Source organism: Mustela erminea, chromosome 14, assembly GCF_009829155.1.
Source record: "Mustela erminea isolate mMusErm1 chromosome 14, mMusErm1.Pri, whole genome shotgun sequence".
In the NCBI taxonomy this organism is placed as follows: domain Eukaryota; kingdom Metazoa; phylum Chordata; class Mammalia; order Carnivora; family Mustelidae; genus Mustela; species Mustela erminea.
The window spans coordinates 47956429-48098124 of record NC_045627.1 but is presented as its reverse complement, the minus strand read 5'-3'; the positions used below and the strand labels follow the sequence as shown (position 1 = coordinate 48098124).

General features: G+C 46.7%; 5 protein-coding genes and 1 long non-coding RNA gene across 7 annotated transcripts; 2 read left to right on the top strand and 4 right to left on the bottom strand.

Annotated features, from left to right (window-relative positions):
- Nucleotides 1-13790: 13790 nt before the first annotated feature.
- On the bottom strand, nt 13791-25060 carry RGR (retinal G protein coupled receptor). The gene is made up of 7 exons (XM_032313471.1): nt 24924-25060; nt 22896-23052; nt 21665-21786; nt 18637-18790; nt 17054-17171; nt 14874-14987; nt 13791-14442 (listed from the first exon to the last, which is right to left on the bottom strand). Exons 1-7 carry the CDS (start codon nt 25000-25002, stop codon nt 14311-14313), a joined length of 876 nt encoding a protein of 291 aa, XP_032169362.1. The 5' UTR covers nt 25003-25060; the 3' UTR covers nt 13791-14310.
- Nucleotides 25061-27990: 2930 nt separating this feature from the next.
- Nucleotides 27991-38252, top strand: LRIT1 (leucine rich repeat, Ig-like and transmembrane domains 1). Its single transcript, XM_032313470.1, has 4 exons — nt 27991-28127; nt 31650-32116; nt 35577-35882; nt 36947-38252. The coding sequence occupies exons 1-4, from the start codon at nt 28006-28008 to the stop codon at nt 37915-37917; spliced, it is 1866 nt and encodes a 621-aa protein (XP_032169361.1). The 5' UTR covers nt 27991-28005; the 3' UTR covers nt 37918-38252.
- A 5561-nt stretch (nt 38253-43813) lies between these two features.
- LRIT2 (leucine rich repeat, Ig-like and transmembrane domains 2) lies at nt 43814-47928 on the top strand. The gene is made up of 3 exons (XM_032312195.1): nt 43814-43923; nt 44424-45205; nt 47180-47928. The coding sequence occupies exons 1-3, from the start codon at nt 43814-43816 to the stop codon at nt 47926-47928; spliced, it is 1641 nt and encodes a 546-aa protein (XP_032168086.1).
- Nucleotides 47929-54103: 6175 nt separating this feature from the next.
- Nucleotides 54104-76880, bottom strand: CDHR1 (cadherin related family member 1). Its single transcript, XM_032313395.1, has 17 exons — nt 76548-76880; nt 75867-75962; nt 74750-74895; nt 73681-73731; nt 72411-72500; nt 71156-71242; nt 69818-69934; nt 68183-68326; nt 66439-66517; nt 64775-64875; nt 61952-62155; nt 61302-61454; nt 59381-59545; nt 58813-58880; nt 58074-58302; nt 57186-57443; nt 54104-56497 (listed from the first exon to the last, which is right to left on the bottom strand). Exons 1-17 carry the CDS (start codon nt 76600-76602, stop codon nt 55961-55963), a joined length of 2580 nt encoding a protein of 859 aa, XP_032169286.1. The 5' UTR covers nt 76603-76880; the 3' UTR covers nt 54104-55960.
- Nucleotides 76881-84829: 7949 nt separating this feature from the next.
- On the bottom strand, nt 84830-92580 carry LOC116573382. Its single transcript, XR_004278767.1, has 3 exons — nt 92298-92580; nt 90524-90613; nt 84830-85196 (listed from the first exon to the last, which is right to left on the bottom strand). It is a non-coding gene; the product is annotated as an uncharacterized LOC116573382 (long non-coding RNA).
- Nucleotides 92581-101692: 9112 nt separating this feature from the next.
- GHITM (growth hormone inducible transmembrane protein) lies at nt 101693-120732 on the bottom strand. Of its 2 annotated transcripts, none has more exons than XM_032312621.1 (9): nt 120598-120732; nt 119045-119209; nt 117724-117823; nt 116326-116437; nt 115575-115716; nt 112257-112365; nt 105216-105404; nt 104605-104776; nt 101693-103143 (listed from the first exon to the last, which is right to left on the bottom strand). In XM_032312621.1, exons 2-9 carry the CDS (start codon nt 119171-119173, stop codon nt 103059-103061), a joined length of 1038 nt encoding a protein of 345 aa, XP_032168512.1. In that variant the 5' UTR covers nt 119174-119209; nt 120598-120732; the 3' UTR covers nt 101693-103058. The 2 variants fall into 2 exon arrangements, with proteins under 2 accessions (XP_032168512.1, XP_032168513.1); XM_032312622.1 differs by lacking the exon at nt 120598-120732 and adding an exon at nt 119988-120357.
- Between the last annotated feature and the right edge of the window lie 20964 nt (nt 120733-141696).

The following is a 141696-nucleotide window of genomic DNA, read 5'->3' as shown; positions in this document are numbered from 1 at the left end:
ATCAGTTTTCGCTTCACATTATTTTATAACTCTGCTGTTTGGTGCACACGGTTAAGATCTCCATGTCTTCTTGGGGAAATTATACTTTTTCTGCTATGAAATTCTTTTGACTCTGGTAATTTTCTTTGCTCCCAAATATCCTTTATCTGGCATGATCCTGCCACTCCTGAATTCCTTTGACAAAGTTCTCTGTCCCCTCCATTCTGCTGTGGAACTGATCCACTGAACGTTTCATTTCAGTCATTATATTTTTCAGTTATAATATTTCCATTTAGCTTCCCTTTATATCTTCTGTTTGCTTGATGAGGTTTCTAATTATTTTTACTGTTTCAAGCATGTGTGTAATTGCTTGTTGAAACATTTTTATCATGGCTGCTTTCAAATCTTCCTCTCATAATCCTAACTTCAGTCTCATCCTGGTGCTCGTGTCTGTTGATTATCTTTTTAAATTCAGTTTGAGATCTTCCTGTTTTTTTGTTTTTTGGTTTTTGAGGTTTTTTTTTTTTTTGTATGATGAGTGATTTTAGCTGAAAGCTGGACATTTTCATATGTTAGGACTCTCTGGACCTTCCTTAAGACTGTTTTATCTGGCTTTCACTGGCCGAGGATGGTGACACTTCCTGGTTATTTTTAGGTGGAAGAAGAAGTTCGGGTTTTCTTTCTCTCTCTGTTTCTTTCTTTCTTTTTTAAGATTTTGTTTATTTATTTGAGAAAGCACAGAGGGCAAGAGAGAAACAGATTTCCTGCGGAGCCACGGGCCCGACACGGAGCTCGATCCCAGGACCCTGAGATCATAACCTGAGCTGAAAGCAAATGTTTCACTGACTGAGCCACACAGGCACCCCAAGAGTTCAGGTTTTCTATCTGGCCTCTGTTGATGTTCAAAGAGGGGAGAAGGCTCTACATTGCTGCTGAGGGGAGGTGGGTGTTCAGACTCCCACCACGTTCTCCACTGATACTCAGGGGATTGATTTAGTTGAGGAGGAAAGTCCTTGCTGCCTATCTGACCTTCCCTGATGCCATCTTGGCAGGGGCAGTAGGATTACCCCCTCACAAGAGTGGAAGGATAGCCTCCTCACTCAGTTTTTCCTGGTGTGGGTGGGGAAGGAGACTGTAATTTTTTCCATGTTGTTTGATGGAAGGGGGGTCAGTCATTTTTAAAAGTTTTGTTTTGCTACACTGCATCTGCTCTAAATCTGGCTAGAATATATTGTCATTACTCTGTGTGGCAATTAGACTTATAATGGCAATCATTTCATAATGTATATAAATGTCAAATCACTATGTTGTATACCTGAGACCAATAAAATATTGTATGTCAACTCTACTTCGATTTTAAAAAGACAGGGAAAGGTAAAAAAAATAAAAATAAAAATGACTATGAAAAATAATGTATTGAGATGTAGAAGAAATGTCCACTGAAACGTGGATGGACGAGGGAGGCTTGGATTGTATGAATGTGATGTAAACCCTGTACAGAGGAAAGGAAGACACTAGGAAGGAGTATCAGAGTGTGAAGTGGAACCTTACTGCTCTGGAGAAGCATTGCTTCAGGACTTGATTATAAGCCAGCGATTCTCAGAGACTTGAGAGTTAGGAAAAAGACTTGTGTCACTTCCTCGAGGACGCCTTCCTGGATCCTCCTGTTAACTTTCAACTTTCCTCTGATCTCCTGTAGTGCTTTCAATTCTCAGACCATAAAAGTAAGACATAGGGTAGGATATAAATTGAGATATAATTCATGCACCATAAAATTCACCCTTTTAAAGTGTACGATTCAGTGGTTTTTAGTGTATTCGCACAGTTGTGCAATCAATACCACGATCTAATTCCAGAACAGTTTCCATATCCTCAGGAGAGCCCTGTATCCATTAGCAGTCACTCTGCATTCCACGTTCCCTCCCTGCCCCAGTCAGGCAACCACTGATCTATTTTCTGTCTCTACGTGTTTGCCAATTCTGGACATTTCCTATAAATGAAATAGTATGTAATGTGGTCTTTGGTGTCTGGTTTTTTCCACTTAGCATGGTATTTTTCAGGTTCATCCTCGTAGCATACATTACGACTTTGTTCCTTTTTATGGCTGAATCCTATTTCATTATATGAACACACTACTTTATCCGTTCATCAGTTAACATTTGGATTTTTTCACATTTTGGCTATCATGAATAATGTTTCCATGAACCTCAACATACAAGATTTTGGGTAGAAATATGTTTTCAGCTCTCTTGGGTATATACCTAAGGGTAAAATTGCTGAGTCACATGATAACTGTAAGTTTAACATTTTTTTTAAGGAACTTACAAATCGTTTGCCAAAATGCTGCACCATTTAGCATTCTCATCAGCAATGCATGAGGCTTTCAGTGTCTGCACATCTCTGTCAACACTTGTTATAGTCAATCTTTTTTACCATAGCCATCCTAGTAGGTGAGAAATGACATTTCACTATGGTTTGGTATAATTAACTAATAGCTAATAATGTTGAGCATTTTTTTTCCAACTTAACTGACTGAGCCACCCAGGTACCCCACAACTCTAGAATTTTTATTCAACACATTTTATAATTTTTTAAAGATTTTATTTATTTACTTGACAGACAGAAAACTCAGCAAGAGAGGGAACACAAGCAGGGGGAGTGAGAGAGGGAGAAGCAGGCTTCCCACCAAGCAGGGAGCCCAAAGCAGGGCTTGATCCCAGGACCCTGGGATTGTGACCTGAGCCAAAGGCAGACATACTTAATGACTGAGCCACCCAGGTGCCCCAACTTTTTATAATTTTTCTTTACTGATATTACATAGTGAGACATTGATCTCATAATTTCCTTTGGTTCTCTGAACATGTTTAAAATATCCAATTTAGGGGTGCTTGAGTGGCTCAGTGGGTTAAGCCTCTGTCTTCGGCTCAGGTCATGATCTCAGGGTCCTGGGATCAAGCCCCTCATTGGGCTCTCTGCTCAGCAGGGAGCCCGCATCCCCCCCTCTCTCTCCCTGACTCTCTGCCTACTTGTGATCTCTCTCTGTCAAATAAATAAATAAAAATCTTTAAAAATAATAAATAAAATAAAATACCCAATTTAAAGTCTTTGTCTAGTAAGTCCCAATATATGAGCTTTCTCAACTGGTTTCTGTTGATCACTCACTTTCCTAGGTATGAAGCATACTTTATTTCTTTGCATACCTTATAATTTTCTGTTAAAAATTATATTTAGGAAAAATTATTTAATAAACACCTCTTGGATTGTTGGAATGTTTTGTTTTGTTTTGTTTTTTGTTTTTGTTTTTAAAGATTTTATTTATTTATTTGACAGAGAGAGATCACAAGTAGGCAGAGAAGCAGGCTCCCTGATGAGCAGAGAGCCTGATGTGGGTGGGGCTCAATCCCAAGACCCTGGGATCATGACCTGAGCCAAAAGCAGAGTCTCTAACCCACTGGCACCCCTGGAAGATTTTGTTAATGTCCAGGGTTATGATAACATGGATTTTCTAATTTTTTTTTTTGCCAGTGTTCTCATTGTTTTTGTGGAGATTTTCAGAGACCCTTAATTCTATCATGTCTGCTGACACCTCAGAATTTTGAACTAAACTTTTTTTTTTTTTTTTAAGTTTTTAAAAATTTATTCATCTGACAGAGAGATAAAGAACACAAGTTAGCAGAGAGGCAGGCAGAGGGAGAGAGAGAAGCAGGGTCCCCGCTGAGCAGGGAGCCTGATGCAGAGCTCAATTCTAGGACCCTGGGATCGTGACCTGAGCCAAAGGCAGACACTTAACTGACTGAGCCACCCAGGCACCCCTTGAATTAACTTCTATTATGGCACTTAAAACAAGTGATATGTGTGACCTACTTTATTCCCCTGCTAGGCTGTGAACTCCTAGAGGGAAAATATGGTATCTTACTCACCTTATTTTTCCCTTCCAGAGCAAAGCCAGGTGCTTGGTAAATAGCAGTCTATTGTTGAAGCAATGAGTGTTTGAACCCCTAAAGAAAGTAACCATTGAGAAAAAGTTTACGTTGGTTTGAGATGCTATGGTCTATTTCTTAATCTTAGAAAATTCTGGAAAAACTATTCTTGCATTTGTATCTAGGAAGTTCTGAGAATTTCTATCCCAACTGTATCATTTTTTAACAGAGCACCCTAAGGCAGTTTTCATAATAATTTAGAACCTCAGTTTTCCATATATGCAATGTGAATAATAATACTTAAGATCATAATATTGTGATCCTAAGATGGTTCAGAGGATTAGATGAGATGACACATATAAGGCCTATAACACAATGTAACGCAATGCTGCACATAATTATGAGTGTTTATTATTCTTGCCTTTCTCAACTCCAGGACGCTTTAATCATTTCCTGTTTAATTTGACCAAGAGTTTGGCAAATGCACTTGCTAACAGCAACCGATTAACAGTCCTGTCTTCAACTCCCTCATGCCTGAGTTTCCACAAAGGTCTTCCTTGAAACCCATGCCGGCAAACCAACAAAGGTGCTTCATCCATTGGGTTCATGCACTCACAGAACTATGAACAGAAAACACCTGCTGCCCTGTGGCACTGGCCAGGTGTGGAGAGAGGGCCTGGGAGGCAGCATTCCTGGAGGTCTGGAGACTTTAAAGCCCGGGAAGATAGGCAACCCTAGGACTTACCTAGAAAAGGAAGCAACCCTATAGACTCCTGAAAATCAAAACACCGGGGTCTTCAGCCCTTCCAGGATGATGGTCCTGGGGCAAGAGGATGGGTGACAAGTTGTGCTGGATTCTCTCTAAGTTATTTACACTCCCTAATATAGCTCTTCTTTGGGGGAGGGGGCAGGTTTCTTCTTTTAAACTTTGAAAACAACTGACCTAACTCAAACCCCTTATTAGACAGATGAAAATGCAGACCAGAAAAATTCAGTGAGTCACCCAAGATGAGACAGGAAGGGAGCAGCAAAGCTCCAAGCTCGGTGTTGTTCTGACTGGGAGTCCAGGATTTTTTACATCTTATGTGCTGTGACCCTATTAAGATGCCACCCCTGTCTTGAGTCATATACATATCTCCCCCACCAAGAATAATTTATCTGACCATAGATACTTGGATCTACAGGGTTTGGAGGCTAGATTTAGAATCAAGATGTTGGGGTTCAAACACAAGATTCTGGTGTCATCAGTTAACTGGTGTGAATCATTGTTTTCATTGAAAAAATGGGGCTCCAAATCCCCTTCTTACTTCCCTCCTCTGGTTGTTCTAAGTATCACAGAAATAAAAGACATAAAAAAGATTTTTCATTCTAATTTTTTTTTTATCCACATGTTTAGTAAGATGCGCCATTTATTCCCTTAGTAACAGAATACTGATACTCGTGGCTTTATTTGGTTTGGAAAACCACTGGCCCTAACCTTTTAATCAGAATCCTAGGCCACCCCTCTCTTCATGCTAATCTCTGGGCTAGGAGTCAAGGAGAGACTGCATCAGTGGCTTGAAGTTTGTCACTCTGTTCCACACCTACAGGATGCCTTGTGATGTGAGTGACTCCACCAGGACAAATCCCTTTAGCTCCTGCTCGTATTTCCAAATGCTCAATAGACTCAGATCCTTGAGTATCAAAGAGACATCTGTATTTATTCCCCTCTAAGCCTTTCGGTCTTCCCTTTCTTAGTTTGACACCTCCAAAAACTTAGGTGTCATCCTCATGTCCTTTCATGCCTTCAAACGTAATATAGTTTACAGTAATGGAACTTGTACATTTCTCCTCAACATCCATGTGGCTCTTCCCCCCATGCAGCCTCTGTGCTAGCCTGGGCTAGCATAACACTGTTATTTGGGTAGGATGAATCGTGCCAATACCTTCATCGGTCCAAGCCAACTCAGGGAATCTCATCCCTTATCCATGCTGCCTGTGCTTAGTAACCCCCACCAAAGCTAATCCATCCACTGGCAATGTAGGTATAGCAGGTAGGGATATTGAGCTAACTCTCTGATCTGTTTTCCTGGCAACAGACATTTGTTCAAAGTTGGCTCAATGAATCTCAAAATCAAGATTTTTGTTTTACAGTTGTTGAAAATGATGCCTGCCCCTTCTCCATAAATAAAACCAACTTGCCACCATGCATCTTGCCCTGGAAGCCCTCTTGCAACCATGTATGGACTCAGTTTAAGGATAAATGACACACAAAGGGTGGGGGACAGATGGAGCAGGACTGAGAATCAGAAAAATAAGGCTAGAGCCCTGATCAAACCTCACCTGAAGCCTACACCCTCATAGTTTTCATTTTTATAAGTCTGTAAATTGTCCTTATTTTCTGAAGAAAGTTAAGATTAAGTTTTGTTTCCTAAAATCAAAATAACCAAAAATGAATGTATTCAAACCACTAGCAAATTGTTATATTTGCTTCCAAAACCATATATCTTATCTGTTCACTTCTTAACATTAGCGCCACCGTCACTTTCCTCATTTCAAGGTAATAGCCTGGGCTAGCATAACAGTCTCCATTTCACCTTCTTACACGCACTGTTGGCTGCTCCAGGGTAGTTTCCACACAGCAGTCAGAGAGATTAGTTAAAAATGGAAATTGGATCCGGCTACTTTCCTGATTAAAACCTTTCAAAGACTTTCATTTGTTCTTAAAAAAACAAACAAAAACGAATCCATCTTTTCTATCCTCCACCTCCCACCCATCCTACCTTGCAGCCCTGCTAGATGTAGTCCCTCCATCTCCTCTTGCTTCTCCTTGATTCCATCTGTTCGAGCCTACAGGTCTTTATACTCTTTGAGCAGCCCCGCTGTTTTCCATTTGCTGTTCCCTCTGCCTAGAATGCTTTTCCCCCTGCCCTCCTCCTGACTGCCTTATTCTCATCCTTTAAGTCTGGGTTCAAATATCACCTCCTCCGAGGTGTTTTCTTGACCACCTTCCCAGTCCCTTCCTATCGTATCCCTTCTCTCTCCTAGGGTGCCTATCACAATTTGTAATGATCTACTTTATACACTTACTTGTTGTTGCTAGAATGCAAGCTGCTCACGAGGACCTTGACTGTCTTATTTAAATAGTGTTCTGATTTATTCTTAGGTTCAATAAACATTCATTCAATGAACACTCAAGAGCTGCTCAGCAAGAAACCTGTGGGAGGTGTTCCCAGAGCGCCACCCAGAGGTGGGCTGAGGGCTGACATGGGGGGTCCGTGGTTCTCCACAGTCAATGACACATGTTTAGCATTGGTGAGAGAGACAGAATGAACACCCCAGTCAGCGGCTGGGACTTGAATACCAGGCAGCTGGGATCACGTTGTAGTGCGCTGCTCTGACCAAATACACCACACCTTTCGTGGCACCCCCTTCACTTGGGAGCTTGTTAGAAATGCAGAACCTTGCCCCGACCCCACACTGACAAACCAAGAGTCTGCACTTAAGATCCCTGGTGATCTTGTGAATTTTATGGTTGGAGAAGCCAGGCTCTCTCTCCACCACCTCAAAATGCTCTGTCTGCACTGATACCTGAAAATCTCTGAGCCGGGAAGCTTCCCCAGGCACTTATGACCTTAAGCAGTATATTCAACATTTTTATGCCTTAGTCTCTCAATTGCTTACAAGACCTGACTCTATTATCTTGTAAATGATATCTTGGTGATAAAACAAAAAACCCTGGGCTGATGATCTCCTGCTGGTCTACGATCTTTGGGATTTGGGGAAATAGTAAGAGAAAGATGAAAGCAAGCTATAGGAAGAGATGGAGATAAGTAAAAATAAAGGACTTCTGGAGGAAGATGTGTATGTCTATGTGTGTATATATTCATGTGTATCTATTATATATGCACATGTGTGTATATATCAATATGCACATGCACATTAATATGCATTGCCTGTATATTATATATGCAAAGATACATACGTATGCATGTGTGTATATACTATATATGTGTGTGTGTGCATAGATAATATATGTATGGGTATGTGCATATATTAATATGCATACTTCTGTTGTATATGTATGTACATATATGCATCTGTATATAGATGTTATATGTGCATATAAAACAGCAGAGAATGGCCTCAGAGATGACTCAGTAAGTCTCAGGTAAATCACTCTGTAAAATGGATGTCCGTAACACCCCCCCCCATCAGTGGTTCTTAATCTTGGTAGCACATTAGGATCCCCTGGGAGCTTTTAAGTCTCCAGCTCAGCCAGCTCTTCAGACCAATTACATCATCGTCTCTGTGGGAGGGACCCAGACATCAGTAGTTTATAAAGCTGTGCTGGGCTTCTTGAGCTCTAAGTGCACACAAATTACCTGGTAGGGGGTTGTGAAAAAGCACACTAAGATTTGGGAGGTCTGGGGCAGAGACTGAGAGTCTATATTTCTAATAGGCACTTGGGTGAAACCGTTGCTTCCGGTCCAGAGACCACACTGAATCACCGAGCCTCAGATGACGCAAATGTGCAGATGAACTGTTTCTAAGGATGTGCGGGGAACTCAATGAGTCAGTAGATTTGATGCTGCATATAGTGGCCTCACAACCTTCATAATTTTCCTGTATACTCCTTTCTTGAGTGACTAATAAGAAAAATCAGGGGATAACAAGGAATGGCTGATAAGGCCCCTGATGGAGGAACTTGAATATCTGTTGACCATCCACCATGTGCTTTACATTTTATGCCAGCCCGTGACTCCGTTTTGGTGGGCATGGAACAAACTCAGAGAGAAGACACTTGCTCCAACTTGTTCACACACTGAATAAAAGGCAAATCCTGGATTCATGCCTCGGTCTCTGCAATGCCCACACTGAAGTGTTTTCCAAGCAGCCAGGCTGCCTCTTACCTAGAGGAGTGAAGGACTTGCATGTGTTTCCACAGCAGCAGAGGGAGGGGCAGCTGGGCTGAGGGTTCCTTGCAGGGAGATAATGGAGGCATTGTAGGAGCAGCTGGATAGATGGAGGAAAGAACAGGTGTGTGGTGTCTGGGCCAGGGAGCAGCTTACGAGGAGAACAGAAAGTTACCACAACCAAGAGAAGAGGGAATATTTAGGGATTATGATGTCGGCCTTCATCCAAGGCTTTACCAGCACTCATGATCTTAGGAACATTACCATCACCAAATGCCATTTACTGCACATTCCTGGAGGCTCAGGCTGCTTCTCTGAGCATAGTACTTAGAATGTCCTCCTGACCAAATCCTGTGTGCAGGAAGACTTGGGAGGTTTATATTTGGTAGACTTCCAGTGACTGTTCTGTAGGCAATGAAAAGGGGGCCTCTGTAGGGCCATCTGGGCATTCTCTGGTCAATGGGCATGCAATTTTGTTCCCTTCAAGGAGAGATGGGGAATCACATCATCTGAGGTAGAAAACAGCTAGACATCAGGCTTCCGTACCAAGGGCAGAAAAGAAAAATTGCCTGAGATCCTGCAGGAATCAAGAATCACCCGTGTGGCCTCAGTAGGGAACTCCCAGGCTCTTCTGAAAGGCACCTCCAGAGCAGCCGCTGCAGATGAAATTTATCATTGAATTCGCACTGCCACCTTGTGGTAGAAGCTAAGCACTGCGTGGTCCTAACCTGCCAAGTATTTATGCGTTTCAGATCTTTGCTTTTTCTCTTCATTTTCTTTTCATTTAGCTTATATGACAGGACAGAGAATAATGATATTTACTGAGGTAGGGAAAATAATACTGGAGGCAGTTTGATGGGAGGGAGAGTGAACTTGTATTGGAGCAAATTGAACCAAGAGTGTCTCTAACAGGAAAAACAACAGAAATCCTATCGATTTCATGGCAAGGAGAAAGGTATAAATAAATGAGGCCTGTTACCTTTCTACTGAATTTGTTTCTCTATGTGAAAAATTTGGAAAAATCTCCTTACTTTTGAGCAAAAGTATAGACGTAGTTTAAGCTATAATTAATTTATATTCTTTTTTTTTCCTAATCAATCAATCACTCAGTCCCTCCCCTCCCCAGAAAAATTATTACAGTGGGGATTTGGGGAGGGGAGGGAGGAGGCCAGGGACTGTACACTCCTATACCTCAGAGATAACTTGCTATTTTGTTTGTGACTTTAATTCAAGTCTATTTGTCAATAGGCAGAGCCATCTTTCCCAGCAAGAAATGGGGTGGCGTGGGGGATATCATTCTACTGTACTTATATTTCCTTACAAAAATAAACTCTGAAATAAACGGATCTGAGGGGGTGCCTGCGTGTCTCAGCCCGTTAAGCACCTGTCTTCAGCTCAGGTCATGATCCTGGAGTCCTGGGATCGAGTCCCCAAGTCAGGCTCCCTGCTCAGTGGGGAGTCTGCTTCTCCCTCTGCCCCCTCCCCCTTGTGCTTGCTTGCTTTCTCTCTAATAAATAAATAAATAAATAAATAAATAAATAAATATTTTATAAAATGGATCTGAGAGGGGTGGGTGATCCTAGAAGACAAATTTTGTGCCTTTTAAATTGAATTTCATGTAATTCCAGGTTCTGCAGAAGGGAGACTAGCTGGGTTCTCTGGGTGCTGGTGAGCAGGTGGCAACAGTTGGACACTCCTTCCCTTCTGAGGTCATCTGTTTTGCACAATAAGCTTTGGTGTAACGTTGTATTAGTCTGCTATGGCTGCTGTAACCAAAGACCACTGGCTGGCTTTAACAGCACACATTCATTGTCTTACAGTTCTGGATGTAGAAGTCCAAGATCAAGGTGCCATCAGGGTTGTGTCTGGGGAGAGCTCTCCTCCTGGCTAGCAGACATTCCTCTTCTCACTGTGTCCTCCTTTGGCCTTTGCCTGGGGCTTATGCAGGGGGCTGGGGGAGCACTCTCTAGTGTCTCCTCTTACAAAAAGATTAGTCCTATTAAATCAGCGCCCCTCCCTTATGACCTAGTTTCATCTTGATCATTTTTGTAGACTTACTCTCCAAATATAGTCACATGGGGGGTTAGGGCTTCAACATATGGATTTTAGGAGGGGATGAAAACAGACTTTTGGTAGCGTCTGAAAGCCTCGTGCCCTTGTCAGAGCCCCGTCAGACTGAGATGATGAAGAGGAAGGTGAAATGAAGACAGGATGCGCCAGAGAGGGCTCGGAATTCACCCAGGCCCCCCCAGTGACAGGATGGCAGGGCTGAGGCCGCATCACCACACGTGACAGCATGCACAGGGCTCTCTTCCCCCATAGGTTACATTTTTAAATTACTGGAGATATATAGTTTACCAAGTCAAGCCACAGAAACTTAAAGGAAAATCCAGAGTAGGGCTCAAATGCTCTCCATATTGAGAGTCAGTGGGGGACAATTCTACTGAAACACGGGACTAAACCAAACATACAGAGACACTCAGAGGGCATGCCTAATTTCCATAGAATGGGGGGAAAGTTTCATTTTGATGTAAGATTTGCAAAGATTCTGAAGGAAACTTCTGGGTAATGTTGATAATGCTGATGACTACGTCTGACTCCACTTGCGTGGACACAGCTGGACTGTAATCTCTACTTTTGAGCCTTCTTAGCCTGATTAGCACAGTTTTTACCCACAAAAGCTAGGAAAAGATAAAGGGGTGTGGACTTTTTCTGGGGTGACTGAAAAGGATCTCAGACCTGTCTCACCCCATCAGCCCAGGGTCCGATACAGACACGGCATGTTTGCCACCATGTGGTCCAAAAGGAGCTTGGGGAGAGAAGGATGGCAACAGTGATGGATGGTGTGGGCTGGGGGACAAGGCTGGCATGTCTCCCAAAGCCAGTTGTGTCTGTGTGGGGGAAGTAGAGCACTGTCCCTACTAGTGGCACTGGAGGCCACATACACACATGGAGGAAAGGAACAGGGTGGGTTGGTTGGGGGGTAGATTGCTCAACCCGAGCCTGGGGAGGCAGGAGAGTTTGGGGGGGGTGGTGCGCTCACTGAAATCAATGAACAGAAAGGGTCCAGGAAACAAACACGTCAAGGAGACAGAAGTTACTGATTTCTTCATATGTTTTCCCAACTGTGGAAGTTCCCAACGTAGTCTACAGTGAACATGGAGAAAATCAGCAGTCATTTTGAGCACCGTGAATGGGTCTTGGTGGGGGGGGCTTTGGCAGAGGAGGGGGAGCCCCAGAAGCTTCCAGGGCTTTGGGGGCTGTGCTCTAAGTTTTTTCAGGTGCTGACTTTTCCAGGAAACAGCTCTAATTCCTCTCCCAGCCCGGTGCCTGTCCCTGGGATGGAGTCTTGCAGGGAGCTGGGCGTCGTCGGAAAGGACCCAGCCATTGTTTTTGCCCTCTGGCCTGGGAGTGAGCGGCTCCGTGGAAGGGCAGGGTGGGTGCTGGTGGGTGGCGGCAAGTAGGGCAGAGGAGAGGTGCTGCACAGTGTCCACAAGGACTTGAGATCCTGAAAGTGCTTTGGGACATGGGCAGTAAAGCTCAAACGTGCCCTAAACCCATTCCAAGGGTGAGAGGCGGGGGTGTAAATAGGCTTGGGGCTTCCCATAGGGCTTTGGTCATTCCCCAAGGGGTGCTGCTTCAGTCCCTGCTATCTTCTGCCAACCCAGTCCTGGGTGGACATGCACGGAGCCCACCTTCTCCCCTCTACACAAGCTTGGGATACAGGGCAGGAGCTATGACCATGCCTGGGCAACTTGCCCCGCACCTCTTTGATCACAGGTAGGGGCAGAGTCTGTGTGGGGACACTGGCTACTCTTGCTGGGCATCTTCAGCCTTTTCATCTCCCCACTTCTCTCTCTGAGTCTGGGTGTCCTTCCCTTCTCTTCTGTGTTCTCTTGTCCCACCTTTCGGGGTTAGTGTCTTTAACGGTGGAGTGAAGGGTGGGTCCTCAATAAAGACAATTTAAGGACTCGTGGACTGTGGGGGAAGGGCCAGTATCTCTGGACTCTGGACACTGTCACCTTTGTGGCCACCCACTCAGCCTGTGTGTAAACCCAGCTCAGGCCCCAGGACTCCCCCTCTCAGTTCCCACTGCAGGGCCTATGACTAGGAATCTGACTGGTCACTGGATTGAGGCTGAATGGCTTCCTGTCTCTACAGCACGCAGCTCAGGGCATGGTCTAGAAAACAGGGCTGTGGGACAGCTGCTTTCCTCTCCATTTCACCTGGTTTTGCAAAATGACTGAGCCAGCCTCTGCGGAGTACAGACTTCTTATGAGTCATGCTTATGTGACCTGATTTTCCGCATCTGCAAAGCTGAGAGGCAGGTGCTGGTACACACGGCCCCCAGATGCTGTTCTCGTGACCACCCTATCCTGTTTCTTCCCTGCTCAGCATCTACGGGTTGAACTTTCATTTTCCCTGCATCCTGGGTGCCTGGGGCAGCCGGCTCTCCATCATCAGACCTTCTGCAGAACCCACTACCTCCCCACCAACCACCTCCATTTCCCTCTGGGACTATGCTTCCCCCCACCCCCAACGTCTGTGCACCTGCCACACATTGCCCCTGAAACGCTGACTCTGCTGGAGGTGCAGATGTCCATCCAGGATTGGGGACCCCACCACTGTCACAAACCCAGATGCCTATAGGCTCTGCAGGGAACATACAAGCTGTCACTGATGGAAGGGGACAAGCCCCGGGCAAAGGGCAGAGCTGCCCCGAGTTCTACAGACTGTCACCATGGAGCCTCCCCGAGACCTTATCTTCAGACATCTGGGCTTTTAAATACATTATCTTGATTTTTATCTTTATCTTAGTGCTGGCAACTAAGCAGCATGCAGCTGGCTGTCATTGGCTGGCAGGTGCCGGTGGCTGTCAGTGAACACTTAATGCACCACGTGATGTTCTGGTCCCTTCTGCACAGTGAAGTCACCATGCTGGTCACCACCGCTCCCAAGCCAGGAAACAGATGCACACACAGACGTGGTTGCTTGCACCAGATCTCAATTTAATAAGTGGCATTGGAACACTGACTGCCTGGGTGGCCCTCCCATAAGAAACCAGGAGCTTTCATGCCTTTCTATGTAAGACTCGGAACCCTGACAGCTGTTTTAGTGAAGTTCCCTGTGCATGGTGAGTACGCATTATCTTGCTTAAACCTCACAGCAGCCCAGTGGAGTCCTTATGTTGTTGGTCAGGAAGCTCAGTTCAGAGGGAGTGACTTTCCCAAGGTCTCTCAGCCTCCGTTTGGAGGGCTGTGATGGAAACTCAGGTCTGTCTGGTTCCAAAGTCCCAGGTCCTCCCATGTTGTCTGGGTGCTCTCTGAATCCCCCGTGTCTGACTGAGGGCCACACCCAACAGGGCCATCCCTGTGCGGTGGGGAGGGGTGTGAAGAATGAGTGTCTGGAGCTTGGCTTCTGAGGCTGCTGGGCAGGACTCTGGGGCAGCCTCCTAGCATGGGGCTCAGTCCAGGGTGTTGGAGTGGGCCTGGGTCTGAGCAGCCCCCCAGAGAACCTCACCGGGCTCGATCCTGCTCGCTTCTCTGGGGTGAGAGGCACTGCCAAATGCCCTTGTGGACCATCTCACTGCCCAGGGCATAGTTGATGGCATTAATCGTGGGCACTGTTTTGGCAATGAGGGCAGGCACCTGTTGGGACAGAAAAGTTCAGGGAAGAAGCCTCACAGCCTCAGCATCTCTCCCTGGTCCCACTTGGTGACTCCAGTCCCACCCTCACCCCACACGCCACAGCTACCAGTTATGGGTCCTGGGCTGGATTCTGCAACTCCCAAGGCCTCCTTGACCAGTTGGCAGATGAGGCATGGAAGCACCCCCGTCCTGAGCACCAGTCTCAGCCTTGGTCCCAGAGTGGGGCTGTCCCTGTCCTCTTATGGGTGGCAATGTCAAGCAGCAGCCCCGTGTGGCCCCCAAGAAAAGCAAATTCCCAGTGCAATATGGGTGTTCTAAGGAAAAAGGAAAAGACTCCCAGGAGGCCAGAAGGCAGGAAAGAGAGATGGTGCAAGACAGAGAGACACAGAGATGGAGAGAGTTCTAACTCTGGATCCGGGCGGGCTTCATACCATCTGCAGCTTGGGGGAGATGGAGCTCACATCCACGATCGTTGCAGAGAGATACAGGAGGGCATAGGGGCCCCAGCCGAACAGCAGCGTCCTGGCAGGCAGAGTGGTGTTCACCTGCGGAGAGATGGTCACGGGAGAGAGGCACTGAGTTGCTCTCGCTGGCTGCATCCCCCCACAGGGAGGGACCAGGTGGGCACTCAGCAGGGCCGGGGGACTGTGTGACCCAGCTGTGGGAAGGTGCTGAGCCTGCAGAGGAGCTCGAGGTCAGATGGACCTCTCTGGCAGGTAAGCTGTGTGACCCTAAACCTGCCATTTAACCTCACTTGACCTCAGTTGTCTTGTTTGCAAAAATGGTTTGATAATGCTTCACTTACCTGGAGGCAGGGACTAGGGGTTGGATAATGAGCTCCCTTCCTGGTCCACGCTCTTTCTGAGGAACTCTGGGCTCCGTGAGTGCGGCTGGGTGAGCGAGGCTCCCCAGGCTGAGCTGCCTTCACAGCTCAGTCCCAGAACCCGCTTGCCATCAGCCTGCGCAGCTGCAGTCACCTGGTGGATCTACCTGTCCCCGGTTCAAAGCGGCTTTGCAAGGGGTGAGACAACCCGGGGAGCGAGCCCTGTGGTGCCGCCTCTGGCCACAGGAAGGCGTAAGACTTGCGATCTATTCTCAGGATGGAAGCTGGGGTTAAGGCTTCCCCCGCACATTCAGATGTTAAAATGCTGCAGCTGGAAATCAGTGCCTATTTTCTCTTTGCGTCTCCCTTTAACGAAGAAGGTGACTTAAGTTGAAAGAGGGCACATTTCTTTCATGAAATAAAAATATGTTAGTTGGGAGACATTTATTCTCTTGAGTTGCCCCTCCCTCATTCCAAAAAGAAAAGAAAAGAAAAGAAAAGAAAAGAAAAGAAAAAAACAAAACTGTGTTTCGCACTGACAGAGGGGCTCCGGGCGGAGCTGAGGCCGGAGGAGCACTGAGGCCGCAGCACCTCCGGAGGCCGGCCTGCCCTTGACCGAGGTCCCTGGCCCACACGCCGCGACCTCTGCTGATGCTGGGGGAACTGATGGTTTCACGACAGGCCACGGAGGGGAAAAAAGCACACCGGTGTGGCAGCCCTGTCTCCTGGCCGATTGGATTTCCAGTAAACGTGGGCGACTTTGGGCACCCAGGTAGTGCTTGGGCGGGCAGCACGGAGGACAGCCCGGAGGCGGTGAGGGGCAGGGGAGCAGGAGCCCAGAGCCACGCACGATTCCTGTCTCGGCCCAGCTCTCGTGCTCCCGCTGACTCTGAGCAACCTGGATCTCCGGCTAGAATCGATTTGTACAGTCCTTTCCCAATTCACAAGGACAAAAAAAAAATAATAATAATGTGGCAGATTAAGTGTCTCAACAAAGATTGAATGTTTCTTTTATGCACTATGACCACTTGGGTCATGGAGTCCCAGGCCTGGGTTTGATCCAATTCTGTTATTACTAGCTTCCCGGCTTGTAGCTAGTTACTTAACAAGCCCTTATTATAGCCTCAATTTTCTAGCCTGTGGCAAAGTGATAACAAAACCTTCTTTAGAGAGTAGTTGCAAAGATGGAATGTCTTCATACACAGAAAAGTAGTATTAGTATCTGGTTTTCTTTTGAAACTTGGGTGCTTATTATGACTCATCTGCTAGAGATTGTCAAGGGGACAAAAGAAAATTGTAGAAAGGGACTATTAATGCAGAAATTCAGGAACGGCCAGGAGGGCTTTTTTTTTTTTTTTGAAAGATTGTTTTTCTTGGACAAATGTGCTTGCAAATGTGATTTTATGTTCTAGATAACAGTCTGTGATTAAATGAAACATCTTGGAGCAATTTAAAAGGAATATTTGAAAAGTATGTCATTCTGTGCCTACCCCTAAGTCCTTGGAAAGAATGAAATGTGATAGCATGAATGGGGTCTGGCAGGGTGCCCTGACTCTCAAGGTTCTGGGGTCCGGTAAGTCTGAGCAGTCCTGATCCTTCCTCCTGGGTCTTGGCAATGCCCAGCAATGGGGAGGGGACATTCCTGACCCAACAGCCCAAGCTCTGTGAACGTTGAATTTTTTTCCTGATCACTGAAAACACAGAAAACCCCTAACTACTGTCTCTCACATCAGTCATGTTCCTTGAGAGGGACAGAGGGGTTTCTTCCTCTCTGGCACTGATCCTCACCTGGAGGTGGCCCGTCTTCCTGAGTTTCTGCTCCATGAGCTGATATGATATGACTGTGATGAAGAGAGGCAGGAAGAAGTTGAAAAAGGCCATGGTGAAGAGGAAGCTGATGAAGTTTCTGCAGGCAGAGGAGGTAGAGGAGTCAGGGTCATCTCTGGGGATGGGGGGAGGTCAGCTGCCCTTGAAGGCGTATTAGCCTTCACCCTAGACAGCCACATGTGAGGAACTGTTCTCATCAGACAAAAGCTCTGAGTGCAGTTGCACGCAGGTCCCACACAGACTCCCCTTAGAGACAGGGAGGCACTAGGTCCTTCTTGCACTTGCCTTTAAGAGCCAGAGGGCTGAGATGAGGGGGAGTCCTCCTTCAGCTTTCTGCTAGGCAGTTCAAGTACTCAGGCCTGCTTTCTGTATATGCCCCAAGCATGGAGAATAGGACACTTCAGTTTGGAAAATATGTTTACCAAGTGGAAGATAGGTCAGTGGACCAAGAGGAAGGATCACTCAAGGAATGCTCCTGGCACAGGGACTTGAAAGGGGTCTGGAGATGACAAAGAGACTGGACAGTGTCAATGAAGAAATCACTGAAAGGACCACAGGAGAGTCTGGGGTCCCAGGAAGGGTCATGGGAAAGTGGGAGGGCTGATCAGGAACAGGTGGGAGTCCCAGGAAGGTAGTCTCCCATTCTGGGAAGGGAAGACTGTGTTACCTTGGTGCTGCCCAATAGGGAGGAGTAGGAGGAAAGGCTGCCCGAGAACTGGACACTGGCCAGGAGGACACCTGTAGGGAGTGTCCTGGAAGGACAATTGTACCAGACTTGGGGTCTCAAGCAGGTTTCACCTGGAAAGCCTATCATCAGGGGCAGATAGGTCATGAGTAGACATGTAAAGCAGATGAATGCAACACGGCTCTAGTAGAAGAAAGAGCAGGGCTGGAGCCTATGTGCCTCCTCCCCAAGATGTCCCCTAAAGGGTCTCTCTAGGCCCTGGTGTCTCCAGAGCCACATGGATGGGGCAGTACTGGACACATGCTCCATGACGGTGGGAGCCATCATGCATCAATCTTGTCTCTCTAGGGCTTGGCCCAGGGGTTGGCTCACAGCAGGTGCTCAGGAAACTCAAGAACTAAACTCTATGCCAAGGAGGTCCCTCCCAATGCAAAGACCTTAACATTCTTTGTACTGAACAAAGGACACAACTCCCTTAAGAAACTGATCAAGTTGGAGCTGGAACAGCCTGGCTGCACTGAAGACTGCAAAGGGGTCATGGGGCTCAGTGACTGCTGACTGTGACTCAGTGACTCACACAGACCAACAGCTCACTGGGTAATACTCCTTTTGGGGCACAACTTTATATTTGTTAGTATTTAATTATTTGCATCACATGCCCATCAGTTGTCCGGCTTGCAGAATGGGCTTTCCCTAGTCCCACTGTCCGCTTGCAAGTGGGTATCATGACCAAGGAGTTGAGATTATCTGTCACATGTTGACATTTCCCCATGTGGATTTTCAGCTGTGACACTGTTGTTATAAGAACTCAAAGCAAAGATTCCCAAGGAAGGGAGCCTTGAAGCTGCTCCCACCTCACCTGTCCCCCCGGGAGTAGTCCAGGGTGCAACACGTTCCCAGAGGCTCATAGTCATAGCGGCCCCAGCCCAGGAGGGGCAGTGCTGCCCAGAAGGCAGAAGACAGCCACACACAGATCACCAAGGAGATGGCCGTGTTCCATGCCAATTGGCTGCCTGCATGAGAGAGAGGAGGAAGAAGAGGGTGGAGAGAGGTACTTGCTTGTTGGCGTGCCAAAGAATGGACTTCATGGTCACACAGAATGTTCCTAAATCCTGGCTCTGATGCTCCTAGTTTAGTGCCTCGGGCAAGTTGAAAGTTTCTCTGAGCCTCCATTTTCTCCTCAACAAAATGGGAATGATAATCCAGGTCTCAGAGGATGGTTATGAAGAATAAAAGAGATAATGGGTGGCGAATGTTTCCTGGGAGACATTCTATACCACCTTCTTTAGAGCACAGAGAAGGAGGGAGCAGCAAAAAAACAGGTATGCCTCCCCAAGTCAACTAGGGAAGAAGCATGGGCAGTGCAGTTCAGGTAAGGGTCATAGGGAGGGAGGCAGAAGTCTGGACTTACCATGGTCCTTGGCTGTGGCTCAGACACAGGCCACTGTCCCACTTCCAGGATACCTTCTGAGGACCTGGGGTGCCATCTCAGTGCTGATGGCAGGGGCTTGGTCCCAACATCATTTTTTCATGTGACCAGTCCCACGGACCTGACCTACTCCATGTCCCCTCCTCCCTCGCCCCTGTCTATAGCAGCCTCCTCCAGCCCTTCCCATCCGGTGGTTCCTCCTGGTCCTGGCTTCAGAAAGCTTTTCCCTTGCACCTCCTCTGTCTGTGGTTTATTTGTCATGTTCTTTTGTGGACAAGACCCCAGGGCAGAGGGCAGGTCTCCAAGTGGGGTTTGATCCACAGAGAAGAGCAGATCTATATCTTCCCGCATCCGGACACTGCTTCCCCGACAACAGCCCTGGAGGCAGTTTGCTTGAATGTGTCTTCCTGCTATGGACTCAGTGTTTAAGCCTTGACCAAACTCCTGTGTGGAAGCCCTCCCCTTCCCTTGTGATGGCATTCCAGGAGAGAATGTTTTGAAGGTAATTAGGTCACAAGGGTGGAACTCCTATGATTTGATTAGTGCCCTTATGTGAGAAGATATGAGAGATGATCTCGGGGTGCCTGGGTGACTCAATTGGTAAAGCCTCTGTCTTCAGCCCAAGTCATGATCCCAGGGTCCTGGGGTCGAGCCCCACATCGGGCTCTCTGCTCAGCGGGGAGCTTGCTTCCCCCCTCTCTCTGCCTGCCTCTCTGCCTACTTGTGATCTCTGTGAAACAAATAAATAAAATCTTTTAAAAAAAGAGAGAGAGATGATCGCTCTTCTCCATGAGGTGACAGAGCAGGAAGGCAGCTGTCCACAAGCCTGGAAGATGCCAGAAGCCAGCCATGCTGGAACCCTGATCTCAGACTTCCAGCACCGAGAAACTAAGAAATCCATCTCTGTTGTTTCAGCATCCATGTATGGTATATTTTTATGGCGGCCCAAGCTGATAGAGACACCCCTCCCCCTGACTGGGACACAACGATTAATAGTCCATAACGATGTATTGCTCTATTGGCTTTGGAAACAGATGACCACAGTGATATGTCCAGGGTCATCCAGTATGGAGTGGATAAGCTCAGACACCCACCTTCCCCCTCCCCTGCTTTCATATTGTTCCACAGTGCCCTCCAGCTTAGAAGAGGCTTTGCTCTAGGGACCCCAGAATAAGGATCAACTGCTCTATACTGAGGGAGGGAAGTGTGTTGCTGTCCGAGGAGGTGTGCATTGTGTATGTGCATGTGTGAGAGTGTGTATGTGTGTATATGTGTGCAAACAGTGGTCTGAGGGAGCCCTGGGGGTCAGACTGGGATAGGAGAAGCAGGAGAGGCGCTCTGAGGTCAGGTGGGGCAAGTGAGACTCATCTGCCTCTAGAAATGATAATCTTATCATTTCTATCAACTTTCTGGCCTGGGGAGAGGTAAGTGACTTTGCCGAGGGGGGAGGTGGGGTGGGTTGTGTATGTTGGGGGGATGGCGGGGTGAGAGCAGAACTGCAGATTCCAAAGGGGCCTTGCCCAGGGCTTCAGGCCATGCTGGCCACAGCCACCACAGCAGGCTCCATGCCAAGAAAGCCACAGGTTGGGATGTAGGTCCCAGGAGACAAAAGTAGTGACTGACTTGGGAGGCATCCCCGCCACGCCCAGTGCCTGCTCTGCCTCTCCTAGCTGGGTGACCTTGGGGAAGGGCTTATCTTCTCTGAGCCCCCACTTCCCAGTCTGTAAGTTGGGATTTAGGGTTAGCAGACTCACAGCTCCCCGAGGTCTGTTCACATATCCCTGGTGGGGAGCAAGATTCTAGAAGGCCAGTGGGTGAACATGTTTTTAAATTTTAATGTGTACTAAAATTGTAAGGACATTAAAGTTGTGATTTCAGAGACATTGCTTAGGATGAGACTAGAGCAGGTGTTTGTGTTTTTTTAAATGAATAACTTTTAAGAAAAAAAATCAAGTAATAACAGAGCGGGTCGTACAGTGACGTAGCCAGTTAAGAAGGTGGCATTGACAGTGCAGCTTGGGAGCTCTGGGGCTGGACTGGTCTTCATGAAGCCCTGAGATGGTGGAGGCCCCACGGAATGTGAGGTGCAGGGATACACACCCACTACACACACACACAGTCTCTCTGCCCCCCAACAGGGCCCATCTGCAAGGCCATTTTCTGTATCTATGACCTTAGTTGATTTTCAGAATAAAACCAGGAGGTTGCTTATAAAAATCTGCTCTTAGAGGAAACAGAGGTTCAGAGAGGACTCCTGACTTGCCTGATGCTGCATTGACATTCCAGCATGGGCCTGGGGTACCTTTCCTGTCGGCTCTCCCTGCCTCCTTCCTTTCCACATACTTACGGACACTCAGGCCCACCTAGTCTCCCCTGGACTGGGAAACACAGAGCCGACCTTTGTCCTGATCACCCTCGCCACACAGACGTCCCTCCCTCTGGGAGCACCAAGACTTACGCGTGCAGTAGTGGTGATAGCGCCCCCAGGCGACGGCCGCGGTGCTGCAGATGCTGGCCAGCGCGGTCACAAAGCCCTGGAAACCGTGAGCCTGGCAGCCATCGGAGCCATAGGGCCAGCTTCTGTGGGAGACACCGGGGCCAGCGACCCCTTCCCTCTGTCCCTGCCCTTCTCCCACACCTGCCCCTCAGGAGCTTGGAGGGCACCCTCCTGAATGTTGGCCCGGGTCCCCAGAAGAGGGCTTCATTGTCTGTTTCTCCTACAAGGAAAAAGGGGCCCCAGAGGTCAAGTCCCTGGGCTGACCAAGTGAAGCCCAATGCAAACTGCCTGGGCTCAGTGTCCTTCTCTGCATCTCAGACCAAAGGGTCTTTCTGTATGGTCTGAAGCCTTTGGCAAAGGAAATGGGACATTCCGGGAAGAGAGTCCATGCCTCTATTCTATGGAGAGGGAAAATTAGGCTCAGAGAAGAAGAGGCACTGAGCCAAGGTCAGATAGCAGATGAAGACAAGGTCAGAGGGGAGACCCCAGGGCTCCCCGCTCTCAGCCCCAAGGGCCAAGCAAGTGTAAAAGCTTCTACTGCCTCCTCCTGGAACCTAAGGGGCAGGAGGAGATCAGGACAGGAAATCCTCACGGATCCCAGCCCCACAGACTGGTCAGCCCTAAGCACGCACACTCAGGTGGGCTCCAGCCTTCATTTGAGTGCCTGGAACCGGAGCAGGTTCACTTAAGAAAACAATTTGTAAACACCCGACACCGTCTTGAAAGATCCTGGTTTTCACCTAAGGAGGTTTTAGACACTTGTGTTTGTAAAAGCAACCTCATTTTGACATCTGTTGGGCTTCCTGCGTGCCACGCATCATTTTCACTTATTTCCACCTAATATCAAGTGAATACTTCCAGCCACCCTATGAGCTGGAGAATAATATTCAACTTACAGCAGAAACCGAGACAGAGCCAGCACTCACATCGAGGCAGCCTGTTTGCGGAGCCTGTGCCCTTCATCCCTGTAGTCTGCCGGGTCTGTGGGTGGGTTTGGAGCAACTCCTGTGCTCCAGAAATCAGCCATGGGCCTTCAGGGATAGTGTGGAATTCGGATTTAGCCTCGTACTGCCTGCCCACCCTGTCCCCTATGGTTTTCTATAGGAGGAGAAAAATGCCTCTGGCTTGGCTGCCCGGTGCCCAGTGCCCAGTGCCCAGCGGTCAGGCCCCAGGGGGTGGGGGGAGCTAGTACCGGCGGAGGCTGGCTGTGGCTGCAACGAGGGCGTTCAGGCTGATCCCAGAGTCTGCCAGAGCCAGGCTCAGCACCAGCAGGTGGGTAGGGGTCCGCAGCTCTGGCATCTTGCAGAAAGAGAGGATGGTGAGACTATTGAGGCAGAGGCCGGTGAGCGCTGGAAAGAAGGGGGAGGCAGATGTCAGGGCTGGAGAGGTCGACTGGGGTTAGAACCAAGGGCCTGGGGTGGACAGAGTCTCAGCCTCCTGCCCTTCCATGCTCAGCAACCTTGTCGGTACAGCTCGTCAAACTATCTGAGAAGTGCTGGCTCTCAGATACCATCGGTCGTAAGATGCATATCCTGCCTCCTCCTGACTCAAAAGTAAGGAAGAAAGCAATAAGGCGCAGCGCGGTTCATGCTGGAGCAGTAGCAGTTGCTGACAGCGGCTGACAATCTGTGCAGGGGACCGAAAACTTTCTTCGGGTCCTCCTGCTCAGTGTTCACCTGGATGCTGTCCTCTCCATGTGCAGCTGGGAAACAGGCTTAGAGGGGCTAGTTGGCTTGCCCTAAGCACACAGCTGGTGAGTGTGGCAGAGCTGGGACTACGACTCACATCTGTCACTCCGAGGGCCGTTCAGCAATATTAGGGAGAGCCAGGAGAAGGGTCTGAGTTTTGAGCTGGGGGCTGCCTGGGACAGCAGCCGGTGAGGTGGGCTGGAGGGGGCAACCTTAGGCAGCAGGCAGACCAGACCTGGAGCTTTAGCTTGGTCTCTCACTTGCTGCTCCTTTAGGTCTCTGAACCCTGGCTTCCCCATCGAAAGAGAGGAATGGGCACCTGGGTGGCTCAGTGGGTTAAAGCCTCTGCCTTCGGCTCAGGTCATGATCCCAGGGTCCTGGGATCGAGCCCCACATCGGGCTCTCTGCTCCGCAGGGAGCCTGCTTCCTCCTCTCTCTCTCTGCCTGCCTCTCTGCCTACTTGTGATCTCTGTCTGTCAAATAAATAAATAAAATCTTTAAAAAAAAAAAAAAAAGAAAGAAAGAAAGAAGGAAAGAAAGGTAGGAATGGGGAGAGATCCTGCCTTCAAAAATGCGAGTGTTTACTGGGAGGAGAGGGTGTGGAAGAGCATTCAAGACAAGGGGAACAGCATGTGCAGAGACTTAAAGTGGTAAAGTTTCAATATATGACTGAGGACTGAGAGGGTTGCTGGATTGTAGGGTTCCTAGAAGAGAGGAAGAGGGGCAGGTCCCCCAGACAATGGTGTCCAGGGCCTTCGGGATGGGCCTAGTGGCTGCCACTCCCTCCCCAATGTCAGTCTCCTTGGGGGAGGAAACAGGTTGACAATCTCTCTGGTTCAGGGGTGAACAAGGGCTGCATTCCTGATGAACAGTTGCGAACTGACCCGGCACCAGGTCTCCAGGGTGAACTCTGGCCTCGAGGAGCATCTGAGGGATTCTGGGCTAAGATGGGCCCCTCAGGAAGTTAGCAGCCCCTGGAATGGAAATGCTTAGAGCTGGGGGATGGAGATGACGGGAGCAATGTGGAGATGGAAAGGACGGGGGCAAAAGAGATTAAATCCTGAGTGTCTGTGGAGACTACACCTTCGCGCCCGTGACCCCTCCTAACCTTCAAGATCACCCACGTGGGGTCCAAGAACCTGGCTGACTTGGTTATAGTCACATGGAGAGCAGGTGACAGAGCTGTCTGTCTCCAGAGCCTGCCAGAGGCCTGAGCTTACATGAGATTCTTAGCAGGATTCAGGGAGTAGGTTAAACTTTAACCCAGTTGGAGGGACAAGAAAAGGCCTAAGCCTGGTTCTTGGTTATATTCTGGGCAGACTCTCTGAGCCTTGCTGGTTTCTCTCAGCTCCCAGCCGGCATCCCACAGGCGCACCCATCAGAAGCCCCATGGGTATAAGTGTAGGGTTTGGGTGTAGGGTTTGGGGACAGAGGAGTAGGGTTTGGGGACCTCTGCTTGTCAGCTCCATAGCTGTGGCCTGAATCTGGGAGCCTACTGGGTCCCTGCCCCACCCAGGCCCTTCCTTGCTCACCTTCTACCAGCAGCACCGTCCCCACAGCCAACACCTCCAGCTCCCCAAAGCCGGTGGGCAGGGACCCAGATTCTGCCATGCTGGGTCCTTGTCCCTGCCTCCCAGCTCTTCTCTGGCTCTCTAAGCCAGGCCCCACCTTTTAAAGGGCCAGTCCACGTGCAGGCACATGCAGGTGATTATGCTAGGCCTTGGGCTCCTTCTTGCTGCCCCTGCCCTAAACTGTGCTTTTGGCCCAAGTAGAAGGAACACATTCATCAGTTGGACAGTGCAGCCTTTGTGAAGCTGGAATGGAACCCTTTTTCATTCATTTCAGCCCAATCAGGCAGGATTAAGTTCCCAGAATCCAAAGGCTGTGGCCGAGAGCCAAATTAGAAAAGAGTTGCATAACCAAGGGAGGGGTGGGGAGCAGAAAGAGGGATTTGAGCGGCAGCTGTCCCTGAGAATTTGTTCGGGGCCAACCCCTCCCCCGCATGTGTGTCCTCACAAACGAAGGGTAAAGGATGATAATTGGCAAGCCAGCATTGTCATAGAAAGAATCCCAACGGGGACCAGTGACGGAGTTTGTGGTTCAGAACCTGCCATTAACCAGCTGGGTGTGCGGGGGTGGGACCACCTGGGTCTTCTCAGTTTCCTCCTTTGCAAGGTAAACAAACATGTTTGGGGCACCTGGGTGGCTTAGTGGGTTAAGCCTCTGCCTTCAGGTCAGGTCGTGGTCTCAGGGTCATGGGATGGAGCCCCGCATCGGGCTCTCTGCTCAGCGGGGAGTCTGCTCCCCTCTCTCTCTCTGCCTGACTCTCTGCCTACTTGTGATCTTTGTCTGTCAAATAAATACATAAAATCTTTAAACAAACAAACAAACAAACGTGTTTTCCCACGGCCTGCGTAAGTCTTGGTGAAAGAATACGTCATGCATATGGCCTCTGGGCTGCAGCTCCCAACTCCCACGAGGCATTTACTCTACACAAGCATATAAAAATCTCGCAAGGCACGAGCTTGGCACAGGGGGGCTGCTGTCTTAGTGGCCTCTCAACCCACTGAGAGCCTTGGCTCTTACAAATGAGAAGTTATGTGTTGGCCAGTGGTGAAATTGATATGGGGAAATATCTAGAGTGATTTCACTCATTTTCAGATAAAGAAACCAAGACCTGGAGCTCTATCAACAATATAGCTAATGTTGAGGCCCTGCTAAGAGCCAGACTCTGGGCTAATTGATCTGAGGATAATTCCTACAGCAACTCTATGAATTAGAGACAATCATCCTTTTCATTTCCTGTAAGGAAGCAGGTTCAAAGCAGTTCAGAATTGACCTGAGGTCAGGCAGTGATTTGTGAATGAAGCTGAAACAAAGCCCCATCTCCTGTCCCCAGACTCTGGGTCAAGCAGCTCATCTATCCCACAGATGTTCATTTCCCATGCTTTTCCTGCTGTCAGTCCCCACTTAATCAAGCCCAACCACCCCGCAGGGCTGAGCAGACCGCCCATATCCTCCTGGAAAACTTTCTTTGATAACCCAGTTACCCCCTTTTCCTAATTTCTATCTTGCATTACTGGTTCATACATATGTCAGGTTTTTTTCATGCCTACAAGATCACAGAAGACTTCAAGGGACAGGGGAAAGAGGACATGGACAGGAATCAAGGGTTGAGCTCTGTTAGGCCAGAGAGAGAAGGGAAGACATCCCCAGATGAAGGCAGAAAGGGCAGAGATATGGGAATAGTAAGCAGTGCTCTTCTTGGTTTTGGGAGGAGGGGAGACAGGTGGGAAGCAGTGAGAAAATCATACTGGCTAGGTTGGAAAAGAGGAAGAGAGGGAAACCAACATTTCCTGGAAGCCAAGATTGTCAAAAACAGACCTGGCACAGAGCTAGGCATTTCGTGTATGTGCCAGGGTCCTAGGTATCTGCTTGGTCATACCTCACTGGTCTAAGGCTGCCTAGGCCTATAGGTTGGAGGAACTAGGGAATCTTCTGGACAAGCTGAGGGAACCAGGAAGGCCATGCCGGACCAAAGAGCAGAGCTTTGGGGTCACAAGTGAAGAACGAATGAGCGAAGGGTGATGTCTATGATGTGACGAGGTGGGAGGCAGGCAACAAGCAGCAAAAACTCAAAGTGCTTTCTCTAAGAAGTCCTGAGATCCTGTTCTGGGACTTTGCTCAGAGTATGATAACCAGAGGAGAGGGATGCTCTCTGCCTTCATGCAGAGACACCTCACACCTTTGGCATTGATGGCGATGCTCACAAAGGCTTGGCTTGGAAAGAGTGTTCTGACACTGGATATCCAGGGGGCATTCAGGGAGCCAGCTCCTTGCTCAGCAGAGTGGAAAAGTTCACAAGGCCATGGGACATGCCTCTGTGGTCTCCCCCAAGATCTCTGGATCTTTCCAATATCTCTAGGAGCAAGTGCTTGTAAGGACTAGTGAAACTGAGTACTTACAACTTAGGAGGGGGCTTCTATTCCCACAGGCCATCAAAATCTGGGAAACGTGGGGTGTTCATTATTCACAACCACGCGGGGTAGAGAAATATTACTTCCCTTTTTCAGATGATGAAGAGATTATGTAACTTATCCTAGTAAATGAGTAGAGCTGGGATTTGAACCCTCACCCTTGAGCTGTCACGGGAGAGAATTTCCAGTGGCCCTTATCAGAAGCCAGGTCTGTCTTCATCTTCTCTGAGCCCAGGTACCCAGGCAGGGTCTTTGTAGGCCACAACCTGGCTAGCATGGGGTGACCTTGCAGGTGAACAGCCAAGCTGGCAAGTCCAGGAGCCACTTGCCCCTGAGTCGCTGCTCACCCGCCCCACCTTGCCACTCCCTGGCCTCTCTGGGCCTGGGGCTGTTGCTACCGAAGAGGATCCCTGACCCTCACCCTCAGGACTGGGTGATTCCAGGAGCTATAAGCCGCTAAGTGCTGTGGCCAGGGCTCCCCTCCCTAATCCCCGGTCTGTCCCTGTTTATCCGATGGCCTCAAGAGGGGTGTGGAGGGGGCTGATGAGCCAGTGGGCAGCTGCTGGGCTTCCTGGGCCAAGACGACAGCGCACTGCAGGGACAGGCCCCTGCCCGGGCTACAGAGGAGCCAGGAGTCATGAGGGTAGCAGTGGGCATGCTCTGGCTCCTGGCCCTCTGGGGGCACCCCCAAGCCCAGGGCTCCTGCCCGTCTCAATGCAGCTGCAGCCTCCACATCCTAGGTGATGGCAGCAAGGCCAGGTATGGCATCAGGTGTGGGGGATGGGTAGCCTCCTCCCCTCACCCCCCTCCCTGGGTCCCTGTAGCATCTCGGCTGGGTTGGGAGGCCTGGATGCAGGGTCCCCAGAACATGGCTGGGTGAGACCTCCATCTTTGGGCCCTTGAGACCCAGGTGTCCAAGGGGGCTGGTCTGTTCTGCATTGTCCTCCAGCCAGCAGGGCATGGGAAGTACCAAGTCCCTTTACACATGGGAGTGGGGGTGGGGCACCAGTGTGCCCACTCCAGGAAATCCTTCCTGAGTCCTCTTCCAGGATCCTGGTGGTGAGGAGCCCTCTGCAGGGCAGGGGGGTCTCCCCCTTACCTCTTTCTTTTCCTCTCCTTCCTTTCTGCTTCCCATTCCACCATCCTCCCTTTAGCTCCCAGCCCCTTTTCTCCCGGGCCTCTTCCATTCTCTTGCCCCGGCTCCTGGGGGTACACAGTCACATCCCAGGTATTTCATACCACCCCGCCCATAATGCGACCACCTGCCTTCTCCTGCTTTCTCCACTTTGGGCTCCTCTGGCCTAGCCCCTAGCAGCCTTGGCCTCAACCCATTTCTTTGGGCTTTCGGAATCCTCATTCCATACAGGCAAGCCCCCTTCCATTCTCAGCCTTTTCTTTCACTTCCCTAAGCCCCACCTGAGCCCTGAGAATACCTCCATCCTCGCCTCCTCCACTTCCATGGGACGCTCCAAAGCCCCCATGATCTGTGAACCCTCGCTCTCCTACCATGGGCCACTCTCCTTTTTCTCTCTGGCAGTCTTTACACCGTCTTTTCTCTGATATAGTCAACTTACCCACTAATGACCATTGCATTTCCAAACGTGCTCAAGGATTTTAGCTCCCGGTACAGGGTCTTTCCTAACATCTTTTCAACATCCTGGAACGGTATTCTCCTTTTCTCCCTTGCTTTAGGTGGCTGCTGGGAGCCGCTGAGGTTTCTGATCAGAGCAGCAGGTTATCAGTGTGACCCTTACAATGATCCTGGCAATGCATGTTGGGTTGATGGGGTGTGACGGGATGGAGCGAATGGAGAGGCATTCCCATGAAAGGGTATCCGTGTGGTCTGAAGAACAAGAAAAGCTCCATTCTTGACCCAAGTCTCTGATGTTCCAACCCACATGGATCATTAGATATAAGGATCCTCTCCCCAAGGAAAGCCAGAGCAGAGCCCTGAGCAGGCCAGGAGATAGCCCACAGTGCAGAACAGTGTGACCAGGGTGATGAAGAGCCTCCCCTGCCCACCGAACCGCAAAGAAAGCACAGGGCTCAAAGCCACACAGCATCGGTGACAGACCTGGTCATAGAACCCAGGGCTTTAGGTCCATCTCCAGATCTCTTCTCATCTGATGATGATGTCATGGGGAGGGATGAGGGGAGGGCATCCCCAGATTAACATTAGGATTGAAAATAAAATTCCAAGGTCACTTTCCAGGGCCCTCAATGTCAGCCAGTGGCCATCCCTCCTCTGAAGCCGGAGCTCATCAGTTCTACCTAACTGTCCCATGACTGATATGCACGAGCCCACCTACCTATTTTGTCCTAGGAGGGCAATGATGCCATGAAAGGCTCTAGGGGCCCTGAGGTCCTCAGTGGCCACAGGAATGGATAGCGCAGTCAGACGGAGGTTCCCCTTGTGTCCCAGATGTCTTCTTCAGCTTTCCTCCAACCAGTGCCTGTCAGAGGGCTCAGTCCTTATACCTGAGCTGCCCATACTCCCTGCCCATCCTCCATGCTCCCACATCATGAACATGGTGTGTGCACTCTTGGTATTCTTGGCTACAGCACTCTCCTGGGGGGGCCCGGTCTGGGCACCTGGACAGAGGGTGTCACCATGTTCTTTAGGCCCAGTTTGCCCCATTAGATGTGCTACTGGCCTGTGCTGGCTTCTTAATGATTTCTTTGATTCTTCCTTTGATGACATGTTTTCATGTTTTCCTACCTTTCAAGACATGTTATCCCACCACCACCTTCCTCCCACCTACAACAAGACCTTCTTCCTTGCAGCATCCAAACCTCCATTATCATTGAAAATACCACAGCCTCCAGTGTTCTTTCTTCCTTAGCTGGATTATAGGCTATCTGGGGACAGGGACAGAGCATCAGTGAGTTGGCTATTCTTGCGAATCTCTACAGCACCCATCCCTCAGGAGGGGGACCATGTATAGCTCAGGAATGTGAGTGGGTGGGAGTCACTGTGCCTTTTGTGGATGCCACTGACCCAAAAAAGCCAACCAAGTCTAGCCAGTGGACTTTGAGCGTTCAAGCTGAGCTGATGGATGCTGGCGGAGGGTGCTACCCTGGGAAGGCCACAACGAACAATGCGTTGTGACATTATTACAGTAAGAGAACCAACTCGCCTAGCAAAGCAAACCATGACTCCTGTCCCCACCTCCTCCCCTGTGAGCCGAGAAGCCCTCCGGATGGAACAGGCTGGACAAGGGCTGAGTCCCTCAAGGAGTTTTATCTCCTTGAGAATCTTCCCCTCTTTACCTTATGTGACTGTGCTGCTCTCCAGGATAGCATACAACACAGCCTTGAATGGCAGGCTCTCGGAGGCCAAGCCCTGCTTCCTTTTCTCTTTCTAGTCTCTGCTTTAGTGTTAAATTTAATAGAACAAGGTTTAGGATGACCCTCTCTGGGCAGAGGGATCATTGCACGTAGCTTGCAGTGCTGGGATGGTGAACTTTGTGATAGCGTCAATAAATAGCGTGGCACCTCGGCAGGTGACAGATATGCAGAGTGGGTCCACAATGTGACCTCATTTGATCCCTGAAACCACCCTGAGGGGTGGAGTCTGTTATTGGAAACTGAAGAAATAGAAGTTATACAATGGACTCAAGGACACATAGCCCGAAGCAGATAGCCCAGATATGAATCCAACTGCTGAGCCCCAAAGTCCTAGCCCTTAGAGGCCTTCATCATCTTGTGGTCCCTGAGTCAGGGCAGTCCTGAAGGACCCGGTGTATGGCTTCCATTTCTAACGCCCACTGAGATAAATTTTATATATATATATATATATATATAATTTATATTTATGTATTTTTAATGAAGATAAGCCAAAGTGGTCACCAAAACTGAGATATAATTTAACAAAGGAACACTTTTAATACCTACGTGCCATGCTGCAGTGCACAAAATGATCTCAGGGTTTATGAATACTATTCATTCTTAGTGCAGGCAGGCGGTGTGAGCTGTACTGAGAGAGGGCAGTTTAAGCTTGGGGTCCTTCAGGCCAGTGACGCGACCAGGGGCCTTGTGCGAGGGTCTGAAAGCAAGAACCACCCCCTCATCCCCGCCCCGCGAAGGGAAATCAGGAGGCTGTTTGTTTCCAGGCCCACGTCCAGGGCCCACGGCAGCTCAGAGCCTGGGTTCGGGGGTTCGGGGGTCCGGTGTTCGGTGCAGACCAGAAGACACCTTGTGAAAGGAGGTCCGGGAGGGAGTGGGAGAGGGTGTCGGACCCCACAGGCTCGTCACTCAAATGTCCCCCATTTCTGTGACTAGGACGGTGGTGTGCAGCGACCCCGACATGACTCTGCCCCCCGCGTCGCTCCCTCCCGACACCTCCAGACTGCGCCTGGAGCGGACGGCCATTCGCAGGGTGCCCGGGGAGGTCTTCAAGCCGCTAGGCCGCCTTGAGCAGCTGTGGCTGCCCTACAACGCCCTCAGCGAGCTGAGCGCCCTGATGCTGCGGGGCCTGCGCCGGCTGCGCGAGCTGCGCCTGCCCGGGAACCGCCTGGCCGCCTTCCCCTGGGCGGCGCTCAAGGACGCCCCCCAGCTGCGGCTGCTGGACCTGCAAGCCAACCGGCTCGCCGCCGTGCCGCCCGAGGCCGCGCGCTTCCTGGGGAACCTCACCTTCCTCGACCTCTCCAACAACCAGCTGTTGAGGCTCCCGCAGGAGCTACTGGCCACCTGGGCTCACCCACAGACTGGGCCCGTCCTTCCCGGGCACCGCACCAGGCTGGTGCTAGGTAAGAGGCGGCATTCTTCTCTTGGAGCCACCTTGTGCGTGGGGCTTGGGGTGGGTGGGTGGGAGGTGGTGTCTTAGCCAAATTATTAAGCCTCTTTGAGTCTCCGTTCCTTACCTGAAAAACAGAAATCACGCCTGCCTGGTGGCTTCGAGGGAAGATTGGGTAAGAGGCACACACTGGCCTTTCCACTGGCCACTTTGGAGCTCAAGCTGCTGCCGGTGGAAAGCCCGGCGTTGCCTCTTACCAGCTGTGTGTCCCTGGGGAAACTGCTTAGCTTCTCTGTGCCTTGGTTCCCCTCTGTAATAATAATAATATAATATAATATAATATATATAATAAATATAATAATAATAATATATCTCTCAAAAGGTTGTGTTGCAGGTAAAAAGACAGTCCTTAGCATATGGTAGGTACATGTGGCAGGCACAGAAATGTCCCACCCAGCTCCCTGTCAAAGTAGGACTGGCTGCCCCACTTTTCCAGGGGCTGTCAACCGCAGCCTTCAGCTGTCAGCGCTGTCAGGGACAGCCTTCACAGCAGAATAGCCTTGACCAAGGCCATGCACCCTTTCTGGACACAGCCTCCATCCCAAGACCTGTTAGGTGGGAGTCTAAGGGCCCAGCCACTTGGCATAACTAAGATGGGCTATTTCAGCTCCCGAACCCTCAGGGTTCACCAGACCCCCATTCATCTCAGCTCCATGTCTCCCTCCTGCTCTCTTCCTTCCTCTCCTCCTTAATGAACATGCTGCGTGCTAATCTTCATCTCAGGGTCTGCTTCCCGGAAACCCAACCTCTGACAATCTTCAAGGCTCGTGACCACCCCCATCCCTTTGAGAATCTCCTTGGAGCACTAAGTATGCATCGATGGCAGGAAGGTGGTGCTAGCTCTTTGCTAACCGGTCAGTCCTTACAGGCCATCTAGCATTAGTGTGGCCCTGAAGCTTTCCTAATTTCTTGCCCTCTCATAGAACTTGACCCTTGCCGCATCCCAGGGTAGATAGCACAAGTACAAGGCCCTTTGTTTTATAAAACAAACACAACCTAGGGATTAGTAGTAAGCAGTGGTTTGGGCCCAAGGCTCATGTCAGATAGACTGGTTCTCTTTCCTCTGTCCTGTGAAGGGATGGGAACCTTGATGGCATTGTGGCAGAGGGTGGGTGGTAGGCAGTGGATGGGTAGTAGGAGAGACACCTCCTAGCAGGATGTGCCTGGGGCAGGCCTTGGCTCCTATGGGGTTCAGCACCAGGGGCTAGGGAAAGCTTAGAATGGCTTGGGGCAGCTTCTGCCCTAAGGCCCAGGAGAGTCTCAGGAGGAGGGAATATTTAGAAGCCCTACTGACTAGAAGCAGGGCTGGGAACAGCAAGCCCCATTCCAGCTCCGCCCGCCGTGCAGACTCTCTCACCTGATAAAGAATAATGTATAGGAGAGTACTTACGTGGAAAAAAAATTGTTTATTTGAAAATAAAATTTAACTAAGTGCCCTTTAAATGATATATTCATATATATATATATATATATATATATATATATATATATAGCATATGTTTTACAGAAAAAGCTAAAGACTCTTTTGTTCCCTCTTCTGATTCTAATTCCTACTTCCCCTTCTAATAGGTAGCCACTGTTATATTTGCATGCTCCCTATCTTTTAGAATGCATTTACATGCATATATATATATGCACATATATATATATATATGCAATAGAAATTCTTTGTGTGTTTTATATAAACTTTCATACTGTACAGACCATATTGTATATATCAACCAGCACTAACTTTTTCACTCAACAGCATGTTTTGGAGATCTAGTTACTACATATGGATCCATTTCGTTTTTTGTAAACCGCATAATTTTCCATAGTAGACTTACACACAGTTAATTTAGCCATTCTCCCTTTAATGGACCTTTAGATTCTTTCCATTATTTTACTAACACCTATGATGACACAGAGAACATGCTTGACAATGCCTCCTTGGGCATGCAAATATTTCTCAAGGGTAGGAACTGAAAAGGGGAATCCTAGGTCATGGAGTGTGCACATTAGACATTTTGATATCAGTCTGATAGTCTCCAAGTGGCTGGGCCATTTCTCCCCCATGCCTACCAGTAATGCGTGAGACCACCCATGCAGATGTTCGCACTCTGAAAGTTTATTGCCCATGAATGTGGGGTCTTAGTTCTAGGTGCTGGGGATATAGCAGAAAAGAAGATAGATGAAAATCTCTTCCCTCATGAGGCTAATAATGAAAATGGTTGGAACATTTAACTTTTGCCAGCCTGAGGGGTAAACATTTCCCTGTCATTTAACTTTCCTGTTTGGATTAATTCTTTAGGGAACTCTCTTACAACAGGTGAAAGCCAACTATCTCACCACCACAGTGGGGCAGGGACAATTCTCGGGGTGCATTTAACCAGTGACACAGGGTAGCAGCTACCAGAGGGACGGGGTGTGGAGGGGTGGGGGAAGGAACTGGTATTCTCCCAGCAAGTGTTCAGAAGGACCTCAGAGTCGTGGATGTACAAGCAGATGCAGTCAAATGCTCTGCCCCTGAGCTATACCCCCTGTACAAGCGGATGAACGTAATCCGCCCACCCCCTGAAGTTTCCACTTCCAACCATATCAAATAAAAGTATGTAAATAAATCATATGCCATTGATTCTCAGACATACTCTCAAATTTAGTAACAATCTTTGGAAAATAAAAAGATACTGCATTAAATGCATTCATTTCATATTTTAGAAATGCAAACATATAAAAAGGAACTGTGACTTAGAAGTGAGGACCCATGATACCCTTCTATCTATAGAAGGTTCTTGGGCAGGCTGGATACAGAGATGAGCTTTCATCTCTGTAAAGAAGTTCAGTTTTAAAGTAAAGAAGTCTGCGGATATGACATAGGATTTGATTTCCTGGACTCTTCCCTCCTCCACTTTTGAGCTTGTACCAAAGGGGTCATGGCTCAGAACAGTCACCTTCATTGCTAGCGTGATGTGGAAAGTGCCATGTAAGCTGGGAGGACAGAGGTCAAGGGTGAGGGGTCATGAAAAAAACTTGGGGAAATTTTGAATTTGATAATTTTGAGAAATGGATTTTGGCACTTGGCAGGTGTTGCTGAAATACTCCCTGCCTGACCAGTAGCCTGAAAGGCTCAGTCCAAGGATGGCAGCAGGAATTGGCCAATTTTTTCAGCATGCTGCATGACTTACCCAAAAGCTTACTATGATTTACCTTTGTTTATGCTTGTAGCAGCTCTGAAAGAGAAGTACTGCTACCATTAAGATTAAGAACCAGCTTTAAGGTTCCACAGCTAGCGAGGCGAGGAGCTGGACCTGGAGGCCAGTTCTGCTGACTCTGAGCTCAGGACATGCCTTGTCCTCCCTGAGGGGGAAGAAGAGCTGGGTGTGGGGATCTGAATATCGAGGGCTCACCACTTGCCTCCCTTCTCACCCCTGCAGGGCTGCAGGACAACCCCTGGGCCTGCGACTGCCGCCTCTATGACCTGGCCCTTTTCCTGGAAGGCTGGGCCCCGCATCTGGCTTTCATAGAGGCCAGGCTGAAGTGCGCCAGCCCGCGCAGCCTGGCCGGAGTGGCCTTCAGCCAGCTGGAACTGAGGAAGTGCCAGAGTCCGGGGCTCCGTCCAGGGGCGACCAGCGTCAGGTCCCCACTGGGCAGTGCGGTATTGCTACGTTGTGGGGCCACCGGCGTCCCTGCGCCAGAGATGAGCTGGAGGAGAGCCAACGGGCACCCACTCAAAGGCACAGGTGTGTGAGCTACAGAGACTGTGCAGGCTCAGTCGGGGGAGGTCGGGGGACAGTGGCTCTCAACCTGTCCTACGTGTTCCAGGAGCCATTCCATCCAGGGCCCTGGAATCTGGGCCCCCCTGGGAAGAACAAGACTCTGCCATTTAGGTGGAAGATACTCTCAGTATATTTAATATTTAGAGTAAGTGTCCAGCTGTAATTGTTAAGCCAATATCATGAGGAGTAAATAATCACATGAGTTACCATCTCTTGAGCACCTCACATGTTAAGTGTGTTATGCACACATGTCACTGAATTTTAAGGAACAACCTGATTATCCTTCTTGTTTTGTACGTATGCAGACTCTGAGAGGCTGAGCACTTGGCTTACAGCGCATAGCCTGTGTTTTTTCTGCCCTTTAGACAGAGATGGTTCATCTCTGGCCTGGGGTGGTCGGATTTGCAGGAGTCATGGCCCACCTATGTGCAGAAAGGGGGTCGAGGAGCAATCATTTCTTAGCGCCTGACCAGAAAACCTTATGTCTCTGCCACTTTCTTTGGCGTCTCCTTCAATTAGGTTGGCAAATGTTTCTCTAAGACTGTGAGTTTGTAATCAGTTTACAAGCAAAACTGGATCAAGATCTCCATTATGTAAAACAGAGCTGGAAATGCTGGTGTTGGGGTGGCAAGTGGGTCTGGACAGGGTCGCCAAGCACTTCCAGCTGGGCCTCTGTCTCATCTTTACCTGACCCACCTTACCCCCCGAAGCTCTGCATGCTGCCCCAAGAAGTCCGTTCTATAGGACTCCAGAGCCCTGGAGAATATTGCTTGAATACCACAGATTTTGGAAGGCAGATCATCTTTAGACTTGGCCTGAGCCAGGTCTCCCCACTCTGAACCCCAGTGATCTTGATCCCCTTGGCTTGTCTAAGGAAAGTTGAACAACTTCCAGAGTTTTCTCGGGATGACAAGGTCTGCTGTGTATACAAGAGTATGCATAGTCCGGGGACTATGAACTTGGCCCTGGCGAGAAGCTGGGGGCTGATGAGCCCATTCATTTCCCCCCTTGTGCTTCTTTCCCCACAGTGCACCAGGAAGTCTCCAGCGATGGCACAAGCTGGACGCTGCTAGGCCTGCCTGCTGTGTCCCTCCTCGACTCTGGAGACTACATCTGCCAGGCCAAGAACTTTCTGGGAGTCTCTGAGACTGTCATCTCCCTATCCATCACGGAGCCTCAGGCTTCCACAGAACGGAGTGGGAGCCCAGGGGCACTGTGGACAAGGACAGGTGAGGGGGCGGAAGCTGCTGCATACAACAAGATGGTGGCCAGGCATGTCCCTGACATCCCTGGACCTGCTGTTCCGGCCACTGGGTCCCCTGTGTCCAACACGAAGGGGGAGCTGACCCTCCAGCACTTCCAGGTGGGGACTCCAGGAGAGCGCTCGAATGGGCAGGCAGGACGCCAGGAGGCCCGAATGGTGAGGTCTCTCAAGGTGGTGGGAGACACTTACCAGAGCGTGACCTTGGTGTGGAAGGCGCCCCAAGCTGGGAACACAACCACCTTCAGTGTCCTGTATGCGGTCTTCGGGCAGCACAACATGTGGCGGGTGGCGGTGCCACCTGGGAAGACCAGCATCACCATCCGTGGGCTGACGCCCAAGACAAAGTACGTCGCGTGTGTCTGCGTGCGGGACCTGATGCCCCAGAAGGAGCAGTGCGTCATCTTCTCCACGGACGGGGTGGTGGATGCCGAGGCCACTCAGCGGCTCATCAACGTGGTGGTGATCAGTGTGGCCATTGTCATCGCCCTGCCCCTCACCCTGCTCGTGTGCTGCGGAGCTGTGCAGCGGCGCTGCCGCAAGTGTCGCACGGGGGGCTCTGCTGAGGCCACGGGGGCCTATGTCAACCTGGAGAGGCTGGGCCACAGCGAGGATGGCTCCGAGCTGTCCCAGCACAGCTTCAGTGAGGCCGACAGGCTCCTCTCCGCCAGGTCCAGCCTGGACTCTCAGGTCCTGGGCTCCAGGGGAGGCAGGCGGATCAATGAGTACTTTTGCTGAAGGGGGGGGCACTCCCCTCCAGATGCCCACACACCTGCTCCAGCCCATTCTCCCTCGGCCGCTCCCACCTGCCTACCCTGACACCTGGGTCCACACTCATCCACTCTTTCCCCACTCGGGTACCCAGTTCCTCAGACCTTTACCCACAGCGACAACCGGTAACACTTATTAAGCACTTCTGGTATGCCAGGAAGTGTTCTAAGTGCTTTATGTACATTAACTTAATCCATTCTCGTCACAGCCCTTTGCAGCAGGCGCTATGTGTTCCCCCCATTCTCCTGCAGAAGAAACCAGGGGATTAACCAACTTGCCTGTATCAGTCAGGTTTTTTTGTTTTTTTTGTTTTTTTTTTTCCTGTGTAACAAATAAAAGCAAAACCTCGGTGGTACATGGCAATAAGCGCTTATTTTCATGCCATGATAGGTCTGCGGGTTGACCCAGGTGGTTCTGCCCCATGAGTTCTCTTTGTGGCCTCGGATGGAAAGTCAGTGGCTGCCTGGGGCCGGCGGCTTTCCTGGAGGGGTGGGATGATATCAGAAACATGAGCAGAAATAGGTGACGTCTCCTGAGTTCTCAACTTTAGAACTGGCACGCTGCCCTTTCCACCCATATCCTACCCGCCAAAGCAAGTCCCAGGGCCAAAGCCAACTTTCAAAGAGCAGCCAAGGACAGTTCTCGCAGGGACCTGACGGTGGGGCAGGGAATGGCTTGCTGAGCAGTGATCTAATCTGCTGCATTGCCCACAAGGCTCACAGAGAGCAAATGACAGCTCCAGAATCTGGACCAGGAATTAGTTCCAGAGCAGACAGTCCTTACCACTCCCCTCACTGGCATCTTGACTACATTTATGCTAACTCACATGCTGGGGTCCAGCCTCGGCAGGTCCAGGTATCCCCGAAGGAGGAGTGGTGCTGGCAAGATGAAAGGGAGAGACACACAGTGAGTTCTGGTCAGTAGTCAGGCATCTCCATCTTTATTCTGATTATTGAGCTTCTTATATAGGCAGTTTAATTGGGGTAGGAGGTTACAAGCACTTATCAGATAACTTCCTCTTTGTTCACCCCATGTTATTTTATTTAAGCCATAATGGTACAGACTGGCACCAGGGATGGGGGACAGGGTCTTGCTTCTTGAGTAATCATGTCCCTCAGAAAGCCATGGGAGGTAGCACAAATAGGTGCTTTTTGGTAACTTATTCTTGGGTCTGCAGGAAAACAAGATATAGGTTGATGGAAAACAAGAAGCTATAGGGATGAACTAGATAATAAAGAACTGTAGGAAAACAAGAGATAGGTTCATGGAAAACGAGAAGCTTTCTGTAAAAACTAAGGATATAGGAGGGAAGTAGGAACAAGAAGGTGTTAGCTTTGCAGGAGGCAGAGTGTATTTTAATGGCTCAGTTTGTGAAAGCTTTGGACAAACATCAACTTAGGTAGAAAACCGTCTATTGCGGTCCACATTTAAAGTTCTCCATTGTCCTAGGTACAGAATAATTTATCTCCTTGGAGTTCCGGCCCATAAGCCTGAGAGATGTTTCTGGCAGATTAGCAAGGGGTCTTTATTTGAGAGAGATACAGGGATCAGAGGAAAAGGCAAGAGACTAACAGACCTTGCTTATCTGCAGGGCTATCCTGCCCTCTGCAGTCACCTGTGGGGTGATCCTGCCCCGCGAAGGCCTAGGCCAGCATTAGTTCAAACCTTAACCTAGTGGGGCAATGCCCTCGACCAGGCCTCCTGGCCCCCAACACTCACGGACACGCACACACACAGTCTCTTTATGCATTAACCACAATCGTTCAGTCCCACACATGCAGAGATGCATGTTATGTCCTCACTGTCTACACTTAGGGATTCTAACACTTTCGTCTCTGGGTGCCATTCATCCTAGATCATCATTTGATTTTCAGTAAATTCTAGAGGTTTAGATGATGTCGAAGAGACTCCTGCTCATTTACTCTCGGGCTGGAGGAATGTGAGTCTGAGGGAGCATTCGCGGTGGGTGGCACGGAGCATTCAACACACAGCTCACCTTGGTCCCCGTGCAGCGGCCTTTGTTATTTGACTTAATTTCCCTGGGTGCCTGAGGGTGTCTCAGGGCCTTCCCAGTTATTCAGGAAGCCATTTCAAAGTGGGATTCCTGTTCAGTTTGTTTTAAACTGGGGAACCTCCGAGAGGTTGTCTCTGCACACAAGTGAGGGTGAATGATCCCAGCAAAAGAGTCAATGTTGTGTCTTGTCTGCAGGATTGAGCTCTAACAAAGGGGGCATCCAGGGTGTTTGGTGCCAAGGCCTTTAGCTAACAACTGGGGAAATTTGGGGATAGCAAGAGGTTCAAGGAAATTATTTTGCTGATATCAACTAAGAGACTCCGTATTGTGTTGAACCATTGTCAAATATGAAACACTGTGATGTAGTGATTTCTTTCCTTTCTTAAAGACTTTATTTATTTATGAAAAATAGAGAAGAGGGAGGAGGAGAGAGAGAGTGAGCGGGGTGGGGGGCACTGGGGAGCAGAGGGAGAGGGACAAGCAGACTCCATGCTGAGTGCAGGACTTAATCCCAGGACCTTGGGATCATGACCTGAGCTGAAACCAAGAATCAGACACTCAACCAGCTGAGCCACCCAGGTGTTCCAGTGCAGTGATTTCTAAAGTTTCTGTACTCCCTCTTATATTTACAAAAGACCTTGCAACATATGACCTTACAACATATTTTCCTATTCTCTTTCATTTGATCTTTACATCAACCCATTATGGATGCTAAGCTACTTGATTTTACAGATGAAACAACAAGCGCAATGAGTTGAATAATTCATAGAGAGTAGCTATCAGTTTTTCTTGGAGGGTCTAAGCCTTTGATAACTTTCTTCCAGGCTGAGGGTCTTTATTCAGTGGTGATCTCTGCAATGCAATCTATAGCAAGTTCAGTATGGAAATGGGTTTTTTTTTTCAAGTCACCGAAAACCATAAGAACCATAAGACCACCAATATACATGCACATGGTATTTCTATATATGGGTATTTTCTGGCCATCATCTGGAGGATACATCTGAACATAACTTAAGGGCCATAGCCATTGGTAAGAGAAATTATTTGGTTGGAAGATGACAAGACCACTGTCTACATCATGGATCAACAAACATATTCTGTAAAGAAAATCACATAGTAAATAGTGTAGGCTCTGTCACTCCTGCTCAGCTCCTCTGATGGAATGTGAAAGCAGCCATAGACAATATATAGGTTATGGGCATGGATGTATTCCAATAAAATGTTATTCACTAAAACAGATGGCAGGCTGGATTTGGCTCTCAGGCTGTAGTTTTCCAACCTCTGATGTAAATTTATCAAGGTATTTCTGCTGTCAAGATCCAAGACTCAGTTCTGATTGTTAGATATATGAGATTGACAGGCTTTCCCCAAATTAGCACAAATATAAATGCAATAGATGAAAGCAGCCACCTATTGAAATAGTGAGGAAGTTTCCTCTAAATGATTGACAGAGCCAATCAAGATTGAGAAATTATTGGCCTAAAGACAAGTAAGATCCAATTAGTTTTATTAAATTTTGTTTGATGAATATTCAGGAATTGAAAGCAAGAATTTGTTAGTGTTTATCCAATATTATGTGGATGTGTGTGTGTAAGAGAGAGACAGAGACAGACAGAAAATTCAAACTTTTCAATGATTCATTAAGACCTATTTGGGTGGGTCTGGATGGAATGACCCCCAAGATGCTTTCAATTCCCCTTGTTGTTATATCTCTTGAGTTTAGGGACACCACTTAGTTATTTGAGGTGAATGACATAACCCAGCTTTAATTGTCCCAATCTCTTGCCTTAGTTGACAACACAGCTACACATCTGTGCCCATATGCCAAATAAGAAAATCAGAAGATGAGGGAGGTCAAGAGAGAAGGAGCAGTGCAGAAGTGGCCTGCGTAATTCCAGAGATGACATGCCAGTGGTTGTTCTTCTTAGGCTTTCAGCAAACCAGTGGAAGGTTAGGTTCAGCTGGATTCACTGGAAGAGGGTAGCCTGGCATGAACATAGAAGAAATTGTGGGGGATGGAGATATCTTTAATTCCTTATATTTGGAGGTGAGAAAATAATTCACTAGTGGGGTGTGATGCAGTGAATTAAATCAAATTTTCCCAAAAAGAAAGCTTGATAAAATCCTGACCAATCTGGTACAAACCTCTGGAGTGAGATCAGAGTGCCTCCCCCACTACCATTAGACCAAACTCGCTGGGCCCTTGGGACCTCTTCAACCTCAGTTGCTGTATATGGGTTGCTTTGGGAAGGGCATGAATTCATGCAAGCAATCTTTGCAGCTGAGCATGAACCCATTCCTTGAAGGGGTCTAGGCCACACATCTCCATGTCTAGCATAAGCTTTGCACCCACTGCACTGTCTTTGTTTTGATTTTTACCTTAAGAGGACATTAGAGATCTAGCCATATTGTAGAGCTAGACAAGAAACTCGAACAAATATATCTGGCTTTGATGGAAAGCCTGAAATGTAATCAGCTTAGTTGGTGACCCATTTCCCTCATCACTGGTTAACTACTAAGAGGATTTTCTTCCTTTAGGCCTTTTGTACAGTATAATGTATATCCTGAGTCTTAGGGGAGCTCATGGAATGTCAATATTTACCAGGAAGTACCTTGTAGTCTCTTATAGACAGCATATGGATGGGTCATCCTTTAAAAATTTTTTTTTTCTTTAAAAATTTTTTTTTTCTTTATTTAAGAGAGAGAACAAGGAGGGGGAGCAGCAGTTAGAGGAAGAGGGAGAAGCAATCTCACTGCTGAGAAGAGAGCCTGATGTGGGGCTTGATCCTAGGACCGTGGAATCAGCTGCTCTTCAAGAGTCTGTTGGTGTAGGAAGGGAATTAACATAATTACTGTATGTTAGGTACTTTAATTTACATAACCTCAAAGTTTCCTAGAAACACAGTAAAGTATTTATTAATTTCCTCACTTTGCAGGGTAGAAATTGAGACTCCTGGAGGTTAAGTGACCTTCCAAAGATCTCAAGGAAGCATCAACTAGAGAGAAGACTCCATGGCGTAGGGTCTAAAAAGCTTTGCCCACCAGTGGATTCCTTGCACCTAGAAAGTGTGTGAAGAGGGCCAATAAATAGTTGTTGAATAGTTAAGGAGTGGAAGAGCAAGTGCCCCAAATCACATATATCTCACCTTAAAATGTAAGTCTCATGCTTATCATGTGAAATACACAGCATTCAGGGAAAGTTGTGAGATCCAGGATAACAAACACACATTTCCTTAATCAGAAAATACAGTCTTGTGGTTTAACCTCTGCACTGTGATGCTTCTCTGACTCAGCTCATCTACGTGGCATAGACAACTGTCTTAATGCAGTATACGAATGAATCCATCACATGAGGTGTGGGGAGAAAACCAGGGATGGCAGTGGTTCCATCTTTGTTACCCACCATCTGCATTCACTTCTAGAGAGTGGTTGAAAATTTGAGTTTTCAGGAGCCAATTGTGATAGATGAAATATTAGATGGATTCTGGCCTGATAACCAGAACCACAGTGCCCAGGATAGTATTTCCTGCTTGTTTCCTAGATCATTTTGTAAGAAACTGGAGGAAGGCAGTATCGGTGCTGAATAGGACAGTTGGTTTAGAGTTTGCTTAGCAGACTGAAGAACCAGACAAAGGGTGAATCCTGTGATCTTAGTTAAGGGGCATAGCTTCCTCTTCATGGGTTCTTATTGAGCTTGGGATCTGGGCCATAACAGACCTATGAGCATCCAGGAGCTTTGCCACTGCTGTGCTGACCTACATCACCATGGATTACCAATAATAGGATCTGCCACTCAGAGCTTGGGCTATACTTATTCAAAACTTGCAAGGTGATTTCTTACAGAAGAATATGGCTTCAGTTTCCCATTATTTCCTGCTAGTTCTGGTCTTTCTGGATTCACATGCAGCTCAGCCGCCCTGTCTGCCAGGATGTACCTGCTCAGAGGACAGTTTCAGCAGGTGGGCTATGCTGACAAGATGCCAGGAGGTTGTAGGGGGTGGGCTATTTTTAGAGATGAAGTGGAGTGGGAACAGACCTATATTTGGCAGGAAATCAGCCAAATCTCTAGTTGGTGCTAAACTTTGGAGAACTGTGCACTTTTACCAAAATGGGTCTCTTTTATTTCAAGTGAATAACACCTATTTTTTAAAATTCATATGCCTAATGCTAGAATAAACCTGATATCACTTGCCTGATGTTCTTCTTTCTTAAAGATATATGTACTTATTTTAGAGAGAGACAGAGAGTGAGAGAATGTGCATGAGTTGGGGGAGGGGCAGAGGGAGAGAGAGAGAGCGGTAAAGTAGATTCCCCGCTGAGCTGGGAGCTCAATTCAGGGCTTGATCTCAGGACCCTAAGATCATGACCTGCATGTAACCAAGAGTCAGTCGCTTAACTGACTGAGCCACCCAGGAGACCCCTCCAATATTCACCTTAAAGCTTTTGGTTTCTTGTACAGGGCTCTGCAGTGCATATCTATCTCTTTAGGAAAGATCCCAAGGAACCATCCTGAACAGTTAAAGTTGTTGAGAATTGAAAATTCACCCTTATTTGAACTGCCTCGAGGGTCCTTCATCAACATGAGCACATTGGAATACCTTTGGCTTAATTTTAATAACATCTCTGTGGTACACCCGGGAGCCCTAGAGCACCTGTCAGAACTGAAAGAGCTGAGACTGGAGGGGAACAAACTCCGTTCAGTACCATGGACAGCATTCCAAGCCACACCTCTCCTGAGGGTCTTGGATCTCAAACACAACAGGATTGATGTGCTCCCTGAGCTAGCCCTTCAGTTCTTGATCAACCTGACCTACCTTGACCTATCCTCCAATAGGCTTACAGTTGTATCTAAGAGTGTCTTCTTGAACTGGCTAGTCTATCAGAAACACCCGCAGCCTGGCTGTGGAGCCAAGGTTCTCTCCAGCATGGTGCTAGCACTGCACAACAACCCCTGGGTATGTGACTGTCGCTTGAGGGGACTTGTTCAGTTTGTAAAGTCCATCAACATCCCGGTCATCCTGGCGAATTCCTACCTGATGTGCCAACGCCCTCTCTCCAAGGCAGGGCAACTTTTTCATGAAACTGAGCTCAGTGCTTGCATGAAGCCACAGGTCTCAACCCCCAGTGCCAGTGTCACCATCCAGATGGGACAGAATGTGACCCTGAGATGCCAGGCACGGGCCAGCCCTTCACCAACCATTGTGTGGACTTACCCCCTGAGCATGTGGCGGGAATTCAATGGTAAGCCACAGACACCCTCTCGATGTATCTGGGGGAATAATGAGGTCTTACAGCAACCCAGTCCTCAGTAGGGATTTTCTATACTGGATCAATGACAAAGTAAGTGTGCTGGTAAGATTGGGGTGGACCTGAATTATACCCACCACAACAGAAATTTTCCAAGACAGTGTTCCACTACTGGCATTATTTCAAATGGTTGCATGCAGATCTCTATGGGATATATATATATATATATATATATATATATATATATATATATATAAAATATATATTTGACATATTGTATAAATATTATAAAATTATATATGAAGAAATATGTTCTTTGAGAGACTTCTAGATGCAAAAATACTGTGCTGTGTATTTTTAAATCATAGAATTTCTGACTAGGACTGATTCTAGAGATTATATATTAATTATTTCCTAAAATTTCTGGAGTAGACTCATATGGGGGTATTTGTTAGAAATAAGATTTCCAGGCCCTGCCCTGGAGATTCAGATTCCTTGTGTCTAGGGAAGGGTCTGAGGTTAATGTATATTGATTAGGGTTCCTCTTCTCCACTCCTCCTTTCCCAAGTAATTCTTATCATTGGGCAAGGTTGGGAATTCCTACATACTGGTTGAATTTTATACTTCCCACCACAGTGTTGTTCAGATCTTGTTAGTTTAAAGTTGTAATACTGGGACGCTGGGTGAGGAAATGACCCCCATGGGCCTCAACATTGGGATTCAAGCCTGCCTCTCATGTCCTGAAACTCTGTGCTCTCTTTTCATACCTCAGCTGCAATCACCTTTATTGCAACCCTACAGGGCTGTGACACAGCACAAGACCAAGGATGGCCTCCCTGGTGACATCTTAATGCTGTCTAGACAACAACTAGGAATATATAAGTAAAACTTGAGAAATACAGTCAGTTACCCATATATATTTGTTATGCATAGTGACAAACTGCTGGAAGATTTAAAAATACCTAACAAAATGAACTGTTGACTTTTTCCTATCATTTTAATCACATATTATTGGGTTAAGATTAAATACCAGTGAAGGAAAAATGTAGGATTTGTTTTTGTAGCATCTTGAAGAACAGTGAGATGCATGCACATGTCTTTTTTAGTGTTCTGTAGTCAGTTTCTTTGGTACCATGTTATATGTATCCTCTCAGTAATAACACAGCTCACAATGAGCACTTACTATCAAAGTTAGGGAATGAGTACTATTATCATCCCATTTTACCAATGAGGAAATTGAGACCAAAAGTATCTAAGCAACTGGTCCAAGACCATATACTTAGTAAGGAATAGAATCTAGGCATTTGGATCCAGACTCTAAGCCTCTCTATATCTGGGAAGTAGAAAGGCAATTCTTTTAAATATTTTTTTAAGATTTATTTATTTATTTTGGAAATAGAGAGAGCACAAGTGGAGGGGAGGGTCAGAGGGAGATGGAGAGATAAGGAGAAAAGCAGACTCCCTGATGAGCATGGAGCCCAACACAGGACTCCATCTCATGACCCTGAGATCATGGCTTGAGCTGAAACCAAGAGTTGGATGCTTAACTGACAGAGCCACTCAGGTGCCCCCAAAAGGCAATTTTTGAAGCTCACAATACCACATCGTTGTAAGAGATCTCCCCAAAACCATGCTGTTAGCTCAGCAACACTTCCGGTGGTTTGCTGGGAACAGCTAGTGAGGTTGGAAGTATGGTCTTTATAGACAGAAGAATGAGGTTCCTGATTAGTCACCGCCTCTGAACATGTCTCCCTATGGGCAAGTTGCTTATTCACTCCTATCCTCAGCTTCTTATGTGTGAAACTGGGGTACTTACCTTACAGGGGGGCTGAGAGGCAAATACACAGCACCAAACACTGCTTAATAAATGGTCACCTTCAGCTTAAAAAGAAATAACTGGCATTGCTGAACTGTCCAGCTTTTTGTCAGAGACATGTCTATTGAGCTGCTTTGCTCTCTCTCTCCCAGTGTTGACTTCATCTACTGCAGAAGACACTGCTCTGTCGGAACTGATCATACCTGCTGCCCATCTGGTAGACAGAGGCAATTACACCTGTGTGGCCTCCAACTTCCTGGGTAGGAGCACCCTTGTCATCTCCCTCTACGTCCAGCCCGCCCAGGCCCTGCCTCCCTCTTTCCCTTCACAGGACAATGCCTATGTTGACCTGCGGGTCGTCAGGCAGACGGTACATGGGATTTTGCTGGAGTGGTTGGCAGTGGCAGATGCCCCTGAGGAGAAATGGTTCACCCTCTACCTTACATCAGATGAAACGCTCAGGAAGGAAGTGGTGCACCTTGGCCCCGGAATCAACATGTACGCTGTGGAGGACCTCCTTCCTGGAACGAAATATGAGGCATGCCTCAGCCTGGAGGGCCAGCCCGCACACCGGGGCCGGTGTGTGGTCTTTGTGACGGGCAGAGACCACCACGAGCTGGAGGGCCGGGAGCGCCTGCTGCATGTCGCAGTGGTCCTGTGTGTGGTGCTGCTTGTGGTGCCCGTGGGTGCCTATGTCTGGGCAGCCCAGGCTCCCTGCAGCTGTGGGGAATGGACGCTGCCCTGCTGTCCTCAGCGCAGGAAGGCCCCCAGGTGCCCGCGTGCGGCGCCACAGCAGTGGGACTCCTCCTGCAGAGAACCCATAGCAGTCTGTGAGGATGGTCTGGGCCCCAGAGAGGCTGAAGGGCATGAGGAGAAAGACAGAGAGGAAGACTGGGGCTGAACAGCTCAGGCTGGGCATGGCAGTCATTGGGGGGGGGCATTGCGGCAGGGAATGTGGGGCAGTAGTCCCCAAACCCAACCTCTGTGGCAACTCAGTTTGCCTTGACCCATTTATTCAACTCTATTTATTGAGCACTTACTCTGTTCCAGGCACTGAACTTGACACAATGATCAGGAAGACACAATTCTTCATGGAAGGATGCTGGCCCAATTAATTATCTTACTATACATGATGGCTAGAAGTCAACACATATTACTCTTTCCATAGATATAGCCCTGTAACAATTACATAGGACATGCCGCATGTGCTATCCTGTTGGAGAAAGGTAGAATTCCACCCCTTTCTAGAGGTGAATGAGCAGAAGCCCAGCAAGTTACGGTGGCTTGTGCAACATCACCCATCTAACCAGCTGATGGGGGCAACGCTCGAGAGGAGCTCTCATTCCATTGTTTCCCCTAAATGTCTGCTCTGCCACATTCTTGTGTCTCCTTCAGAAAGTATTCTTCTTCCTCTTACTGCAAACTCCCAATGAGATCACATAAATTTGAGGGTCCAAAAAGCTACCCTATAGGGCAATGAGAATCCAATGGGTGATGTGACTCTCTGTTTGTGGGTGCCTGTGTTTCCATGAGCAGTCCTTGGGGCTCTGGAGAGCCTGGAGCCATTAGGATGGAGGAATAGGAGACTGGTTGCAACCCAGGGCTTATGCTCCAGGGATTGTTAGAAAGTAGAGTTGAGGGGCACCTGGGTGGCTCAGTGGGTTAGGGCCTCTGCCTTTGGCTCGAGTCATGATCTCGGGGTCCTGGGATTGAGCCCCATATCGGGCTCTCTGCTTAGTGGGGAGCCTGCTTCCCCCTCTCTCTGTCTGCCTCTCTGTCTACTTATAATCTCTGTCTGTCAAATAAATAAACAAAATCTTTAAAAGAAAGAAAGGAAGAAAGAAGAAAGAAAGAGAGAAAGAACGAAAGAAAGAAAGAAAGAAAGAAAGAAAAGAAAGAAAGTAGAGTTGAAAGGGCCATACCCAGAAGGAATAGAATCTATATAGAATCAAATGACCCTATAATCATTATTATTACTATCTACAAATGGGAGGGGGGCTACAGAACCCTGATGGCCAACCAGTCTTATGCGATTCTGAGCTTCAGGCTTATTTTTCTAGTCCCATGTCCCTAGCATCTCAGCTCTGAGGACAAGTGTCTATTACACGAATGAGGGTATAATCTCCACTCCCTTCCCCTATTAAATGTTTCAAGTTCTCCTATTAAACCCCTGAGAGGTCATTGTCTCCTCCTATCTGGGTGTACATGTAGTGTACCCATGAACCCCAGAGCACCTCATTGTCCCTCCAGGCATCCCTGCTGGTTGCTGATCTTTCTCAGGATTTAAACCCACATCTGCCTTTCTGCAGCTTCTCCTGGGCCACAGGAAAATTCCCTGCAAACTGTTGATTATCTCCCTGTGACATTCCAAGAAATATTTTCTCCCTCCTTCCCGCCTTCTACACCCATTCCTAGTCATCCTTCCAGGCCCATTTCGTGTATCATGGTCTCCTAGGCTTAAAAAAAAAAATATATATATATATATATATGTATATATATATATATATAGCTACAGAGACATGATCACACCTAAGAACATATATTTTAAAGTCATATATACATATGTATAGTTATATGTATATAAACAACATATACATGCATGTAATGCGGTAGAGAATTTGTTCATGAATAATTTCCCATGATACCTTTTGAAGAAACGTGATCAGAGCAAAGCAAGAGCTTGCACTTCTGGCCTCTGTGGCCTCTGTGTCTTTCCCTCCATAGAATCGGAGTCTGTCTATGGGTCATGCAGGGTACAGCAATTCTGAAGTGACCTGGGACTACCAGGAAGGCAAGAGTGGATGTTCTGGCCTCCACTTCCAGCAAAGAAAGCTTCGTGGTGGGCAGAAGGGACAGGATAGGGGGAAGGGCCATGGAGGACACGTGTAGCATAGCAGGGGCAGCATCCAGGTGCTTCTACGGACATGGAAATTCAGGGAGAGGATTCAAGGTCTGGAGAGGATTCCTAATTATTTCAAGACCCTTGAATTGCCCTTAAAAAAAAAAAATCTAGGGTAAGAGATGCACATTCTCCAGCTCGATTAGGCAATGTGATGACAGTAGGGTTAAGAACATAGGCTCTGGGTGCCTGGGTGGCTCAGTGGGCTAAGCCTCTGCCTTCGGCTCAGGTCATGATCTCAGGGTTCTGGGATTGATCCCCACATTGGGCTCTCTGCTCAGCAGGGAGCCTTCTTCCCCTCTCTCTCTCTGCCTCCCTCTCTGCCTACTGGTGATCTCTCTCTCTCTGTCAAATAAGTAAACAAAATCTTAGAAAGAAAAAAAGAAAGAAAGAAGGAAAGGAAGAAAGAAAGCAAGAAAGCAAGAAAGAAAGAAAGAAAGAAAACAAACATAGGCTCTGGGACCCAGGAACCCAGGAACTTGATTTCCTGGGCTTAAGTTCTAGCTTTGCTTCCTACTGACTTTGTGACTTTGGGCAAATTACTCTACTGTTCTGTGCCTCAACTTCCTCATTCAAAAAAATGAGAATAATAATACTCCCTGCTCCTAAGGTTTTCCTGATGATTAATGAGTTCTCACATGTAAAACTCTCAGAACAAAGCCTGGCACATAGTAAGTCCTCAATAAATGTCATCACAATAAACGTTATCACCATTAAGAGTATCTCAATCTGTTGAATGGATAAAGAAGATGTGATATATATATATATAGATATATCTATATCTATCTATATACACACACACACAATGGAGAACTATGCAGCCATAGTTGAATGGATAAAGAAGATGTGTATATATATATATAGATATATATATCATGTGATATATATATCTATATATATATATATATATATATACACACAATGGAGAACTATGCAGCCATCAAAAGAAATGAAATCTTGCCATTTGTGACGACGTGGATGGAACTAGAAGGTATTATGCTTAGTGAAATAAGTCAACTGGAGAAGGACAACTATCATATGATCTCCCTGATATGAGGAAGTGGAGATGCAACGTGGGGGGTTTGGGGGGTAGGAAAAGAATAAATGAAACAAGATGGGATTGGGAGGGAGACAAACCATAAGAAACTCTTAATCTCACAAAACAAACTGAGGGTTGCTGGGGGGAAGGAGTTAGGGAGAGGGTGGTGGGGTTATGGACATTGGGGAGGGTACGTGCTATGGTGAGTGCTGTGAAGTGTGTAAACCTGGCGATTCACAGACCTGTACCCCTGGGGCTAATCATACATTATACGTTTATTAAAAAATCAAAAAATTTTTTAAAAAAAGAGTATCTCAATCTGTGTTTTCCTTGACTGTGAGTCAGTATATAGATTAGGCCATTTGGAACATCAGGTCTTACTAAGACTACATGTTTGCGTATGTATAGATATATGTGTGATAATGTGGTAACTATGCCAATACCCTTCACATTCTGTTTAATTAATGTTTAATAGCTGCTGTGATTTCAGGGGCGCCTGCGTGGCTCAGTCACTTGATTTTGGCTCAGGTCGTGATCTCAGAGGCATGAGACCCAAACCTGCATCGGGTTCTGCGCTCAACAGGAAGTCTGCTTATCTCCTTCTCCCTCTGCTCTGCCCTTTCCCCTACCCCAGATAAATAAATAAATTTTATTTTTAAGAAAAGATGCTATAGTTTCAGATTCAGTTGTCATGCTTTTGGGAATCTTATCACTAGAGCTTAGACCTAGTGATTTTAAGATGAGTGCCTTTGGTTCAGGAGACATTTGTAAGCAGTGCTACTTGCTTTTGGAATGAAGCCTTTGCTGGCCCCATGCGTCTGCTACTGTCAACCTGAGGGAAGGATTTTGTCCTTTTTCTTTTTTCTTCCTTTCTTCTGGCTTGTTGGAGCCTGTAGACGTAATACCTGGAAGAGGGTCTGGCACAGTACACTCAGAACATGTGTTATTAAAAAAATGACTGAGTATGTTATTGATTAATAAACAAATGACTGAACCTCATTCAGTTCAAAACGTGCATTTGTGCAATTTCCTAATGTCATATCCCAACATCACCAGCCCGTTGCTGCAAAATAAAGTCACTTACTTTATGGATCAATTTATGGTGGGTTTACACCACCACCGCTTCATCCTGCAAACTACACCAAACCTTACAACACCATCCCCCACCGCACCCACGTTATTTCTAAGGGACCCTCCCTGTGTCCACATGGACTGTGGCAGCCTCAGTCCTCACAGGGCATCCTCCCCATTCTCCTGTCCTTCCCCCTGTGGCCAGGGCCCTCCAGGACTGTCAGAGAGCATCACTGCCTGCCAACAGATGACAACACCCATGCTAGATGGGCTGAACCTGGCTTCTCCCGAAGCCACCAGTCCTCAGAGCAGCAGTGTTGCAGAAGACCTCAGAGAAGCAGGAGGCTCCAGTTGTGCCCAGGTTTTGCCACGTTTTGCTTGTTGGCCTCTGAGGGCAGCTGCTCCGTACCAAGTCCCACAGGTTTTCTTAGGGACAGTCTCCTCAGTTCTTTTTTTTTTTTTTTCTTTTTAAAGATTTTATTTATTTATTTGACAGACAGAGATCACAAGCAGGCAGAGAGGCAGGCAGAAAGAGAGAGAAAGGGAAGCAGGCTCCCTGCTGAGCGGAGAGCCCGATGCGGGGCTCTATCCCGGGACCCTGGGATCATGACCTGAGCTGAAGGCAGAGGCTTTAACCCACTGAGCCACCCAGGTGCCCAGTCTCCTCAGTTCTTAACTCCTGCAGAATGCAGGCTTCAGGGCTGCACAGGGCCAAAGCTGTGCCCTCTTCCCTGCTCTCCTCCACCTCCCTCCGAGGCCCCTCTCCTCTGAGGCTCCCGGGCCTCTCGGTGAGCGGCAACATCCTGGAGGTCAGCATGCGCAAAGGTCCTCCCCTCCAGGATATGGCGCTCCAGCCTGCAGACATCCTCAAACGTCCTCTCATCCACCTAAGAATAGCAACTGTCTCCTGTGCTTGTATCAGCAGATACAGAGCTGCTGCTAGGATCTTTACATAGAATAGCTCTCATCACCTTCATCGCAACGATTTTTTTTTTTTAACACCACGTATTAATGTGGGAAGTGAAGCCCAGAGAGACTTAGTCTCTTATACAAAGTCACATGTAGGCAGCAGAACCAGGATTCAGATCCAGGGCTGTCAGACCAGAAAGTACCACGTTATTTCATATAGTCAGAAAGTCTGACCTCAACCGTAGGGAGAAACACACAATGCCCAGCAGGTTTCCTGGAGACACATCTGGATACACATTTGTTAATTACCCATCCATTTTTTAGGCCCCAGAAATGGGAGAGCACCCCTAAGCTGAAACCTTATCTCCCAGCTCTTTAGCTAGAGACTTAAAATTACACCAGCTTAGAGGCCAGGCCCATCCCAGTGCGGTTGGGCAGGCAGCCCCTGGACCCTCACCATTCCTTCATGCAGTAGAACTTGGCCCAGTTTCACTGCCACTGGATGGGGGTCACTTGCAGTGTCTCCACATTTGCTGGAACCCAAGGTTTGGCTGTACCTCTTATTCTTTCTCAGTATGGCTCTTGCCAGCAAATGGGTACTTTCCCCATATTTCTCCATGCAGGAGGTTGCCCCACAGGCCCAGTTTCTCAGATCACCTCTACCCTGGTTCAAGTTCTGGATTTGTCCCAGAGCTCACACCCCTCCCAGGGCCTGGATGCTGGCCTGAGCCTCTATCCCAGAGGCTCTCATGACCACTGTCCCAGAGACTGCATGGCTGCCCAGGCTTTTGTGTCCATGTCAGGTCTCCCAATCCCTGCCTTCATTGGGCTGGGCTGGGGGTTAATTAGCTCTAGCTCCAGAGTCCTTTCCCTCCCAAGCAACCCTGTTGGGGCTTGTCCTGCTCAGGAGAAAAGCCCAGTCCAGGCCCCTGAGGGGCACGGCTGGATAGACAAGCCCTGCAAATATTACCATTAGAAGTATATGCGTGGCCCTTCAGACAAAGGTTTGCAGCCTCCCTCAGAGTCAGATCTGAGGGCTGGGGGATGGATCCACCTGCCGAAGGAGCCAGGAGGCAGGCCGAGCCTGGCTGTCCGGGAGACTGATCCTGTGAGTGAGCTAACACACACGCAAGGAGGGAGCAGGAGGTCATGTTGGCCCTTGCTTAACAGATTTTATTGACCATTTACAAAAGAGGTTGATCGCATGCAAATTGGAAGGATGTCGCATTTCCCGTACGGGACAAACTTGGTCCAGCGCAGTCCCCTCCTGAAATATACGCTGCAAAATGCCTCTCTGTTCAGTCCGGGATCCCAGCTTGTTAGATTTCACTTCTTAATACACTCCGAGGTGGGGACAGCAGAAACCCCACCAGGAGCTTACACATCGGCATATCTGAGTAACATCTTGACACACAGACTCAGAGATCAAGAAAAGTGCATGTGCATATAATCGGTTTAAATAAAATCACCGATGATACTCCAGAGCAGTTATTAGTGAGGGGAGCAAGATCAAAGAACTGTTCTACTTCCCTCTCCCTGCACATGGCCAGACTCCTCATAAAGCAGGGTTCCTTGAAGTTGGGAAGAACTTCCTCGTGCTAAGCATAGAGGCCTGCGTGTCTTCTCTCCTATGGCAGGTTGTCACAAGCTGACGAGGTGTGCTCAGTCAGGGGAAAACATCGAGAACCCAGGACCCTCCAACCAGGTCTCTGCTACCAACCTGCTGTGTGGTCTCTAGCAATCACTCTTCCCGTGGAAACCCATTTGTCTTCTTGGCAAAACGGAGGCTTGGGCTTCATGTGCTGCCTGGTTTTGGTCCTTCCTGACGGTGGCTGGCCAGGGCGGCATGGGGGATGTGGTGGGGGAGAATGAAACTGGGGGAGCCTCAGTCAAGGCCAGTGACATCGTCCAGCTCTGACCACCATGGATCAGGGGCTGCACTCAAACCCAGCACAGACCCTCCTAGGGGTGCTTGGCAGAACAGCTTGAAAGGCTCCTAATACTTTCTGAAAGAGTTTACCCCAGAGAATTGGCCTGCAGAAAAATACTCTGCATTTGTGGTGCTTTGCACTTGGCTAAAGCCCTTGTTATCACATTTTCTTCAATCTTCACCTTGGCTGTGTGAGTGAGGCAGTGAGGACAGATTTACTTCATTTTACAGATGAGGAAGTGAATGTTCAGGGAATTTAAACGGCATTCCTAAGGTTATACGATGTGAGAAGGATAAAAACAGATCTCTCTAAAATTCAGCCCTGCCCTGTCTCTTTCAGGACTCGTGATGGGGCAGCGCCTTAGGGAGGGGCTCAAGCTCGTCTGGGGGTCTCTAGGACCACTGCAGGGCTCCAGCTTGGACATTTCTGGGCCCACCCAGGACAGCCCTGGCTGGGGTCTCTCATACCTCTGTCCCCTGGTCCTGTGTCAGTACAGCAGGGGGCCACAGACTCTGCCCAGACACCAACCCCCATCTTTCCAATAGCTCTGGGGATCAGCCCCACAGTCGGTGTGAGTTTTCAGTGCATCATGGCCCTGCCCTGATGCACTCACTCTCCTACAACCTGCAGGGGTCACTGACCACAATCTTAGCCAGGACTGACTCCTTTTCTTGCTCCTGCTCTTAGCTGGAGGCTTTAGGATCCAGGTCCCCCTTGGCCTTGCTACATGCAGCCAGGGCCCTTGTCCTCAACTGAGGATGCTGAGGGTCCAGGAGGACTTGAGGGACTCTGTGAGGCCTGAGGTTGGTGAGGAGAAAACACCCAGAGCTGCCTCTTTGTGGATTCCCAGCCTCTGTGGAATGGGAAGCATCAGAGCTGTGCCAACAATCTGGGTGATGAGGAAGTATTTCCCAGTTGCATCCCATAAACAGAGAAATCCCTCATCCAAGGCGTATCCAAAGCCATGGATATGGGGCTTACATCATGGTCCAAAACAGAGGTGACCCTAAGGAGCGGATGGCAGAGAGCGTGGTCCAAGTGTAGGACAACTGGGCTGGGGAAAGGAGGGTCCACAGGACACATGCTAGAAGTAAGCCTTATTACCTACATTCTTCTTCTCAAACTTCTGCCTGAGCTCGGAGACCAGAGCTGATTGGACAGGGCTTCCCACCTTGGGTTTTGGTGACCGTTGGGGTTGCTGAGGGGTGAGTGAGCCAGAGACTGTAGGCACAGTCCAGGGGGCCACGCCCATCTTGGGCGCCATTGTGGGTGGTGGAGGGGGAGCTGGGGCTTTGGGGGGCAGTGTGCTTCCTAGGCTGTTGTTGTTGCAGTTCTCATTGGAAGGATCCTCTTTGAGCACAAACTTGGCAGCAGCCTTGGTCCTTTTGAACTTGAGCCATTCGATGCGCACAGCCCGGGGCGCAGGGCTGGGCCGCTTACGGAGCACGCGCCGCACGGGAAGGACCTTGTTGGACTTCTTATTGCGCCAGAAGGTGGCAGTGGAGATGAGGACGGTTATGGCCACGATGATGGCCATGATGCCAGCCAGGACACCCACAGCCTTCATGGGGTTGTCTTTGGTCTGCATCAGGAAGGCAGCCATGGGGCTTCGGGACAGCATCTGGAAGAGAGAGCCATTCCATTGCCTTCTGTGACTCCTGCCCGGTCCCTGGAGGACAGAGCAGGGCTCATGAGCTCCCTGAAGCCTAATGGTTTAAAAAAACATCTTTCTGGGGTCAGGCATCAGGAGAATCTGATGAGCACCATGGGCTGTGGTCCAGAAAAAATGCACACAGAGAAAATGTGATGCATACAGCTCTCCAGAAAAATGCACAGCAAGAGAGCATAATGCAAACAACCTTTTTCAGATTAAGAACTCCCACATTAGCTGGACTCTCTTCTTGAGAGATTAGGGGATTGCTTACCTTTGGTTATGGAGGGCCTCTTCTGTCCAAGTGAATCAGAACCCCTCTTAAGTGATGATTTTCTGCCAGATACTGAGCTGAGAACTATGTACCATGATTTTACTTCTGCCTTTTAACACCCATGCGAAAGAACCATCACTATTCCCAGTTTACAGGAAAGGAAGAAGAGGCTGGGCAAAGCCCCCAGATCACACTGTTAAACGCTGTTGCAACAGGATTTCTATTTGATTCCAAAGCCTATGTGTCTGATGGCAGAAGCAGCCTTTGCTAGCATTGAGTGTCTCTTGGAGGAAGGCTGGAGATGGTCTTTGTTCCTCTGATGACACTGCAGCAAGGCCCGAGCTGGCACTCTGACCCTCTCCCCGACGCAGACTTGGTACCCACCTCGGTGTCTGTGATGTCAATCTTGAGCAAGGCTGTGGTGCTAAAGGATGGGGAGCCACGGTCCTTGGCCTGCACCTCTAGGGACCATGTGAAGTCCCCGCCAGGTGTAATGTTGTGCAGGGCATCGAGGGAGCGGATGGAGTTCTTGAGCCGGATCTCCCCCGTGTGCACATCAATGTCGAACACATTGGCTGGCTCGACGTGTGTGATGGAATAATCCACCAGATTGTTGGGCTCTTCTGCGTCCTGGTCCGTGGCCTGTGTGTTGGGGGGGGAGGGTTGGACAGAGCTTGGCTTCGAGGACAACATTTGTGTGCCCTGGCTAAACCAATAAATCATATGTGGCTTGCTGGGTTGAAGGGAAATGATCCTAGCCCTACCTGGAGTAGACTGGAGTTGGGAGAAGTATTGAATGATCCAGGGTCTGTGCCAGGCCCCCTATGTGTATTACACCATTCCATCCTCAGAACAAGTCTGGGCAGTAGGTATTGTTTAAAAAAAAAAAAAATTCTTCTTTGGATGATAAGTGACTTGTCTAAGAATGGATATAGAGAAGGAGGGGAGATGGGATTCAAAGTCAAGTCCCTTGGGTTTCAGAGTTCATGCTTCTTCCACGTTAGCAAGACAGTTCGCTCAGCGCTGCTCTGAAAACAGGCAGACCGTGTGAACAAAAGCAACCCAAACACTTAAGCTACCCAAGCTAATAGTTTCTCTCTTAGAGGTTATTTCTGGGTTGAGTTGGGGATGGGATGTATAATGAACCGTAAAATCCTCTGCTCATATTGGGAAGCCACTAGCTTTATTTTAAAATAAATTCTTCTGTTATGGTGCCTCTTGGAGCAGCTAGAACAAGGCTTTTAGGGAAGCTTTGTTGCCTTCAAAGCTCACCTCAATTTTCACCGGGGTCCCCAGCACCATTGTCTTCTCCTGGATACTCTTTCCAAACTGCGGGTAGTGGTCATTGACATCCAAGAGAGTGACAAAGACCTCGGCCAGGCTGTATTTGCCCTCCATGTCCTCTGCCTTCACGTAGAAGTTGTACCTGGCTGTGGCCTCAGCATCCAGGATGGCCCAGGGCTGGGTGTAGATGATCCCAGTGGATGGGTGGATCAGGAAGCTGCCAGGCATAGGGAGCCCAGGCTTGGGTGTGCACAAGCACAGGTGCATGCATACAGGCACAAGCATGCACGCGCGCGCACACACACACACACACACACACACACACACACACACACCTGCAGGACTGACCTACCTCTAATGCATTATGCAGCTTCTCCAAAGTAGCTCACCTGATCCTTTCCCCAACCCTGCAGTCTGATGGACGCAGGCCCACCCATTTACTCACCCACCTCTTAACCCTGAACTTACCCAGGCTCAGACTCACAGCCCTTCCCTTTCCACCCAGAGCCTACCCCTCCCTAGCTCCAGGCCATGATAGTGACCCTTCTTCTCTTAGATCCCTGAACCTCTGCTTCAGGGTCTCTACTGCTTTCCTTTCCCCCACTGGGCTTGTATTCATTTCTCCAACCCGGTCTAGGTCCCACCTGCATTCCGCCCAGATCCCCTCTGCCCTCTGCCTCCCAAATCCCTTGCCCAAGGCTCTTTCCAGAACTCTGGATCTACTTACGGGTCTGCTCCGGACCCATAGATGGAGTATTTGACTTCACCCCACGGACCTGTGTCTGGATCTACAGCCTGGAAGAGAGAAAGCTCTTAGTGGTCCCTGTCCTTTGTTGGGGAATGTTGGCAGCTCATGTATCTGAGGGCTGCTTTCCCTGGCAACAAAAGGGGATTTGGGGTTTACCCAACTGGGCAGAAATTGATCTGAAGGCCTACTCCAGAGCCCTAGCTTTCTACCCAGGAGGTCTCAACCTCCTAGATCAACCAAAAGGTTTAGATCTAGAAGGCATATATCCCTCCTTTGTAAAAGAGAAAGGAAAAGAAGATGGATCCTGTGCCCTGACTTTGGGGTTTTTGCCTATGTCTTCCTTAGAGTCCTGAGAGGTATTGTTATCCCCATTGTACAGAAGAAGAAACTGAGCTTCAGAGAGGTCAGGTAGTTTGTCCAAGGACACAGTTAATGCGTTTGGACTTTGTGGTTCAAACTGGAGCCCAGGTCTCTCTGATTTCATCAAGCCTCCTTCAGTAGGGGCTCCTAACCACAGCTCCAGTCCCTGGGCTAGTCCTCAACCCACTGTGACAGCCACCACGTTGGAGCCTCCTGGAGAATTCTCAGGGATTCTGGCAATGTAGTAGTGGGAGGTGAACTTGGGGACATTGTCATTGGTGTCCAGGAGCTGGATCACAACATCTGCTGTGGAGCTGAACTTCTCTGGAGTGTTCACTTCAATGGCCAGTAGCTGAGGAAGGAAAGAAAATAAGGACTTGTCTGGGCAGTGGTCACGGGGCAGAAAGCCTTCCCACTTCCTGTCCCAGCAGGGTCGGGCGCACACCTGCCTAGTACCACTTCAATCTCCACCGCCAGCCTGTGATGACTGCCGCCACCTGCAGGGGGCACTTCTTCTTCTTCTTCTTCTTCTTCTTTTTTTTTTTTTTTTAAATATTTTATTTATTTATTTGACAGACAGAGATCACAAGTAGGCAGAGAGGCAGGCAGAGAAAGAGGAGGAAGCAGGCTCCCCGCAGAGCAGAGAGCCTGATGTGGGGCTCGATCCCAGAACCCTGGGATCGGGACCTGAGCTGAAGGCAGAGGCTTTAACCCACTGAGCCACCCAGGCGCCTGCAGGGGGCACTTTTAAGGCCCACTGTCTTGAAAGGCCTTCGTATAGTTGTATTTGGGCCAATTTCTTTTGTCCCATTGATTTGCTTACTCCTTTTCAGTTTCAATTTCAAAAATTATTTTGTTATATAATATAATTTAATATTTGTTAGGGAAGTTCTTGCCTCATATTCTTTCTTTCTGTTTTCCTGACTATTCTTACAAGTTTATTTCTCCAGATAAAAATCAGAGTAATGTCAATCCAACTCCCTGTCCCCAAAGGAAATTCCATATAAGACTTAATTGGAATGATATTGGATTCTTTATTCACTTGATGAGACTTTGCATTTTTTAAAACAAAGTACACCTTTATACTTCTTGCTTTCTTTATATCCCTTTGTTAAATTCTTGTGCTTTTTTTGTTATTTAGATGCTGTATATTTCTTATAATCCTAATAACTAGGAATTTATCTTTCAGTTGTTATTATAAAAGAGGATCTTTTATTCCATTATTCTCTTTACTATTTTTCTTATGTAGGAATACTCAAATTTTGTGTATTAAGTTTGTAATCAATCATGTTAGCAACTTTGCTGTGTTTGTTTTTCCAGCATTTCTTAGATTTGTCTAAGCAAACAAAAACACCACCTACAAACAATAATAATTTTGTCCCTTCCTTTCTAACATTCATACTTCTTATTTCCTTTCTTTACTCAGAAATAACATTACTCCAAGAATAGTGCTAAATAACAGTGGTGATAGCAGGCCCCCACAATTTGTTTCTGACTTCATAAGAAGCTTTAGATTCTCACTTCTAAGCATGGCACTTGCTGTAGTGGTATATGTAGGTATAATTATAAATAATTGTAACAGTTTAAATAATATTAGTGAAGTATGTTTTTCCTTCTTATTAATAAATAGTATTTATGTTTATATCTAATATTCATTATTTACATATGTTCATAATTTTTAAAAATCAGATACAAAGGAGTATTTTTTTAACTTCTACTTAAGTTTTTATCAGAATCAATGATAGATGTCAAACACCTATGAGAAATATGTTTATCTTGATAATCAAATAGTTTTTCTGTCTCAATCTATTAATATGGCACCTTGAATGCCAGTGCTTTCTTGGGACAATGATAATTTAGGAACAGGGGCTTAGGGAGGCTATGTGAGCAGTGGGAGCAGGCTCTTTTTACCCTCCCATTCTTCCCTCCCCGCCCCCATTCCTGCTCCCCCAGTCAGCAGGAGGGGCAGAGGAACTAAGAGGAAAAAAGGAGGGCCAGAAGGGGCAGGAGGTGACAAGGCCCCCTCAGGAATGAATCCAGGAGCTGCTATGAGCTCCTAGGACCCCCCCCACCACACCCCATTCAGGGCAGTGCAAAGCATCACCTACCTTAAAGGTTAGCACTTTGAACTTTTCAAAGTCAATGGCGGCTGAGTTCTCCACAATGATGGTGACTTGGGCTTCATTCAGGACTGTCAGTGGGACCACTCGGAAGATGCCCCCAGGTCCCACCAGCCGCAGGTTGAATTTGGCATTGGCTCCCTGGACCACAGAGTTTGGAGGGAGGCAACGGGGAAGATTAGTGAGAATAGAAACTCATTAGAGGGTCATGCTAAGTGAGGAGCCTTCCGTAGGCCCTTAACCCTGGCAGGTGAGTATTATTACTTCTTTCTGTCAGCCAGACCATGGAGAATCAAAAAGACTTAGCAGGCTATGGAGACTAAGTCAGGTAACAAATGCTCACAGCCCAGCCCTCTGCCAGGCAGAGGAGGTGATGGGAAGTGGTCACAAAAACTCTCCGGAGGATCTAATACAGAGGGACCTCTGTTTGGCTGGCTTTACTTTTTAACTGATTGTGAATGTCCTTAGGCTAAGCAGAGAGTCTGTGGTTAGCTACTCTCCCCTATCTCTCTCTTGGTTACACCTTCTTGTTTCATTCATTTTGCGACCTGCCAGGCCCTTGGGACATAAGCAGTGAAGGCTGGTGAGCGCTCAGCTCAAGTCCCTTGGAAGACAGGGTGGAAGGCAGGACCACACACCTGGTCTGAGTCGTTGACGGTGATCTTGAGTCCCCGCAGGATCTCTCCCTGAGGTGGGTGCTCGTACATGGACAGCTCAAATCTGTTCTGGGGTCCACTCTCACCATAGAATGTAGGCGGATGGTTGTTGAGGTCCACGATCCTGATGGTGACTGGGACCATGGCCTGGGCGGCTGGGATCCCGGCAGAGCTGACCTCAGTCACCTGGGGTGGGGGCAGGTGGCTAGTGCTGTGTGGCAGGAGACTCCAAGATGGCCCCATGGATCCCTGCCTCCACATGTTCATCCTCTTGTATAATCTCCTCTCTTTAAGTGTGGCCTGCCCTAGCAACTGACTTCGGATAGCACATGGCAATGGTGATGGCATATACTTAGTGATTAGACCATGAAGATTGTAACTTCTGTTTTCTAGCAGACTGTCTCTCTTGCTGGCTCTGGTGAGATGAGTAGCTATGTTGGAGAGGCGCATGTCTCAAGGAGCTAATGGTGATCTCTAGCCTACAGGACACTAGGAACTAAATTCTGCCCATAATCATGTGAGCCTGGAAACTTATCCTTCCACAGTCAAGAGAACCCAGTCCTGGCTGACAATCTGATGGCAGCTACATGAGAGATCTCGCATCCGTGGATCCGGCTAACCTGGAATCCTGGCCCACAGAAACTGCGAGATAAAAATGTGAGCTGTTTTAAGATTCTAAGTTTGCGGAAACGTTTCAACAGCCACAGGCAACAAGATGGTGCTAGTACTGATCCCATTTCTCAGATGAGGCACAGAGGGGTGAAGTAGTCACCTGGGGTCACACAGCTAGTGAGTGGCAGAGCTGGAACAGGAAGAACTCAGGTGTGTCTGATTCCTTGACCAGCGCTCTCTCCATCTCCCCACACTGGCCCCTCTTTGCATCCTGAGACATATGGGATCAAATCCCAGCCCTGCCGCATTCTGTCCTGGCGTCCATTTGGCCACAGGGAGGCTGTAGGGAGGGGAGGTGTGGTGACACAGCAACAGATAACTAACACGGGCGGCAAAGCCAGGGCTGAGAATCCACAGGCTCCATGTGAACCACTCCTTGTGACAGATACTATCAAGGACCTCCCTGCCCTTGTTCTTTAAGCATGCTCTGTCCTACCTATCCTGAAACTCTGCTCCTGGGAACCACTCTGTCACACCCTAGCTGCTATACTGGATCCCTTCTCAGAAGCCTACACCTCCATTTCCTAATGCCTCCTCCTCTCTCAGCCCATCCCCAACAGAGATCCTTCACACCAATTTCCATGCTGCATGCAGCACTGTCACCTCCTTTGCCTTCCTGAGTGTCCTCTGCTAATGTGACTCTGCTCTTGGCAGGCTCCTCTCTACCTCTCCGATTGTTCCTGGATTTCCCTCACCTGCCCCCCCACCCCCCACAATCCTCACTCAGCCTCCAGTGCCCCCACAGCTGCATTCTCAGCCAGTGCTCCTCTGTCCCCACGGCCACTCTCTGGGCAATCCCATTCCCCAAAACCATCCTTCCACAGCTGTCTGTATGCTGACACTGTCTCCCCAGGTTCCAAACTTGTATATCCAAGTTGTGTGTTCAACCTGAATGTTCCTGAGACAGAGAAGCTTTCCATGCCTGTCCTCCCTAGCTGGACTCCTCTCCTGTGCTCCCGATGGCATGGCACCACTCCAGATGCCCCATCCCTGTCCCTTCCCTTACCCCTCACAGCCACATTCTGTGGAGTCAGCCTCCTTCATATTTTGCAATTTGTCTATTTCTGCTATTCCACCTCCCTCCATCCCCAAGGGCCTTCTGAACTAATGGCTTTGCCTCCCTGCCTCTCATCCAGTTTCCTCCAAACTCAAGGTGGGACCAGTGTTCTCAAATTTTAGGCTGGAACTGGTGCCAGAGTCACTTGAGAAATTAGAACATGCAGAGTCCTGGATTTCTTCCAGACACACAAACTTCCTGCTGCCAGGACTAGGTCCTGGAAATCTTTGTTTGCCAAACTCTGAATCTGAAACCCGCCATGCCCCTGTCCCTCCACCCCTGGTCTAAAGCAGACAGATGAGCTTTTTAACAAGACTCTAATCCTGTTCAAAACCCTTCAATGTCTTTTTACTCCTCTTGGGGAGAACCAGCTACATAATTTGCAGACCCAGTGAAAAATGAAAATATTCTCTAACAAAAATTTTCTTAAAAATTGTTTTAAAATCTTGTTAAAAAATTATTAAGGATTTCAAGACAGCAAGAGCAGAGCATTACGCCCAGCATGGGAACCTTCTGACGGTGATCCCTGTGTAATTACATAGACCACACGCCCACAAAGCTGGCCCTGTTCCAGGATAAAAACTGTATCTCATATTCAGGGCTTTCACTCCTCTGGCCCCAGCCTGGATCCAACTGTTTCTCTGTCTACATGCTGCCCGTGAACTCTAGTTCTAGTCATGGCTCTAGCTCATGACTCCTTGCTGCCTCCCTAGTCCATCATGTGCTCTCACCTCCAGCCTTGCCTCACGTGGCTCTCCTAGCCCATGGTGCCTCCAGCTCACCCTCACCCCCACCAGTGGTGCCCCTCACTGATCTCCACCTGCTGGGTCCTCCCCTTGTTCAAGACCTTGCTGCTTCAGTCCTACCTCCTTGTGAATTCACTTCTCCTCTTGCCAGGGGCTTTGTGTGTCTGCTGCAACATTCACCCAGGCTATGTGATGTAGGTGTTCTTTGGAGCAGCAGCTAGCTCCTTCCCTGGGTAGAAGGTGGGGTGCTGGAGGTGGCTGGGTCTCATCAACTTTGGAATCTCCCAGGGTCGGAGGGTAGGAGGAAGGGTCAAGCTAGAGGGAGGGTACCTGTACGTGCAGCTCATACACCTCTCTCTTGAGCTGGGCAGGGCTCTGCATGACTGAGATGACTCCAGACGTCTCATTAATTTCAAAGGCTCCATCACTCCCTATCAAGGGGGAAAGACGTGCCCTGCAGTTCCACACATGGCCATGGGAGGCGCAGGGGAGCCAGGCCAGGCAGGGTGCCCCGTGTTCCTCAGGTGTTCATTCCCTTATTGAGGTCTGTATACAATGTATTAATATCAGCTGGATCTTGCCAATGAGGAAACTGAGTTTCAGAAGGGCTAAGGCATTTTTCTAAGATTTCACAGCACGTGTAGAGCTGGGACTTAAACTCACTTCTGAGTCTGGCTTTCAGGTTTCATAGAACTGGCTTCTCTTACTGCCGTGTGTATGCATGTGTGTGTGTGTGTGTGTGTGTGTGCGCGCGCACATGTGTGTGTGTGACGGCAACAGAAAAGGAGAAACAGACACCGAGATAAGGAGACAAGGAGGGAGAGAGAGAGGAGAGAAAGGAAAAAAGGGAAGAAAGAGGCCAGAGGCTGCAAGAGAAGAACGGAGGAGGGAGAGGAGGGAAGAGATGGTAGGTGCTGGGTAATTGTGGGAAGGCTGCAGAGGTGAAGGTCAGGGACGGGGAGCAATGGGGTGAGGGTGGGGTCTGGTGGGGGTGTCTGCGTGCCTGAGGAAAGGAGCCTGCAAGTGATGGGGGCACATTCACGCATACGTGAGCTGTTGGAGGGAGAGTGTGCACCAGGCATATCCCAGGGATAGGGTCAGGGAGGGGAAGGGTCTGAATGAGAGCACAGAGACATGTGCACATCTGTGATCAGGCACCAAGGGTGACCATCCCACTGAGGGGTCTGGGCCTGTGGGGACTGGCTACTGAGGGCCACAGAACCCACCCACCCGGGGCCACCATGACCTGCTCAGTTGCTGCTCAGTTATGCAAAGAAGAGTCTTGGAGACAGAAGACTTAGGTTCAAATCAAATGGGAATGTGGGATGCCCCTTTAGCTTCTCTGAGCCTCAGTTTTCTTGTCCACATATAGGGCTTACGGTAGGAAATGTCCTATCATCGTTGCATTTAATTCTCTTAATTCAACTATATGCTCTAGGCCAGAAATGTAAAAAAATGAGAGGGGTGACTAGGTGGCTCGGTCAGTTAAGCATCTGCCTCTTGGTTTTGGCTCAGGTCGTGATCTCAGGGTCATGGGATGAAGGCCCATGTCAGGCTTTGTGCTGGGAGTAGAGCCTGCTTAGGATTCTCTCTCTCCCTCTGCCCCTTCCCCTTCTAAAAAAAAAAAAAAAAAAAGAATGAGGGGGGAAAAAACAGTAATTTTAAAAAGTGTAAGAAATGTGGCCATTCCCTCTTGTTAATCAGCGTGTGCCCAGGGTGAAGGGACATGAGTTGGAGCCACCCACATTGTTTTCGGTGCCCCGCTCCCCGCTTCTCCTCCTGTTGCTGGACATAGTGACAAACAGGAGCACATGCCCAAGAGACTTGTCACCTCCTGGAGGGACCCAGACCCCCCACCCAATACATCTTGTACTTCTGTCTTTACAAATGAGGAAACTGGGACCCAGAGAGATCTGAGCAGGTCACTCTGGTCACCCAGGAAGTAGGAGCTGCAGTCCAGCCACGGGCCTGTCCTCAAAGTTGCCCAGACTTACCATTCAAGAGGCTGTAGACAATTTGGTTGGGTTTGCCTCGATCTCCATCCATGGCAACCACCATCAGTACCTCTGAGCCCTTTGGAGGAACAGAAGCAGCTGCCTGAGGCCAACCGGTATGGCTGGGGCTCTCCCCTCCCCCCAAATACTTGCCCCCATCAGAGGGGAGGTGCTCCTGCCACCCAAGAAAAGGGCCAGGCCTCTGTGGGGCCCCACACCAGTTCTACAGGGAGATCGGAGCACCCACTGCTCCGGGGGGAGCAGTGGGCTGGAGGGACAGCCTGAGCCCTGCTTCTTCCCACCACATAGGTTAGCACATGGCCACCCAGCGACACTCAGGCCCCCCAAGTAGGCCGCTTCCTCACAACCCTCCTTTCCCACACACACACTCAGCTCTGGCCTCCACTATCCAGCTCTCAAGCCTCACCCTTGCTGCCTCATCCACCTTTTGCCTTTGGAGGTAGACGGAGGGAGAGTCAGAGACAGGTGAGAAGGGGCTGGCCACAGAAGGGTCTAATGCCGGGGTTTGGTTTGGGCAGGGATGGCACAACTAACCAGCCTGCTCCACCTCAGCCTGCCGCCCTGTTCTAAGCCCTCTGCTCAGGCCCTTCTCCTCCACCTGTCCACACTCATGGCTGTCTCTTGACTGTCCCCATGCTGCCTGCTCTCCCTCAGCAATGCTTTCCACCCTTAGCTCCTGGCAGGACAGCTGGCCTCCCCCGGCCCTGCCTTTGGCCCCCACCAGAGGAACCCGCCATTTCTCCCTCACTCTGTGCTCATCTCTACCACTCAGCTGCCAGCTTCTGGACAAGAGGTACCTTAACTTGGGCCCAGCATGTGAGCGGTCCTCAGAAAGTGCTTTCGTTATCTCCTCAAGTCTAGAATCATCAGACCAGGGGAAGGGAAAGTGACAATGCGGTTCAGTTCTACAGAGTCTTTGGGAAGTTTGTTCCCGCCTGGTCTCTGCCTCCAGGGAGCTCTTAGTCTGTCTGAGGTGGGGACATGTAAATACATGGATGTATCCCAAGGCGGGATGGGTAGAGTGTGGGAGCGGAGAAGAGAGCTCCCGTCTCAGCTGAAGATGGCAAGGAAAACAGTGCCTGGGGTGACCTGAGAAGGGCAAGGAGCCTCAGGCCTGGGGGCGCATTTTAGGCAGAGGCTAAAGGCACAGCAGGGAGATTGGCTGGGTGCTTGGAGGCTGAGGACTCCGAGGTAGAGAAGAGGCCAGCCCTTAGATGCCAGGGTTGGGGGCAGGACCTTCCCTGAGAGGCCTGAAGACAAGCGTAGTCACCAAAACATCAGAGGCAAAGACTGCACTGAAGGGGAGAAAGCTGAGGCTGGCCTTGAAACTGGGCCTTCAGGACAACCACTGGTGAGAGCGACCCCAAGCTAGGGGGCTTGGAGCTAGGGAGGCATAAAGGAATCTCACCCCCCTTGCCCACCCAAACCAAGGCCATGGGTCACCTGCCAGCCCCTCTTCTCAGCCCTTTTGAGGGGTAGAACATCAGCAGCTGGATTAGAGTAAGTTTGAATGAGGGAAAAAATGCCTGTCACAGTCTTGGCACCCAGCAGGCGCTCCACACCCCAGCACCTGCTTCCTCTCCCTTCCACTCCCACTGGCAAAAGGACATGCACAGGGGCTGAGCCTGGGCCCGTCCAGAGCCAGCCATGTGAGCCAAGCCACAGGGGATCCCAGGGCAGTGCTGCCTGAAGGGGACACTGGGCTGAGGGGCCAGCCACCCACCGGAAGGGTGTCCTCATACACATAGCCGTAGTAGGGTGTGCCCACGAAGACGGGGGGCATGTCCTGCACATCCTCCACATTGACTGTGACTGTAGTGGTGGTGGAGAATATCACGTTGGCCCCTCGCAACCTCCCTCCGCCATCCTGGGAGAGAACCAGAGAGTGAAGAGAGGTTGGGCCCTGGATGGCCCCCGGCGGCATCTGGCTTCTGCCACTTCCTGGCCTCAAGACCAGCTTCCCTCTCTGATATTTGTCTGCTCCTGTATCACCTGGAGATCAGTTCCTCCTCGAAGAGGTTACTGAAATGAGCTGATGCATGGAGGTCTTTAGTCAGCGCCTGGTAGGCCCTAGGCACTCAAGTGCTCCTTTGGGAAAAAGAGTGAGTTCCTTCTCCTGGGAAATTATGTTGGACAAATGGAAGAGGAGGGGTCAGTGCCAAACTCCCCTTCCTGCCGGGAGCTGAGCCTCCAACTCCTGAGAACCTACTAAGAGCACGACGGGAGCCGTATGATGTAGGTGTGTGCCCAGGAAGCCCAGCCCTTGAGGAGCTTTGGGCAGGTGCTACGGGCTGTAGAGGGATGGCCTGCAGCCATACGTGACCAGCAAGAGCCTTCCTGTTCCTGGAAGAGACAATGTTGAGCCCAGAGGGACAGCTGGGCCGTGCCCCCCTCAGGGGACAGAGCACCACCTTGGCGGAGCACCCGCTGACTTGCTGCTCCCGCTCCCTGCCCTTTAGAAATCTGAGGAACTGCTTAGGCTCAGGGGTGGGCAGATAAGAAACCCCAGGTGCATGATTCACAGACCTGTACCCCTGGGGATAGAGTATTATGCCTCCATCAGAAAGGATGAATACCCAACTTTTGTAGCAACATGGACGGGACTGGAAGAGATTATGCTGAGTGAAATAAGTCAAGCAGAGAGAGTCAATTATCATATGGTTTCACTTATTTGTGGAGCATAACAAATAGCATGGAGGACATGGGGACTTAGAGTGGAGAAGGGAGTTGGGGGAAATTGGAAGGGGAGGTGAACCATGAGAGACTATGGACTCTGAAAAACAATCTGAGGGTTTTGAAGGGACGGGGGGTGGGAGGTTGGGGTACCAGGTGGTGGGTATTATAGAGGGCACAGATTGCATGGAGCACGGGGTGTGGTGCAAAAATAATGAATACTGTTATGCTGGAAAAAAAAAAAAGAAACCCCAGGTGCAGAGAGAGTCACTGATCACCCAGAGAGGGTGAGGAGAGCAAGCCCAGGCAGAGAGAGGGAAGCGCCTAGAGACCAGGCTGTGGGGGGATGGGAGGGGGCCCGGGTCTCCAAGCCATGGCCAGCTGGTCCTCAGGAGGGGAACCTGGCCTGTCATGGGACATAGACCATCTTCCAGAACAGAATATACCCTCTCCAGCCCCCACACTCCAGCCTCCCTGGAGACTATTTCCATGTCCAGGCAGGGTCCACATCAACAGAGGTTCTGAGCAGCTGCACCCCCCCACCCCTGCTGCCATCATACCTTCAGCCCTCCAAAGTGCCCCCACTCCCTTGCAGAACCGAACTCTTTGTTCCAGTCCCCGGGCCCGCTTCCCATGATAAAGCTGAAGGAAGACCAGAGGCTCCCAGTGCCTCCTTCTCTGTTACCTTGGCAACCACGGTGACAAAATGGGCCCGGGCCTTCTCGTAGTCCAGGGTGGCCCCAGCCCGGAGGCACAGCACGCCGCTGTGGTGGTCCAGGGCGAATTTAGTGGCGTGAACATTCTGTAAGAATGAGGGGCACGCTAGTCCTCAGAGGGGGACCCAGACTGGCCCAGGAATGGCTGCTTTGCTTCTGACAGGGTCTTCACTGTCCTCTGTCACAGGAACGCTGGCCTTGCGGGCCCCGAAGGTCCCCCTCCCGTCCCTCAACATGTTCCCGGTATGGCCCTAGCCTTCTTGCTGCCCAGCTTCCAGCTCAGCTCCGGCCTGGGCTTTCCAACAGGTAGACATGGCAGCAGAGTGCTCTAACCTAGAGAGTGTCAGGGCTCAGAAGCCACAGTGGTGGAGACAAGCTTCAGGATCATGAACCTCAACAAGGAAGGGCCGGGGGCCAGTCACAGGCATCCTGGGGGATGGTGGAGGGTGGGTGGGGGCAGGAGGTGATCCTCAAGCTGGAAAAGGGCTACTGTGTGTCACAAGCTGTTATCAGAGCTGCGCGTGTATTTAATCCCCACAAGAACCTGTGAGGATGGGCTTGTGCCTTTCGAGTTCTGCCCATGAGGAGCGAGAGCTGGGAGAGCTAGATGAGGGGGTGAAGGCCCCCCCCCAGGAGGGGGTGGCATCTTTCCGGTACAGGTGGAGCCTGGGGGATTTCTCCAGGAGCCTTGTCATCAGCCACCAGGCTGTACCGCCTTGACAGTTGTGAGCGCCAGGGACTAACCCTGGGGGGAGCTGAGGAGCGGCCCCAGGACCAGCAGCTGTGAGAGGTGTGGCTGGTTCCTGCGGAGCCCAGGGAGGAGGACAAGGAGGAGGAGGAGGTGCGGGTAGGGGTCTCTGCCTTTGACAGGGTTGGGGGAATGGAAAGGGGTGGGGCAGGGGTGTCATCACTCTGTTCCTCCAGACAGATGCCCTTTTCGCCCTTTTTCCTCTCCTCAGTTCTAGGCCAGGCAGGTTTTTTGTTTTAGTTTTTGTTTTTTTCCCCACCCTGTGTGAGTGTAATGTGCCCAGACCTCTCCTGGAGAAGGGGTTGGGGGTACAGAGCTGAGGGTCCTGGGGAGCCAGGGAGAGGGTGGCAGGGAATGCAGACGGAGCCAGGATGGGCGGGTCAGGGAGGATGGCCTCCGCCCACACTCCTCTCATCTCCCCACCAGCCCGCCCAGCCCTGAGAAGCTGATGTGACATCTCTGACAATCTTTGGGAAGAGTGGAGGTGCTGACTCAGAGCCTTGGCGATGGAGGTGGGGGTGGCCATCCAGGTGTCCATAACCAGTGTGCCCCTCCTTACCTGTAAGAAGTAGGTGACACTCCCTCCAGAGCCTGTGTCCTTGTCCACCGCGTGCACCTTCATGATACTGCTCCCAGTAGGTAAGTCCTGAGGGGTCACAGCCATGGAGGTGGGGGAGGGGTCAGTCCCAGGGCAGTGAGTGAGAGAATGCTCAGGGGACGGGGGAGGGGGGGGCATAAAAAGATGGCGTCAGGGAGTGAAGGGCTGAATAGAGGTGAAGAGGGGAGGATTAACCAGGGAACCCCGATGGGGAGGAGGCAGCCAAAGTCAGCGTAGGTGAGTGGGTGCCGGTGCCGGGAGGAAGGAAGGGGAAAGAAAGGTGGGAACAGACATTCTCTCAAAAGAAGACTCCAGTTAGACAAAGCATTTGAACATGAAGTGCGGAAATGGTTAATAGACACATTCCACATTCCCAAGGATCGCGTACATACCATTTAGAGCCCAAATGAAGTATCTTCCTCCTACTGAATTAGCAAACATTAAAAAATTCGAGAATCCCCAGTGTTGGGGAGGGATGGGGAAACACACGCAAGGCGAGAGAGCCAGCGCATGGCGCTCTGGTAACTCACGCTTTCAACCTCGGCACTTCACATCTTGGACCATTTCTTAAGGAAATGATTCTAATTAGCTATATGGAAGTTTTATGTTGATGTTTAATGTTCAGAATTTGTTGTTTCTTATGACAGCAAAAATCTAAAGCATCTTAAACATCCAGATGTAAAGGACTCATCCAGTCAATGATGGACTATGCACCAAGTGGAACCTATTAAGACGACAGTTGCCTAAACTTCACAATTACTGAGGAAATGCTTGTTGTGCATTATGTTGTGAAATTAAGTGAAAAATAGCATACAGAAAGCATATGTTTAGTATTGTCACAATTATGTAAATAAAACAAACAAAATAAATCCAGTAATCCCAAAATGACTAGAGAGAACAACATCAAAATTTGACAATATTGTCTCAGGCTGGAGAAATTTGTTTTTTTCTACTTTTCTATATATTTCAAATTTCCACAATAAACATATATTATAACAGAAAATGGGAAATGGACATTCCTGTGGATAAAAAAGAATATGTGAGGGGCTGGCAACAGAGGTGAGGGGAGGACCTGAAGTGGGGGTTCTCCGGAGGGTGGAGGGCAGTTAGCATGAGGAGGTGTTCATCCCTCTGGGGCTGGTCCCCTGGGGGCAGGTCACAGGGCAGCCCAGGGGGAAGGCTGGGCGGAGTCTGGGGATGGAGGCCTCTTGCTCACCTCAGGAACCTGGACAACGTAGGGCTCCTGGATGAAACTGGGGGCCTCATCATTGGCATCGGTCACCAGGATCGTGACTTTTTCTTTCACCTGAGCGGGGGCAAAGGGAACAGGAGTTGGGGCAGTGAGACTTTCTGGGCAATAAAGGGACAGTGGCCTCTAATAGCCCAGTGTATGTCTCTGCCTGGTGTCTCTCCTTCTTCATCCCCTGCCTCTCTCCCTCTCTCCCTCCCTCCCTCCCTCCCCCCCCCTTCCTTCTTTTCTTCATCCATGCAACAAATACTACGAAGCAACCACTAGGTGCAAACATTGCCCTCCATCCCAGAGACAGAAGACACCCTCTAATGGCGCGTGTTTTGCAGAATGGGACGGCAGGGCAAGATCCCCGTATAAAAGAAAGGTGGTGATCTCACGCAGGGCGCTAACAGGGGCATGCCAGGCACTGTGGGCAGCCCCCTGTGCTATCTGAGTCTGGGGGCACGATGGCCTAGGTAAACGCACCCCTTGGGTTTGTAGGCACATGGTCTAAGAGGCTGTCTCCAGAGGCCCCGAGAAGAGGCATCTAGTCCAGCCAGTGGTGGGGACGGCAGAAAAGCTTCACAGAGGAGTGAGATTTAAGCTCCTCAGCAGGTGAGAGGGAAAGAGGTGGAAAGGTATGCCTGGAAGAAGGAACAGCATATGCAAAGGCGAGAGGAGTGGCGTGTATGATGAGTTCAGAGAACAGAAGCAGATTTGGGGCTAGATGTTCAGGAGGGTGAACGTGAGAAGGAAGGTGGGCGAGGCAGATAGTGCTAGATGGGGAGGCTCTGAGGGCCAGACTGGGGCTTGGACCGCCTTCTGAGGGCAGTGGGGACCTGCTGTGAGTGCTTCTGCAGCCAAGCTGTGGCCAAGCCTAAAGTTTCACGGTGATGGCTCTGGCTGAACTTCAGAGATGGACTGGGGTCAGGTAGCCTGAAAGCTGGGGAACCCCTGCAATCACCCCGGCAAGCACTGATGAGGGCCGGGTGGGAGTGGTGTCTGTGGGGGAGGAGGTAAAGGAGCAGCTGGGTCTGGGGCCCCAGGGGTTCACCTTGCGTGGCTGGGCGGGAGCTGGTTGGAGGAGGCAGATGGGAACACATCCCCACTGGCCTCCCCTGGTGCAGTCCTGTCCTGTGGGCACATTGGAGGGCCTCGGCTTGGATTTACCAGAGAGCCCCTAGGAGGGAGGAGAAGCTGTGGGCAAGCCTAGGGAGCAGGTGCCGCCAGGAGGTTGGCTCAGCGGCACACTTACCAGATTCACGCCATCGGAAATGCTGATGATGGCTTCAATCTCGTCCTCCCTCTGTAAAGTATAAAGCTCCAGTGAGTGTCTGAGAGTCTGATGTACCTGGGGACCCTGAGGCAGGGGAAGACTCTCCCTGCCCCCACTGAGCCCACCAGAGCAGACCTGTGCATGTCAAGGGAGCCCTGGTGCAAGGCAGGGTGACCAAAATCTGCCTCTGGCCATGTTTGACACCTTGTTTTGGGTTTTGGCACATCAGGGGTTCTCATAAACCCACAGTAGTACTGAGGCACCGAGAGAGAATGTTCCCCTGCTAGAATGAGGAAAGACGCTAACCCAGCATGCTGGACATCCCAGCGAGCTGGACTTTTCCCTTTTTTCTTCTTTCCCCTCTCTTCCTCCCCAACCTCCCCATCTCTCCCACACCTCTCTGTGTTCCATGGTCCAGGTCTGCAGTGTCTCAAGCACTCCCTAGCCCACGGTGGGACCCCAGCGAGGAAGGGTATTGAGGTCAACAGGCCCCCAAGGGTGCTGGGGAGGGGTGCATGGTGATACTTCCCCCTCGTGGTCCCTACAGCAGCCTCTGAGACCCAACTTTCTTTTCTCGACTCTGGCCTGCAGCAGGGTAAGTCAGCTGTCGGACCAGAGCTGGCAGTAAGCCCACAGTGTAGGTTCAGTTATGGGGTCCACGAGGCCCAACATCCTGGTGTGGGGCTCAAAAAAGAAATGTAGCCCAGGCCCCAGCACCTGTAGGTTCAGAAAGGTGCAGAGGGATAGAGGGGTGGAGGTTTACCAAACTCAGACCCACTCTCTAAACCACTCTTTTCCGGGCTGCCTCAGTCAGTAGAACATGCAACTCTTGATCCTGGGGTTATGAGTTCGTGTCCAGTGTTGGGCATAGAGGTTACATATTTAAAAAAAAAAAAAAAAAAAAAAAAAGTACTCTTTCCAGTCCTGAGCTGCTGTCAGTTTTCTGAGGCTTACAGGATCTCTCCAGGGATGACCTCTAGGGAAACTTCCAGCCCACAGAGGTTTGTCTGCATACCTGAGAGATAGCACTTCTCACATCTCTCCATACCTCTCTGTCCAGCTCTTCAACCAAGGTGATGTTTCCAAAATTGGGATCAACAGAAAAGACACTTCTAGCACTGGGGTCAAAGCTGATGTGGTAAGAGACAGGGTCTCCCTCGGGGTCTGTCCCATTTAGAGTATAAACATGAGAACCTGGAAGGAGACACAGAAGGGGAGACTAGAATCTGGGACCCAAATTTCCTAAAAGTGGCATCTATTCAGACCAAGGATTCAGCTGTTTCTAAGGCAGGTAATCAATCCAGTGCTAAAGGTCCTGAGCCGAAGTGAGCACTGGCCACTGGCTCACCCCCAAGGGCTACTTCCTACCCCCGACCCTTTTCCTTACAACTGTCAGGGAGATGTTAGTGTCAGTCACTGTATGGACTGTAAGCCATAATACAGATGACAGAGGAGCTTCAGGGCTGCTGTGCCTAACCCCAGGGCTTCTTCCAGTCCCAGGCACCAAGACTGGGGTTCCCTGGTATGGGGGGGGTGGGAGAAAAGGGAGGAGCCATTAAGACAGGAGGGGTGACCCAGGGTGCAGCATTATGCCTCCATGTCTGAATGAGTTCTTTGGGGATTTCTAAGTAGATGCATTTTTTACACTGCTAGCCTGCTCAGTGTTCCCAACCCAGACAGAGGGAGAGGGAAGAAGGGAGAACCTCTTCTTTCCCCCTTCCCCCTTTCTCATGCATACCCCAGCAAGTTGGACTTTCATAGGTCTGTTTAAAGCCTAAAGATTCCAAGCTCCGAAGCTCCAGGAGGTAAATATATTTGCTCAAGGTCACAACAGTGAGAAAGGGGCGGTGCTGTGGCCAAGCTTCGGGTTTCTCATCAAGCTGCCAACTGCTGCCTGCTGTCTAGGGTGGCCCTGTCTCTGGGCCCTGCAGCCGCAGCTGGGTCTCCAGGACTGGTCTGGCTTAGGTCTCCATGACAGCCGTGACCTCCTTTCCTGCAACTGCCCTGGGGAACTCAGAGCACAAACAGGGCGCCCCAGAGGGCCCACAGCCTGGCACTGGGTGTCTCCATAGGTTCAGAGGAGTCACGGGTTCAGTCCTTGTGTCCAGGGGAATGAGGGCCACCCTCCGAGAAACCAATAGAGAGCAGGTGCCAGGGGTACTCACCTACAGGGGTGTCCTCCGGAAGGCTGAACAGGGCCATGTTTCCGTTGGTGCTGCCCACCCCGTTGTCGAAGAAGTGGGGGGCAAAATTGGCCTGGGCTAGGGAGAGAACAGGCAGGAGAACAGACACAGGGAGGGACAGCTTCACATCTGTGTGGTCCCAGTCTGGCCAGGCTGGGTGTCCCCTCCCCAACCCCCTGCACACCGTCAGACTGGGCTGGGAGCTGCGAAGGGGTCCTTCCACCACCACCTCCTGCAGTCTCAGACTCGGCTCAGGCTTGTCAGGGACACGCACCATCTGGGGCACTTAGAACCCAGGCAGTGGCCAATCTCAACCCACCAATGGACAGACCTGGAACCCCGCGCCCAGAGAGGGACGGTGCCCTGGCCAAGGTCACACTGGGAGCTGGGGCACCCTCCTCTGCCCCAGCAGCCTTCAAAGCAATCACTAAACCTCCCTTCTGAAGAAGACAAGGGCAGCAGATGATCCTGGCTCTAAACCGGGGTGTCTCCAGGGTAGCCGCCACGGCCAGCAGGTGGAAGGATCGCCCCACCCCGCCGCGTCCCGTCTCCCCGCCCGAGTCCCACCGTGGAAATGAGCGGCCAGGGCTCTCCCTCGGCGCCCACTCGGGCAGTGCCCGCACCCGCGCTTAGCCCCGCGCTCGGGGGCCCGCGACCACTCACCCAGGCAGAGGCGCAGCAGCCCCAGGGCCAGGGCGGCCCCCGGGCTGCGCCTCATGTCTCCGCGGGCGGACAGAGTCGTTCGCCACAGCCGGGCCGGGCGCAGGAGCGCGGAGCATGCCCCGGGCCGCGCGGAGTGCAGAGCCGAGAGTGGGGGCGGCGGCGGCGGGAGGGGCGCGGGGCGGGGGCGCTGGGTGGCGCGAGGGCGCTAAGCGGATGACACCGCTCGGATCCGCGCAGCTGGAGCGCTCCAGCCGGCTGTCAGAAGAGACCAATTAGTGAACGCGGAGGTGAGGGGACAGGCTCCCAGCAGCAGGCGGGGCCGGGAGGGCTGGTGGCGAAGTCCTCTCCCTACCACGCCCCCTTCGCCCAGGTCTGGAGCGCAGGCGCCGAGGGGTCCCCAGCTCCGCAGCGGGGAGGAGCGGGGTAGAAGAGGGGGACGGGGGCGGTGTCTTCCCCTAGATGGCCTTGAGCAGGACACTGGAAAATCGGCGCTTTTTGGGGCTCCGCTGGAAGTTTCCCTTTTTATGAACTTCCACTGTGACTTTGAGGGAGTTTGGCACTCTGAGCCTGATCATTCCGGGCTGTAAGAGGGCGGTAGGCGGGAAACAGACCAACCTGAGACTAGAGGGGTCCCTCCTGGGAGGGAAAATGCGCAGAAGCGGGTGGATTGGCGGGGCGGGAGTGGCGGGTGCCCCCCAGGGCAAACAGGTTCCAGGGATAGTACCTCAGGCTTGGGGTGGGGGCTGAGATCAAAAGACAAAGAGGAGGGTTAGGAGAGGAGCCAATGGGGGGGGGGGTATCAGGCCCACCTCACTGAGATCCCCACTCTTTCCTGTCCTAACCTCCAGGCGCTGGATCGCTAATGTGGTCACTAATGAGGGTCCACATACGTGGTGCGCAGCAGGGAGGGTGTTCAAGTCACCGCTAAAGTGGGAGGTGAAAGTTACCAGGTAGCACACTGGCCTCACTCCCTATACCCAGGGTCCAGTGGGTGACAATGGAGAAGTAGCAGACCCACCCAAGCCTTGTAAGGAAGGATGAATGGCTTGCAGGCAGAATCAAGCACCTCCCTGGGACCCACTTGCCAACAGAGCTGGCCAGCACAGGTATGGACTGCCCCAAGAGGGGTGAGCTCCCCATCCCCGAGGGCATTTAGTCAAAGCAAGGTACTGCTATGGGGGCCCCCGGACACTGAGAAGAAGGAGAAGCAGGTAAGCTCAGGAACCTTCCTGGTTGGTGGTAGCTTTTCCCTGGGCTGGGCACTCATTCTCTCACTCTGATATTGGAGTTCGGTTGGAGAAGCGGCCTGGTCTCTTCTACTCAGAGGAGACACAGGGAGGTCACTTTAGGCCCAAACCTGGCCACTTCCCAGGATGGTCTTGGAAGGGTGTGTCCGCAGACCGAGGAAACACCTTTGGGTGCTTCCTGGAGAGGCCTCCACTGCTGGGGTCTTGGTATTCCTCCCCAGGGCCCTTCATCAGAGTAGAACATCACCCATCCCCCTGGGCCAACCCTCCTTGACCTACTGTTGGCAAGAGTTAGGGATTCAGAACAAGGAGATGAATCAGTAATCCCAGAGTGTTGGGCAATTTTCAGGCCCAGTTAACCAGAATCCTTCTTGAATCCCCATGGGTTTGGCCCTTTGGCTGGAAAATGCACTGTATTTTTTTAAATTTTTTTTTAAAAATGCACTGTATTTTATTTATTTGAGAGAGAGCATGCATGTGTAAGTGAGCTGGGGGAGAGAAAAAGAGAGGGAGAGGAGCAAACTCCCCACTGAGCATGGAGCTACTACGTGAGATCATGACCTGAGCTTAAACCAAGAGTCAGATGCTTAACCAACAGAGCCACCCACATGGCCCTGGAAAATGCACTTTAAATTGCACAGACATGTCTGCATCTTTTGGTCACAAAATACTGGGACAAGGCCAAGGCAAGCTTTCATAAGTCTGCACAGAGATGAGGAGATTGGGGCTTTCTGTCAGTGACTCAGTGGGCCAGAGGCAGAGCAAGTGTGTCCTGGGACCAACATCTTGCCCGTGTGCTGAGCAAAGCAGCTTTCCCTGTGGCCTGTCTGTCTCCTTCCTCATCACTTGTTTCTGGTGCCTTGACTTCTCTGGCCTCCGTTCACTCAGTCAGCAGACTTGCAATAGAGAGGGATAGCGAAGGCACATTCCCACATGCTGTGTGTGTGTGTGTGTGTGTGTGTGTGTGTGGTCACCCATATTATCTCCTGTAACCAGTTTGACCTCTTCTGATGCGATTGTCCCTGCTTTGGAAAGGAAGAAGTAAAGCACAGAGAGGGTAAGTCATTTGCCCAGCTTCACACCACCGGTCGGAGACAGAGCCTACAGTCACATCCAGTTTGGGCCGGCTCCAAAAGTAGTTGAAACTTTCCATGATAGAGGGAGATGACTGTGAAGCTACTGAAGCCCCCGATTCACACATCTCTTCTGTAGTCTACCTCTACTTGTGGTTTACATCTATTTTTTTTCCTTAAAGAGGCCACCTCCCCTTTCAATTGTATAGGCTCAGATCTGCGAGAAGGACTATCTGTCCCCGTTTGCCTGGGACTGAGGGGGTTTCCAGGGATGTGGGACATTCAGTGCTCAAACTAGGAAGGTCTGGGGTAAACCCGCACAAACTGGTCTCTGCAGATTGATCCCTGTCCACAGAGCATTTGAGAACCTAGGAGAACAGCAGTAATTCATGGAGGTTCTCATCATGGACCCTGGTCTTGACCTCTAGCGCGGAGGAGTGAGAGGCTCTGTGGAGGACTCAGTATGTCATAGCTGGGAAGGGCTCGCCTGCTGTAAGACACACGGCTTGGCTCTCACCTGCTGATCCTGGGCAGCCTCGGACACGTTACCTTGTCCTCCACATGTCTATTACCCCGGCAGGGTGCTGAGCTCCCTCTTGACAGGGCCTCCTAGCTAAAGCATCAAATCAGTTTCGCCTCTTGGTCCTGTCCTGACAGCATTTCCTCAGGTAGATTTACAATAGCTGGTCCAGGTGTCAGTAAGTGGGAATTAAAGTGTTAGCTGCCAGCCTGGGCATGCACGTGGGTGCTTCCTCTAGCTGCCAGCACACCAACCCAGGCTCTTACAGCCTCTTTGCCCCCATATGACCTACCTGAATGTGCTAACCCATGGAGCCTTGCTCCCTTGTGCCCACGCTCGGACAGCTGCCCAACTTGTCCCAGCCCAGGTGAGGTCCTGACAACTGTCCTCTGTGGTTGTGGATCAGGGTGTACCCACCTAGCTGGAAGTTGGGAATCTTTTGCCATAGCAGTGGCCTCTGGGGTTAGTAGCTGAGGGACCTGAGAGCCCGGGACACCATCTACTCAAAAATGTGGCCTTCCCTGTCCCCTTGCTCTGTTCGGGCCAGGTGTAGGGTGGTTGTCTCCATTTTCTCTAGCATGTAGATGGGATTCCTCCCCTATCTAAGGCACTGCCTGCCCCCCTAACTGAGGTACTAGGCAGGAGTCTGGGGCTGCCACCTGTTCCCCAGTACCCATCTCATTGGTACTAGTACCCCTGGTTTGGACTCCTGGTTGTAATGCTGGCTCTTGGCCACTGACACTCACACAGATGGGCAGAAGCTCATCCTGATGTCACCTGTCTTCACACCACACTACTCTACTCTGCCATCCAGGCTGCCTCCTGGTTAAATCTAGGTAGGGGACACAGCAAAGAATGTCTTCTCCTCCAGAAGAGTTTTTCCCTCTGGCATCTTCTGCCCCCAAGAGGAATTGGTCCCTACTTGGGACGTTGACAGGGTCTTTAAAAAACTTTAGTGCTGTAATCTGTCTGCCTTGTTATCTCCCACGGAGTGCTGTGAACCATTTAGAGCAGAGACGGAGTCATGTGTAGGTTTCTTCAGTATCTGCACAGGATTTGTCACATAGTAGGTCCTCAGTGGGTAGTTGTTGACCAGCTGAAGGAATGACTGAATAATGAATGCATGACAAGGTCCCTGATGAAGTCATAACTCTTGCTTCTTGATCCTAGTTAGTAGCGAATCGTCTGCCTGCCATTGACACACTCCTTCCCACTCCCTCCATCCTTAAGTGGGTAGACTGCAGTAGGCATGAGCATCCACTGAATGCCTCCTGAGCCAGGCAGGAGGCTAGTGTGTGAAGAGGCTGAGGGACAGGCAGCAGAGAGTGTTGGAGACTGCCGCACAGGGATATGTGCTCATACCCACAGTGTCTCTGAACACTGAGTTGATGGGGGCCCTGGGTGGCTCAGCTGCTTAAGTGTCTGCCCTTGGCTTAGGTCATGATCCGAGATCCTCGTGTCTGGCTGCTTGCTCAACAGGGAACCTGCTTCTTCCTCTCCTTCTGTTATTCTCCTGCTGCTCCCTCTGCTTCGTGCTCTCTTATTCTTGCTCTCTGTCAAATAAATAAACAAATAAATAAAATCTTTGAAAATAATAATAAACACTGAATTGAACAAGAGACATGGCTGCCTTTTGATGTTTAGAAGAACCTATTTTTCTGTTCTGCTCTCCCACCTTCTGGTTCACACTTTGCAACTCCTCAGGGGCAGTGTGGTTTGACAGATGAGCCGAAGATCTTTTCCAGAGACAGAGCTGTTGACAACAAGTCTGCCAGTTGCCTCTGGACCTGTCCACATGCTACAAAGCTGCTAGTCAACAGACAAGGTCCAGCTACTGCTTGGGACAGCAGACTAGAAGCCTGGACACATTCCTACCCTAGAAGTTTTATGATGCTGTGGAGTCAGCGAAGTCACGTGGGGGGGTCCCTCGTGACCATTAGCCAGTCAGGGTGTGGCCTCTGCTGCACTCCAGAAGGTGGTCTGCCTTGCACAGTTTGCCCCCAAATCAGCTTGGAGCCGAGTCAGCAGAGCGGGTGAGCATGCAGGGCTATGAAGGGCATGTGGCAAGCCAGGGAAGAGATCGGTCCAGGAGGACCCTATCCTGAATGGTGGTGGGGACGGGGCCGAGAGCTGGATGCATCTAGTTTGGTGGAAGCAGGTCTGCGACCACCATTTGGTTCTATTTCAGAGCCAGGCACTTCTTGTTTTCTTAGTCTCCCCAGCAGCCCTGTGTGGCAGGGGGTCAGCCTCATTTTACAGGTGGGGAATCTGGGGCTCCAAGAGGACACCTGACCTCCCTGATGTCACCCAGTCGGCACCTGACAGGACCCTCATTTGAACCCACATCTGTGAAGCCTGTGTTCTATTACCTTGTCATGTGTCCTCCACAGCCAGGGGGTTGCCATGGGGACTGCACACTTTCCCTAGTGACACTAGTGCCAGCAGCCACTCTGTCTAGGTTCTTCAGGGAGTCAATTAAGGGCAAAATAAGAATTCGAGTTTTATAGACTCAAGTCACTTCTGGATGTTTGGAGTACTCATGGGATCCCCAGTATTCCTTTTTTTTTTTTTTTTAAGATTTTATTTATTTATCTGACAGATCACAAGTAGTTAGAGCAGCAGGCAGAGAGAGGAGGAAGCAGGCTCTCCACTGAGCAGAGAGCCCGACTAGGGTCTCAATCCCAGGACCCTGAGATCACGACCCAAGCTAAGGCAGAGGCGCAACCCACTGAGCTACCCAGACACCCCAGGATCCCCAGTAGTCTCAAATAACCTTATTCATCAGACGTTCCACGTAGACTCGATCTACCCTTCGAGGGTGACATTCTTCATGGTGCAACTTCTGGAGGTGACATCCCACAGGGGAGAGAGTGGGAAGGAAAGGTTTTGGCCTTTGGCCAGCCTCCAGGTCTGCATGGAATCTCTGCTTGGGAGAGGGTCTTACACTTTCCCTCACTTCCCAGAGGAAGAAGAGATGGGGAGTTGGAGGGCGGCAGGCAGGAGGAGCAGGGCCAGCTCCCTTTTGTGCCTCCCACTTTTGGCCTGCGCTGCTCTGAGGGGTTGGTGTCCCTGAAAGTCCTTGCCCATCCTACCTGGGGCTGGTCTCCCTGTAAGCAGGGGGCTCAGAGCTGCAGGTGCTGCATTCCTGCCCCACAGACACCCTCCTCCTTTCCCCAGTGGCTGGCTGTGTCCTCTTTTTATTTGTGTACACTAAGAAACTGGTCTTTCCTGCCGACAAGGACGCTGAGGCTTCTGGGGCTTGTGCTTTCTTGAGCATAAGGTCAGACTTCGCTCAGTGGTGGACACACAGCCTCTGAATTGTTTTTCCTGGCTGACTCTCAAGCACACATGTTTAGTTAGGGTGAGTATTTTCCTTATCTGTCTGTGTCTTGCACGGTGGGGGTGGGGTTGGTGGTGATGGAGAGGAGAGGGGAAGGACTGGGGACAAGGATGTGGAACAGTCAGCTGTCCCCCTGCTGGTAGCTGCGTGGTGCCCCTTGTCAAGGGAGTTCCTGGTGAGGGTCTGTGCCAGCACGGGAATGTGCACCGTGGGCCTGTGTCCACAGCCCACCCAGCTACCAAGTCTGTAAGGCCACTCCGCTGGTACTCAGAACCCTTTAATTCCTCCCCTCTGTGCATTGCCGATGGCCCTGCCTTGGTTCCAGCTCATTCCATCTCCTCCTAATGGCCCTTCCTCTCTGCATTCCCTCCTGCTTGCAAATACATCGGGCTCTTCATCGTCCTTAGGATAAACTTTCAGCATCTAATGACAGTCTGGCCACCCCAGATGGAATTCTCTGCTTTCCCTTTGTCCCCTGATCCTGCTGTCCAGTTGCTGGGACTTCTCCTCACTCAAGTCTTCTGCCTGGCCTTAACTGCTCCCTTCTTCACCCCCCGCCCCACACAGGCACACGTACACGTACACACATGCACACATCTACACATGCTTGTACTTACGCCCACACATCGCTTCTCCAGCTGGAACTCTCCCCTAACTCAACTCAAGCGTCAGGTCATCTTTTCCCTCCCTCTCTGGGCACGTCCCTCTGTTTCTGCCCCTGTGCTCACACCCCAGTGCCTCTCAGCCCGCAAGGACCCTATTGGTTTATGTCTGAGCCTCAGAACCTAGTGCTGTCTGACCATTGCCTACTGCGGGGATGGGTGAGTGAGTGAAGGAGCCAGCTCATGGATGCAGCCTCCGAAATGGAAGTGAAAGGTTTGGCCGACGGCAAGGTAAGGGTTCTGGCTGGCCCTGGGACTGCTGTCCCCAGAGCCCCATGCCAGAGAACCTCTGCCCACCAGCCTTTCTCCTGGTGGGCCTGGCACTCACAGACATGGCTATGGGGGAGGCGTGGGGAGGGGTTTTTCACCTTGCCGGGAGAATCAGATAAGAAGGAAGCTTTACAGAGAGATAAGCCTCTTAGACCTGGGCCATCTGTTACCTCTGAGTCACAGCTCCAGAGACCGGGCTCATTGTGGGCAGAAGCTCAGCCCTGGGGGAGGGCAGGGAAGGCAGGGACTTCCTGAAGCTAGTCGGTCTGTGTGCCAGCCCCTTTGTGGGCCCTTTACATCCATTTGTATGCGGGAGCCTCCTGTCAGCCCTCCGAATGGGTCCTGGGCTCTGCAGTTTACAGAAAAGGGAACTGACTTGCCCAGGTCACACAGAAAATCCTGGACAGGACTGGGATTTGAGTCCTGGTGTATCAGAACAAGAGTTTTGCCATTGTTAGTAGTGCCCACTCCTCCTTCTCAGAGTTAGATTTTGCTGTGATGAAGGGGTGGCCTGCAGGAGAGGCTTCAGGGCACAGGTCTCCTCTAGCAGAGGAGATTCAGGCCGCACTGCTGTCTTTCTCAAACTGGGATGTGCCATGGGTTTTATGCATTTATTTATTATTTGTGAGCTTTGGTGTTCTTTCCAGCAGACTCGCGTCAGGAAGTTAGGAAGGGGTTCCTCCAGGGGCCATCGGGGGTGGGGCGGATAGAGGCTATGCATATCTCAGGACAACTGAGCCTCTGCAGACTTGGCCTCTGCTCTTGGGGGCCTGTTACCCTGCACCCTAGCAGGCTCGAAAGTGTCTGGATCTGCAGCCGCCCCACGTCACAGTGGAATCTTGACCGTCTGCACTGGAGGGGCCAGGTGGGGATTCAGACCAGGTGGGCTGAACCTGAATAGCTCTTAAAGTTGGTGGCACAACTGGGACTGGCCTCTGGGAATTCCAGAACTTTCTCAGGGCCCTTCCTGCCCAAGGTGAATCCCTCCAACCTCCCAGCTCACTGCTATGAAGGTTGAAAAGGGTAGTGAAACCCACTGATGCCGGTGACCGAAGGGTCTTCCCTGGAGGGTTTTTTTCCTCTCTGAACTTTACCTCCCTGAAGCCAGCATGAACCCAGAGAAGCTAACTTACTTGTTCAAGGTCCCACAGCAAGACAGGCAATCCAGAGTTTTGACCTTAGTATTCATGTTGTGGTTTTTAGAAAATTCTGGTTCAGGTTTTTCTAAAAGGCATTATGAATACAGTCCAACACGGCAGGCAAGAAATGTTGTGTCTTTAAGAGAAGAGGTTCGTGGTTCATGGGCAGAAGCTTCCATGGGCCAAAGCTCTTGACATCTTTGCCATCAGCCCCAGCTTCAAGAGGAGCATCCTGGGAGAACCCAAGACTTCTGGAGGTCTCGGGCACTGGGCACGAGGGTCTCAGCTGCATGCAGCCTTGTCTGGGGAACATTACACTTGCGGGAGAGCCCCAGGTACCACCCAAAGCCGGGACTCTGGCTTGAAGTTGCACAGTCTGCAGATCCTCACACGGCGCCCTGGGAAGGTGATGGTGCAGACAAGACAAGAGTCAGAGAGGAAGGCAGAGTTGGGGTGGAGAAAGGAGACAACACAAGTAAGGTTCATTTCTAGGCACAAAGAGTTTTTAAAAATCAAGGCAAGAAGTTTATCTCCTTCCCGGAGGCCCAGAAGGGAACTTTCATGGCAAATATGACTGGTTCAGTTTATTTTAGTAGCATCAGCAAGAAATCTGATTTACCAGCAGAAGATGGAGAGAAGGCGGCTTATGAGCTAAACTGGCTCCGTCAAGAGCACAGTCCACTGAAGCTGACAGGTCTGGGAGGCGTGTTTCTGATGGCCGCGGTAGGAGGGTGCGCCTATATGTCCTCGCAGGCCCTCGGACCCCTCGGGCTCTCTTCTCCCAGAGAGCGCGTTGCAGGCAACGTGTGTCTCAAAGCTATGTTTGCATCTTGACAGACCCGTTCCACTTATGGGAGGAATAATGCACAAGAAAAAACCCCGCCGGCAACAAACTGTTCTTTATAGTTTGGTTTTGAATACCAGAAAAAAAATTTCTGAAAATAAGCTGAAAATTGCATGGTGGAGAAACAGTATGTTGGTAGTGGTATCTTACAATAGCACATGGTTAGTGGTGATAAAACCCTGTGATTATGAAGACTAGGTAGCAACAGGAAGAAAAGCGCTCATGATGTAATGTTCATTTTAACATGAAAAAAATGAGATACAATAAAAATGAAACATGGTTGCATTAAGATAAAAACGAAAGAAGCGAATGAGAAGAGTTATTAAGTTGCTGTGATGGGATTCTTCTTTTTTTTTTTTCTCTCCTTCAGTTTCCAGATTGTTACTATGTGCAAATTGGTGTGAGAATTGAAAACAGAATCTGGAACCAGAGGGTTTGGATTCAAAGTCCTAGCTTTACCACCAACTTAATAGCTGGGTGACCGTCAACCAAGGACTCAACCTCTCTACGCTTTGGCCCCTCATCTGTAAAAGTGGGGACAGTAATAACATCTAACTCTTAAAATTATTGTGAGTTAGCAGATGTAAATGCTATACAATAATTGCTGTATAGCTACTGACTATAAAAAATAAATTTAATTATCATAATTTATTCATGGCCTCATATCTTAACCATAAATCTGTGCTAGTATTGGTGTGGTTTTCTTTGTATTTTTTCCCCCTTATTTGAAAGCGCTTTCATCTTCCAAATGTGATTGTCACAGTATTATACAGTGTGAAATTATCTTTTCTATTAATATCATGTTGTGAGGATTTTTCACCAGCATTTCTGATGGAGGACCATGATTCCTGAACCCTGTTTCCACCCCCTGTCCCCCTCCTTCAGATCCCCAAGACTCTCTTCTCTGGTTCCTACAATAAATACAGTGGTTGACTTATTGCAAATATAGTTGCAATTCACCCTGTTTTGACAATGTGATTTTGTGTATTTTCTCCACCAAGATATGGAGTCTAGTTCTCTGCTCCTTCAAGCAAGGCTGCCCTGGTGACTTGCTTTGACCAAATGAATGCAGCAGAGATAAAGGTGGGCCAGTTTTGAGGCCTCAAGAAGCCTGGGGTGCCCTCATTCACATAGGTGGAACCCTGCAGCTTCTGTGAACAAGTTGGAGCTAGCCTGTTGGAGGACAAGAGACCTTGTGGAACAGGGTCCGGGTGCCCGACTGAGACCATCCCACATTCGCAGATCACCAACCCCTGAACATGTAAGAGGGCCCCGCCAACATCACCATAGATGAAGAACTGCTCAGCTGACCTGTAGATTCGTGGAAAATATGAAATACATGTTGCTTTGGGCCACTGAAGTTGGGAATTTTTATTTTAAGATTTTATTTATTTAAGAGAGAGATAGGGAGAGAGATCATAAGCAGGGGGTGGGGGCAGAGGGAGAAGCAGGCTCCTCACTGAGCAGGGAACCCGACACAGTACTCGATCTTAAGACCCTGAGATCATGACCTGAGCTTGCCCCGGGAGTGTTTTGTTATGTAGCTATGGCTCATAAGTATAATCCCAAGGAAGCAGGCTACTGCTGTGAGAGCCTCTGATCTAGTGAGCCCCTGGACAGGATAGACAGGGCACCTTCTTCACCTCCTCCCTTCCAGGGTCCATGGTACTGGCCCTGTGTCCACCCAGGTGTCACCCAAACTCACCAAAACCCTCAAGTCATCACACTCGTGGTCCTGGTGGGTAATCTTTGTCTCTGCAGTTTGGGTTCCTTCTCAAAGACAAGGACAACCCCATAGTAGGGGAGAATCTCTCTGGGCCCATCCCACCCCATCTCCCTACTGTGGGTCAAGTAATTTTGCTTGTCTTCAGAACAGGGAAGGTGGCATGGAACTCTTGGGTCCCGGGCAGTCTGTGGGAGGGGCAGGTACATGTTCATGCTCCAGGGGTCTTCCAGAAAGACTTCCTAGCCTTCCCCCCAGAGCTTTCTTATCAACAGCTTCGGGACACCTGGATGGAAAGTGACCTGACAGAGGCCCCAGGTGGGGCCTAAACAGCTGTCATTCTGCCGCTGCCTCACCCTGATGTCCCTCAGACTCTAACAGAGCTCACAAATTGAACATTCCATCAAAAAAAAAAAAAAAAAAAAAAAGACCCTGCCATACAGATTTATACACTATACACAACTTTTCAAATATTTGGAAGAGTATTTTTTTCCTTTTCTTTTTTTTTTTCTTTTTTAGTGAACTGGTAAATGCAGTAAATTCAGCAAATTGGCTATTTATTTAGCCCATCGATTTTGGGTGTTGGTTTTGTGGAACTGACCCAGAGTCCTGTGCCTGCCACTTTCAGTAATGCCCACAGGCCTAGCACTGCACTTGCATATGAAGCAAAGCCCTGGAAAGACGTTTGAAGAGTTGTGTGTGCTGGTGGTGTCAGCTCAGGGACATCCTCTCGGCACACTCAGTTATTTTCTCCTCGGACAGACAGGTGTACAGACACTCATATATCAGGGAACAGGAGTAGAGAGGCCAAATTCCCCGAGCGTGGCTCCCCCAGTCCCTCTGCTGTTGACTGGGCAGCATTGTGTAAGCCCCAGGGTCGGGCCAGGAAAATGGCGGGTGGAACCACCTTAGGCTTTGGTTTTCAGTGTGGAAATCGCTGGCCTCCTTCTTCAGGTGCCCTGGCAGGGCTCCGACTTCCTCCACAGCAACAGTTGGATGTGTTGATGGGGTACTCGGTCACAGGCTAACACCTGTCTTTATAGTCATGACCTCACTGACGCCTTACCCGAGCCTGGCATGGTAGATTCTAGTATCATACCCTTTCACAGGTGAGGAGACTGAGGCTTAGCATGGGTGACATGCTCAAGAGCACACAGCTAGCAGGTGGTGGAGCTGGGATTCCAGCCCAGGAGGTGTTCTGCTTTGGGGCAATCTGAGGTCTTGGGCATGGGCATGTCTTCTGGAGCTCACTGCAGGAAAGCTGCTCTCTATGGAGGAGGCAGTTTGTTGCAGTGGAAAGAGGTGGATAGATTCAGGTTCCTGTCTCTGCCTCAGATTCTTTCTGAGTCTCAGTTTCCTAATCTGTAAAAGGGGGACAATGCTTCCCTGGGGTGGTTCTGAGGATTTAAATGAGATTATATAATAGGGACCTTTACGCTCCTTATGTTCGAAGTTGTTTGCAAGTTTCTGCAATTGAATTAAAAAATATATTTTTAATTAAAAATATATAATTATACACACACACACACACACAGAGAGAGAGAAATCCAGAGTCAACATGAAAGTTATGCACCTAGATTATTCTAAAGTGTTGAGTCACTAACAAAACAGCTGCCCTTGTACTGTGCACAAGGAGTTAAACAAACAGCACTGGCTGTTTCTCCTAGGAACTATGTGTTTGTGTGTGTGCACGTTTGCATGTCCATGTGTGTGTGTGCACATCCTTAACTTCTTTTTACAGCCTGTGAGTCCATCCTGGAGAGGGGTTTGGGGATGAGCTCACTCAGCAGCGAAGGACCTACTTCTCTCTTCCCTAGGGTTTTGCCTTATTTATTTCATGGAAACACTCTTCCTCCTCCTCCTCCTCCTCCACCACCACCACCACCACCACCACCACCACTGGCTGGGGCCTCAGCGGGGAGCGGAGCCGCAGTCTGTCAGTCAGTGACTTACTCTCACCTCTCCTGGGCGGGTGCTTCACACTTGGGTCCAGTGTGTGAGTACTGGTTATTTTTATCCTGCCCCAAACTCATGTGATGCCAGTTTGGAAGGAGGGGCTGTCAGCTTCTCCAGAGAAGTGGCCTGACACTAAGCTACCCAGTCTCCCTCCCTCCTTCCCCTTCACACCCAAGCTCCCCTGGCACAGGACTCTCAGTGGTTGGCTGGGAGTGGGTTGGAGGCTCTGACTCTGGTCATGGGCTCCCCGGGCCATGGCCCCAGGGGAGCCAGCAGGAATGAGGCCTTCTCAGACCCCTGGAGGGACTTTAGGCTGCAGAGAGTAGGGGCCAGGAGCCCTGGATTAGTGTCAGGTCTGTGGCTCAAGGCTCTGCTGCTTTCCCCTGTGCGCTCTGCCTGCCCCAGGGGCCGTGGGGCCCTTCTACTGAAGGCCAGTGGAAGTCTAGTGGTGCTAACTGCACGCTGGGGCCAGGCAACCACCATGCACCAGTGGGCACCCAGCCTAGGCCAGTGCTGGAAACCGGGGGTCTGCAACCCCCCTTGGGCTTGTCTCCTTCAGCATCCAGTGCCCCCCTGCCAGGCCTTGTGGGAGAGGGCAGTCTTGTTCCTCCAGGCCTCACCCTGTCATGGAGCCCAGCTCTGCACTTCCAGTCTGTACCCTGGGACTCTCTGAACCTGCGAACCCCACTCCCCTACTGGATCACCTTTCCTCATGTGCAACTCACGAGGTCAGCTTTGCCTTGGGTAGTAGCTTCTGTGGACACCCCCCGACTCACTAGCCTCTCTTCTGTCTTCCATGGCCCCCTCTTGCCCATCTCAAGCCCCTATGCCTGCTGCTTCCTCTGCCTGAACACTCCCCTCCACATTCCTCCTTCTGACTCCTTGCCTTTCTTCAGGTCTCAAATGTGGCCTCTTCTGATGTCACCCACCCAGGGTAGGGGTTGTTCCTGGTATCATTTCAAATTGCATTCCGGTCTTTCTCTTGACAGAAGGTGTTTTGTTCAAAATGATTACTTCTTTGATTTTTATTGGTGGGGAGGGTATGGTTCTCTGCATTAGACAGGAAGTTCCACGAGGCCAAGGTCACATCTGCTGTGGTCCCTCCATGTCAGGCACAGCTGGGGGCTGACCCACATGTACCACCTGTCCCATGGCCTCCCCAGAAGCTCTTCTTAACCATCTGGACAGGGCGCGGTGCTTACCTTTCCGGGTCGTCAGGGCAGGGTTAGGAACTCGGGAACAGCACGGTCTGCGTTTCCAGGGCCTGCTGAGATGACTAGAATTTTTTCTCCCTGAGGGTGGACACAGAGGGGCACCTTAGGGGACACCATGGGATTGGGATCTGTGAAGGAATGACTTGATTATGCCTCCACTCCCAAGGTGCAGGGGTCAGGAGTATTTATTCAAGGAAAATCAGGATGGGCCAGGCTATGGGAGGGCCGAGGGGGGAAGGGTAGGCCTGGGGGTGATTTTTTTTTCTTCAAAAAGAACAAAATCAGTGTGCGCAGCTACCGTCTTCCTCATGTCCCTGTCCAAAAAACAACACCATCGCTCAAAGTGCTCAAAATGTGCACACACACACAAAGTGTCTATGCCCGTTAACTCAGTATTCTCCCTTTGGCCATCTAGCCTAAGAAAATAATCTTAGATACAAAACATGTTTGATATTACAGATATGCTTTTTACCACAGGCGTAAAACAGGGCAACGTTGTGAACCATCTAAATGTCGAAGCATGAAATTCATCATAACACATTCACTGGATGGCACGTTATACCTTCAAATATTACTTAAATAACACACGCTGGAGCCTATGCCAGCGATGCTCCTAAATGGACTAGAGACTTTATGGGGAAAGGTACTTATCTTCAACGGGCTTCATTAAGGTAACAGTGGCAGCCTCTCACATGGCCCCAAATCCGAGGTCTGGTAGACTGCATTGCTTTGGACGGTGCTGACGAGCAATTCTAATCACTGTTTTCCGTATTACATATGCAGGAACGTTCATGGCAAAAACTTTAGAAAACAAATACTTCTTATGATCCTAAAGCTCAGAGACGATGGCTGTTGATATTCTGGTGGAAATGCTTCCAGAATAATTTTGATCATAAGTATCTTTGGTGATTATAATAATACAGTGATAATAAAAGAGATACAGCATTGAACATATAGAGATATATCAATTTCAAGAAAAAAAATGCTTGCCTGCAATATTAAAAAGAAATAAAATATTGAACATGGTATTCTTGAGTCATGAAGGTATGGGTGTGTTTTGCTCCATCTCTACACATGTCTGTATCCCCAACTCCAATAAATGTTAAAATAACCATAATTGCTAATAATAATAATAATGATAATCATAGTAATAGGCATAGTCTAGTGGAGTAGGCAAGAGAAAAAGCTCAAAATAGCTACTTGGTACAAGAAAGGCAGGAGAGTGAAAATATGCATATCCACAGAGGTGCGAGGACTATCTCCCCTACTTGCAAACACAAGTTCCACCCCATGGAGGTGTCCCTCCACCCCACCCCATGCATCCGGTCTGCTGAGTCTGCTGCATGTGGTTGCTGTGCATGAGATCTGGAGATGTTCGGACTCAGACAGTCCACTCTTCAACTTCCTGTCCTGAAAGCATGATATGCGTACAGCAGAGTGGCTCCAACATTTCTAGCTAGGTAGGATTCAGGTGCAACAATCAGTCTTGCTGGGAAGTTGTGTGCCTGCAGTCACACATCACTTTCTACATAGCGTGTGTGTGTGTGTGTGTGTGTGTGTGTGTTAGGGGAGCTGGGGTTATGGATGTAGATCAGGGGGTACTGCCACTGTGGATAGAGGTGTCACAGATTTCAGAGGGTGAGCCTGTCTTTCCGGGCCCAGGCCTGCCTCCTGGGGGGCCTGCCCTCAGATGTTACCTGATTCCAACCTCCCCAGGCCCTGCCTTTTGCTCAGGAGCCAGCTCCCCAGGAGAGGGCCCTACCTTCTGTGGAGAAGATGGAGAAGCAGAGGAGCAAGATGCAGAGCAGCCCGGAGACGACTAGAAGCCTCATGGCGGGGTGGCCAGAACCTCACGTCCCGGGGAGAGAGCTGTGCTGCAGAGGTCCTCCTGGGGCTGCCTCACACTTTTATAGGGTGACACAGTAAGGTGTTTCCCAATGGGCAGGGCACCACCGGCAGCCCTGGAATTCTCATAAAGGGTAGAGTCAGCCGCTCCCAAGAGGAAAAAACCAGCTTTTCAAGAATGTGAGGGTATTTAGTGAACTGTAACACGCAGAGCTATAAATGCCCAGCCCGGGAGCTCCCAGCACCGGCCTCAGTGGTCAGAGTGGGAAACTCCCACCAGGGAAGGGCCACTTTCCAGTGTTGAACGTTAACTTTTACTGTCAGTAATTATCCCATCAAACACAGATCTTCCTGATCATTCCTAAGATGGGGCTGGGAGGGCCATAAAACCCTTTGCGAAGCCTCAGGGAAGAGTGTCAAGATATCCGCGAAATGTAGGGAGCAGAGAGCCTGGAATCAGATGACCTGGGTTTGAGTTCTTTGCCATCGAACAGCACTGTGACCTTGCACTTGCCATGAAATGTCTCGGAGTCTTCTTCCTATTGGTGAGATGGACACAAGCCTGAATGTACACACGTGTGTTAGGGGCCATGTGTGACACGGTGAAGAGCCATGAAGGAGGTGGGGCTGCAGCCGGACCTTGACAGATGTTTAGGATGAAATGAAAAGGCTTCGGGCACAGGGTCAGCCTGAGCAAATGTACAGAGGAAGAAAACATCTTACAAGGGCAGGTATAAGGAAGAGTCCGCCATCAACACCTACTAACTGGACATATTCTCTGGGCTAGGATGTGCACAGGCGATGCTGAAGTTTCTGCGCCTGGCCTCAGGGAGCCTCTGTTGGTGGAGACAGCCGTGCAGATACACAGAATTGTGTTTGCCCTTGTGGTAATGTCCTAATGTCCTTCTAACCATCTCTCTGGTTTCCAGCTTCCAAGGGCACATGGGAAGAAGCCAGTATCCGGTTCCATTACCAGGAATCTTGCTGGTTCCTGGCAGCCAATGCAGACATTCCCTGCTGTCCGAGACTGGTCAGTGGGGAGCTTCACTGGCCCTCCTCTCTGGCTAGAGATTAGAGATACAATTTAAACCACATGCTCAGATAGCTTGGTGAGCAAATTGGTAGCTGGGGATGTTTTTTGAAAGTCAACTCTTAGCATTTGCAGAAACTGTAAAAGCAATCCACACAAAGAAACTGGCTGGGCCACTGGACTTAAGGACCATATATCTTATCATGTGAGTCACCTGTCCAGCTCCAGCCTGATTCCCTATGCAGGATGTGTTCTGAGCAGGCAGTGGCCGTGGCAGAGGGTGTGGTCAGGAAGACGCCCCAGAGCCTACCATAGACAACTCCGGAGCTGGAGCCTAGGAGAGACTTCCAAGCAGCCAGTGTTGGAAAGAGGGCTGGGAGCAGTGTGGGATGGATCCTGAGGCTGCACTTGCCAGCCAGCACCCTGTTCTTACTTAGATTGAACATTACAGGCCCATAAGCTCCACCAAGTTTCCTAAAGATGTTGTTTCCTGATATTAGAATTGCATCTGTGGTCCACATCAAGGACTAGCACCACTATTTTATTTATTTTGATGTGAGGTCATTTGCGGGACCCCACTGAGTTCTCTGCACAACACACCTTTGGGCTGCCATTCCCCCATTATCTGTGGTTGTAACAGGTACTTTTTGCTTTTGGCAGACTATCATAAGAGGAGAAAAGAGCAACTTCCTGCCGAAGGGGGCAGGGATTAGGCCAGACCTTAAAACTAACTCCAGTTGCTGAGCAGTGGTGCAGAAACTAGACTCTCAGGCTAGTAAAGGGGGAGATATGTCTGGACGAAGTGGACTTGGGTAATTTTCCCAGGCCCCTCAGCCCCGCAGCTGTGGAGCCAGAAACAGATGTTAGGTTCTCAACACGGTTTTTTTCTCACCACAGATCACAGATCAGGGCCAGAACTGGCTATCTCCAGGGTTCTTCTGTTCCATATCCACTCACACATAAAATTCACAGATTTGCAGGTGTTCCTGGGACTGATATGTTTAAACAGAAGAATAGATTCAGATGTCAGAATTCCACCGTGCTTTGTAAATGCTTATGAAAACTTACTGAAGCAAGCTAGGCCTGCACGAATTTAAATAACACAGGGTATAAAGTTTTGGTTCCACCCAGGTTCCCCCAGGCTCCCCCACCCCCTTACCCAGAGACACTGTTCACAAATTCTCACTTGCTTTTTTAACATTTCAAAGATAGCTATCAACTTATTACTTTAAAAAAGGAAGAAACACCTTGGGCACTTCAGAATATTTGAGATCTCGTGTTGAGTTGAGGGAGGTGAAAATGAGAAGCGTTTTAACAGGAACACCTACCTCTTAGTTTTTAAGCTTATGCCATTTGGGTACAAAAATAATATTTGAGGCTTTGAATTATTTCTAAAGATGATTTTGAACACTTGGAAGCCTTCCTAAGAAAACTCAGAAACCCACCTAAGGCGAAGGGAAATTTACTAGGAAGGAAGTGTATTCAAGTCAAACTTGTGATTTCTATAGTCAATTAGGAAAATGCCTGAAGCGTCCCCACCCTTTACAGGTAGAGCATTTTTGGCAGGAGTTCCCACACCTTACTCTTCACCTGTGTGAGGCTTTCTTCCAAAGATGTTTTATGAACCTGCAGTTGATCAGAAATGACTCTCCTGCCTTTATTTGCTTAGCAAACTGTAGACCAGTTTTTATAGTAGGAGGGGCCAGACACTGGAGCGATCCTTCAACTGGCTTATTTAACAACCCCCCGCACCCCCCACCAAGCTCAAGGATACAGATCTTGTATTTCCAGATTGCAACAGGGGAAAATGAGGTTTTCTTTTATCTCACAAAAAGACTTGTGGTAACTTCTTATCTGGAACCAGGTCTGCCTGACTCCAAAGCTGAGTTTCTTTTCTAACATTGATTCTATGAGAGCTCACAAGTAGCTGAAAATGTTCATCTTACATGCCACCTTCACACTGTACAATAAACCAATAGCTTCCTCCATGTTTTACAGTTGATCCGAACTTCCTCATAAGCCTCCAGCTCCCTTGCCTGCCTCCTGCTCCTGGAATAAGATGGTAAATCCAGGATCTGTCCCTTCTACCCCTGCCGTCACTGGTTTCCTGGGTTCTCATAGATGCCGTGCACCCTCCCTCTGTCCCCTCCCCTGTGGTGTGGACTGTCTACCCCTAGCCATGGCTGTGGGCGGCCCCACCTCACCGCGGTGCGTGCCAGTAGGCCCGGGGCTTCTCCATGGAAATCATGCTGGAAGGTCACCTTTTCCACACCACCAAGGCACCTGGGGACACTAGTAGGCACTGTCTTTTTTTTTTTTTTTTTATCCTGCGGCCACTTATGTTGGTAGTGGAATACTTCTGAAGCCACTGTCTGACAGGAATATTCCCTTGGCTGCTTTCCTGTCTCTATCTCCTGTCTCTGCAGCTCCTGACCCTTTGCCCTCATCACCTCACCCTCACCCTGCGGTTTTAGCCTGCAGTGGGGGGGGGACCAAGGACCCCTGTCTGCAGTTTCTGTCTTCCTCCCTTCCCTACCCCCTGGAGTCACAGGATCCAGGCTCTAACCAGAGCTCTGCCACGTTTTAGCTTGTGTGACCCTGGCCAAATGGCTCAGCCTGTTTTTCAGTAAGAGAGTAGCTGAAGCTCGAGAGAAACATCTTTCTGAGAAGGTAACGCTCAAGTGTCGTGCTATATGAAAACAACTGTCAGACTAGGTGGTCCACTGCCAGGAGAGGGGGGCATAGTTTCCTTCCCTTTGTCAACAGCATCCTATCTCCAAAACATACCTTCCACTTGTGTTCAAGGATGTATGATGCTTCTTTAATGCAGAACAATGGTTGTCTTTTGTTGCATTTCACAGCAGATTTTTTTTTAATAAACCATTGGTGTTGCAGTATGAGGTATGAGGAGAGGGGAAGCATTTTTTTAAAGATTTTTAAAATTTATTTATTGGACAGAGATAGATCCCAAGTAGGCAGAAAGGCAGGCAGAGAGAGAGAGGAGGAAGCAGGCTCCCCGCTGAGCCGAGAGCCTGAAGTGGGGCTCGATCCCAGCACCCTGGGATCATGACCTGAGCCTAAGGCAAAGGCTTAACCCACTGAGCCACCCAGGTGCCCCTCACAGCAGATTTTTAAAAAGCACACTGAGGGGTGCCTGGGTGGCCCAGTGGGTTAAAGCCTTTGCTTTCGGCCCAGGTCATGATCTCAGGGTCCCAGGATCGAGCCCCACATCAGGCTCTCTGCTCCGTGGAGAGCCTGCTTCTTCCTTTCTCTTCCTGCCTGCCTCTCTGCCTACTTGTAATCTCTGTGTGTCAAATACATAAATAAAATCTTAAAAAAAAAAAAATAAAAAGCACACTGAAATTCAGGTCTAAATGACTCAAGAGCAGGCCCATTTATAAACGTGAAGCTGGACTAAGAGGGTAAGGGCCAGGACAGCAATTGCCAGAGACTTGGGCAGCAGGGGCGCGAGGAATGCCAAAGTTGGTCACTTTCGCCGGCACTTGCGGCTGGGAAGCTGCAGGTAGAGTTGGACGAGTCCTGTTTGCCAGCATCTGCTCTGTGCTTTGCAGGTTTGGCAGCAGGCTTCCCAGAAGAGAGGTGTCTCCTTCCCAGATTCTCACCCCCCACACCCAGCACCACCAGGTCAGGGTGGCTGAGCAAGGTGCCGCCGGAGCGCTGCGTCCTGGGGGAAACTTAAGTCCTGTTGTTGCAGACACAGCATGGGCAGAGCTAAGGGGAACTTGAAGGCTCTGGGTCTGGTTCGTCCGAGCAGAAATGTGCCAAAGGCCACAGAGTAGAGAGATGTTCTGTGTTCTGGGTCTTTCCACTAAGTTCCTGAAACCTGAAAAACTTATTTAAAGTGTTCCAATGTTTTTCCATTAAAAAAAAAAATTGCTTAGGGGCGGCTGTAATACATTGACGAAGATACAGAACACCCCAGTTTTCTACCAAATACCCGTTGGTTTTTTTTTTTTTTCTGCTGCTCAGAACTAACAGTGAAAATCTTGGCATAGTTTCCAACTTCTTTGTAGATGACTCCTCTACTGAAATGCTGTAGTGAGCGATCTCCCTCGTTTCTGAGGCACCCAGTACGGTCAGGGAGACCTTTTGTGAGCACACACAGTCACAAACACATTTGGTTTGCAAGCAGAGAAGGCTGAGGGCTCAGCAAAGCCACGCAGGATTCCTCCCGATGCTGCACACGGGGGCTGCCCAAGCACTCCCCCTTTTCACAGAGGTGAGGAGCCCCCTCCAGCCCTCAGCCCTGTGCTGGGGTGTGTGGACACCTACATTCCTGTGGGCACTCACACAACTGCCCCCTTTCTCCGAACTCCCGGAACAATTAGCCTGGATATGTTTTTGTAGTTTCTAGAAAATGACTTCACAATTACCTTGGGTCATTATTTGCTATTTCTCATATTTTATCTACATGGTACCTAATAGAGGGTTCAATAAGCATTTGTTGACTTGACTGCTTAATAACAGTGACTTGTGTGCTGCCTGGGTGGCTCAGTGGGTTAAGCCTCTGCCTTTGGCTCAGGTCATGATTTCGGGGTCCTGGGATCGAGCCCCGTGTTGGGCTCTCTGCTCAGCGGGGAGCCTGCTTCCCTCTCTCTCTGCCTGCTTGTGATCTCTGTCAAATGAAGAAATAAAATCTTAAAAAGAAAAAAAAAAGTTACTTGTATTTGGGCCCTAAGTTCCCCCACCTGCAGTTAAGGCCTTCGGCCTGCAGCATTCACTGCCCAAAGGCCAGCAGGACTCCCAACCTTCGCTCACCATCAATCCCTCCCGGCTGCCACACACTGCCTCTGTCCATCAGATGCTGTTTTATAGACTTTCAAGCCCGGCTGTGATGTCGGGGAAGAAAGTTCCTCACTCATCCTTGTTTCTCCCCACAGTTGGTGCTGAGTTAATTCCTCCTGAGTAGCAAACTGAACAAACCTGTCAAATCCCTTACTGTTAACAGTCAGATCACATCAAACCACCAATGCTTTCCCTCTCAACTTCTACTGATTCTCCTGTTTGGAATCATTCTGCATTGCTGGGAAATCAGTCCCTTTAACCTCCATGGTGCACATAACTGGGTGGGGCTAGGTTTGTATCGTTTTGTACAGGATTCCCCTATGAATCATCAGTAAAAGTTCCTACAATTAGGGTGCCTGGGTGGCTCAGTCCGTTGGGTGTCTGCCTTTGGATCAGGACATGATCCCAGGGACCTGGATTGAGTCCCACATACAGTTCCCTGCTCTGTGGGAAATCTGCTTCTCCCTCTGCCCTGCTTTCCACTCGGTTCTCTCCATCTCTCTCTCTCAAATAAATACATTTTTTTTTAAAGAAAAAGCTACAATTATGAAAAGATAATCCTTTAGGTATCTGTTCTTACAGGACAATTATTAGAAAGGAATAAGCCAACCACTGAAAAATAACATTTTAAATCATAAAACTTCACTGATTTTAAGGTAATTTAGTTTTGCAAAAAAACAAAAAAACACCTAGTTTTAGTATTTGAAGAATGGTAATCATGAAGTTAAACACACATTAAAATTAAACACCCATGAAATTAAATACACATTTCAGAAATGAAGTGTGAAAAATACAGCATCTTGGATTTGAGTTAACATGACTAATGAGCAAATAAATTAAGAAATATAACACCCTTCCTGTGAAATCATCATATGAACCTTGTTTCACCAAGCTCTGTGATGCTATGTAAAACCACCCTGGGGCATATATGTGAATAGTCCAGGTGGACAGACAGGTAATCAGGCAACTTTTATAAAGTGCTCATGGAAAGCAGGTCTTATTTTCAAAAGTTGTTCCTCAAATTGTATGCTCATCTTTGAGTGTGCATGTCAATGTGGTCTTGCTAAAAAGTATCAATTCTCTATTTCTAGATCCAGGGAGGTTGCCATACCCTCCCCCCACCCAATCTATGAGACTCTGGCCCCATAGGAGGATAGCAAGCTGAGAGAGGCAGAATGAAATGTTAAGGCAGACAGGAAGAGATTCTGCAGCGCATGCCCTCATGCTAACTGGCCAGAAGAGCCCGTATAATCCCTCCTCCCCCATCAGACCTCTAATTAATTTCACCTTTGCTTCTGGCACAATATGCTCCTTTTGTAGTTTTCAAGTGTCAGTACTGGGGGAATTTTCTCCAGCTTCCTGAACAGCTTCTTTACAAAAGGCCAAGTCTTCAAGGTCATAGCTTCATCTTTTCCTGAAAAATGGCTTCCATTCTGACTGCTAGCTAAATTGAGTACATTTAGGGAGCGCTCCATCTTACTCATTACACTGACCTTAAAAAAACCCTTTGATTTGTAGCAAGAAGTGACCTCAGCAATTGAGAAAAGGAGTTTCTGGTACTATATATAAGAAGTAGGATCTGGGGAAGTGAAACATGATTACCACTTATTCTTAAGATACTAAGGTCAATCTCCCCCCGCCCCCCAAGATTTTATTTTGAGAGAGAAGAGAGTACAGAAGTGGGGTGAGGAGAGGGAGAAGCAGACTTTTCACTGAGCAGGAAGCCAGATTTGGGGCTCGATCCTGGGACTCCAGGATCATCACTTAAGCCAAAGGCAGACACTTCACCAACTGAGCCACCCAGGTGCCCCTTTTGATAAACATTAAAATTCTAATGCTCTAAGTATTTTTAGCAAAGTCTCAATCTATTTAATTTGTACAGTGCTTTTGATCTTCAAATAGGATTTCAGCTCTGTGGTACCGGTCAAACTTTCCAAGCATAACTGGCTAAGACATTCAACTCTACCACTTCTTCCCAGCCCCAAGACCTTGTGCAAATACTGAGCTTGTGGGCTTCAGCTTAGTCCTTGGCAAGATGGGATTAAGAACTTAGTTCAAAGTAATGTTATGATTTATACAAGACTTAGCACACATTATGCAAATAACTGAATCATGAGCAATTGACAGGGTATCTGGACCCTCCTACCATACTGGAAGGACAAAAATCTCAGTTGTCATTCAGTTTCAAGAACTTGAACATGGATATACACACTCTCTATGTAGATGAACAATTTTAAGGGAAATGTGCCTGCCTTTCCCTCCCCCACATGCTAACACTTTAAAGTACACAGAACACATATGTGTTGTGAGCAGAAATCAGGCTTCAAGGGACTGGTATTTCTTGCCATCCTTCCCTGCTTTCTGACCCTTCCTCCATCACATTCTGGCTGTGAGAAAACACCCTCACTGCCTTTATTATGTGCTGGAACTCTTGCTTAGTCTTGGAAGACTTCCTCCTGGCACACTTTGGAAACTCACTGCTGTGCTCTTAGGACACTTGCCCTAATGGACCCTGGCTGTCTCCCCTGGGTTTCGGTGGCACGGTGCCTGCCATACTCATTTTCTGACTGCATGTTCGCAAACCAAAAGGGCCTTTATTTTTTGTGTGATTATTTTTAAACACACATCTCAGTTATTCTGTAAAGCTTCAGGTGATGCTTCAGAAAATGAGAAGGTTTTTGTTTTTTGCCTAAAGCCTATTAATGTGTAGGTCTTCACTCTTCCCTGTGAGTGATGTGAAGAAAACCCCTCAGCGGCATGTTAACAGAGCCTAGGAACCAGGGATTTTTTCATTACCACTTTATAAGGTATTTTATTTTGTAGTATTCACATTTTATATAATTCACTTTATATATTGAAGTCTTGTCTTAGCAAAGTCAGAAAAAGCGATGTAAAAATATACCAAGTTACTAAATTAACCACCTTGTTTTCCTAAATAAGCTTCTGCCTAATACCTATTGTTGAAATTCTATCATTCTGTTTTGTGTGATACCATCCAAACATAGGGATATAAATTTTGGGTTCTAAAATGACTGAAGACAAAAGGACCTTCAAGATCACATTGACATTGTAGTGACTAAAGTAGAGAAGGGAAAAAATAGAAGTTTGGCACTTGGATTTTTCTTAGGACAACTCGCCTCACCGCCCAGCCCCCCACAAACCAGCAATAGCAGTTAAAACTTACATAGTGCTAAATGTCCACACATTTTACCCCAATCCTATGATGCTGGTTCTGTTACCATCTCCATTTTACAGATAAGAAAATGGGCACAGAGAGGTGAAGTAATTTGCCCAAGGTCACCTAAGAAATAGGTGGAAAAGGCAGGCTCAAATAAAGGTAGTCTGGTGGTAAGCACCATGGTCATAATCACACTATATTCTATGTACTAGGTCAGGAAGAGAAAACAAATGAAACAAATCCTCTATTCAAACAGTATGCATATGGTTCAGCTGGAAAAATTATAGACCAATCACCATCTGGCTGAAACCTTTATTATTTCAGAAAGAAGCATCCTATGTAATTTGAGGTGGTAAGAATAATTACTTCTGGATTACTGTAATAAATATTTGTCAAAAATACAAGTCATTTCGATAATCATACATACTTAGTTCATTCATTAAGAACTTCCAAAAATAACTCTTTCGTATCAAAACACAAATGTCACAAGAGAGTCAAGTAATAGTCTATGCAGGTGAAGGAAAAGTCTGCTGCGGGAAACTCTAACAAAGCATTTTGCCTATTACAGTTTTGACTGACACAGTTCATGAAGAAAGACTAGCTATGTCCTCCCTTTTTTTTTTTTTTTTTTTTTAAAAGTGCTTAGTCTGAGAGGAACAGAAGAAACCAAGTCCTGGGAGCTGGGAGAAAAACTGCTTTCATAATCTTATGTGTGAGCCACATAAGGCTTTTCTGATGCCTGAAGTGAGATGGGAAACGCAAGCATGTACTCTATTAATAATATGTCAATAATATCTCAATAAAGATGCACAAAAATTCAGCAATTAGGAAAACAGTGTTTGTATATTTGAAAATGCAAGAGTTTTCATGCTTTGAATGCTTTATCCTGAGAAGAATTTTAAGGATATTTTGTTCTATAAGGTTCAAAAATAAAACTTACACATACATAACACGTATCAGGAATTCTCCATACAATTAACATTCTGGACTGTCCTAGCAATGTCAAACAATGAGAAGCCAAACAAAATTATATGGATGTTGTAAAGATAGCACTGAGAAAGAAAGGAACATCAGGAGAATGAATCACCTGTATTTTTGTTTTATGCTCAATGCTTTTGAAAAGTTCAACAGATCAATGTAAAAACAGCTATGATTTGTTTTTAAATAGCCAAACCCCTCTCAATAGCTCGGCACCAATTACACAAGTGCTACATATTCGAAGAATGACTGCAGGTGACTCTTTGCTTCTCTCTGGTCCCTTTACCAAACCTCTACATCACCTATGAGATTACTTATAATATTTCTGCATTTCAAAAGATACGCAGCAAAACAGAGTTGTCTAGTTTTCAGTCAAATTAATTTTAGAATAGAACAGTTAAATTCTCACAACACAAACTTTAGTTTTCACATTCACTGAAACATTTAAGAATTACTCAAACATGAGCACTAGAAATGTGTGTGCTTATTTGGAAGAGAAATGAATTTATTCTGCAGAAGAAAAAGGAGACCGGAAGCATCACATCACCGGAACAACTGAAACATGGTGACAAGTCTTATCTTCTAAACTTCAGTGAAAGCTGCTTGTACGAACTATTTAATGAATACCTGTCCCTATTAAACAAGCAAGATATCTGACGTATAAAGAAGTCAGAAGCTGAGGCATGTCATTTCTTTCTGTTGCTTCCAGTTGCTAGAATACTGGCAACTCGCATAAATATATTTAATGTATCCATGTAGATTCCCAGCATCCTGGAAAAGCAAATTATGGTCAGTTATAGAGGATGTAATTCTAATAACAATGATAAAAACTATTTCTTAATCTAGACAAGCTATTTCTTAATACTGATTACTTGTCATAGGTATATGAAATGGAAATTAAAAAAAGAAAAGACGTCAACTAAGGAAGCCGTGGACTGAAGTCAAGGTTTTCTGGCAGATTAATCTTTGAAATGTTAAAAGGCAATTTAAAAAATCATTATTCTATCCTCTGACATGTTCTTATGAGTGTAGTATCTTGCCAAAAAAATCCCCTGGGCGATAGACAATGAAATAATCGAGCCCAAACCAAAGAAACACCTTCACAAAAATGTGTTAGACAGAAGTCTAGCATTTTTAAATATAATATATCTCCTCAAGGCAACCCCTCTTCCTATCACCAACCAAAGAAAAGTGTTACAATCTGTGTTAAAGCAGCATTAAAAAAAAAAAATTACACTGAATTTCAGTTTCAAGGAAAAAAAAATTACTTCAAAAAATGTGACAGACAACATGAAACTCAAGAAAGCTAAAACAACCTATTTTGGTGAAGAGTCCAAGAAAAGGGAAAAGCATTATTATGTAACAGTTGCACCATAAAGCTAATCAACAAAAACAGGTAAATACTGCCTTACCCGAATACCTAAATATTACTTAGTCATGATCTAATCAAATGTTCTGTGTATACTTAGCTTACTGACGAGATAAAAAACAGACCAAACAGCAACAGAAATAAATATGATACAATTTGACAAACCTACTGCTGTGGGTTGAATTAAAAAGATACACTGACATCCTAATCCCTCTACCTGTAAAGGTGACCTTATTTGGAAATAGGATGTCTGCAAATGTAAACAAGATGTGAGTTAAGATGAGGTTAATATGGGGCGCCTGGGTGGCTCAGTGGGTTAAGCATCTGCCTTCGGCTCAGGTCATGATTTCAGGGTCCTGAGATCGAGGCCCACATCAGGCTCTCTGCTCAGCAGGGAGCTTGCTTCCCCCTCTCTTTCTGCCTGCCTCTCTGCCTACGTGTGATCTCCGCCTGTCAAATAAATTAATAAAATTAAAAAAAAAATGAGGTTAATACGGCAGTAGGGTGGGCCTCAATCCCAAATGACTGGAGACAGACACATAGGAAGAGTGCTGTGAAGACAGAGGTAGAGACTGGGGTAATGTGTCTACAGGCCAAGGAATACCCAGGGCTGCTGGCCAAAACAAACAGCTAGAAGAGAGGCACATGGAACAGTCTCTCAAAGACCTCAGAAGGTATTTGGTCACACCTTGATTTCAGACTTCTCGACTCCAGAACTGCCGGAGTGTCAATCTCCCTTGTTTTACCACTCAGTCTGTAGTCTGTTACAGTAACCCTAGGAAACTAAAATAGCCAGAAAATAAATAGACCATAATACCACAAACGTACTATGTAACAAAGGGAAGACGTTAAAGACTACTTACGAATTGATGGGATCATATTTTTGAATTCCATACGCTGGTATTATTTCTGCACGCTTGATTACTTTCTGTGTATCATGCAGAAGAAACATACTGAAAAGAACTAATCCACCATAAATTGCCACTGAGTACAAAGTGGCACCAGCCACAGTGGTAGGTGGAAGAAACATAGATCCTGGAAGGGGAGAAAAAAAAACTAGCCTCATTTCTGTAATTGATCTATGATGAATGTTACTTAAGACAGAAACAAGCAAACTTCTTTTGATGTACGGCACAGATAAGAAAAGGACTGACTAAACGCACTATATAATTTCATGCATATTCAATTCCAAATCCATTATACTCATTCCTGCAGCAGGTCACTTGCTTACATTACAGAAAGGCTCTTGATCAAGAGTAACTTTCATGTTCTTCAGACCAACTTTTCCATTTTAGATGTATTCGGTAAAACAAAAAATAATAGTTTACCATGATGCCAAACAGGAAAATACACTCTAATCAGTGTCTCCCTTTTAAACTTTTAAAAGTGACTCTTAATAAATTCCCTCCATTAGGATAACTGAGTACCAACAATGATTTTAGGATACCAAGAGTCTCAAAACATAGCCGCTTACCCAGTGAGGATACGAAGACGAGACCCAGGCCCACTCCCAGGGGTGCTCCCATGTTCAGAAACTTCTCACTGGGTGCACACATGGCCACAGTGGAGAGGCCTCCCACAATGCCTGCTGTATACCATGCAGCTCTGATGAGAAGAGGCCCCCCTAATATCGTCAGTGGAGCCACCACTGCACCCATTATACCTGGAGAAACAGCAAGCAGTTTTTACTAAATACCAAAAAAAAAAAAAAAAAAAAAGCCACTTTTAAGTGAATATCGTACACCTCATTGTTAAACAATAGGACTACGAAGTCTCTCCCTTACCTAGGTCATACTACCCCTGAATCCCACAACCCAAACTTGCGGCTATCCAAATTCGAAATCACAACAATAACACTGTTCTTTTTTTTTTTTTTTCCTTTAAGGATTTTATTTATTTGAGAGAGAGAGAGAAGCAAAGAGAGAATGAGACAGAGAACACAAGAGGAAAGAGGTCAGTGGGAGAAACAGACTTCCTGTAGAGCAGGGAGACCGATGTGGGACTCAATCCCAGGACTCCAGGATCATGACCTAAGCTGAAGGCAGTCGCCCAACTAACCAAGGCACCTAGGTGCCCCAATAACACTATTCTTAAACTGTCTCAATTCAAGAGTACAAACACTAATCTAGATTTTTAAGTAACTTTATCAAATTCTTTATACGTCATTACCGGGATGTGAGCCTACTGGTATTCTATGCAACAACGACCATTATGTATGAGAATTGAGATTAAACGCCTTGATATGAATAACTGAAGGTCTTGGCTCCTGCCAAGAGGGAACAAGGTAAAGCGAGAGAATGGTATAGGATGCTAATCCTAAAATGCAGGAACTTCAAGGACAGGCAGTGCTGTTTCCTTGTGGAATAGGGAATATCATCTCAGCTTCTGAATAGTAATTTCAGTTGTCAGATATTTACAAACAAGTTCAGAAAAATTACAGCAAAAGGTATAAAAAATTAGCAAACAGAACTCCCTAATTAAAAAAAAAATTGATCTTAGACAAGGCATTATTTCAGTGGTAAGTAGAGCAAGTTATCCATCCTCTTAAACATTAAATGTCCATATTTAACTCATGGAATAGGCACAGCTATTGCCATATATAATGTCAACACCAGTATCTCTTTTGTTGAGAGTAACATTTCTAGATTGAGTAGGAAGATATAACTCATGATAATAAATAATTAAAAATTTATTTTGCTGTAAGACAGACACTGGATAAACATTCCTCTATGAATCTTTACATTTCTATTAGGAATCCCAACAGAGGTGTAGGGGTGTGTGTGTGAGTGTGTATGTTTTTAATTTTCTTGGTTACTCTACTGTCTTTCTTCTAATTTTTTTAATTTTTTATAAACATATTAATGTATTTTTATCCCCAGGGGTACAGGTCTGTGAATCGCCAGGTTTACACACTTCACAGCACTCACCATAGCACATACCCTCCCCAATGTCCATAACCCCACCCCCCTTCTCCCAACCCCCCTCCCCCCAGCAACCCTCAGTTTCTTTTGTGAGATTAAGAGTCACTTATGGGGGCGCCTGGGTGGCTCAGTGGGTTAAGCCGCTGCCTTCGGCTCAGGTCATGATCTCAGGGTCCTGGGATCGAGTCCCGCATCGGGTTCTCTGCTCCGCGGGGAGCCTGCTTCCTTCTCTCTCTCTCTGCCTGCCTCTCTGCCTACTTGTGATCTCTCTGTGTCAAATGAATAAATAAAATCTTAAAAAAAAAAAAAAAAAAAAAAGAGTCACTTATGGTTTGCCTCCCTCCCAATCCCATCTTGTTTCATTTATTCTTCTCCTACCCCCTTAACCTGCCACGTTGCATCTCCACTTCCTCATATGAGGGAGATCATAGGATAGTTGTCTTTCTCCGACCGACTTATTTCGCTAAGCATGATACCCTCTAGTTCCATCCACGTCGTTGCAAATGGCAAGATTTCATTTCTTTTGATGGATGCATAGTATTCCATTGTGTATAAGGAATCCCAACAGTTTTACAACAGACAGCAAAATTTTTAGCAAAAAAATGTATTTTTTAAAAAAGATTTTATTTGACAGAGGGAGAAAGATCACAAGTAGGCAAAGAGGCAGGCAGAGAGAGAGAGGGGGAAGCAGGCTCCCTGCTGAGCTGAGAGCCTGATGTGGAGCTTGATCCCAGGGCCCTGAGATCATGACCTGAGCTGAAGGCAGAGGCTTAACCCACTGAGCCAACCAGGTGCCCCCAAAATGTATTTTTTTGCAGAAGCCAAGAAAAACCTTTATTCTCCATCAGGCTCCCAACTTTACTTACCCCAGGTAACTCTCTGTCCTGAAATTTGGATTAAGCCACAGGAAGAGGATGAAAGAGTGTCCTCTTCCTCCTTTCTCTATACTGATGTGCCAGCTAATTTTTCCAGCTTCCCTTGACCCCATTAGCCACCAATGGCAGGGGGTAGGACACAGAGCTGGTACCAGGGAGCAAGGATGAATGAAGCCCTGTCTTCCGCATGGCCCTTTCACCTCCCACCCCACGACACCTGGTCCTCCCCTGGCTCTCCAGGGTCTAGCTTGGTGGTCCTGTTTTCCATGGTCTGTCCCTCCCGTGGTCCTCTCCTATGTAGGCTGACCCTGCCGAACAATTTCCCAGCTGGCCTTGACAACCATGGTACAATCCTCTTTCCGTTCTTCATGGCTAGGTTCACTGGAGATTCTATCTCTGGAGCTTTTATCACTGGGGGGCTGGCCCTTGGGTGGCTTAATCTTCCAAAGATCCTGGCCACCATGCTCTGCCAAGGCCTCATCCTAGACGCCACAGTCCTCTGAGAGGTCCAACTCTCGTGGCCTAACTCTTTGGCAATCAGGCTCGTGTGTTCTGGCCCTCTGGGAGACCTGTCCTCACAGAATGTGGGCACCTGAGTCCTGGCCTTTTCCCAACAGTAGCCCCTGAGTTAGAGACCTTTGTGGGGGGTAGTCTGGTCCTCCAGGACTTTCTTGTCAGCTGCAGGAAGGTCCCTCCAAAGGTCTGTTCCACACCATCTGGCTCTTTGGTGAGCCTGTTCTCTAAGGCTAGTTTTCTGAGGGTGTAGGCAGCTGTAGTCCAGCTGTCCTGCACCTTTAGCAAAACTTTTAGGGAGGCTGTCAGAGATCTTTCAATGATATTTTCTCATAAAAATCTTAAATGGTAATAGATGTTTGCTACTTAAGGACACATCAGTTACAGAACAAGGATAGCTCAATATTATTGTGAATCAAACTGGCATTCATCCAACTGGTACAGCCAGTATGGAAAAGTATGGGGGTTCCTTAAAAAATTAAAACTATAACTACCATATCATTCAACAATCCCACTTCTGGGCTTTTAACCAAAAGAACTGAAATCAGGATGTCACAGAGGTGACTGTGCCCCCATGTTCACAGCAGCACTGTTCACAATCTCCAAGATCCAAAGATCAAATTGTCCTTTAATGGGTGAATGGATAAAGATGATGTGGTATATATATAAAACAGAGTAATATTCAGATATAAAAAAAATAAACTCTTGCCATTTTTGACAATATGAATGGACCCCAAAGGCATTACACTAAGTGAAATATGAGAAAGAGGGGCCTCTGGGTGGCTCAGAGGGTTAAAGACTCTGCCTTCGGCTTAGGTCATGATCTCAGGGTCCTGAGATCAAGCCCTGCATTGGGCTCTCTGCTCGGCAGGGAGCCTGCTCCCCTCCCTCTCTCTCTCTGCCTGCCTCTGCCTACTTCTGATCTCTCTGTCAAATAAATAAATAAATAATCTAAAAAAAAGAAAGAAAGAAAGAAAGAAAGAAATATGAGAAAGACAAACAGCACATGATCTCAATTGTATTAGGAAACCTAAAAAAAAGATCATTTCAGTAATTCCTACATAGTAAAAAAGTCATAGTAAAAAGTCAAATTCAGAGAAACAGAGAAGAGTGGTGGTTACCAGGGGTAGAAATGTGGGGGAAATGAGGAGATAACTGGTCAAAGGGTATAAATTTCCAAATATAAGATGAACAAATTTGAAGCCCTAACATACATCATGGTGATTATAGCTAATCGTGTATCATATACTTGAATGTTGTTAACAGAATACATTTTACATGTTCTCACCACAAAAAATAGTAAATGTGGAATGGAGTGTTAGCTAATGCTTTGGTGGTAATCATTTTGCAATATATAAATGTATTAAATCAACCAGTTTAAAATTTATAGGGTGTTATGTGTCAATTATATCCTAATAAAGCTGGGAGGAAAAACACAATTAGAATAGTTTTTCCAATGATCATTCAGTAATTCCTACATAGTATCACTTAATCCTGAGTAAGACCACAGCTGTGTTAACACAATGCTAAACATCTGGGTGAAAAATTAAAATGGAATGCACTGGTAAGTTAATACTCGTCAAAAGCCAACTCTGATGTCCCTTTAATATTGTGAGGGACTGCCTTTGGGTCATCCAAACTCCCTGCAAGTCTCATCTCAATCATACCAGTGAAAGAAAGAGTAGAGGAGAGAGGGCTGGACTCGAAGAAGTAAGTGTGTCAGTTTTGACTGTGGCAACTGCCAGTGTAACCTCACATAGCCTCTATTTCCTCATCCATGAAATGGAAATGCGAATGCCTGCCTGCATGGCTTAAGATACAGATGAAATGTAAAGCAAAAACTGACATTCATGCTGTACAGCGAAAGGTCACTATAGCAAGCCCAAGGTCATCTTTAAAAAGACTTGCTTGTGGGCTGGTCCTTGGCTACTTAAGAACTTGGCACATGAAGCATTCTGTAACTGGCAGGGTTAGACTACTTGTGAAAACAATGTGAGTTATGCTGAAAGCCTGCTTTCCTTCTGGAAATCTGTATCTTGGTAGTTACTAGGAAGGTACTTCTATGATTAATCCTTAATAAAAACCCTCAGCCCTCAGGCTTCAAGTCTCTAATGGGCTTCCATCTCACTGTACTTTTCACTTCCTTGCTAAGTCCCCTCAAAGCAAGCAGGGAGCACTGAAAGCCTGTGGATGAATTTCTCCAGACTCTACCTGTATTTTTTCCCCTTGCAGATGCTATCATGTGTTCTTTCACTGTAATAAACTTTAGCTCTGAGTACAAGTATATGCTTCTTCTAAAAAACCAAAAAAACCCTAAATGAATGAATGGGTGGTCTTGGGGGCCCCCTCCAACACATAAAATACTTTGAACCAGTAGTTTATAGCACATTAAAGGAGTTTTCTAAGCAACCCAGAGAGCCCTTATTCTAAACTCAAACTATATAGCTATTTTAATTTAATTCAATAAGCCACTAAGTATTTAATACTTATCAGAGATAAAACACTGAACTTGTCCTCTCAAGGAAAACAGTGTCTAAAATGGGAAATAGGCGCAGAACTCCATTCTCTGGGTAACATACTAATGCTAAACTCAGATGGTGAGGATTTTGGTGTTTTAATGCAAGAATACATATACCTGAGAGAAAAAAGTTTTGTACACTACTATGGTATGTAGTTGTTCTAAAGCAAAATAATCCTTAAGTATTTACAGATAGTACTCAGATACTACATTTCATAGAAGTACATGTATCTTGAGTAATTTTTTTTCCTTAAAAGCAGGTTACTGGTACTAGAAGACAATGGACCATCTCCCTCAATCACAAGGATTTTATCTGGTAAAGCTCCCTGGAGAGTACCTACAGTTGAATAACCTCAGACCTTAACAGAAGAGACTTTCAAAACTGAGGCTGTCAAGTCATGCTGTCTCATATTTACCAAAACAAAGACAGCACGGGAAGAATATAAATGACACAGTTCACGCCAGAAATTTTTCATACTGGATGCCAAATACCTAATTTCCATTTACTGACCCGGGTTAGAAACATTTCAGTCTGTTTCCCTGTAAGTTTCAGGAAAATGCTTATAAAATTTGTCTTGTTTTATTTAAGTGAATAAACGAATAAAAAGCAGAAACAGATCCACAGAGACAGAGAGCAAACTGATGGTTGCCCGAGGGGAGATGGTAGGGTATGCAAAATGGGTGAAGGGGAGTGGGAGATACAAGCTTCCAGTTATGCAATCAAGTCACAGGAGCAAAAGGCACAGCGCAGGGAACACATTCAGTGATACTGCAATAGTGCTGTGTGTGGTGACAGATGGTAGCTACTTGTGGGGAGTATAGCAAAACATACAGAGAAACTGAATCACTATGCTGTATACCTGCAGCTACTGTAACATTGTGTCAGCTATACTCAAATTAAAAAAAAAAACTGGAAAAAAACAAAATATGTCTCGTTTTGTGGTAAAGAACATGTATCTAAGTACTTCTGTTTCTGGGTCTAGCTGCCTCTGTTCAACCCACAGTCAGACTCTCCTGGGATACCTGAGAAGGAAAACACGTTATCCAAAGTATTTGTGTCTCCACAATTAAGGGAGGAATCACAACATACACCTACAAAAGGATATTAAAACTGTCCTACAATACCAAAGGTGGGTAGCCTTTGCCCTGTCTACAGTAACTTTGTGCTAAACCTATCTAAATAATGATTGAGCTAACCATATCAGACACAAACGTGCACTTCCAATGATGTTTTTTACTGGGTTCTTTCTTCCAATGCTCCACTGCAAAATCCTCTACTCCTATTCTTTCATGTGTCTTACCTCCTCCTTTTCTTCTCCACCCTCATTTAAAAAATTTTCTAAAAATACATAAGAACAATTCTCAGGTAATGTGTACCAGGTCTGAAACCCTCCCAGAAGCACACAAAATACATAAAGGAAATCTCTGCATATATACTAGACTGCCACAGGAGGCCAAATGTAATACTGGGGATGCCCATGGTCTAAGCAGCAGAATCATTAACTTTTCAGAGAAGATGTCTGGCAATAAACAACCACTAGTAAGTACAAAAGAACTAGTAAGTGTTTTCTAAACACAAGGTTTTATTAAATTATACACAAGTCATTTACAGTTATGAAGAGCCACTAAAAAAAGAAGAAAAAAAAGTAATGAAGGTTGCTAAGTAAAAAATTAAAATTAGAACATACCAGAATGCAGTAGCCAAGCAAGGTGCTTTGGGCCTGGGCTCTGGTCATATGGTATTGATTGTACCATCATTCCAGCTCCAATCATGGCTGCAAAGGTTGCACCAATCGTCTAAAAGACACATTATTACTGAGAAAAATCAATCTTTATACAACAACCAAGTAGAAGCCTACAAGTTCCAAGTTCTGCTAGTCCCTCCAAAACAGCCCACTTAAAGGATAGTGAACGGATCCAAGCAGGAGGCAAGAGTGCCCCCTACTGTCACACAAAGTTTTGCAGACACCTTCAAGTGAGTTGAGCTTTGACAGATACCATCTTTTTAAAATTTTATTTTTGCTAGACAGAGAGGTCTAACAAAACCTCTTTAAGGATCCCAAAATAGAGGTGCCTGGGTGGCTCAGTTGGTTAAACATCTGACTCCTGGTTTTGGCTCAGGTCATGATCTCAGGGTCATGAGATGGAGCCCATGTCTGGCTCTGAGCTCAGCATGGAGTCAGCTTTGGATTCTCTCTCTCTGCCCCAACTACCCCACTACTTCCAGCCACCACCCCCCACCCCCCACCTCCTCAGGCACACATGCTCCATCACACTTATTCTCTCAATAAATAAATCTTGAGAGTGCCTGAATGGCTGAGCTGGTTAAGCATCTGGCTTCAGCTCAGGTCATGATTTCACATCCTGGGACTGAGTCCCACATCCTGCTCTCTGCTCAGCAGTGAGTCTGCTTGTCCCTTTGCTCCCCACCCCCAACATTCATTCTCTCTCAAATAAAATCTTTAAATAAATAAATCTTAAAAAATAAGAATTCCAAAATAATTTTGTATAGCACAGACAGCATTTAAAAAAAATTAATCATGATACACCAATTAGAATATATACATAATAGCGCATTGTCTTGAACTCCATCATATGCTAAATAAAAACCTAAAAAACTGAAGCACATGGAAAATAGAGGAGAGGGGTAAGATTCTACTTATCTATTCTCTTAGTTTTCTGGCTGACTTGGTCTTCCATCCCTTTTCTTTGCCTTAGATTGCCATATTGTTTTTCACACTTAAATATTGCTTGTGCATATTCACACTTAAATATTCCTTGTGCATATAATAGAAAAAGATGATACTGAACCTTTAAAAAACATGAAGCAGGAACTGCACACCTGCAGCTCTTGGATAAAATGGCAGATATTTCGTAGCCCCACTATTCAAAGATCAATTTATTTCCTCTGCATTACCTGTCTGACCCACGGCATGAGAATGTTCAACACTGATGTAAAGTACAGCTGTTTCTTCTCCCATTAATATAAATAAGCACACTGGGTTCTACTTAATCATTTTTTAATGGAGAGATAATTACTAAAAACAACTTCATACATTTCTTCGTACTTCATTCAAATGTAAGGCATTTTCAGGATATTTACAATTACATTATTTTTCTTTAAGGTCCTTCATGTTCATGACCCAACTGCATTTTTTGCTTTTTACTTTTCCATACTCTACACACTCCAGCTACATGAAATGGTGGAGCTGCAAATAGATCTTTAATTCTATTCATTTTGCCTAAGAAATCCTCTTTTCTATCTGGCTGACTTATCCAAGGGTTACCTTCTCGCATGGGAAGTTTTTCTGGGAGGGACACTGACAGCCACAAGCCTCTTCTCTGTTCCAAAATCACTTGGTACTAACTTTGACCTTATTGGTATGTCTGTCACCCCTCAAAAGCTTCATCTTCATCTCTGTAACAGCTGCCTGGCTTTCCAAACTATTTTATTTAAGTAGCCCTAACAGCAGGTGAGAGTCATCTTCTGCCCCCAGGAAGCTTGAGAATATGGCCCAAGCACAAAACTTCTTTGAAGTCTTACTTCAGGGGCTGAACTCTTCTGTATATTTTAATTTTTCTCTTGCAGCCATAGTGTTTTGTTAAAAAGCCCTGTTTTATATTATCTACCTGATAAAAACTTACATTCCTGGTGAGAATGCACCACGCTTAGTCTGTGCCCTCACGAACTTCTGGGTTAGGAGATTCATAACACCCATTTGAATTATACTTAGTGTCCAAAAGGCCACGCTATCCTAAATGGTTCTCCTTTGGAAAGTGCAGTGGAAATAGTATGGTTTTGGAAGATGGATGGAAGTTAGTTAGATCTGGCTAGTGATGGGACATCTGTATGATACAAACTCTCCCCTCCTCCAGTCCGTTCTAGTCTCAAATTTATAGTTCACATTCTTACAATTCCTCATTTCACAGATTTTACAAAGCCGTAGTTGGTATACTCGCTTCTCGTGTCTTTCATTTGAGTTCTTAAATAAAAAAATTTTTTTGCTGTTTCAATATTTGCCCTGGCCTCTGACTACTTGGGTACTCTCCTCAGTGTGGCAATTGAACATTGTCTTCCTAATTGTCTTCTTCACACTCTAGACCTCAAATACTCCAACTTCACTCTTGACACTACTGTGAAGCCAGTTTTACCTCAGTCTTTTTTTTTTTTTTTTTAAGGTTTTATTTATTTGAGAGAGAGAGTGAGCAAGTGAGACAGTGAGCGAGCAAGAAGCAGACTTCCCACTGAGCAGGGAGGTCAGTGCGGGGCTGAATCCCAGGACCCTCAGATCATGTGTGAAGCCAGTTTTAATGACTCCTCTTCTCCTCTGCTCAAGTTGTTCTGCAAACCTTGACTACCTTTGTCCTCTCCTGCAATAAAAAATGCCAACCTCCAACAGTTCTGATGCAATAATGTCTCTTGCATAGAACGTCACTACTGGTCTAAGACAAAAACAGTCTTTCAACTTGTTTTACATTTTCTAATTCCTATTGCGCATCCTTTACCACTTACTCAAGCTCATTTCTTCAACCAGACAATAGAAAAATAGCTATCACTTTTGAATTTTTTTTTTTTATCTAGCAAAATAACAAAAGCTCAAGAAACACAGAATCTAAAACCTTACACAGGGTCAAGAGAGTTCAGAGTGCTAGCAACAAATATTTTCCACTGATGATTTTGCATTTATTGCCGGCCTCCCCCACCTCCCATTAACCAAACTCTATAAAACACAGGCTGTTTGATCTCTGCTCCCAGGTGAGTTGGATATTCCTTGTAAAGTTTGATTTTCAACCCCTTTGGCACTATTTGAATACAATACTCAACAAAGAATAATCTGTGATTTACCTCAGAATATAATTTCTACTTTGTCTCAGTTGCCTTATTAATTCACAGATCTGAACAACTGTTCAATATAGTAAGGGATTCCCTTCCATTTAATACCACCCCAATATTTTTGGTTTAATCATTTGATAATTAGTGAAAAAAGAAAATAAATCTGACTTACCACCCAAGAGCCTCTCATCATGAAGTTCATGAGAACAGGAGTTCTGCTCACTGCCAGGGCGGACAAAGCTGTTAAACCAATACTTCCTGCTAAATACATATAGGTAGAATGAATTCTATCCTTCACATACTGAGGCCAAATTCTGTAAGAAACACAACATGATTAATTTACAGAAATATGGATATAAGTTTTGGTTAAATCATTCACAGCTCGGAAACTTTGGGAAATACCAATTTATTCCTCTAGTCTTATTTATTATGGAAATGACAGATATATTGGGAGTTATAAAATTAAATGATACAAGGGACGCCTGAGTGGCTCAGTTGGTTAAGCAGCTGCCTTCAGCTCAGGTCATGATCCCAGCGTCCTGGGATCGAGTCCCACATCGGGCTCCTTGCTCAGCAGGGAGCCTGTTTCTCCCTCTGCCTCTGCCTGCCATTCTGTCTGCCTGTGCTCGCTCTCTCCCCCCTCTCTCTGATAAATAATAAAATCTTAAAAAAAAAAAAATTTAAATGATCCAAAACGTAAGTGCTCGGCACATATACAAAGCAACACATTTCCTCCTTGCTTAAACACATATAACCTTAGCAAAAGACTTAAGTTTGAACAGATGCTAAGAAATTTTTTTCATGCAAGTGTATTTCTATAGTTAGGAGTTTAGATATAAAACATTCCAAAAGTGGCAAAAGAGATGGATGAAAACAAAACTGGAGCCTTCAAGATAGGAAATGTTTGGGAATGATTTACTTACACAGCTTTTTCAATAGCCCCGATCTCATTAGACATTCCCAAGCCATAGTAACACAATGCTCCAAGACCAACAGCAGCCCCTCCGGCAATAAACCATCTTCCCATCTGATCAACTGCAGAACACAGGGGGAAATGCACATTAATAAAGTCATGTCTTGACTAAATTAAACATGCTAATGGTAAGCCCTTTCTAATATTTGTATGGGGAAAATCTATATACCACAGTCCTTTTAACAGCCATAATTAGAACATATGCGGATATAAGTGGCTTCAAAATTAGGGGACCAGTAAAAAAGGGCACTGCTAAAACATAGGTGTAATAATACAAAAAGGACCAGAACTGATTAGCCTCTAATTTCACTCTGAAGAAATTTAAGGATGCAGTGTGTCTGTAGACATGGGGATACTTCTCTAATACATACTATTTCATTCATAAGAATCTGGGTTATATCCTCATGCTCTTAGAAAGAAAAAGATGAGAAAGAAATGTTAATAGTTATACCAGTGTATAAAATGTCATTAACTGTCAAATAAATAAAATCTTAAAAAAAAATAAAATAAAGTGCCATTAACAAAGATGATGCTTGATGTAGACAAAGAAAAAAAGGAACCAAGGATGTAATCAGTGTTTATGTAGCACAATCAAGGGAGAGGGTCCCCTGAAGAAGAGCAGGTGAAACAAACAACTGACCAACCCTTACCTGGCTGCACCTCACTCCTTTTAGTTTGAATCTGTTCACTCAGAGTACTACTAAGCTATAGTTTATGATTCATGTAATTTATTTTTTAGGGAAAACTTATTAATCAGGAAGAACTGTCCAGATGGATACAGATTACAGCTCTTTCCCATTACATTTGACACTTTGTAAGGTCGTTAGCCAGCAAGTGTTCTATGAATAGATTTGGGTAGATTAACAATCTAAACTTGCAAAGATGAAATTCAAACAAACTTCATTAAGGTATTGTTTCCAGGGAGGCCATATGTGAACAACCAATTATGAGGACTCTTATTGAAGAGCTAGGCTTTTATTAATATCCGTTTTAGTGATTTTTCTCCTAAAACATTCATCATTACATGCTTGAATTAAGAGTTCATATAACTTCAACTGAACTTCCTTAACAGACTGTATTTTTTATATCATGGCATATTAACTATTAATCCTTTTTTTTTACTTTAATGGTAAAAGTAAAATTTTCTCTAGAAGAAATATGATTGGGAATCAACGAAACCAGTGTGAAGTATCAACCTTTTCTGGATCATGAGTTCCTGAAGAATGACTGCCTTTCTTCCCAGAAAACAGTCACATACAAAGTTTGCACACAGTTTTAGAAGGCTGTTCATGGACTTCTTAAAACATTTTCACATACTCTAGTTCAAAAACTGAAAACTACTGCCTACTTTTAAATATTTTTTCCACTGATGGTTCCATTGCTGCCTCCTTAATTTCTTGACCAGTTTTCCCGCGCCGGATCCCAACTCTTGTCTTGGTGGCATATTGCTGATATACATGAAAACAAAGACAATTGACACATAAAGCAAAACAGAATGTTATTAATAGAAGATAATTATATCTCATTATACCAAAAAACTCTATATAACTTGGTACTTTCTATGTATGTAGTTTCATTATAAAGGTCTGTTAGCCAATCTAAAAAATTAAATGCAGACCCTACCTACCTATGGTCTATCTTTGAAGTGATTCACTTAAAGTCTTCGTTTACAACTTAACTTCTTAAAGTTTCAATAATAATTACTTCATAAACTACAGACTTATATCTCCAGAATCATATTTTAAACACTAGCTTTTAAAAAACATTCATGCAGGGGCACCTGGGTGGCTCAGTGGGTTAAGCCTCTGCCTTCAGCTCAGATCATGATCCCAGATTCCCCGGATCGAGCCCCGCATCGGGCTCTCTGCTCACCGGGGAGCCTGTTTCCCCCTCTCTTCTCTCTGCCTGCCTCTCTGCCTACTTGTGATCTCTCTCTGTGTTGAATAAACAAATATTAAAAAAAAATTACAAAAAACATTCATGCATTAAGTATTGGCTACCTTTTTTTTTTTTTTTCACCTGGGAAATGGGCTAAAGAAAATTACCTTTCCTTAACATAAAGTCAAAGGAACGGATGATTATTACCTTTTTTTTTTTTTTTTTAGCTCTTTTTCAACAGCAGAACAGTTAATTCAAGAGGAAAACAGTTGTCTCTTTTAGCTTATATATATTTCCTTATCTACCTCACATTTCAAAATTTATACTTCTAATCTGAATTCTGGAGAAATCTATTAGAAAAAAAAAAAAAGAAAATCTCTAACCTGATGGATTTTACCACTCTTTAATCAAGAGCTGAAATGACATTATTAATAAGCTACTGATGAAATGTTAATATTCCTGTGTTCTTAAGCTTTTGACTATAGGCTCTCCAAGATTTCCTTGCTGTACATACAGCTCTCAATCTCACACAATCACTGTAAATTCTCAGAATGAAACTCTAAGAGCTGTAGGTAAAGAGAAAGTTATAGCAGCTCTTTCTATCTTATATGATAAGGAGGAACACAATGACACAAAACTAATGGGGAGTAAGAGCTGATGTGGGACTATTATCATGGCCACTAATGGTAGAACAGGAAGCTTCATACAGTTAAAAAAAAAAAAAAAAAAAAGGAAAGAGTCCCTGTGCACAAAGAGATGGACATAATATTAAGATATCAGATTATCTTTACCCGGCTAGGTGTTAAGAGCCATTGATTCTTCGTGATGGAATTCTTCACAATAGGTGAGGCCTTGGTGAAAGCTGGTTGGAAGACCCTGGAAGGGAGTGTCCGGAGACACACAAATCTTGCGGCCAGCATGGTGGTGCACCAGGTTTACCAAGCAGATCTGAAATGCTAGTTTGAGACACAGATGAAAAGTAACCCATTAACCAACTAAGGGAATGGCACAGAAAAGATGCAGAGACACAGAAGGGCCGGTCAATCATGTTTTAGTAGAAAAATGGAGTAGGGACCTTTTAAAATTTAATGATGAATTGTCGGCTTATTCCTTGTTATTTCACAATTGGGTTCCCACAGAACCCAATTTGGGATGATCACCAAAACAGAATTAAATCCCAGCTTGAACAGTATGGTGTATGACTTGTCTGTGCAGATGTTAATATCTTACTACGACTGCAGTGTGTGTGATGGCTTTTATAACTGTGGTTTTAAGCATTCAATGGGCAAATTTAAAACAAGACTGTATAACTTTTGAGCAGAAGAAAAATGTCATCCAAGGAAGAGATTAGTAACTCTTCAAGGTCATGCTGCACTGTAAGGTTTCACAACATCAACAGTAATCAAACATTTAAATTTCTGCTAAACATGCCAAATATTACTTCCCTTCAAAATGTGATAAAAATACTCAAGGCACTGAAACCACCTGGGATGCATCTTAAAATGTAGATGCTGGGTCTTAACTCTGGTCCTAATGATTTAACCTCTAGGACCGGGACCCACGAATGTTTTACCTAGCATTCCCCCAAAGCTGAGAATCTTTGCTAAAAAATACCTAACCCAGCGAACTTCCAGCTCTGCCCCTGAATCTATACCGGGTGTACACCACTGAGAAAGTACCGAGACCTTCTACAACTTTCACGCCATTACATCATCTCAGCCTGTGGCGGTTTACCTCTTTCGGTAGTTAACACACTGACCCGGAACGAGGCCTCGTTGAGTGGCCTGCATGTCGCGCAACAGAACGAAATGGAAATCTGCCCAAAGTGGCCTCGTGAGTGTCTGCCCTCCGAGATTCAGGTGCGTTGGCTATAAAACGGATGAAGTATGACCAAGCCCAGACGCCCGGTCCCCCGAGAAAGTTCACCCAGCTCTCCAGATTCAGTTGAGAACTCGGCAGCAAGCGTCCAGTCTCCCAAAGTCAACGCATAACCCTACAACACCCTCGCCTCTAACACCCCCACTCCCGCACTCCCTTATCTGAAAGGGCGGCGGCTGTGCGGCCCAGCCGCTGGGTGATTCAGCACCTGTGCCCGAGGGAGAAGAGGGCAGCGGGGACGAGCCCCTGCCCGCCAGCCCAGGCCCCGCCGCCGCCGCCGCCCCCTTTCACCCGGTCACCCGCAGAACGATGACCCTAACGAGCCGCCAAGCTGTGGCACCGCCAGGCTGTGACGCATCCAGCAGCGACGCCGCCTTCAGCCCATTTCAGATGCACCCAACGGCCCCACGAAGCCGATCGTCAGGGCAGCGGATCTCCGGTGCTAGCAGGCCCGGAGTAGCCATACCTCAGTCCTCGGTCACCTCAACCGCACAATTACCCTTCCGGGCCGGCGAAACGCAAACGCGCACACCTCTCTGGACCTCCGCCCGCTCCTTACTGCCTCTGCGCGCGCAGTTTCCCCTACTCACTGAGTGACGCAACATCCGGAGAATCGCCAAACACTAGGGTCACCCAATCATGAGCAGATCTCTGACGGAAGGGCTGGTACAGTAGGCAGGTGGGCTTCCGGGCCAGAGGGAAGCGTCATAGTCGGAGTCCATTTTGGGTGTGGGCAACGAAGGCATTTCAGCCATGTTAGCTATGGGTAGCGGGGCTAGTCTTCTTTTTTGTCTGAACAGTTTCACTAGCGGCACTTAACAAAAACGTAAAAATTGAAAAAGAATATTAAATGTGTGAGAACTAAAAATTTTTCCGTTGCCCCTTTGCTTTCCTCATGTTGCTTTTTTTCTCCTTTTGCGAGATGGAGAGTGTGCCAAGCGTGGTACTTTCAGAGTGGAGCCAGTCCGTTTCTTGGGTCTGACGCCTAAGGCTGGCTCATGAAAACTAGGAAGGGGTCTAAATCACACAAGGTCACCGGCCGGATTTTAGCAGGGTTTCCTCCCGGTTGCTCTGATCTTCCACGAAACATTTTCAAGCTTCGGTGTGTACTTGTATTACAAGCATGATACAACAGTCTCTGCATCTTACTTTGTCCTGAGGACTGTGAAGATGTTTTCATTACACATAATTTATAAAGTGAAAAGCCACGTCTCGGCTACACGACAGAGATTTTGTTTTGTTTTTTTCTTTCACTATCTTTTATCCATTATACAAATATTTGCTGAGTCGCACTTTGTACCAAACACTGAACTAGGGATGTATACAAATGAATAAAACACAACCAATACTGTTGTTTGGACAAAACAAAGTCCTTGCCCTTACTGTGTTGACTTTCTGGTGGAGACAAAAAATAGACAAAACGTTTGGTGGTGATAAGTACCATGGAGAAAAATAAAGCCACATAAAGCCTTAGAGGGATGCTATTTTAGATAAGATGATTAACAACGTGTAAAATTCATGAGCCTTATCTCCTCAGTTATTGTTAATTGTGATTTATGATAATCCTCTAACCATGTAAATCTTGACAAACATAAAGGTTTACATTTTATGTGGATAATAAAACAGTTTGGCAGCTCACAATTTTTATTTCTGTACTTTGAAAATGGCAGGAAAACACTGTAGAGAAGCTGTCACTTAAGATAGTGAACAGGTCAAGCAAGATCAATTTAATCTTTAGATCTTCACCCAATTTGATTAGCTAGCAAATGGATTCTTTGTTTAGCTACTTTAGTGTTTTTTTTTCTTCTTCTTCTCCCTATAGCTTCTGTTATCAGCAAAGAGAAGGGATTCACAACACAGTACCTGAATAAACAATATGCCTTTTTAAGTGATTTGTAGGATTCTTTATTTCATTTCATTTCATTTCATTTCATTTATTTGAGAGAGAGAGAGAAAAAAGAGAGCCAGCACAAGCAGGGGTAGGGGCAGAGGGAGAGGGAGAAGCAGGCTCCCTGCTGAACAGGGACCCTGACCTGCTCCTTTCCCGCATGCGGGATCATGACCTGAGCAAAAGGCAGCTGCTTAACCAACTGAGCCACCCGGGCTATTTATAAGATTCTTATTAATTAAAGCTTATTCTCCTTATAAAGAAAAATACATTTCTGATTGCATTATTTTCTTTTCTTGAGTATGGGGTTTGTATTGTTTCCACAGATGTCAGATATTTTGAAAAAGGAGTGTTACCTGGTCACATCATTGGGAAGATATACTGAGTGTGGGGTGGGGAGAGATTTCCTTGACTGGAAACTAATTAGGAATTTATTGCAATTGTTCAAGCAAAAGTTGTTGAGGGCTGGAATTAAGAGAGTAGAGGGACAGAGAGGGGGTTTATGACAGAGATATATGACTAAGGAGGAATATCCAGGATTTAATGACTGATGGAATATAGCTGATAAGGATGAGGGAGGCACCCAGGGTAATCCATGTATTCTGAATTGAGTGAAATTGGGTGGATAATTACACCATTAATTTAGAGATAGGATGGAGAAAGAGATACAGATGTGGGGGAAGTAGGTAAGTAAAAGTTGGTATTGAGACAGGGAATTTGAAGGACTCCACGAAAATCTGTGTTTTTGTTTCTTTTCCAGCTTCTGTTCTTGCGAGGACCTGCACTTCCACCCCACTTTACATATGCCTCGTAATATCCTCCTTGTAAGGGACAAGGAGTTAATGATTTCTTTAGAATCGATAACATCTAAGGAAGGACAAGGTGACAATAGCTGGACAGAGCAATTATATGGATATTCCAGACCACAGTGCTAGACATCTAGAAGCCAAGGCCCCCTGGCTCCGAGGAATAACACCTGGGCCCCCATTTTGTTCTAACCAGTTCCTGGATGCCTGAGGGGACATGTATACCATACCACCCTCCTCAGTTAAAACCCCCAGACCCTGAACAAAGAAAGACAAGACTCATGGTCCTTTCCTTCCTGAGTCTCCCAGACACTCCCTCTCTATCTGCTTGCTCTGTATCTTCCATAAGCTCTACTCTCACTTCCTGCTGGCTCGCAATTAATTTCCATCTTACAGGAAGCCAAGGACCCTCTTGGCTGGTCCTGCAGGACCCCCTCTAGATCCCTGGACCCTGCCTGCGAGCATCAGAATGAAGTGTTAAACTCTAAGTTCTCAGGTTTTAAGGCCTTGGAGCATAGGACGGAAACCAGAACACGACTTGAGTCATGAATCCTAATGCTGTATATCCACCACTATTTTTACTGAAGCCTGCTGACTGGTTCCTTATCCTCCACCTGCTGACTAAATGAAAACTGCTGGGTTGTAGAGGAGAAAAATCAGATTCAAGGACTGAAGAAAAAAGAATTTCTTTCTTTTTGGTTAAAAAGATTCAAGAGGACTGTGGAGATGTTTTCCCCCTTCCCCCACTAAACTTTTCGATCAGGAGACGTGGGGTAGGTGAAAGAGAGTTGGAAGGGGAGTTTGTGAAGGTTTTACCACTGCTCTCCCCAATGTGCTCAATGTGTCTCCGTACAAAGAAAAGGTGCTTCTCCCTGAAAGGTTGGTTATGCTTGTGAACATGGGAGGCCAACTGGTAGCTGCTTTTCATATGGTGTTTGTTAAGTGGCAGAAAACAAAGCAGGTGGGAAGGGGTCAAGATCTTCCCTCCTTGTTTTGTCTTGGATTTAAAATTTGCCAGGTCAGATTCCTAGAATTCTTGAGACCTGGATAAACCCAAGAATGTAGCTGTGAGTATGGGCTAGCTTGTTTGCACCCTTTAAGACACTGTTCATCAGTGAGGCAGTCCCTTTCCAGAAATACACTTAGATGGGCACCAGCAGATCATGGTGGGTGCTACACAACAGAGTCAGCATCTCTCTGTCTGAGTCAGAGATCCAACTGTGCCAACCTCAACCGAAGAGAAATGAAGCCATAGCTAAGAAGAAACTGCTCCCTCTGGGCTCTGCTGGAAGGATTACTTGGAAGCAGGTACATTGACCAGAAAATAGAGTGGAGGAATAGAAAGCAGTCCACACCTGTTTCTTCTTGTTTAATGTAAAGTTTCGCAGCCATAAGGGGCCCAGGAGAGGAGAAAATTCTTTGAACTGGAAGGTGACTGGTAATGAGATGTCCTAAATCTGACTAATAAATTGTCAGACTGTCCTGAGCCTACCAGAATGGAATAGACTAAGCTATGTGCTTTAGGCCGACTGTTGGCTCAAAAGCAACACTGATTCCAGATTAAGGAAGAATGTAGTTCATTTTCATACTCATTTCACTGGCAGTTTTTCAGTGTATACCCGTCACTGAGATGCATCCAAATACTGCATATGGATCAAAAGAGCCAGTTCATTAATGGGATAGTATCTGTGAAGGGGCAGAACATTGGGGGAATCTTGAGAATAATCTCACACTTTCTGGTCAGATTGCAAAGAGGACACTAAAACTCATAAATGATGTTAGCTTAAGTAAACACAGCAAAGTAATGGTAGATCTGGGTCTAGAAGAAGCATTCTCAACGGGGGTTAAAAACTGGTTCTTGGGAAAATACATTATATGTTTATTAAAAAAACAAAAAAAATTAAAAAAAAAGAAAAAAGAAAAACTAATAAAACTGTTTTCTAGTAACCCCCCCCCCCCCCGCGGGTTCTTGGGGCATCTGGGTGGCTCAGTGCGTTGAGCCTCTGCCTCTAGCTCAGGTCATGGTCTTAGGGTCCTGGGATAGAGCCCCACATCGGGCTCCCTGCTCGGCAGAGAGCTGGCTTATCCCCCACCTCGCCTGCCTCTCTGCCTACCTGTGATCTCTCCCTTCTTATCTCCCTTCTTATCACTTAGGAAATTCTAAGATTTTTAGGAACTGAGTGCCAGTAATCATGGCCACTTAAATATATATTTTTTGTAAATCACAATTTACAACAATCCTAACAAAAAGGGAGGATATCAAGAAATCTATATGGTGGTAAGTCTTAATTTTGCTTGAAGTGGTAAATATTAAACTCGAGTCAATTGTGAAAGTTTGGTATGTATATATTGTAAGTCCCAGAGCAACCACACCAAAACAAAAAAGAAAACAAAACCAAAGCAACAACAGCAAATCATACAAGGTTATATAGCCAAAGAGTCAAGGAATAAATTAAAATGGAATGCTAAAATATAGTCAAATATTCCAAAAGAATGCAGGGAGGGGAGAAAAAAGGAACAAAAAAAAAAAGAGGGGACAAACATATCAATATTAACTTATCAATACAACAAATACAACCATATCAATATTAACTGGGATATAAATGGTCTAGATACCCTAATTAAAGATACAGATTTTCAAATTGTATTTTAAAGACAGAAGACCCAGGTACATGCCATCTGGAAGGAACCCGCTTTAAATAAAATAACATAGATTAAACGTAAAATGATGGGAAAACAAATACCTTGCAAACGTTAAGAAAAAGAAAGGTGAAGCAACTATTTTAATTTTAGACAGAGTAAACTTCAGAATAAAGAAAATTACCAGGGATAAAGAGGGATGTTACATACTGACGAAAGGCTAAATTCATCAAAAAGGCATAGCAATCTTGGATGTGTGTGTCCCTCCCACAAAACAGAGATTTCAAAAACCATGAAGAAAAAGGGATGTGACTGAAAGATGAAATAGACAAATCCCCAATTATGCTTGGAAACATCAATACTGCTCTTTCAGTAAATGCTAGAATACACAGACAGAAAATCAGAACAGTTATGGGAGACCTGAACAACACTAAAAACAATTTAATCTAATTGATACTTATAGAAGACTCCACCCAAGAATAGCAACCTACACAGTCTTCTCCAGTACACATGATAGATTCATCAAGATATAGACCATGTTCTGGGCCAAACCGTAAAGAAGTTAAATGAGTTAAAATCATATAAAGTGTATTTTATGACCATAATGGAACTCAGTGAGGAACCAATAACAGAAAGTTATATAGAAAATATTCAAATATTTGAAAATTAAACCATATATCTCTAAGTCACCCATGAATCAAAGAAGAATTCTCAAAGGAATATAGAAAATATTTTTTAATTGAATTAAAATAAAAATGGAACATAGAACATTCGTGTGATGCAGCTGAAACAATGCTTCACAGAGATGGACTGATCACCTTAACACAAGAAGACAAATTTTGTCTGCCAATCTTTATTGATGGGAATAGAAAAGGAAATATTTCCTACATTAACTGTTACCTACCAGCTGCTAGGGTGTTTGTGGTTGCTACAGTAAAGATACTATATTTGGTGGAGCCAGACAGCATAATGCTAAGAGAAATAGGTCAGCCAGAGAAAGACAAATACCATATAATTTCACTCACATGTGAAATTTAAGAAACAAAACAAACGAGTAAAGAAAAGAGAGAGAGAGAGAGAGAGAGAAACCAGGAAAAAGACTCTTATGGAGAGAGAAAAACTAATGGTTACCAGAGGGGAGATCAGTGGGGGAACTGGTAAGATAGAAGGTGGGGATTGAGGAATGCACTTGTAATGAGCCCCTGTGATGTATGGAATTCTTGAATCACTACATCATACACTTGAAACTAATGTAGCACTGTCTGTTAGCTATACTGGGATTTAAAAAAGATACTATATTTGGAACTTCAGGCACACTTGACATCACCACCTGATTAAATTTATGATAATTAAGAGTCATTTCCAAGGTGTAGAAGACTTTCACACCAGCTATTTTGGCAGGTTAAATGGAGATATGAAGAAATTACCACCCTTGGGTCTTACAGGTCTTTGGGAATGACATTATTCCTGCATTTCTTTGGGAATGCATATTGCTTTTTGTTTACTATTTTGGCGAGGAGTATTCCAGGGGCTTCCTCTTGACCCTTCCATAATTTGTGTGAGGAGGAAAGCAATGTGTAGATTCTTCCAGTTATAAGTGGTTTCTTTACTCTATGTTTCAGTTCTTGGGAAACAACCACAGGATGTGTCTATAGACCTGTTGGACTTACTGTAAGACAGACTCAGGCTAAGATTCTACATAGCACCTGACCTCCGTAAGTTTTCATGCTTAACAGTGGATCACAGCAATGTTGTGATTCTTCAGGGATTAGTGACACTTCAGAGGCAGTATCTAATAACGTGCAGAATGGCTGGGTATTTTTGTTTCTCTAGTAAATGGTCATAGATCTTTCCAAAGAAGACTTCGAAGGAGAGTCATAGTCCATGCTTATGGCTGTATTTCAAGATCGTTCTTCAGAGGGACTTAGTCTCCCATTCAAACAAAGATTTCTGAGTCTGTTTAATGGTTTTGGTCCAGGAACTAGGCAAGAAGCACTGAATCTCCACTAAGGCAACTTCAATCTGTTGTCCACTTATCGGACTAAGACATTTTCTGTTTATATATTATGAAACAACACTTCATTAGGCTACTTGTTTATTTCATTTCCAGGGACTGAATGGTCCATTTTGTTAGTCACATTTGTCCACATGGCACTACTCTGAGTACTACTCTGTCTTTGAGTTTTTTTATAGCAATTATTACCATTGTTACCTAATTGCTAAGGATCAAAATCTGGCCTCTAGTGCACTGGGATCTCATCATTCCCATTGAGATCAGGGAGCACAATTCCATGTTGACATCACAAAATTGTCGTCTCTAAACTGCAGAGGACAACCACCATGGAAATTCTGAGGATGTTGGGTATCCTCTTACCAAAGCACTTTCTGTGAGTAGGACTAAGTGGTGGTTCAGCAGTTGCACATAATGGATATACTCCAATGTTCTTCTTTCCCCTAGTCTTCAGATTCCTTTATAGCAGTGCTTCTCAAAGTGTAGTCCCAGGTCCCAGTGCTGGCAGCAGTGGCATACTCCCTGTGATTGTTAGAAATGCAAATTCAAGGACACCCTCAACGTACTGGATCAGAATTTTTGGGTGTGAGATCCAGGAAACTATTTAAGCACATCTCCATGGGATATTGATGCTTGTAAAAATGTAAGAAAATCACTGTAAAAATGTAAGAAAATCACTGTTCTACAGCATGCCACAGAAATTTTGGCATCTCAAACTCATAGACTATAGGCTGTTGTTGTGTCTAAGCTTCAGTCTTAGTCCACCAACTAGAAACTATAAAGGCACTTTCATAAGCTTACACTAACACATTTAAATCTCAAATTCTGGGGGCTCCTGGTTGGCTCAGTCAGTGGAACATACAACTCTTGATCTCAGGGTTGTAACTTTGAGCCCCATGTTGGGTGTAGAGATTACTTAATAAAACCTTTTTAAAAAAACCCCAAATTCCAGCAAGTGCATCTATATTGAAACTCAAAACACATATTTAATTTTCCTTAATATAATACCCTTGGGGTCCACATCCATACATGTTAACTGGAATCCTGATGATACTAGTTGGTGATATCCCATCACTCCTTTTGGTATATGAAATGTCTCTCCAGGAGCAGAGTTATACTGCTCTGTTAGGACTATGCTTAAATCTAACTTTTATTTTAGGTCCAGAGCCAATGAGGGACAGCATAGGTGATGAGATTCTGCAAATCTAGTGAGTCAAGTGCTTCAGGAGTAGTTGTTGAGTTGTATTTTTTTAAAAAATTATTCTTATTAACACATAATTTATTATTTGCCCCAGGGGTATAGGTCTGTGAATCATCAGGCTTACACATTTCACAGCACTCACCATAGCACATACTCTCCCCAATGTCCATAATCCCATCCCCTATCCCTACTCCCCCACTCCCCAGCAAGCCTCAGTTTGTTTTGTGAGATTAAGAGTCTCTTATAGTTTGTCTCCCTCCCGATCCCATCTTGTTTCATTTTTTCCTTCCCTACCGCCCACAATACCCCACCTTGTCTCTCAAATTCCTCATATCAGAAAGATCATATGATAATTGTCTTTCTCTGATTGGCTTATTTCACTCAGCATAATACCCGCTAGTTCCATCCACGTCATTGCAAATGGTAAGATTTCATTTCTTTTGATGGCTGCATAGTATTCCATTGTATGTATATAGCACATCTTCTTTATCCATTCATCTATTGATGGACATCTAAGTTTTTCCCATAGTTTGGCTATTGTGGACATTGCTGCTATAAACATTAGGGTGCATGTGCCCCTTTGGATCAGTACATTTTTATGGTAAATATCCAGTAGTGCAATTGCTGGGTTGTAGTGTAGCTCTATTTTCAACTTTTTGAGGAACCTCCATGTTTTTTTCCAGAGTGGCTGCAGCAGCTTGCATTCCCACCAACAGTGTAGGAGGATTCCCCTTTCTCCACATCTTCACCAACATCTGTCATTTCCTGAATTGTTAATTTTAGCCATTCTGACTGGTGTAAGGTGGTATCTCATCGTGGTTTTGATTTGTATATCCCTGATGCTAAGTGATGTTGAGCACTTTTTCATGTGTCTGTTGGCCATCTAAATGTCTTGTTTGCAGAAATGTCTGTTCATGTCCTCTGCCCATTTCTTGATTGGATTATTTGTTCTTTGGGTGTTGAGTTTGCTAAGCTCTTTATAGATTTTTGGACACTAGCCCATTATCTGATATGTCATTTGTAAATATCTTCTCCCATTCTGTCAGTTGTCTTTCAGTTTTGTTGACTGTTTCCTTTGCTGTGCAAAAGCTTTTGCTTTTGCATTTTTGCCCTTGCTTCCCTTGCCTTTGGTGATGTTTTTAGGAAGAAGTTGCTATGGTCGAAGTCGAAGAGGTTGCTGCCTGTGTTCTCAAAGATTTTGATGGATTCCTGTCTTACATTGAGATCTTTCATCCATTTTGAATCTATTTTTGTGTGTGGGGTAAGGAAATGGTCCAGTTTCATTTTTCTGCATGTGACTGTTCAATTTTCCCAACACCATTTGTTGAAGAGACTCTTTTCCGTAGGACATTCTTACTTGCTTTGTCGAAGATTAATTGACCATAGAGTTGAGGGTATATTTCTGGGCTCTCTATTCTGTTCCATTGATCTATGTGTCTGTTTTTGTGCCGGTACCATACTGTTTTGATGAGTATAGCTTTGTAATAGAGCTTGAAGTCCGGAGTTGTGATGCCACCAACTTTGGCTTTCTTTTTCAAAATTCCTTTGGCTATTCAGGGTCTTTTCTGGTTCCATATAAATTTTAGGATTATTTGTTCCATTTCTTTAAAAAATGGATGGTATTTTGATAGGGATTGCATTAAATGTGTAGATTGCTTTAGGTAGCATAGACATTTTCACAGTATTTGTTCTTCCAATCCATGAGCATGGAACATTGTTTTCATTTCTTTATGTCTTCCTCAATTTCTTTCATGAGTACTTTATAGCTTTAGATTCTTTGTCTCTTTGGTTAGGTTTATTCCTAGGCATCTTATGTTTTGGGTGTAATTCTAAGTGGGATCAACTCCTTAATTTCTCTTTCTTCTGTCTTGCTGTTGCTGTATATAAATGCAACTGATTTCTGTACATTGATTTTGTATACCAACACTTTACTGAATTCCTCTATGAGATATAGCAGTTTTGGAGTGGAGTCCTATGCGTTTTCCACATAAAGTATCATATCATCTGCAAAGAGTGAGAGTTTGACTTCTTCTTTGCCTATTCCGATGCCTTTTATTTTTTTCTGTTGTCTGATTGCGAGGCTAGGACTTCTAGTACTAGGTTGAATAGCAGTGGTGATAGTGGACATTCCTGCTGTGTTCCTGACGTTAGGGGAAAAGCTCTCCATTTTTCCCCAATGAGAATGATACTCGCCCTGGGTTTTTCATAGATGACTTTGATGATATTGAGGTATGTATCCTCTATCCCTATACTGTGAAGAATTTTGATCAAGAAAGAATGCTGTACTTTGTCAAATGCTATTTGACAGCATCTATTGAGAGTATCATATGGTTTTTGTTCTTTCTTTTATTAATGTATTGTATCACATTGATTGATCTGCAGATGTTGAATTAACCTTGCAGTGCAGGAATAAATCCCACTTGATCATGGTAAATAATCCTTTTAATGTACTGTTGGATCCTATTGGCTAGTATTTTCGTGAGATTTTTTAAAAAAAGATTTTATTTATTTATTTGACACAGAGAGAGAGAGAGATCACAAGTAGGTAGAGGCAGGCAGAGAGAGGGGGGAGGCAGTCTCCCTGCTGAGCAGAGAGCCCAATGTGGGGCTCAGTCCCAGGACCCTGAGATCATGAACTGAGCTGAAGGCAGAGGATTAACCCACTGAGCCACCCAAGTGCCCCTTTGGTGAGAATTTTTGCATCTGTGTTCATCAAGGATATTGGTCTGAAATTTTCTTTTTTGATGGGGTCTTTGTCTGGTTTGAGGATCAAGGTAATATTGGCCTTATAAAATGAGTTTGGGAGTTTTCTTTCCATTTCTATTTTCTGGAACAGTTTCAGGAGAGTAGGTATTAATTCTTCTTTAAAGGTTTGGTAGAATTCCCCTGGAAAGCTGTCTGGCCCTCCTCTCTTGTTTGTTGGGAGATTTTTGATTACTGCTTCAATCTCCTTACTGGTTATGGGTCGATTCAGGTTTTCTATTTCTTCCCAGTTCAGTTTTGGTAGTTTTACATTTCTAGAAATGAATTCATTTCTTCCAGATTGTCAAATTTGCTGGCATATGGTTGCCCATAATATGTTCTTATAATTGTTTGTATTTCTTTGGTGTTGGTTGTGATCTCTCCTCTTTCATTCATGATTTTACTAATTTGGGTCCTTTCTCTTTTCTTTTTGATAAGTCTGGCCAGGGGTTTATCAATTTATTAATTCTCTCAAAGAACCAGCTCCAAGTTTAGTTGATTTTTTTTTTTCTACTGGTTTTTGTTTTGTTTTGTTTTTGTTTTTGTTTTTTTGGTTTCTATTTCATTGATTTCTGCTCTGATCTTTATTATTTTCTTTCCCCGCTGGGTTTAGGCTTTCTTTCCTGTTCTTTCTCCAGCTCCTTTAGGTGTAGGGTTAGGCTGTGTACCTTTCTTGTTTCTTTCTTTTTTTTTTTTTTAAGATTTTATTTATTTATTTGACAGACAGAAATTACAGATAGGCAGAGAGGAAAGCAGAGGCGGAGGGGGGTGGGAAAGCAGACTTCCTGCTGAGCAGAGCGCCCAATGTGAGGCTCTATCCCAGGACCCTGGGATCATGGCCTGAGCCAAAGGCAGAGGCTTTAACCCACTGAGCCATCCAGGAACCCCAGCTTTCTTGTTTCTGAGAAAGTCTTGTATCGCTATATACTTTCCTCTCAAGACTGCCTTTGCTGTGTCCCAAAGATTTTGAACAGTTGTGTTTTCATTTTCATTTGTTTCCGTGATTTTTTTCAATTCTTCTTTAATTTTCTGGTTGACCCATTCATTCTTTAGTAGGATGTTCTTTAGTTCTTTCCAAATTTCCTCTTGTGATTGAGTTCTAGCTTCAGAGCATTGTGGTCTGAAAATATGGAGGGAATGATCCCAATCTTTTGGTACTAGTTGAGTCCTGATTTGTGACTCAGGTTGTGATCTATTCTGGAGAATATTCCATGTACACTAGAGAAGAATGTGTATTCTGCTGTTTTAGGAAAGAATGTTCTGAATATATCTGTGGTGTCCATCTGATCCAGTATGTCATTTGAAGCCTTTATTTCCTCGTTGATCTTTTGCTTAGATGATCTGTCCATTTCAGTTAGGGGGTTGTTAAAGTCCCCAAGTATTGTTGTATTATTGTCAATATATTTCTTTGATTTTGTTATTAATGGCTTATATAATTGGCTGCTCCCATGTTAGGTGCATAGATATTTAAAGTTGTTAGATCTTCTTATTGGACAGGCCCTTTAAATATGATATACTGTCCTCCCTCATCTTTAATTATAGTCTTTGGCTTAAAATCTAATTTATCTGATATAAGGATTGCCACTCCAGCTTTCTTTGGATGTCCGTTAGCATGGCAAATTATTTTCCACCCTCTCAATTTAAGTCTGGAGGTGTCTTTGGGTCTAAAATGAGTTTCTTGTAGACAGCATATTGATGGGTCTTGTTTTTTAATCCATTATGATACCCTGTGTCTGTTGACTGGGGCATTTAGTCCATTTACAGTCAGGATAATTATTGAAAGATATGAATTTAGTGCCATTGTATTGACTGTAAGGTGACTGCTACTGTATATTGCCTCTGTTCCTTTCTGGCCTATTACCCTTAGGTTCTCTCTTTGCTTAGAGGACCTCTTTCAATATTTCCTGTAGGGCTGGTTTGGTGTTTGCAAATTCTTTTAATTTTTGTTTGTCCTGGAAGCTTTTTATCTCTCCTATTTTCAGTGACAGCCTAGCTGGATATAGTATTCTTGGTTACATATTTTCCTCGTTTAGTGCTCTGAATATATCATGTAAGTCTTTTCTGGCCCGCCAGGTCTCTGTGGATAAGACTGTTGCCAATCTAATATTTCTACCATTGTATGTTACAGACCTCTTGTCCTGAGTTGCTTTCAGGATTTACTCTTTGTCATTAAGACTTGTAAGTTTTACTACTAGATGACAGGGTGTGGACCTATTTTTATTGATTTTAAGGGTGTTCTCTGTGCCTCCTGGATTTTGATGCTTGTTCCCTTTGCCATATTAGGGAACTTTTCTACTATAATTTACCCCAATATACCTTCTTCCTGCCCTCCCGTCTCTTCTTCTTCTGGGATCTCAATTATTCTAATATTGTTTCGTTTTATGGTATCACTTGTCTCTTGAATTCTCCCCTCATGGTCCAGTAGTTTTTTTGTCTCTCTTGCTCAGCTTGTTTATTCTCCATCATTTAGTCCTCTATATCACTAATTCTCTCTTCTGCTTCATTTATCCTAGCAGTAAGATCCTCCATTTTTTATCACACCTCATTAATAGCTTTTTTGATTTCAACTTGGTTAGATTTTAGTTCTTTCATTTCTCCAGAAAGGGATTTTATTTCCCCAGGAAGGGATTCTCTAATATCTTTCATGCCTTTCAAGCCCAGAGATTCTCCAATGTCTTTGCCCCAGGTGGAATTACATGGCCTTTGCCAGGGGCCAGGCAGTTTTGCTCTCTGGAGCTTTCTGTAGAGCTTTGGAGGACGGGAATGAAAATGGCGGCCTCCAAATCCCTGGCCCAGAGGAGCCAAGAGCCTGGGGCCCCACTCCTCCACGTGCTCTCAGAGAAAAGCAATCAACCCCTCCCATCTCCTTGGTCTCTGGCCGCACTCCATGCTCACCTGGCCTGTGACTGAGCATTTCTATCTCTGGTGCACAGCCTCATTTGGAGTCTCCAAACCCAGCCCATTACTGCTGCATGGTCCCATACCACTTCTCCTGGAGGAGTTAAGAGGGGGGTCTCTCTGGATCTGCCACTTGTGGGGTCCCTACCTATACAGCAGTGGCCCAATTGTGCCTTGGATCATGGTTTAAGGTAACCCCAAGCTGAGAGCTCACTACTTGGCTCTGTCTCTGCAGCCAGCTTCCCTGCTCCAATACCTGAGAGCTCTGCCAGACTCAGGCATGCCTAGTCTTTCTGTGGCCCCGCAGGTCCTGAGACCACACTGTCCCCGTGAGGGCTCCACTCTCTGTTTAGCCTCTGGAGCAATGTCCCTCAGTGCAACAGACTTCTAAAAGTTCTGATTTTGTGTTCCATTGCTCCACTGCTTGCCAGGAGCTGGCCCCTCCCCACATCTATCTTCCTGTCACTTCAGATTCACTTCTTCCATGTCCTACCTTCCAGAAAGTAGTCGATTTTCTGTTTCTAGAATTGCTGCTTTTCTTCTCTTCTGTCTCCTGTTGGGTTTGTAGGTGTTTGGAATGGTTTGATAAGTATCTAGCTAAACTCCTGGGACCCAATAATATTCCAGTCTCCTACTCCTCCGCCATCCTGCTTCTCTCCCTCCTTTTTTTTCAAATGGTGCAAAGTCTGCTTTCATTAGATAAGGGCCAGGTGTGTGTGTGTGTGTGTGTGTGTGTGTGTGTGTGTGGCTATTGCTGCCAGTAAAATAGATTAAGAGGTATTCCAGTAAAAAAAATTAAAGGGTAATTAGGGGTTCAAAATTCTTAGGCTTGTTAGTATCTGCCCCAATGTTGCCACACCATTCTCTCTACACCAATGTCTTTACCTTAGTATGAGGGACTTGGAAGATTTTCCCAGGTAACTCACGCTGCGGTTTCATAATCCTTCCAATCAGGCCCTGAGTTTGATCCTCAACTAAATTTGTTCTGTGGTCATAGGAGAGAAGAGATTCCTTTCATAGTTGTATTTTGGTTTTACACCCATACTTGAATTTGGATTTCAAAGTTTCAGTGTCCTCTTCTCTGCGTAAGATAGTCAGAAATAGCCAGCTGGCCCCACGGTCTTTATCATGAACTCACTTACCTTAACAAACAAGTGCCACATTTTTTTCTTAGCAACTAAATGCCATATCTACCTCTCAACTACTGTCCCTGGACTCATACCTGATCCCTTGCTACTATGAGTAATGATTTCAGTGACTGTGAGGCCACCTTATGTCTGGAAAAGAGGTTATGTGTGCTTTCATCAGATATGTGAGCCATTTCAGAATTATGTTTTGAGAGTCTGTCTCCTGGGTACTACTTACTGTATTAGCATCCAGTAGGAAACAGATGGCACATTAAAGAGACAATTGAAGAGAGTCTAATGAAGTCACTTTCTGCAAATGCATATACTGGGATAACACACACATGGGGATAGTAAAGCACCCTGGAATTAGCAGTAGTGGGAAGCTGTTATCACCCTGGGCCTGAAAGGATAAGAGAGAGGAGATGGTCATAGTGGACCATGGCAAGAATTGCAGGTATAGTAATACATTGTAGGTTAATAAAAAAATAAAATAAAATGGACCATTTGGGGGGGAAAAAAGAATTGCAGGTATAGGAGAAGGATCATCAAACAGGAGTTGTGACTTCCATTAAACCCATGGCATGGCAGGGTGGGAGCCAGGGGGATAAACACTCCAATTTCCCACCCTCTGATCAGTGGCTGGCTGTTGCCTCCCAATGATGGAAACCGACTCTAAGCCAGAAGAACCTGGGACAATACAGTCCCCAGAGGTGAGTTTTTCAGGGCCCACGGTGGTGTTGAGAAATGTGAAGAATGGTTCTTGACTTTCTTATTCATTATAGGCCAATTTTTGTCTCCCCAGAATCCTAGGTTGAAGCTCTAACCCCTGAATGGGACTGAATTTGGAGATGGAGCCTTTTAGGAGGTAAGTTAAATGAGTTTATAAGTGTGTGGCATTAATCTGACAGGACTGATGTCCTCATAAGAAGAGGAGTATAGGGGCACCTGGGTGGCTCAGTGGGTTAAACCTCTGCCTTCTGCTCAGGTCATGATCTTAGGGTCCTGGGATCGAGCCCCACATCGGGCTCTCTTCTCGGCAGGGAGGCTTCTTCCTCCTCTCTCTCTGCCTGCCTCTCTGCCTGATTGTGATCTCTCTCTCTCTCTGTCAAATAAATAAATAAAATCTTAAAAAAATAGGAGAGGCATATACACTCTAACTCTCATCTGAGAGTGCAGTGGGAAGGCAGCTCTGAGCCAGGAAGAGAGGTCTCACCTGACACCAACCTTGCTGGTCCCATGTCCTGGACTTCTAGCCTCCAGAACTCTGGGAAAGTAAAATGCTCTTGTTCACACTACCCAGTCTGTGGTAGTTTATAATGACAGCCCAGACAAACACATCACCCACATGACAAAAATTGTAACATGTGTCTCATGGGGTTCCCATTAGGATTAAGTGAGGTAACATGTGTAAAGTTTCTGAGCTGAGTGGATGCACAATAATTATTATTTTCATTATTGGTATGAAGAGTTAAATACTGAGAGTCTCATTTTATGATTTTTAGATACCACTCTGTATTTTTTTTTTAGCTTCAATTATCCTTCTTGAGGGGAACCAAATAGGTCTTCATACATTATATATAAAATGTGGTTTACGATACCTTTTTACATTCTATTTACAATCTGCTTTTTAAAATGTCTTAGTCCCCTCCCCCTACCACTGTAGCACATTGGATTAGTGTCTCATTTTAGCAGTTTCTAATATCTTCTTTACTAGTTGATAACAGATGGTTCTGAGCTCATTACTCTATAAATATAGATTATATGTATATATTTTTTCTGAGTGAATTACTTTGTATTAGTCTCTGATGAAGCTCACCTGCCACGTTTCAAAATGTTCTTGTCAAACAGCAGAGCCAACGCTATTTTCATTTTTATCTTCTGTGTTTTACATTTTGCCTTGCTTGTCTTTTTAGCACATAAATGCTTATGGGCAGAAAGCACTCATTTTATGTCATTTTATATGTCAGTTTCAAGCATCAAACACACTGATAGTTTTGAAAAAAGTAATGAAAATCCTTTCAGGTAAAAAAAAATCACATTTTAGGATTTATTTAGATTTACTGAAACAGTGGTGTGCTTGTAATAAAACACTGCCATCCAAATATTTCAGTGCTGGGTTCCATGATCAGAAACCCACAAGTGTGGTGCCCACACAGGTCTTTTAAAAAAGGATAATGGTGGAAAATGGTTTGTTATTTATTACAATTATACTGTTTTATCAATAATACAGAAGTAGGTCACAAGAGTAGTTTAATAATAGCCACAGCTTATTGAATTCACCATGAGCAGACATTACTAGTTGCCGGCTCTTTTGTACTTATCACGTTGTGTTCTCTTATAAGATGGTCTCAGAGGTTTGACCTGCCCTTTACCTTGTTATCCCACCACTAGCAGCATTAAATCACTTGACTGGATTTAACCAGGGGTCGGGGCTTTTCCAGGTGAGCGTGTTGGAGGTAAAAATAGCCAATGAAATGTTTTCAAGGGAGGGATTATAATGATGGGCCATAGGATGTAGGCTGGGTCAGGGTAGATGTGAGAAAGATGAGAGAAACTAAGAAACTGGTATGGTTAATGGCTTGGATGTTTTTGAATTTGAATACTTGTTAGAGCTAGTGATTTCAATGAAATGGGGTTGTGGTCAAAATGTCCGGATATTCTGAAATTCAGATTTTGGAGGAAGTGTGGTTGTTGGTAACATCAAGGTCATAAATATGAACATGGAATAGGTGACAGTGGTAAGGCAAAAGATGATTAAAGTGACAGAGAGCTGAGAGGTCGAAGTGTTGGATGAATCTTCCAATGGACGCAGATGCCCCAAGTATGGTGCTAGGACAAGAGGCGGAAGGAGAGGTGGTGTGGTAGGAACAGTAATGGCTCCCTAAAATGCTCCTGTTCTAATCTCTGGAACTGTGAACACATTACCATACATGGCAAAAGGGACCTTGCATATATGAGTAAGTTAAAGATTTTCAGATGTGGAGTTTATCCTGGATTAGAGGGGGAGGGCCAAATTTTTTTTTTTTTTTTTAGATTTTATTTATTTATTTGACAGAGAGAGATCACAAGCAGATGGAGAGGCAGGCAGAGAGAGAGAGAGAGAGAGAGAGAGGGAAGCAGGCTCCCGCCGAGCAAAGAGCCCAATGTGGGACTTGATCCCGGGACTCTGGGACCGTGACCCGAGCCAAAGGTGATTGCCCAACCAACTGAGCCACCCAGGTGCCCCGGGGAGGGCCAATTTAATCACAAATGTTCTTACAAGTGTGAGGCAATAGGGTCAGAGTCCGAGAAGGAGATGTGATGACATAGGCAGGGGTTGCAGTGATGTGGGGTGATGGGCAAGGATTGGGGGAAGCTTCTAGAAGATAGAAAAAGGCATGGAAATAGATTTTCCTCACCAGAAAATAGTGCCTCTGGAAGGAACCTAGCCCTGATGAAATTATTTTAGACTCCAGAACTGTAAGATAAGACATTTCTGATGTTTTAAGCCAGTGAGTTTGTGGCAATTTGTTATTTAGCAATAGGAAGCTAAAACAGCAGGTATTAGAGTCCTCAGTGAATTAGGGAGAGTGATGGTAGTGGCTAGGAGGTAGGGCAGTAAATGAGAACTAAGGAGGGTGTTGCCTGATGCAGACATTTAAATATTGCTGGGCTTTCAGAAGGAGGAAAGAATTTTATAGGCGATGCAGCATGAATTCCAGGGTCATGATAGAAGGTTTGGGTACAGTAGGAAATAGGATCAGATTTAGGTGTGCCCTTATCATTGTAGCAATATATTGATGGAGAACCTGGGGAGTTTGGGGTTCTGATGGCACCTGGATAAACAAGGAAGAGAAGTGACAGTCTTTAGGGTCTCTTATCTCCAGATACTTCCATTTACTCATTCAACACCTATGATGAGGTGGCTCTAACATGGTCATGTGTGTTTGGATGGACTATGGGCAAGTGAGTATACCCTCCTGGGGAATCCTGGGGGCTGTCCTTTCAAATGCCAGGGATTTGAATTGCTCCAACAGTTTTCTTTCTTTGTTCTGAGGTAAAGTAGTATGATAGGTTTGGAAGGTTGAAGGGAGAATGAAAACAAAAAGATGTGGATGGGAGTGTCTTCAAATAAGAAGCTTGAGAATTCCATTTTCTCTGGTGGCTTGATGGGCAGGAAAAAAGACAAGCCACATAGAATGGAAGAAGTACCAGACAGGCATCAGACTTCTTATCCACAACACTGGATGTTGGGAGCCCGTGGAGAGTGCCTTCAGAACTCTGAAGGAGTAGGACTGAGGACCTAGAATTTTATATCAAGGAAGAAAACAAATCAAGTGTGAGTCAAGGCAGGAGTTTGCTGTGGGAGGGGTTCCTTGGTTTTCTTCTGCTTTGAATTGCAGGAGACTGGCTCTGTAGGCTGGATTTCTCAGGCTCTTTTATTGACTTCTGATTGGGTTCAAGCAGTGAGAGTGCAGAAAGAATGCAGAAACTAGGGTAGAATTCCTCCTGCCCCTATGCCTCTAGTGGAATCTGACCTTTGCTGTGTCTTCTCTGTGGCTCTGGTTACTCTTGGGATCTGCTAATATCACCTCTTGCTTTGTCCCTCCAGTTTAAGGATGATTGTGAATGTCTACTGTCTGTAATATGTGGGTTGCCTTTTCCCTTGTTTGGTTTCCCTTGTTTTGGTTTTTCCAGTATGCAACCAATTTTCTTCATTGAATTCCTTCTGTTTAAATGCTTTTAGTGGTTTCACTTTTCCTATTGGGAATCTGAGTACTATGTAATAAGACATTTTTGGAGTTCATGGAGTCCGAAAGCTTATGAACAGCATAATTCTGATATAGACAGGTATAGACCCAGAAGGGGTTCCTGCAGGACAAGCCAAGAGGGTTCTTGACTTTGCACAGGATAGAAATCAAATATGAATAAGAAGGAAGTGAGAACAGAGTTTACTGATGGCACAGAGAGAGTGCAGGTACAGACAGAACATCCAGGAAAGGAAAGAAGAGAAAGACTTGTCTTTGCTTGGGGCCTTAGGTTTTTGTTAAGGATTGTGGTCTGATGTATGTGTCTTCTCAGGCATCTGGGAACTGGTCAGAAAAAGGACAAGGGTCCAGGTGACCAATCTGTGACCAATCTTCCTTCCTTCCTTCCTTCCTTTCTCCTTTCCTTCCTTCCTTCATTCCATTTTTTCAGATTTTATTTGTTTATTTGGGAGAGAGAGAGAGAGAGAGAGAGATAACAAGAGAGCATGAGCAGGGAGGTGAGGGAGAAGCAGGCTCCCTGCTGAGCAGAGAGCCTGACACTGGCCTCAGTCCCAGGACACTGAGATCATGACCTGAGCCGAAGGCAGATGGTTAACCAACTGAACCACACAGGCATCCCTAACTAATTTATTTCTTAAAGTAAGGGGGTCTTGGCATCACGATGTCTAGCACTGGTGGTCTGGAATACACACAAGATGCCTTCCCTGGTCACCTTTGCCTGGTCATTTCCTAGATATTATCTATTGTGTTGGATAAGAGCTGTGCCACAGGCCTGGAGACAAACATGTCAGCTTGAAACAGAAGTATGGAAGACTCCAAAAAAGACAGTTTAAAACTCATTCACCCAAACAAAATCACAATATGATCACAAGTTGTTGTGATCCAAATTTGAAGAAAAATATGATATGCAATGATTTTAAACACAATTAACGGAATATAAGAGAACCCATTTCACCTTGATGCAAGGATCATTCTCCTCTCCATGGCCCAAGTGTTGTGACATTAGGCTTGTAAAAAAAGAAAATGTTCTCCTAGCATTATACTTGGCCTTGCAGTAAAAAATTATTTAGAGTTATGTTAATGTAAATGCTGTTTATTGGTTTTTTAGCTCTTGAAGTCAACCTAAATACAAAGAATAAAAGACTTGATTGTGGTTGCAGCAGAGAATATAAATGTTAACAGCCTTGTACTGTAAAAGGAAACGTGCAGTTGCAGAAGGTCAAGGGAGGCCAGTTGAAGGGATGAATAAGGCATTAATAAAGGCATTACTATTCTCATTTTGCAAAGGAAAGAATGAACTAAAGCTGATAGAATAAGCAGAGGACTACTTTATTATTTAAAATAATTAAGGTAACTAATAGTAGATGTAAAAGCAATACCGTAATTTTCAAACATTAAGCGAAAAGGAATAGCATACAAAATTCCGTAGATTTTGCCTGCTATGTTAAATCTAGAAAAAGGCTGCCTAAGGGGGTGAGAGCTAGGGATTAGGGATGGTGAGGTA

Coding starts and splice junctions, on each gene's coding strand:
- LRIT2 (XM_032312195.1), top strand. CDS start 43,814: ATGGCTTCAGTTTCCCATTATTTCCTGCTAGTTCTGGTCTTTCTGGAT. Junction 43,924..44,423: donor TCAGAGGACAGTTTCAGCAG/GTGGGCTATGCT, acceptor TTTCTTGTACAG/GGCTCTGCAGTGCATATCTA. Junction 45,206..47,179: donor CATGTGGCGGGAATTCAATG/GTAAGCCACAGA, acceptor TCTCTCTCCCAG/TGTTGACTTCATCTACTGCA.
- LRIT1 (XM_032313470.1), top strand. CDS start 28,006: ATGAGGGTAGCAGTGGGCATGCTCTGGCTCCTGGCCCTCTGGGGGCAC. Junction 28,128..31,649: donor GGTGATGGCAGCAAGGCCAG/GTATGGCATCAG, acceptor TTCTGTGACTAG/GACGGTGGTGTGCAGCGACC. Junction 35,883..36,946: donor GCACCCACTCAAAGGCACAG/GTGTGTGAGCTA, acceptor CTTTCCCCACAG/TGCACCAGGAAGTCTCCAGC.
- RGR (XM_032313471.1), bottom strand. CDS start 25,002: ATGGCAGAATCTGGGTCCCTGCCCACCGGCTTTGGGGAGCTGGAGGTG. Junction 23,053..24,923: donor GACGGTGCTGCTGGTAGAAG/GTGAGCAAGGAA, acceptor CCTTCTTTCCAG/CGCTCACCGGCCTCTGCCTC. Junction 21,787..22,895: donor GCCACAGCCAGCCTCCGCCG/GTACTAGCTCCC, acceptor TGTCTCCCACAG/AAGCTGGCCCTATGGCTCCG.
- GHITM (XM_032312621.1), bottom strand. CDS start 119,173: ATGCTGGCCGCAAGATTTGTGTGTCTCCGGACACTCCCTTCCAGGGTC. Junction 117,824..119,044: donor GGCTCTTAACACCTAGCCGG/GTAAAGATAATC, acceptor CATGTATATCAG/CAATATGCCACCAAGACAAG. Junction 105,405..112,256: donor TGCTTGGCTACTGCATTCTG/GTATGTTCTAAT, acceptor CTGTTTCTCCAG/GTATAATGGGTGCAGTGGTG.
- CDHR1 (XM_032313395.1), bottom strand. CDS start 76,602: ATGAGGCGCAGCCCGGGGGCCGCCCTGGCCCTGGGGCTGCTGCGCCTC. Junction 61,455..61,951: donor CCGTCAACGACTCAGACCAG/GTGTGTGGTCCT, acceptor TCTGTGGTCCAG/GGAGCCAATGCCAAATTCAA. Junction 58,881..59,380: donor CCAACGTGGTGGCTGTCACA/GTGGGTTGAGGA, acceptor TCTCTCTTCCAG/GCTGTAGATCCAGACACAGG.